This window comes from Ipomoea nil, unplaced genomic scaffold (assembly GCF_001879475.1).
Source record: "Ipomoea nil cultivar Tokyo-kokei standard unplaced genomic scaffold, Asagao_1.1 scaffold1509, whole genome shotgun sequence".
In the NCBI taxonomy this organism is placed as follows: domain Eukaryota; kingdom Viridiplantae; phylum Streptophyta; class Magnoliopsida; order Solanales; family Convolvulaceae; genus Ipomoea; species Ipomoea nil.
The window spans coordinates 1,630,790-1,773,526 of record NW_017617937.1 but is presented as its reverse complement, the minus strand read 5'-3'; the positions used below and the strand labels follow the sequence as shown (position 1 = coordinate 1,773,526).

Genomic DNA, 142,737 nt, shown 5'->3' with positions numbered 1-142,737 from the left:
TTAAAATGTCATTAAATACAAAGACATTTCGATCATTTTTATACAAAGTGAGTTGACCCGCTATATTTTATGTTTATTTTTTTAAAAAAATCCTTAATCGAAGACCGAAATGCATTTTTATTTAACAACATTAAAATTATTTTGTTGATAAAAGACCAAACACGTCACAATAATATTAAGATCAAAATATGAATATTTCAATAAAAAAAAAAAGATTAAAAGTGAACTCATCTATAAATTTATGACAAAAAATGAAATTAACTCTGGATTAAATGACTCAAAACCTTTTTTATTTGAATGGAAATGGTTAATTAATATACTTTAAATTATACTCCGTATTTATTAATTATGAGAGGAGAAGAGATGGTGGGATGAAATGGAATTAGGTTCCGTCGTGTTCCATCTGCCGTTTCAGAAACCACTTACAGGAAATCCCATTGCCTTCGCGTGTGTATATGCGTGATTGTATTATCCATTTCCATAACCTGATGACATATGCATTCTGGCTACCAATTTTTGTATGTATATGTGTGTATGTCTACATTCCTTCAAATCATATAGTTCCATTATCCCTGTGAGATGACGACTGCGATAGGAGGGCACAAGTCTTGGATTCGCTGTTCATTCTTGCCGGGGCTTCACTCTGCGGAATCAAGGTGTGGAAAGGTAGGGTTTGTGAAGTTTCCGGTTGTAGGGCTTGGTAGATGCGAAGGATTCCTTCGATCCGGAATTATCGGCAGCGAGGTGAAATCGAGTTGTCTTGGACCTATTTGGACTCTTGAAGCTTCTAGAACCTCGAATGTCAATCCCAGAGCCGAAAAATCTCATCATTCTGGGTGCGATTCGCAGGAGGTTCTTATCAATGAATGTGATGGTTTCTCTGGTACTAATTTTTTTATTTTAAATCAGAAACTTGATTTTTCTGGTCGATTTTCTCTGTTGTTGATGGAAAGTTGCATGGCCTGGACAGGAATTTGGATTCTTTTCTGCTAAACTTTTTGTGGGTTGAAAAGAATATGCCATTATATGTGTAAAGTAGCGAGGTTTTCTATTCCATCAGGTTCTGAAAGGTCATCAAGAATTCTCTTTCACGCCCAGTTTTGACTAGAATGGAATAAAGCATTGGTTCTATGTACTTAATAATGTTATCAACTAGGTTTTTCTTTTTGTGTTTGTTTGTTTTCATTAATGAATGTTTAAAAGCATCCTATTCAATCTTGCCAAGTCAGACCAGTTATTATTTGATCTGCCTATTGTTTATTGTACCATGATTCCATGAATGTGGGTCTAAGGTTTTAGGATATTTTTTCCTGCTAATGATTGACTAATTACCTCAACAGGAAAAAGACCTCAATTGTCAACTATTGGGAATTCTTCAAATATTGTTTGGCAAAAATGTACAGTTGAGAAGGTTGACAGGGAAGAGTTGCTTCAGCAGAAAGGCTGTGTTATATGGATTACTGGCCTTAGTGGTTCAGGTTTGTTCCAAAAATTGTCAAATGACATTAGCTAATATCACCGTGTGCTCTGTGTCTGTATGCCCCTATCTCTCTCGAAACAGTTTTATAGTTCATCTTTATATGTTTCTTGTGTAATTTAGATAATCCATTCTTGGCTTCCTATCTTCTTCTTATCCTCCCCTCTTAATGTTTTCATTTAAAAATCACATAGGATGCAACCACACAAATTTAGCCTTCAAAATGACATTCTTGAATTCCTTGTTTTCTAAGTTCTACATGAAGGCTTTGATTTGTTTTTTTTGTCTTCTTTATCCCTTAGTATTCTACTTTATTTCAGGAAAGAGTAGTTTGGCATGTGCTCTAAGCGGAGGCTTACATGCTCGGGGAAAGCTTACTTATGTTCTTGATGGTGACAATCTCCGTCATGGTCTAAATAGTGATCTTAGCTTTGGAGCAAAGGATAGGACAGAGAACATAAGACGGGTTGGTGGGTTACCTAGTTCTTTTCTTGAAAACGTTCTCATTTGTCATCAGGAAAAAACTTCTCATTTTTGTTTTGCTTGTAATACACAGGAGAGGTGGCCAAGTTGTTTGCAGATGGTGGATTTATCTGTATTGCCAGTTTGATATCTCCATACAGAAAGGAGAGAGATGCTTGCCGTGCTTTACTTCCGGAAGGAGATTTCATTGAGGTTTGTGCTTCTCATTGCAAGAATTCTGGATTCATTTTTGTTTCTTAGTTATATGATGCTTAGACAGGATAGAGCTTATAACATGATATGTTGTTGATTAAGTTCAAGACATAGCTCATCGAGTTGTATATTGTAGGTTTTCATGGATGTACCTCTAGAAGTGTGCGAGGCAAGGGACCCTAAGGGATTGTACAAACTTGCCCGTGCTGGAAAAATAAAAGGTACTTCCCATTTGGTCTAATCGCCTGACTACCAAAAGAATGTCTCTTTCCTTTTATGAAATGGCGCCCATCTATAAAGTTACCTCATACATGTACCATTATTTAACTTGCCCCCTTGGAAGATAGATTCAACCTAAACGAGTCTATTGATGTGTAACGTTCACAGGTTTCACTGGTATTGATGATCCATATGAGCCACCCTTGAATTCTGAGGTATTACCAAAAACATATGTGTCTTCATTTATTGGTTTATATGCACAAGAGAATCTGGTTTTGCTCTACAGCCATGAATCACACTAGATTGATAGATCAACTCCTACCTCCTCACCTCTGAGACTTGATGTGTAGTCAGGTCATGTGTTAATTGGCAACATTTGAACCGTAAACTCTGCAGGGTGGTCATTCTAATGTATTTGCAATACGCAATTTCCAAAAATATAATGATCACGCAATTAGAATAGGTAATCTGCTTTCCTAACAGCTCACTTGGACCTACGGGTTTGCTGGTTTTTGTTGTGCAGATAGTTTTGCATCAAAGCGAGGGATTCTGCAGTTCTCCTGGTGATTTGGCTAAGATTGTAATATCTTACTTGGAGGATAAAGGGTACCTGGAGGCATAGCCCTGCTTACAATAGTCTAGGGTATTTCTCCCATCCTTGTCCACCCTGCAAAAACTTCAAATTGCAATTCATTTACAGCAAGGAATTTGGGAGTGATTAGAAAGGAATATGACTTTATTATTTATTAATATGTGATAAAGATAGTTTAATACTCCGTAAGATGTCTATATTTATATTATATTTTTATATAAATGTATATCTGGAATATGCATTTTTTATGAACTGTAGAAAGTATGATAAAGAACATATTTAAATTGTAATGGATTTATTTGACATAATTTCATCAAGAAAACTAAGCATATCAAATTAGAACTTTTTATTTATTTATTTTTGTTTTAAACTGTAATTGCATCCCAACACTTAATTATGTTTTTATTGTCAATTTATATCGGGCCCGTGTATAATAACTCATATTGCACTTGAACATAATAATTCGGGCTAATTTTCTAGTTGATAGGGTTATAGGACAGCCCACTTACCGTATGAACAGACGTTATGCCATGGAACCGTGTTCACCATTCATGGTGAACACGGTTCTAACGGTGTTAGTACACCGTTATCTTTTTTTTTTTTTCTTAATTAATTGCGTGATTTTTCTTCTTTATTTTCACATTTTGCGGTTTCACTTTAATTTGAGGTGAACAAAGATTTCGGACATTCATAAATTATGAATTCATGCATGCACATTCACTTTGGAACCATGCCTACACATTCCCGTCCGAAATCACGGGACATTCATAAATTATGAATCCATGCCTGCACATTCACTTTGGAACCATGCCTACACATTCACTTTGGAACCATGAGATTATGAATTTTCTGTTATAAGATTATGAATTTTTTGTTATGAGATTATAAATTTTCAGTTATGAGATTATGAATTTTCAGTTATGAGATTATGAATTTTCTGTTATGCGATTATGAATTTTCTGTTATGAGATTATGAATTTTCATTACATTCATAATTTCGGACATTCATAAATTATGAATTCATGCCTGCACATTCACTTTGGAACCATGTCTACATATTTCCGTCCGAAATCACGGACATTCATAAATTATGAATCCATGCCTGCACATTCACTTTGGAACCATGCCTACACATTCACTTTGGAACCATGAGATTATGAATTTTCTGTTATAAGATTATGAATTTTCTGTTATGAGATTATGAATTTTCAGTTGTGAGATTATGAATTTTCTGTTATGCGATTATGAATTTTCTGTTATAAGATTATGAATTTTCATAAAATTCATAATCTCATAACAGAAAATTCATAATTTGATCAAACGCGCGCCGTTAACTCCACATCCGCGATTTTTTTTTTTTTTTTGCCTAAAAACGACGTCGTTTTGCCTTGTGTTCACCATTCTCGGTGAACACGATTCCATGGCATAATTTGCGCCGTATGAAGCTCACTAGTGTATCTTCTGATATCACTAGTATATTTTTCGACCCCCTTAGTGCATTTTTTAACTTCAGTAGTGCATTTCTTGACTTCAGTAGTGTACTTCCCGACCTCACCAGTATACTTCCCGAGCACACTAGTATATTTCCCGACCTTGAGAGGACATGCCTACATCCCAGTCTCATTGTCCGTAGACCTTCTCGGTCTCATTATTATTAATTCGTATTATTATACTTCTCGGTCTCCAAGCATCCCTCCAAGGACACTTGCAAGCATAGCTTCACCGCCAGACCTCCATACGACACGTGGAGGACATGTCGAGCGTCTGACATGTGTCCCATCTTCTCCTCTATATATAGGATATTTATGATTTATTGCACTTTGGGGGAGACTTTTGGGCTCCCAACCTGCACCACTCCACTCGGAGTGTCCCGACCTCACATGGTCGGGCCCTTATCTTCCCGGTCACGCCAATCACATCTATTTCTTTCCGACCATATTTCTTTACTCTCAATTAATTTTTCGATCACATCCCATTCGATTTAAATTATCTATAATTGGATTTTCGATCACATCCAACCCGACCAGAAATAATTAACTCTATCACTAGTTCTATCCTGATATTATAAGTCAATTTGGTGAAATTGAATTACTTAACGAGTTCTACTACATGTACTTTCAAATTCTCCCTCACTTTTATTCCATGACATCACAAACAAAGATTGGATATTTTTATCATATGGATCTCAGAAAAAATATCTACATAAAAAAATTATGAAAATGAGTAAAAGTTAGAAGTAAGAAATGAGAGTCCATGTAGTATTTTCCTTGCTTAACCAGTTAACCCTATGTTTGAAAGTGGAGTAAGTACTATATAAGTTGTGAATAAATTAAGAGGCGTGATGATGATTGATTTGAGAGGGTACGAGAAATGGTTGGTGTAGTGTAATTTGACTCACACATGGCACAATCATACTCGGTCAACTCTATTGTCGATTTTATTCTTTGAATAAAAATTCTCCATCGTTAAGCTGTTTATATTATTGATTATTATGGTTAAGTAATCAACAAAATTATTTTTAAAAATAACCTTATTTTTATAAAGGTTTGAAAATATTAGGGTGTGTTTGGTTCGCAAATTGGAATCGTAATCGGAATGGGTATCAAATACTTGGTAATGGTAATGGGTTTTTGTGAAAGTATTTAACATGTTTGGTAGTAGGGTGGAATGAGAATGGTTACTAATAGTAGTTCTTGAGAATGAATAAGGGAATGAAACCCTTATTTTATTTGGGTATGAGTTTTTCAATTGATGGGGTATTCGAAACCCATAGTTGTGTTCTAAAAACCTATCAACCAAACAATAACAATCACTTTCATACCCATTCCTATAGACAAAACTCATCAACCAAACACACCCTTAATAATTTCAATATATATTTCATTCTTAATCTCAATATACTAAAAATGACTGCAATTAAAAGAAAAACAAAAAGTTAGTAATAATTCCAACGAGCCACTGCACAACATTTATTTAATTTACAGTTTGAATTTAAGGTCTGTCTAAAAATTCAAAAAAATAAAGTCAACTGGAAATATCAATATTGGTCAAGTTGAGAAACACTCATTTCTTAGATCTCTGACATGCTCACTTTCTTTGTTTCCAACTTTCCACCCCTCTAATTGGTGTCAAATGAGTTGCTGAGTCTATCACCAGCTCGATTACGGCAAATTATTGTGTGGATCGTGGTCCACAAAGTACTTTGTGGAAATTGTGAACCACAGTCTAAAATGACGTTGTTGAATTTTATGAGTTAGAATAATGTACATTATGAGTTAAAATAATATACTTTGTGTTAGAATAATATACATTATGTGTTAGACTAATGTACTTTATGTGTTAGAATAATAAAACTTTTGAGGTAAGATAATGTACTTTATGAATTAGGATATAAATAAAGTACATTATTAGTTTATAAAAATGTATGTTGTAATTGGCCGCGTGAAAGAAATACATAAAACATCATCATTTTTAGACTGTGGTCCAAACAGCTGACGGTCCACGTGATAACTATTGCGCAATTACCATTTGGACTGGATGAAGCTGCACAGTAAAAATTCAGTTTTGTCTTTAAAAAAAAAAGTAAAAAATCAGTTTTGGTCAATCGTTATGCTATGGATCCGTGTCCAGCGTGCATTGTAGACACGGTAACGGTGCCATTAGTGGCACCATTATCTTCCACCATTTTTTTTTTTAAATTTCAGACCGCTTTGTTATAGGAGCATATGTTCATAATTTTATCACTATATGTTCATAATGTCAGAGCTCTGTATTCATAATTCCATAACTGTACATTCATACTTCCATAACTGTAAATTCATAATTCAATAACTGTAAATTCATAATTTTCGAAACTCTATGTTCACAATTTTAGAGCTCTATGTTCATGATTTTATCACTATATGTTCATAATGTCAGAGCTATTTGTTCATAATTTCATAATTGTACATTCATACTTCCATAACTGTACATTCATAATTTCGTAACTGTACATTCATAATTCAATAACTGTAAATTCATAATTTTCGAAGCTCTATGTTCACAATTTTAGAGCTCTATGTTCATAATTTTATCACTATATGTTCATAATTGTAAGTTTATAATGTCAGACTGTCAGAGCTCTGTGTTTATAATTTCATAATTCTATAACTGTACATTCATAATTCCACAAACGAATAACGCCGTTAACGCCATCAACGGCGAGACAAAATCTTTTTTTTTTCTAAACTGGAATGCCGTCATTTTCCTTGAAAACGATGTTGTTTTGGACGTGTGTCCACAATGCACTGTGAACACAAATCCATAGCATAATTTGCATGATTGGGCCAAACCAAAAAGTTAGAGCTTGATTTGGCCCATGTTTCAATTTTTTTTAAGTTAAGTTTTTGCTTTTCAATATTTTTATTACTTATATGAAAAAATATAATATTTTGATGTAAAAATTATTACAATTTTCATCAAAAGTATTATATTTTTATTTATAAGTGTAATATTACTTACAAAAGAAAATATAATAATTTTGATGAGAAAAGTAAGACTTTTACATTAAAATATATAAATATTACATTTGTCATCAAAAGCATTATGTTTTTCCTTATAAGTAATTAACATTTTATTTCTTATTTAGTATTACATTTATTAGTATAAATACTATATTTGTATATTAACTCGATTCCTGTCTCACGAATAAAGATACGTGAAAATGTCTCATACCTTTAAAAATATTATAACTAGTGACAAAAGTGTGTTGCGAGGATTCACACGCGCTATAAAATTATCATGTAGATAGGTGTGAAGAAGATATTTCATCCAGATGGTTGCATGATTATTTTACGTGTGATAAGTTGCATGGCCTACAAATCCCACAATCGACGGCTGTAAATTAAACAACAAATCAAGAAATATCATCTTCAAAAAAACAAAACAAAAAAATCATCCTCACACGTGATTGTATCTTCATGTTTATTAGGCCATGGGAACGTCAAATTAAAGGACCACTAATGGGGACCTAAGCAGCTATGGGTAGGTGCTCCTTAACTACCCTCCCATTAATTCATTATTTATTTTTATTTTTTATTTTTTCACTTAGGACATTTGATATTCACACTCCTACAAAGTTTAACCATCCAACATTATAATTTCAAAAAAAAAAAAAAAAAAAAAACCATCCAACATTATAAAGTAATTTCCAGCAAGGAGTTGGGAAATGGGATGACGTGGATTGACAGGGACAATAATGGCAAATGGCAATTAATTTAACGCAACAGGATTTGTCCGCTGTTTCCTTCCTAAATAAATGCTAAAATATATGATAGTGATTGCCTGTCACAACTAATTAACTATGGAGAGATTCCGCCCATAATCATGCATCCACATCACTAATTGTACTTACCCAATAATTTCATCATTATTCATTTTTTTCACAACTATAACATGCACTACTCCCAAACCCCAATCAACCAAAGAGTAAGTGGATCAACACGTCATCCAGACCTATGAGGAGCTAATTCAAGTCTGTCTAGCTTCGAGATTAACATCAAACTGTATCTTTATGTGCACAAGAAGCCCAACTCTAATAATCTTAGATCAAATTAGTTACTCTATTGTTGAAAACAAGATTTTTAAATTTTGTTGCTCATCCACTTGATCACCATACTTGACACTTTTTTAACAGCTTTAAGACGAAGAAAATGTTTTGGAGAATAATATATTTATTCAAACATTAAAACCTTTCATATTTAACGACTAAAGAAATTTGTGTCCACTGATCTAGGGTTGTCCGTTCTCAAATTGATTCTTATTGTTGGATTACTTCATTACCACCATGTATTGAATATTTGGTTTAATAAAGTTATGGTTTTTTTTTTTTTTTTTTAAAAAAGAAATTTGTGTGCATTAAATTAGGTCAAGTCGAATGTAATTGTAGTAAAAAGCAGCCACTAATATTTAACCATTTGCTCCACTATCACCCCTAACGTGGGTTTTGGGTCATGAGTTGTACAGTCCAAAATGAATTGAGGTCAATCAAGGTCTCTGTCTTAATGGTCGTCCGTTAGCAATCGAAATAGACGCATGGCCCACTTCATTGTGGTCACTTTTTTTTTTTTTTTTTTTTTTTTTTACACGTTTGGACATCGAGTATAAAATCGACCAAATTTGATGTCCGATTATTCAAAATCATGGATGATTAAAGGGCGATCTTTATCAAGTTCGTGGAATAGTTGATTTGATAATTATAAATTTTTTTTTTTTTGTGTGTGTAAATCACGAAATGTTTCGTGTTTTTCTCTGTTCGTCTAACCGTTCGGGTCCACCCAACTAATTTTGTTCGTTCTGAGAGGCACATAAGCTGGCCTAAGGAGAATTATCCTCTTGTGATAATTGAATTGCAATTATCCCGGGGATTTTCTCCATGAGTTTTACTTATTAGCTTAATTATATTAGTTTACCTAATTATGATTTTTTGTAAGCTGATTTAATCGATTTTGAACTTGAAATTGAAAAGTGAAAAAGGGATAAAATTCTAGATATAAAAAGTTAGAATCAACTATGAATTTAAAAATGTGGATGCAACTTAGCTTGTTGGTTTTATCAAACACCGGAGTAGTCAAACGACGGGCCAACACTATCAAAAAATTGAGTAAAGAGTTACTAGAAATGCATTTTATTGCTCGGGGTGTACGTGAGAAAGCTTAACCCCTTTTCAGGATGCTCTTTGCCTATTTATACATGAGATGAGATAACGGGCCTAATTTAGGTACATCTAATCTGTCATAAATACAATTGATTTCTTTCATTGTGGCCTCTAGATTTCCCTCTATCTACTTTGAGATCAACCCCAAATTTCTCCTAGATACGGCTAGCAGCTCAACATTGACCCGAGTCGGCCAATCCCTCTCTCCGGCTAACCAATTCGTTTGGTTTGCCCGTCCAGCTATTCTGTTCGGGTGCGACTCCTTTAAGCACTTATCTCTTGCTCTCACTTGCCTCCTTGACCTACCCGCTCTGCCCAAGCGGACTCCCACCTCCTCGGCACTTTGCCTGGGCATCTATCTGTGTGGCTCCACTCCTCGACCGCCTTACGGACGGCCTACAGGCCCCGTACAATTGCTTGCTGTCTATTTTGTCTGTCGACCCGCATAACTACCTACACCCATATCTTTGCCCGCCTCTCCTGCACACACTTGACCGACTAGACAGTACTTACTCGACGGGTCCCTTGGCTCTTGCACTCGACTTCGCCTATCCTCCCTTATCTAGTCCAACTAGGTGTATGCCCACACCCATCACACCTCATTCTTGGCTAGCTGTATGTGGACCCTACCACCCATCCATGTCCAAATATATCATTGTCATCATCATCATAATGAATGAATACGTACTCCTCAATAGGCATCTATCTTTCAAGAAAGACATCCCCAAAACCTACGAAACTCTACACTTTTTCTTCATTCCCATCCCACCGACCGACAGACACAATCATCATCGGAAAAGAAGATCAGACAGGCCGGGCGGTATGGGAATAGTGGAGGAGGCACACAACGTGAGGGTGGTGGGGTCGGGGCCGCGCACGGTGGTGCTGGCCCACGGCTTCGGGACGGACCAGTCGGTGTGGAAGCACTTGGTTCCGCACCTGGTGGACGGCTGCCGGGTGGTGCTGTTCGACAACATGGGCGCCGGCACCACCAATCCCGACTACTTTGACTTCGACCGCTACGCCACGCTCGAAGGCTACGCCTATGACGTCATCGCCATCCTTGAAGAGCTCCAGGTCCACTCCTGCGTTTACGTCGGCCACTCCGTCTCCGCCATGATCGGCGTCATCGCCTCCGTCGCCCGCCCTGACCTTTTCACCAAACTCGTCACCATCTCCGCCTCTCCCAGGTATACAATTATACAATTCATTTAAATTTTTTAAAAAGTAATAATTTCCCCATCTATTTCTTAATTAAAATATTATTATTCCCTAACAAAAATCAAAAGGCATCTTAATATCTTATAAATATTGTAGGTTTATTTACCACTCCGTAGCTTTTAGCCTCTTGCCCTCTTAGTGAATTGTTTATAATTTGTTCTAAATTATTTAAAGGAACTTAACCAGACTATAATGGCCTATATTTAAATTGGTTTGTTTATTATTTCGAGTAAAAAAGAAAAAAACAAATACAGCCCATATGAGCTTGATTTTAACTTAAATAATATCCTCTTCAAAATATATATATATATATATATATATATATATATATATATATATATATATAGAGAGAGAGAGAGAGAGAGAGAGGAGACTTGTACATTTGAAAACACCATACATCAACTCGATTTGAACACACAATATCCTATATAGGAGTCTAACCCGAGTGTCATCTGAGCACAAGGTGTGCTTGACACAGATAGACAGACAAAGTCTAATACTCTTTATTAAATGAAAAAATGGATTTTTTTCTTTTTTTGGAAACAAAAAATAGGGTAGTTTTATTATAAAAAGACCTAATTTTTCCAAAATTTGTCTCTTTATTATTATTTTTAACATGTAAATATAGAAGAATGAAACACCAAAATATTTCTCCATATACACGGAGACATCCATGTCAACATATTAATTAGTTAAAGTACGGCCGTGATAGACTCTTTCTATATCACATCAATTAAAAATTCAATATTATGTTTAACAGGTATTGATGACGTTAACCATTGCTAGTTTGGTTTTTATTAACTAATAATACATTATTTTCTATTTTTCTTCCACTAATTATTATATTTATCATATGTTGCGACGTCCAATTGTCCACTTTGGACCGACAAATGGAGGAATTGCCTTTATACTTCCCTTACCACCTTATTATATGCTTCCAAATTTTAGGATAAATTGAGCGTGACAATCATTGGTTGGATTTAAAATAAAAATAAATTTTAATTAACGAGTGATATTGTGCAAGACTATATTACGTGAAACGAATGTGTAATATAAACAATTATTGAGTGTCATACACAATATTGTAAAAATCGCGCCTAGGCGCCGTCCGGCCACGATGAGGAAGGTTGAAATCTGCCGAACCGGCAATTTTTTTTTTTTTAGGGTTTAGGTTAAAAACTTTGGGAATGCATAACTTTTGACTCGGTTATTCGTTTTGGATAAATTTTTTTTCAAATTACGTATTTTTTCGAGATCTACCCACTGCAAACAGCCAAAGGCAGTTTGCGCGACCAATTTCTCATAAAAATGCCTTCTTTTGCTCTTAACTTTAGTTTGCTATGTATTTAGATGGTTTCAACAATATTTTAAACAATTTTATAGCCACTTAAATAAATAGTTTGTAAGAAAAAACGACGAGAACCTTATGTTTTATGAGTGAATTTTGATAATTTTTAATTTTTTTTATATTTAAAAAAAAAATTGACGCCTAGGGCGCCCCTAGGCGCCGAAGCCTAACGTGTTTTGCAACCTATGGTCACACATTTTCTTTTGTTTGCGTTTAATTAGGTATTTGAATGATGTGGACTACTATGGAGGATTTGAGCTAGAAGATTTGGAGCAATTATTCGAAGCGATGCGATCAAACTACAAGGCATGGTGTTCAGGGTTTGCACCGTTGGCCGTCGGCGGGGACATGGATTCCGTGGCGGTGCAAGAGTTCAGCCGGACATTGTTCAACATGCGACCCGACATAGCATTGAGCGTGCTCCAAACCATATTCCGCAGCGACCTGCGACACGTGTTGAGTCATGTGACGGTGCCATGTCACATTATCCAGAGCATGAAGGATTTGGCGGTGCCGGTGGTGGTGGCGGAGTACCTTCACCGGAACCTTAGCTGTGAGTCCGTCGTGGAGGTGATGTCCACCGACGGTCATCTGCCGCAGCTCAGCTCACCGGATGTTGTGGTCCCCGTGATTCTTAGGCACATTCATCATGATATAGAGATCCAAAAATGATAATGGGTTCTGAGATTGATCCAATCAAGTGTAATGCATGTACAAATTGTTTCATTGTTTGTTCAATTCGAATATTTTAACTCTGAATTTCCTTGAGGTTTTAACGGAGAAATTTATTTTCACTTGATTGAATAATAGACTAGACTCCTTCAAATTAAATCAGGTGTCAAGTGGCGATATGATTCATTAATAAATAACATAGAATGTGTGCTTAATAGTGAATTCAGCTTGACAGACCATCTGAGAGGATGTAAATTATGATAACTAGATGTTAGACCTTTGCTTACTGCGTACAAAGAGCCCCTCGAGATGTGTATCCCTTCACTTTGAGCGATTACTTCCCCACTATCGCTAGTGAGACTCGATTCCAGATCATTGTTCTCAAATTTCACTCATGCGACAGAACTACCCATGCAAAATCTAGTGAATCAAATACTTGTCGAAGAGAATTGAGGACAAGTATTAGAAAAAAGTTATAGATATCAAATATTAGAAGAAATTAGTGATTAACTATTGATCCAACAAACATAAGTAAAAGGTCACAAAAGTATGGATATTTGGATAACATTTGTTGTTTGCCAATGTGGGCTGCAGCCTGCAGGGCCCATGGGCCATTCTTTGAAGCGGGATGATGTCTGCTAACAATTTTCTTATTAATCCATTTCAAGCCGTCCATTTGCCCAATCGTTATATCGTGCCCAAAACGACGACGTTTTATAAGTTGGTGGAGAGTTGACGCGATGAATACTGTTCCGTCCATCTAATTTCGTTACATTTTTTTTTTTAAATATTTGAGTTTATGGGTATTATGTTAGATTATGTGTATTATGTTAGGAGTTTATATGTATTATACTATATAATTCTGTACATACGAAACAGAAAATTTTTATTTTTTATTTTAGAAGTTAACGGTGAAAACTGGAAACGAGTCGGTGAAAGTTTGCCCCATTTGCCTGTTGAAAGTTTTGGAGTTAACGACTTCAATAGAATTGTGCAGCGCCAGAGTGGGCCTATTGGGTCAGCACCCAACTGGGCCTCTTAGGTTTCTTTGTAATATAAGACCCAACGTTTTTTATAACCACAGTTTTAATAATAGGACCTCTGTTTTGGGCCCAAAAGATACACGTGAAAGGAAAAGCTTGTCACCCCTTCTTATGGCAATTTATATTGTGCAACACGGCGCACAGTCCAGGCACAAAATACGCGCGTTTCAATTGCTGACGTCACTCTGTTTGTCCAAACGACCTAAATCTCATTATGTGTATTCAGTTAAAAATTTTCGTGTATTGTGTTATGAGTTTCTGTGTATTATGTATTATGTTAGATTATGTATATTCATATATGAGTTTCTGTGTATTCTGTTATGAGTTTATGTGTATTCGAAACAGATGATTTATTATTATTATTATTTTTTTTTTTGGGACAATGCACCAAAACGACGTTGTTTTGGGTAGGGTGTTGTGCATCCTGGTGCACGATATAACGACTGCGTTCTTATAATAAGAAGCATTGTTGTGTGGATCCTAAATATTAAAAAATTACATTATTTGAAAGAGTATTATTTTGTATACTATCAAATAATATATATTAAAGGAAAAATGGTCAAATAGGCCCTCGAACTTTAGCTTAAAAGTCAATTAGGCCCCTAAACTTTTTAAAGGTTCAATTACACCCATCAACAATTCATTTAGGTGCAATGAAGCCCAAAAACAAGTTAATGACCTGCTATCACATGTCATTCGGGTTTAGGCTACCTTCCGGCGAATTTTCTGACAAAATACAAAAATAGTACGGAGTATACTTTTAGTATATAAAAAATATACCTTATATTAAGGAAAAATATATTATTTTGTATAATGTAAATTCAATACACAAATAATGTAGTTTTAAAATATTAAAAATATTTTTTTTTACCGTTCTCATAGCATTGTGTTGACCATAGTCCTTCTTATGGCAAATTATATTGTGAGTTGTGACATCATCATCTATATTGCAATATGAAATACTAGTAACATTTCTTAATATATTAAATCTTCATTTTAGTTATTATAATTTAATTTTTTTGATAATATATTAAAATGAACTTTTAAAAATTATAATTCACTAAAAAATTATAAACCAGATGTTATGAGGAACATGGCAAAATTTGTCAAATTATATAATTTTAGATAGTTGAGTAACTTAATTACATTTATTTTGAGTTAGATGGTACAATTACTTTTTTGCATGCAATTTGATAATTAATTTGAACATTTTTTTCTATATGTATAATGTCATAATCATCATGTTTAGATAAAAACAAAAATAAATTATAACAAAATAAAAGAGGAAAGATGTGGGGAAAGTGGGGACCATAGTCCATATATTGAGATCTGGCTAATTTGGTGCTGTATTTTAATAATTGACAGAAGACTGCAGCTGTTGTTCAAAATTAAAATACTCCATAACGGCTGCAACAATAATAAAACTGCATGTGCTATAATTACTATATACTTGCTTCATTTGTCTTTTGGTCTCTCTTTTCCTTCTTCAGGTTTTGGTAATTATGATGGTGTACCTATGTCTCGGTTTGGGTTGATATGCATTAAAAGGTGTTTGTTTACCTCTGGATCGAGCTTGTCACACAAAATTTTCATTGTATAATTTATCTTTTTTAGATAATTTGTAACATCTATCTAATTGTTAGGTAGGGTTGGTAAAGGGATCATGTCTAATATCCGGTAGTCGGAAGATTGTTGGGAGGAGGTCAGTAAAGTCCCTAAGGGCCAAGTCCAACACCCAGCTTGTCTCGAACAATGTGATGGTGGTCAATAAGTACGGAAATAAGTTGCACGTTCGCTACTAACTATAGCTTTTGACGTGAGTGGTGAGCACTTGATATTAACAAGTGATATCAAAGCCAGATCATGAGTTTGATTCCCAGCAATGGTGGCCATGTCTAGTACACGGTGGCTTGGCTCCTTCACTACTAGCTATAGCTTTTGGCGTTTACGATTTACAATATTTACGGTTAGAGAAAGAAATGCTAATACTTTTCACATATTTATAATACATGAGGTAATGCATTAGAGAGAGAGATAGGATATATATATATATATATATATATATATATATATATATATATATGGTAGTGGTAAAATCATCACTTTGGAGCTAATTAAAAAGAGAAAAGTGAATGTAGTAATAATTCAATGATCAAATCTACAATTTGAATCTAATTAGAAAACTAAAATGACATTTTTTTTCTCTCAAATTAGAACACTTAGTACTTAGTAGGATTCTATAGTATGATTTAGATATATAACACATGCCCAAAGTTATAAAGCAAGTCAAAAGATTGTATTCATTGAGTATAGAGTTTTCAATACACAAGTATTTGATGGAGTGCGTGTTCATATCAAACAATTTTCAAGAGGTTAGATAGTATTAAGAAAGTATTGCTTCATTTTTTTTTTATGAAGAGTTACCCGACTTTTATAGTGTTGTGTAAGGGCGCACATGCCAAAGTTTCCCTGGGTGGAGGTACGTGGCATTTATCCATAGTTCTATCAGGTCGCACGCTACATATCCACAATAAGTTAACTCGAACTGATGGGACAGCTAAGAGGACCCTTCGTGGGTCATTGGTTTGCCAATGTGAGACCAATTTCTTACTTTGGTTGGTCGGGAGGTGCACTATCAAAGTGAAATTAGATCGGGGAACACTATATGTGTTCCGACTCCGTATGTCCTATCAACATCTATAAATATTCAAAACACATTAGTTAAAGTAAGATATCAAGAGTAAAAATATCAAGAGTAAAGAAAATCAAACAAATTAAATTACAATTGAATTGAATGTGTATTTGTACAAATTGTATTACTTTGTACTTCCTCCGTCCTATTTTATATGTCTGATTCGATTAATGAGAATTGACTGAAGTTATTTTTAATTCAAAATTTTTATAATATTAAATTTAATATTAGTATATAAAATTCATATATTTAAAAACTACATTAAAAATATTATTAAACACGTAAAAATAAATTTAAAAATGTTTAAGAAAATAAACAAAGAAGAAAGAGTTTGTTTGACCAATAAATATTAAACAAGACAGGTAAAATATGACAAAGATATCATATGTTAATTATTTCTACATAAGTAATTAATGGATATATTAAGCATGGACCCAAGTTATGAAGCAACCCAACTCAGAAAAAAGACGGATAAAGTTGAACAAGGTTGACCATGAGGTCAACTTAGTCTGACTAGTGAACAATAATGAGGTTCTAACCACCCGTCTTAAAAGTGCGATACTTAAATTACACGTGCAATTTGTCTTGAAATTAGGTATAAAATCGAGCCATTTGTCTTATTTAGGATAAATGGTATTCTTAGAACAAACTTTGTATTCTCATTAAACGATTATTACAATATAAGGACACATTATCTCTTTCAACCAATTTAGTAAATGCAACACCGTAAAAGCTTAGTTTGGGCTCTCCAACATTTTACTCACCATAGTCACCAAGAATAAGAATATATGGGACCCTAACTCCCAAGCAACATAATTGGAGGCTCCGTGACACCGTCGGATTGGATACACACCGACAATATGATCTAACATTATTTTACTCCTCACAAAATAAGCACGGGGCCCACCCACAGATACATGAACTTTAATAATTATTTATACCTTGATTAAATCTTAATTATGTCTACAATTGTTTTTTTCTTTCATGGGACCCAACACAATTCCAAGCCTTCCCTTATCTTCAACTTTACTAAGCTTACTTACCCCTCAAGTTCTATTGCCCCGTGATACCATAAATTAAATTGAATTAAAAGTTGATAGTTATATTATTATTATTGTTGATGTAGATTAAATCACCGTAGTTTTGTATAGTAGAATAGCATGTTGACCGAATCAGAAACCTCTTAATTACAATGTGTCTAATAGGTGAAAAGTACTATCTAAGGTAATAAATGAAATATTTATAGAGGGCCTAGAGAGCAGCGTCCGGTCTTCCGGTATGACAGGCACGTGGCATCCATGCACTGGGCCTCACGAGGGCAGACATGCAGCCGAACACGTGGCAGTCGGCCTCTGACGATGGCTGTGTCCCCAACTTGGTCGAGTCGAGACGTGGAGATGCCCAGTCTTCTCTCCCGGTTATCGGTCTTACCTTGGTCGACTGTTGAGCGCGTAAACCCTTTGACCGGGTAGAGGAGGGAGCGTGCTGCTCACCAGGCAGGACAACTAACCGAGCGTAGTTCACGCGGTCCTACCCAACCGTAAACCACCGTATGGGTAGGGTATAATTCCCATCAATTGTTATAGATCATTTTATATCTTAACTAATTTAAATAGTTAATTTTATTTAAATATTATTTTTATAAACTGCTAATACAATCTGTTGTTCAAATCTGTTAATATAGTTTGCTATCTATGTTCGGTAATAGAATCCGCTAATGGCTAACCGCTGATTGCAAAAGCTTGAAATGAAAAGATATTTGAGAGGATTAAGTGGATGTAACTCATGGCTATAGCTGAAATAGTATTCCGTTGGTGGTGCGGTCCCATGCACAACGTTTTCCAGCTGTAAGACTTGATCTTCTTCGAAGCCACCAAACGGAAAGTCCATCAAGGAAATAGGCTAAGGCTACATACGCCGGAGACAACCACTCCTCCGGTGACGTGGCGAACCAAAACCCTGTCACATGCGATGTGGGCCCAGTCCAGTCTGTTTTATCACCACATTGGCCCCACCTAAACGTCGACTCTCCTATAGCCGTTACGCCCATTATTTTTTTAATGTTAAAACCTTGCCTACTTATATGCCCCTACACCACTCCGTTTCCCCATACCATTACGCCATTCTCTTCTGTTGTTTTTTGCAATAGAAGTTTTCTGTTTTGTTTTTCTGTGTTGAAGCGATGGATCGGAAGGTTGGGTTTGCGGTGGTGCTTATGTGCATTGTAGTGGCCGGCGTCGGAGGTCAGTCTCCGGCCGCTTCGCCTGCCAAAGCTCCGGCTGCGTCTAAGGCCGCCGCCACTTCTCCGGCTGCTTCGCCTTCCACAGCTGCCGCTCCTTCAAAGCCTAAAACTCCCGCTCCCGCTTCGGCTCCTCCGGCGCAGGCTCCGGCCTCTACTCCACCCTCAGCCGCAGTCACGGCTCCAGCTGCCGCGCCGCCAGCTAAGACGCCGGAATCTGCACCCCCGGCTCCCGTGCCAGTGAGCTCTCCACCGGCCGCCGCTCCCGTGAAGTCCCCACCCGCAGCCGCGCCTGTCCAATCTCCACCGTCTCCCGCGCCGGAGGCCGCCACTCCACCTGCTGCCTCTTCCCCTCCCGCCGCGGCCCCCGTCGCCCCGCCTACATCATCAGAGACTCCTGCTCCGGCTCCGAGCAAGAGCAAGGGCAAAGGCAAGAAGAAGAGTAAGAAGCACACCGCATCTTCACCGGCTCCTTCTCCCGAGCTTCAAGGCCCACCTGCGCCTCCTAGCGAAGCCCCCGGACCTAACGCCGACAGTATCTCCCCCGGTCCGGCACTCAGCGATGAGGTACATACTATCCCCATTCTACTCAATATACTCCAGATCTAACATCATCGTCTAGTTTTCCGCTAGTTTCCTTAACTACATTAACTTTCCTAGTCTCTTCCGAACTTCCATCGCAAGTACACTTCACTAATCTACTCAGATCTGCATCCTTAAACCACACTCCATTAACTTAACTGTTCAAACACCGACATAACTACACTCACTGTTCATTGATTCTTCTGTTAAAACTTAACATGATGTGATTATATAAGCATTTAAACTAAACAGTTTTATATATTAATATAAAATATATACGGAGTACATATTATTTCCCGACCGGCCCCCTGTCCCGGTAAAGTTGATGTCGGTGTTGTCGCCACATGCGCGCACGGCGCACGATAGCAGCCTTGGCTTGATGTGATTTGTCTTTCTCTTAAAAGGCGCATCATAGATCCATTTGCAGAGATTTAGCTACACCACACTCATTCCAGGTGTTAAACACGAGGCACTGTTCCTTCTTGTTGGAGTAGTAGCCTTAACGTTAGCCTAGTAGCCTTAACGTACACCTACTCCGGCACGGAACATTAAATTGCCGAAAAAAACCGAACATTTTTCCTTAAATTACATTTGTATTGTTGTATTTAATTGATGAATTTGTAGTAACGTTTGATGAAAAATGTGCAGAGCGGGGCGGAGAAGTTGATGAGCATGGTGGGAAGCTTGGTAATGGGATGGGCGGTATTTAGCTGGATGTTGTTCTAGAGAGGAGGGGACGACGTCGTATTTTGTTCCACGGTCTGGATCTGATTTAGAGAATTTGATTTGTTGTATTCTGCTGGAATATGATTTGGATCCGGTTTATGGCCACATTGGCATGCATTTTCTATATTCTTTTGGTATAGCATTATTAGGTGGAGACTGGAGAGGAGACTACTTTTGTGTTCGTTCTGTTTGTATTTGACGCGTTTTGGACTCACTTCTCTTATATATAAACCATTTAATGTTATATATATTTGTTTATTTATGAAATATCAACACTGTCAATTTAGCTTTGTTTCCGAGTCGTTTTCTCATTGTTTCTGTTTTCATTTGTGTGCTTGTGAATGCGGCAAAGCGTCGCATATCATTAGGAGAATACAAACCTTTTACTTTTTGCTGCATAGGATTGAGTGTGATTAACAATTTGATATTAATGTCGGAAAGTGTGGGCTTAGGCCCAATACGAGTTGTGTATTTAGTTAGGGTTTGGGACATGGAGATTAGTACTAGTCCTAACAGCCAAAGCCCAAGATCATAGTAAGATAATATTCAAATGTCTGAAACTAAAGAATTAGAGAGCAAGAAAAATAATGATGGGGAAACATATAACATTTCTTTTCGTTGATATTTATAGGATATGGTGATTTTTTTGGATAACAAGCTAAACCTCAGCCACTTCTTTGAAAGCGAATAGTATGCAAATCACATTAGAAAAAACTTATTTAATTTACTTAACTGAGATGGTATGGACAAAAACAATTATATCTGCGAGTTTTTGGTACATAAATCATGCTTCATGCCTTCATCCACCCATCGCTCACCTCTTACTAGCTATAAATGGTAATTTTAATTATATAATGATTGTTCTAAGCATTATTGACGCCTTAGTTTTTTTTATAGGATGGTAATTTTGGTTCCTAGCCACTTAAAATATGTGAGAATATTTTTTTTTTTTTTTTTTTTGAATGCTACTGGTTCTATTACATTGTAGTATCTGTTCATAGACTATGTGGTCCAATGGTATCCGGGTTGGACTTCCATTTGAAAGATTATGGGTTCGAGCCTCAGTGGAGGCGTTATTGGTTCTCTGTGAGAATATAGAGAATACTATAATTTAAAATTTAAAATCATTAAACTCTTCATTAACATTTCAAGAAATCAAAACCATCAACCTAACTTGTTTTGAATTGATACACAACCTATCTTTCTTCATATTCTTTATTTTCCGACCACATTTTCAACCAATAGAGTAATGTTGAAATAACTCAACATTTGAAGTCAAGTAAAAGAATGGCAAAGGAGTTTAACATGGTAATAAAGTTAGCTTCTATTAGTACATTGTAAGATGAAAGTATGACCCACAAATAAATATACATTTGCTCTTGCACTTTAGTGCTGCGGATGGATGTTTTTATTGTGTTACAACTCATGTAATAAAGATCAGCCACACAATATAAATGTTAGTATAGTAATAATAACAACCAGCAAAAAGAACCAAAGGAAAAAGAGTTGCAACTTCTTTTTTTACCTAATAAAGTGGTATAAGAGTTGTTGAAGAAGCCTTGAGACATAAGCCTCCATTTGTTAAGCTTGTTTTTGTCGGTACGTGAGGGTGGATGACTTTCAAGTATGAGAATTATGATTGTTGTGCGGAGGTTGATGAAAGGTTAAGTCCAGTAATTAGTGGTTATGGTGGATTGTTGGGAAAAGACCGGTGAAGAGTCAAGTCCAACACCATCCTTTCGAAAATGTGACAGTATAATAAAATAAAGTTACGTCTTCGTTGTGAGCTATAGCTTTTAGCGTAATATGATAACACTTATGTTTACTATATTTTATCGCATACTATTACCCATTTTCTGCAAAGTGCCTCGAATCATTTGTGAATTGAGACTTATTTGTGTGATTTATGTTCTTAGGCACAATCACTCACAACAAGTAAGAAAGTGAAGCATTTTGGGATTTAGTGTGTGAGAAGGATTGGAGCAACAAATGAAGAACAATGAGCACTTTTGAAAAAATAACATAAATGACATGGTAAGTAGTTATTTTGTTGTACAATATATATGTGGGGTCCATTTCCGAATTGAATTGGGTCAATTTAGATATTATTTAAAATTAACTATTTTTACAAGTAAGCATGCTTACATAAACATTTAAACACTTCACATCAGGAAACACTCGCTACCACTCCACCACTCCCTTATCTTATTAATTCATTGATAAAAATGATTAAAAACCATTATAAAACGAGATTTGTAGAAAATTTTAGTTATATTAAGAAGTTTATAGCTATTTATTAATTGGTGAAGAAGAATCCTTTCCTGATGACTTGGAGTGTAACCTAGTAACATGTAGCCAATCTAACATCTTTAATAGAGGTTGTTGGAAACATTTATATTGATATACTTTTACTTGGGAATTTCATTTTTAGTATATAGTGTAACGTTTATCCGTTACTATTATTATAACATTAGGATAAGTTATGATAATATTCAGTATTTGATATGTGATGCAATACTAATAACCTAATAGCCAGACTATCATTATGATTAGGAGTCTAGTTAGGGTTTAGGAGACCTAAAGACAATCAACCACAATGATGGCCAGTGGTTATATAAGGTCACTAGTCCTCTCACTACATACCTCATACACCATCTAGAGAGAGCTGAGTAAAGTGAGAGACAAAATACTCGTTATCTCTGCAGCAGTCCAGATCGCTCAACCGTATCAAGAACTATGGCGGGAAGTTAGTCGATCCTATTATCACATATTATAGTGATGCATGTGATATTTTAGTCTAACATATAGTACATTGAATGTTCATTTAATCATTTCTATTGATGTGGTTTTACTTAGACTATTTGAAAGTTATTTTTAGTATACTAAATGTTCATTTTCAATACATTAAATATTCATTTTTAAAGGTTAATTTTTAGTTGGGAAAATGACACTTTTTCCTCTTGTGTTGTTTATTTATAGCATATTTTTCCCTGTGTTGTTTATGTAACCATTTTATCCCCTCAATTATTTTTGAGGTGGCTATTTTTCCCTCTCCGTTAAATAAGTGTTAGGGCGGTTAAATATGAGGGTAAAAATGACATTTTACTTATTATTATTATTATTATTATTATTATTATTATTATTATTATTATTATTATTATTTGAAGTGGCTATTTTTTTTTCCTGTTTCTGTGCATTTGTTTGATATTATTTGATTGTGTATTCATCCACAATGCTTGGATAGTTCAATCTTGCTTGCTGTTTGATGGGGTGGTTAATTCATCATTTGGGCATTTTTTGAATCCATGAATTTGCTGTTCTTTTTCACTCTAGGTCACTCTTCATTGTCCTTTTAGTATGTGTTTCATAATTCATTCTTGTTTGTTGTTTGCAGATTGGATAGTTCAATATTGTTTGCTATGAGAGGCGCCAAAGACTTTTGCTCTTCATTCCCTGCAAAAACCCAAACCAAAAATCATAAAAAGAACTCAAACTTGTTCGTTGTTGCATCAAGAAAATCCTCAAAACTCCAACACATTATGAACACATGAAGCGATAAAGAAAGGGCAATTACTGGGCAACAATGGGGGCAGTATGAGGGGGAAAATAGCCACTTCAAATAATAATAATAATAATAATAATAATAAGTAAAATGTCATTTTTACCCTCTTATTTAAGAGCCCTAACACTTATTTAACGGATAAGGGGAAAATAGCCACTTCAAAAACAATTGAGGGGATAAAATGGTTACATAAACAACACAGGGGGAAAATATGCTAAGTAAACAATACAGGGAGAAAAAGTGTCATTTTTCCTGAAAAAGTGTCATTTTTCCTTTTTAGTTTGCTGGATGTTTGTTTTTAATTTTGATATATTATTTAAAATTAAATTTTCTGTAAGATCGATATGAGTTCAAAAAACTTAATTACAATAGCAATTTGGATTGAAAATAATTGAGAATATTTCTAGTGTAAGATTTAGAATAAATCATACACACAATAATGCAATTTTGAAAATAAAAAATTATGTATTAACAAAAGGATATTACAATACCTCTCTAAGGATACTTGCTAGTTTGCTATACTAAGCTTTGCTATCTAATGGGTGTGATACAATAGGGAGGGATTGCCTATTTATAGCAAACCCAAGTGAATATTAGCCTTAGATTTGTATGTATAGAATTGTGTGTCTAAAGATTTAGAATTCTTGCAAACATTTAATACAACCTAACTTATTTAATGCAAATATACTCCTTACACAATTCTTTAATGCAAACTTAACTCAAACCTTAGCTACTTTTTACATTTGACTTTATTCTTCACAAAACCTCCACTTAAAGTCACAATGTAGATCTTCATCATTTTTGTCAATTCCATGTTGCTTGCATACATATTAGGCCAACTGAGGCTCTACACCATACAAGTTTATTGTTGGTAATAGATTTTGTTAATATATCTGCCAAGTTATATTTAGTATGGATTTTCTGTATACCCACACTTTCTTCTTCCATATTTTCACGAACAAAGTGATATTGAACTCGTATGTGTTCGTCTTGGAATGAAATGCTGGATTTTTTTGTCAAATACAAAGTTCTTCATAAAATATAGTCATTTTCTCTAACTTATGTCCGAACTCCTCCAATAGCATTTGCAACCAAATTGCATCTTTACGAGCTTGAGTAGCAACTATATATTTTGCTTCTGTCGTTGAAGTTGTCACAACTAACTGCAACTTCGAGACCCAGCTTACTGCTCTCCTAGCAAGAGTAAACACACATCCCGTGATGAATTTACTACAATCAAATTACCTGCATAATTTGAATCAACATAGCCTTTATTAATAAAGTCTGATCATCCATAACATAATGCAATATCTGAGATACCCTTAGTATACGAGATTTGATTCATTCATTTTGGGTCCTGAATACAATAGATTTAACTTAGATCCTTGTGTATATTGCAAGAGATTTGATGATAACCAGTTTATCATTTTGTTATTGTATGTTAACGACATGTTGGTAGTAGACCCCAACAATGATCGGCAGAGATGAAAGCTCAACATTAAACAAGATTCTTGTGATGCAAATTCACCGAGACATAAATAATGGGAAGATTTTACTCTCTTAATCTAAGAGAACACAAATTAATAGGGTTAATCAGACTAGTGCAATCATTAACAGCAATGCTTAAATAAGGATAACTCAATTCTTATTGAGAATGAATGTTAAGTACTCTAATCATTGATAAAGGAAAAAGTTGGGTATGAACAAAGTCAACAAACCCCATAATCACAGTTTACCCACCCTTCCTTCTCCTTTTGAGCTTAGAGGGACATCACAATCATACCCAAAGATAAATAGCAGGCCGGGGCGGTGACGGGACCGCCACATAAAAACACAACTAGCGGTGGCTGCGAATCTTCATACGATTTGGCAATTGTGGTCTCTGTTACCGGATGGCCCTAATATGTAATAGAAAGGCAGGCAAGTTTCCATCACCCACTGTTACTTCCCACCATTCCAGCTGTAGTGTCTTATCTACAACATCCAAGACAACATTTTGTATATTGTAAAGTATTTGCCCAATAAAGTTGTAAGTTTCAACTCTCAATGGTTATTGATCTTCTTGATTTGAACCAATCAATTATAGACATCTTAACGAGTTTCTTTATCACCCAAAACGGGTTTAAATCTTACCTGCTTTCACTCGACTGTTACTGATACGTGCAGACTCTCTGTAGTAGTTGACTCTGCTTATCTTTCCATCTTATTTCTGTTTTTTGTCTATCTTGTAGTATGTGACTCGGCTTATTATCCCATTCTTTTCTTTTTTCTCTATCTTCTCTCTCTCCGGTTCTGCTCATTTTCCCTTCTCAAGAGACTAACAGCTATGTCTCTTTGCATCTCTACCTTACTGGCCAGGTATATTCTCTTTACACCCTTCTTCAATTCTCTTAAAAGTACAACAATGGGTATAGTTTGTATTTTTGGCACTCTCTGATTGAGCTTATTATTTGTTATTATGCTTGCTTAAAGATGGGAGCTTTAATTTTCCTTGATTTTTCTTTGTTACGGAGTATCTTTTTTGCTTGAATTCAAAGACCAAATTTGGGAAGTGATTCTATTTGTGTAATAACTGGTTGTTCTGTGAAATTTTTGCTAGGTATATGGATTCTTGCAAGAGGCATGGTGTGTCAACCAATCCTGCTGTCCTCTCAGGGCTATATAAGGTGATTACTTATTACCCTAAAAATGAGTTAGAATTTCATGATATTTTTGAATTGGGTTTTATTTGTAATTCAATAATGTTCTTGGAGCTTGTCAATCTTGTCAATAATTGGGTCTTAAATTTGGTTATTTATCAGATAAACTTTTTTTTTTTTTGGATGATGAGGGAATCCCACAACCCTTTCTGTCGGGCGTAGGTAAACCCGTCTTGTGACCCTAGTCAAAAAAGGACCACAAGGAAGTAAACCAGCCCAGGTTACCCATAGCTGATCGGCTCAAACCAAAGGGGCAAGAATTCGAACTCGTGATCTGTGGTTACAAGTGTGAATCTCTTGTCATCTGACTGGGGTTACGATCATATAAACTTTCTTGTTTCTACATAAAAATGCAGTGAGGAGTGTAGAAGGATTCAGCTTTTAGATGGTTTAATATCAGAGGTTAAAACTTTTCTGTTGTTGTTCAGTCCATGGAGCAGAAAAGAACACACCAGGAGTGCACCATAGTGCTTTCACTCAATGATCTCAAAGACGATGACTTATCTCCCCTTGTTGATTTCTTCCAAGAAGTGCACTCTTTTGACATTGATGCTGTGGATATTCTTTGTAGATTGCCCCGTGTCTTGAACCAAGAGTTAGTCTTGGCCTTAATGCATGTGGTTGGTTCAAAACTACGGACTGCCAATCTCCAGGATATACTATTGAAAGAGGATATTGCCCGGTATGTGTCAGTGTTAATCTTAGATTATCTCGCTCAATGATATTGTTTTTCATGGTACTTATCATATCAGCTATTTGACAACTCTTCAGGGATATTTTCCGAGGTGGTTTAAATTGCCAATTGCTGAAACTGAGATTCACCGAGATTCGGAAGCTCAACATGGCTGGGAGTTTTGCACAATTGCACACGCTTAATCTGGACTTCTGTTCTTCACTTACTGGCTTAGAGAATGATTGCTTTGCTTGCCTGCCAAAACTAATGCGCCTTTCAATGTGTGGAACGAGAATCGCTGATCTTTGGACAACCACCGCTGCCTTGTTGAGACTTCCTTCTTTGATAGAACTTCGGTTTCAAAATTGTGTAGGTTGCGAAGACACTGGAATATGTCTTGCACCATCCAGTAAGGCAACAAATCTTTTTCTGTGCAAGAATCTTAATCAGGTCAATTAAACAGACTTAGATAACTATCCAATAGTTTTTATGATGCATCGAAGTTATGTCTAAGATGTTTCTGCAGATGGACCGGGGCACCCACTTTCTACTGGCAATCTGTTGCCTATTTCTGAGTGTCTAAGTTTACCTAAGCAGTCATCCGTTCAGTCGGGGGATAGAGATCTTGTTCATATTGAAGCGATTATGGCATTGGAACCTGAGGTCGGGCGCCTTTATTTTGATTCGGGTTAAATTATTTTACTTGTTCTTCTGTTATGTTGATACGTTTTTCATATCTGTATCAGATCTCACTTAGTGATTTGCATATTAAAGAGAGAAATGAGTCGTTTTTTTCTAAGATGTATGCTTCTCATCATCCATCGCCCATCTGCTTCGAGAAACACTACAGGGAGTACATGATTGTATTATTGCCTCGTCTAGAAGTGCTGGATAATTTGCCCGTACAGAAAAACGACAGAGAAGTGGCCAAAACTGTTTACTCGAATCATTTCGAATATCTACCATGCAAACGCAAGTTCAAGGAGAGTGTTTTAAGTATTTTGCACATGCGTGAAACCAGAACAAAGAACACTCCTTCAAGGGTAAAGCGATCCGCTTATTTTGGAAAAAGCCAAATTTCCTATTCCAGGTCTCTTTGTGCTGCCAAATTCGGGGCTTCATCGTGTCCTTCCGTGCATCTCATGTCTCGTGTAAGTGATTTTATTAACAAAGGCAGAAAAGTCCCTCAACCGAGACAGTTTGAGTACCACCCGTCTGATCCTGGTCTGATGTCTTGTGGGACTTTAGATGGGGAAGTGATCATCGTAAACCATGAGAAGGGAAACGTTTTTACGTATATTCCACCTTTTGGAATGAGTAGCAGCGTTTTGGGGCTTTGTTGGCTCAACAAGCATCCGTCTAAGGTACTTCATTTCTTCAAGAAAAACATGAACTACAATTTCCTATCTGCTTTACACACTATTGGAAATTATGGAATTTCCGACCACCTGAAAGTAATCTTAAATCAAGTAGGTTTTTCTGGATACCAAAAGTGGTCGGAACAAGACTTTCGATTTGATTTAAGATCACTTTCAGGTGGTCAGAAATTCCATAATTTCCCGTAGTGACATTATATTGATGGCTATATATACAAATTCTAATACCGGTTAATGATGATTTTGTTTTCATTTCGAAAAATCAGCTACTTGTTGGTTGCGATAATGGTTCTCTGAGATTGTATGACATCAATCACGTGATGGCAGAAGCAGAAGGTATCTATTGTAGCTCTGGCCCGGTAACTTTCGAGAAGTTTGAACATTTGACTTCGGTTCATGTCAATTCAACCGATGATAGATTCCTCACGAGTGGTTATACAAAGAAAGTTGCTATCTTTGATATTTGTAGTGGCAGACGCTTACATACTTTTAGCGATATGCATAGTGAACCCATCAATGTTGCTAAATTCGCAAATCATTCCCCTAATATGTTGGTCACATCGTCATTTGACCATCACGTCAAAATGTGGGACTTGAGGCAGCAACCTATTCGCCCTTGCTATACTGCTTCGAGCTCGAGAGGGAATGTGATGGTCTGCTTTTCTCCCGATGATCTTTATCTTCTTGTGTCAGCTATAGACAACGAGGTACTCGACATTAAATTATTTCACCGTTGGAACAAGCTAAGATTTTAGGCTAACTTCAAATGTTTTCAGGTGAAACAAATCCTGGCAGTCGATGGAAGGATTCATATGGATTTTGGTATAACTTCAACGGGTAGCGCTCATAATTACACGCGTTCGTATTACATGAATGGAAGGGACTATATCATTAGCGGAAGCTGTGATGAATCAGTTGTGCGGATTTGCTGTGCTCAAACTGGGAAACGGTTGAAGGACTTGTATCTCAAGGTAGACTACAATCAGAGCACTTACCATCTTTCTTTTAACCAAAATTTTCTTCTTTTTTTTCGCCATTTGTCAACACCAGACGATAGACACAAATAAGCCAATCTCGCTTTTCAGGATAATGAGTTTGGAGGGTCAATACTGGTGCAGTCACTTCGAAGTGATCCTTTTAGAGTAAGCTTCCCTACTCGAAGAACTGAAGCTAATTGTATATAATCTCGTTTGCATTCTTTATTGTTTATTGCGCATTATTCACATATTAATACAACAAAACTCAACGCGATTATATGAAACTTTGTGTTAGTTTCTTGTGAGATGAGATGTGATAAATGTGCATCGATCTTCCCATGGTTTAGGATTTTCATATGGCGGTCTTGGCAGCGTATCCTCACCCCAACTCAAAGCGGGATATCATCAAGGTACGATGAAGTGATTTATACATACTAAGTGTCATCAACCTAGTATCTTATGCTACATAGATGTTAATGATTAATGTCTGTTATTTCACAGGTCAATTTGGTGGAATCTTGCTAGAAAACAATTAATTTGTGTAGAAAGAAAAAATGAAGCAGATCCAATTAAGGGATGACAGATAGGAAAGCCAATGGATTGGTGGAAAGTTTGAGTCCTAAAGAACTATCAACATCTAGTGGTCTCCACGGGCCATACCAGATAGCTTACAGTCTGCAGCAAACACTTTTTCTTTCAATATTCCAAGATTCTCTCTTCTGATCTGAGAATGGGAAAAATGAGAAGTTGACCCCAACACATTCTTAAAAATGGATAAAGAATAACCTACTCCCCCAAAACCAAACCTTTTCCTTTCATGCATTTGTTGGTTTCTTGTAAGTGGTAAACATGGCACATGCTCCCTACTCATTGCGAAATAATACAATAATGTTTTTTTTTTTTAACATAAGTTTTTCAGTTTTGTCAAATTATACATATGAACCTGTTCCAAAGCCCATTAAGAGGTAAATTTCGAGTTGTCTAAATAATTTTAGGTTCCCAATTGTTTGTACAAGAGGTCTTTACCACCACTGATAGATTAACGTTTTCAATGACTCCTCAAGTTTCCACTGGGATTCAAACTCTACCTTGCCGTTGGAAGTAAAATTAAACATTGATTGGTCGATCACTTGAGCTATCCTCGATGTATCAGGAGCGGTGAGAGCTTCCTGTGCGGTTGTGCGGGTGGACGCACATTAAGCATACAAACAAAACACGTTAAGAGCACAAATCTACACACCTTAAGCACAAACCTCACGCACCTTACGCACAAAACTCACACACCTTAAGCACAAATTACAATTTAAGTTTCAACAACTGCTCACATTAAGCACAAAACCCACGCACCTTAAGCACAAAACTCAAGCACTTAAGTTTCAACAACTCACATTAAGCACTTAAGCACAAAACTCACAAAACTCACGCACTTAAGTTTCAACAACAACTCACATTAAGCACAAACTCATGCACCCTAAGCACAAGACTCACATCTTTAAGTACAAAACTCACGCACCTTAAAATTGCACAACCTCACGGGAACATTCACCCGTAGGAACTTATATATATATATATATATATATATATATATATATGCATCATGTTATAGGTGTGCATAATAGCATTATAAATATTCTCGTTTAGTGAGTCTACTAGGTCATGAAAGCAAAGACTTGGCAAAAGAAACTTCATATTTTGGTTGAAATGAAGCTTGCTTTTGCTACACTGCTCATTGTTTCCCTCATTCTCAGCTCTTCCTTCCTCCAGCCAACCTCAGCTGATGCTGATCCAGGTAATTAACCACTTCTTTGCCATATTATCTCTGATCTCTTAGGATAAAACCATGTTTATGAATCAAACATGGGACTATATATTACATTGTTGTCGTGAATGTGAATGTGAATGTGAATGTGAATGGCATATATGTTTTTGATGATGGGTGTTAAGGATCTTGTGACGGGAGATGTGCAACAAGATGCGCAAAAGCTGGAGTGATGAAACGCTGCCTCAACTTCTGCGGGCTTTGCTGCAACAAATGCAACTGCGTTCCTTCAGGAACCTACGCCAACAAGTCGGAGTGCCCTTGTTACCGGGACATGGTTAACTCCAAGGGCAAACCTAAGTGCCCTTGAATCTTCATCAAATACTTATATGGTTTTTTTTTTTTTTGGAATGCTACTAGCTCTATTACATTGTAGTATCTGTTCATATACTTTCTCAACCTACTGAAACACAAAGAGCTAATAATACCTCCACTGAGGCTCGAACTCACAACCTTCCAAATGGAAGTCCAACCCGGGTACCATTGGACCACATAGTCCTGATAAATACTTATATGGTTTGAATCTTTTATTATTATAACTTTAAAGTCATTGAGTTTTCATGTTTCTTTGATGTGTAATTAGATCGAGACAATGTCTAATGATTCATCATATTAGGGTTGTTAGGTTGGGTAGTGGTGCTCAAGCAATCAGCCCTAGAGTGGTCGATTGGTCGGGATTAAAGGTTAAAACGATGGAGTGAGAGAAATGACCGGCTCATAAAAGAGTTTGAATTGACTAGATTTGAAAAATTTTAGGACCCTTGTTTGTACCACTTCATATTTAGAATGTAATTGTATTTTTTTTATAGGGTTCCAAATTTTCAAGAGCTCAAGGTCCTTTTTTTAATTTTAATTTTCATTGCTCTAAGTTTTCTTTGCACTATTATTACTTGGTCATTTATGTGACCAGTAGTGTTGGCTGGTCCGCGACCAATCCAAAGATTGCAAAACCAAACACCATTAAAATCATTACATCTCATTTTAACACATAAAAAGTTCAAAAATAAAAATAAAAATAAAAATAATTTGAGTTATAATTTTCAACACTCACAAATATATATTGAAAATATAATTTATTAATTCCCTGCAACTCTACATAAAAATCCATTGAGCAATCAATCACTCCCTAAACCACTTTAAATAGGGTATGCCCCTTAGAATGAGGTATGCTACGAATGCAACATATGCAGTTGTAAACACCACTACAATAGATATAATCGCAGGTCCACTAACTTCTTTTGAGAAAAAATTAACTAATAGATATCCATTTATCACAATCACCAAGGTACCCACAAGCCATGAGATTCCCTGCACACAAAACAAACGTTACAAAACCCTATAATTTTCTTTTCAAAGTGATCCGTAAACTCACATAGATCAGTTACAGCTAAGAGTCAAATTTATAATCTCGGTAATTATTAAGATGTAGAATGTACCTTAAGAACGGGGCCAATTGTGAAAACACCCATGACTTCTTTGTTGGAAACAAGATAGAGAAGGGGAATGAGAGCAAAGGGGATCTGGATTGACTGAAGAATATTGAGCCACTCATTTAGGATGTCGAGTGAACCCTCGGACCTGTCGAAAGCAAGCGCGACGATTAGCGTTGGGATGATGGCGCAGCTTCTCGTGATCATCGCCCTCTGCCACTTCTTCAACTTCATGTGCAGGAAGCCTCCCATGATAAACTGGCCGGCGTAGGTGCCGGTGATGGTGCTGCTCTGACCGGCGGCCAGAACGCCGATGGCCCATATGTAAAGAATCGGGAACAACCCCCCGCCGTACTTCTCCTGAAGAGCATTCCCCGCGTTCACCAGGCCGATGTTCTCGGCAACCTCGGTGCCGTAAAACGACTTCGCGAACACCGTTGTAACACAGACGTTGATGACGAACGAGACCGCCAGCGCCACCGAGGACTCGATCGTGTAGTATTTGATCGCTTCCCGGACTTTGCCGATCTTGCGGGTGTCAATGTCCCGCGATTGGACCAGAGCGGAATGGAGAAATACGTTGTGAGGCATTATACTGCACCCCACTACTGCCACCGCCTGTTTTACAGTTTTTGAGCTGATTTTTGGAACCACAATCCCTGCATTTAAATCACTTTTTTAGTTCATTGAATTAGTCAAAAGGCCTTCTGGTCGAGCGGCATAGCTGTGGAGGTCTCAGGTTCAAATTCCAGTATTTGGGCATTGACTTTTTTGTGTTTCAGTAGGTTGAGAAAATATGTATGAACAGATACTATGGAGAATCTGTTTGGATTACTAAATCAGTAGTGTTATCAACTTAGTTGGGATTGTATATTACCAAGAAGAAGTTCAACACCGCTGGGCTTGGTCTGTACGAACATCCATGCAAACGAGAGTGCCATGACTGAGATAAGGAATGCAAAAAGTGCTTCAAGCTTCCTTACTCCATAGTTCTCAAGAAACAGAAATATGAAACTGATGGTGACACAAGAATTGAGTTTTAGTGAAAAATATCACAGCTTTGAAGCGTTTAGGTAGTGATTAATTTTGGGGAGAATTGAAATTACCAATCAAAAGCAGTGATGAAGACGCCAGCCCAGAGAGGCAAGTAGCCTCTGCTGAGAATCTTGATGGCAATGGCGCTGCCGATCACCTCCTGAATATCCGCTCCGATGAGGGCAAACTCCGCCATAATCCACAGCAGCAGCCTGGCCCACTTGGGGTACTCACTCCGGCAGGCCTCCGCCAGGTGCCGCCCGGTGGCCACCCCAAGCCGCGCCGACAGCAGCTGCACCAGCAGCCCAATCCCCGTCGCCCACATCAGCAGCCACAGCAAAGAGTACCCGGCAATGGCCCCCGACTGCAACCCGCCCTCCAGGTTCCCGGGATCCAAAAACGCTATGCTCATCAAGAACCCCGGCCCGGTGAACAGCCACAGCTTCTTCCATGAAAACGGCGGCGTCGCCGTGAACTCCTCCTCCTCCTCCGCCTCATCGCCGCCGTGGATGTGCACTCTCTGGGAATACTCAAACGCTCCCTCTCCCTCGTCGGATTGAGGCAGTAACGGAAGCTTTTGTTTTTCGTGGTACAAAGACATATCAACCCAAATATGTTGAGAGATCGAGTTTTGATTAGAAAGCAGACAAGTGATACAACATTCAAACATTCATCATATGTATATAAGAAATCATAGATCATAAATTCACAGTCAATTATACGAGGATAATGATTACATTTACAAGGTTTCCTTACTGGACGAGGAATTCTATCCATTTTGGAGGAGCTTTTTCAATTGATAACCTAATATAGCATTCAACGTGGCAAGGAAACTCAGGCGTGTGCCGCTCTTGTGGAAATCCTCTGCTGCCTCAAGTAAATATGACAAATCCCAGTGACAGTACGTGGTGTGATAGTCACAAAAAAATTTGTGTTTTTTTTTTTACTTTGATTTTAAAAGTTTGAATATAATTGTTATAATTGTTACACTAAATTGTTACAATTATATTATGGGAAGAATATAATTGTTATAATGTGTAGAGGTTTTAGTGTTTACCTAGCAATAAGAAGAAGGGGAACCCTAACACTAAAGACTGGAGAGTTCTTAAATCCAAAACTGAAAGGTATTGAGGGAGAAGAGATGAAGCACCAGAAGAAGAGTGGAGAGTTCTTAAATCCAGGCCGGATGATGTCCCTTTATTTTAAATTTTATGCAATATATACAAGTTGAAGTTCTAGCAACCCCCTACCAAACTACCTACATATATGGTTTGCCAATCATTGTTATGTGGACCAGGATCCACATAATTGTGTGGTCTATATTATCAAATAATTTAATTCAGTACATAAATAATATACTTTTAATATATTAAAAATATACATTTTATTCATGAAAAAAGTACATTATTTTATATAATCTACCTTCAGGATACAATTACACAAATAATATCTTATTAGTATATTAAAATGCACTTTTTGTTATGGTTCACATAGCACTGTGTGGACCATGTTTTACACAATAATTTGCTCATGGTTGCGGGCAACATATAGTACAGTCCAGTAAAACTAGAAAATCCAAGTTATCAAAATAAATAAATAATGTTACATGCACACACAACACAATACATAATACAACATGAATGTTGTCCATAAAAATTGGGATCTATCATGACCAGCAAATTATATCATGCACCAGGGCGCACAATGCATGCGTCCTGACCCAAAACGACATCGTTTTGTATCTTTTAATTCTATATCTCGTTTCTGCTATTAATTTCTAAAAAAGAATTTCATGTTTCGTATGTATAGAATTGTATAGTATAATACACATAAACTCCTAACATAATACATATAATCAAACATCTAACATAATGTATAATACACATAAACTTTTAATATAATACATATAAACTCTTAACATAATACACATAAACACAAGTATTTAAAAAAAAAAAAAAAAAAAAAAAAAAAAAACGAGATTAGACGGACAAAACGTTGTCCGTCGCGTCAACTTTCCACCAACTTATAAAAAGGTCATCGTTTTGAGTTAGGACGCACAATGCATTGTGCGCCTGGTGCACAATATAACAATCCACCATGATCCACTTGGGCTGTGTAAATGTGTGGGCTAATATGGACAGCATGTCTATTATGGGCCTACAAATTTACACAACATGTGAAGTGACTTAATGAACACGCCGCAATTCCATATATATATGTTACCATCAATGAGATATTGTCCTTAAAGACAGCAAAATGCATGCTTAAATCAAATGAACCTTATGTTCAAATGTCCCTATAAGATAAATGAATCCCCTAACATCAAATTAACAAAATTTAAACATAACATTTGTGTTAATTAACCCAACTATCTCAATATAAATTATTAAATTTTAGCTTAAAGTGATCAATGGAAATATGAATAAACAATAAGGAATGAATGGGCTTGGGTTTGAAACAAAAGCAAGGTATTATTATTCCCCGACAGAGCATTTGGGAGGATGTAAATCATAGTGACTCAACTAAACATGAACCACAAAGACTAAACAGGTGCTCACTACGCACAAGGAGCCCCCCTCACTGTCACTGGTGAGACTCGATCCCTGATCATTATTCCAAAGTTTCACCTCTATGACCAGTTGAGCTACCCATGCGGGCAGCAAGGTATTATTATAACAGTAGAATGTCAACCTCTTCTCGTGTATAGAAATTGTAACTATAGATAAACAAGGAATCTAAAGTATTTCAAAATCCTAACAGCATGCTAACACGTGTATGAGAGCAGTCTTGAGATATGTTTGTTCGTGAAAATATACGGTGCGTCTGAAAAGGAGCAACAAGGTCAATCGTGGTCGAATGAACCAAAGGACAGTGAGTCAGGATTCAAAAACCTTATTCGACACAATTTTTTTATGGACATTATTTGCTCTTTCATTGTTATAAGTGATAGGATAATTAGACAGGTACTTGAGAAGACTACGAGCAGAAACATTTACTCTAGCACCATCTATTCAAAAGGAGACAATTATGGTGAATACAAAATACCATACTTAATATAGACTCGGCTCTCCATTACTATTTGGACTGTTTTTTCATTAGGCAAGGACATGCTCTGAACTTCGTACTCAAACTCTCTAAAATAATATATTTTGTTTACTTACACACATACCCGGTAACATATTTACCTTCAATAAGTCAGACTCATCTTCTAGACCAAATGACATGATTGGATAAGAATATATGAAAGTGGCGTATCTTCATAGGGGACGCTTGCACTCATTCATAAGGAAATCGACGAATTTGTGAAGTCTAACCTAAGCATACGTTAACACTGCGGGGCACAGGAAAATGAAACAAACTAATAATTTACCCAAAAAAAAAAAAAACTAAAGAAAAAAAAATAGCTCGTAAGAGTAGAGCCGACGGCAATTGCAATCGACATTTGGTAAACAATGAAAACCTACTTGATTGATTTGATGGTCTCAACTACATTGTTTTAGAAGAAAAAATCATAGAGCTTCCAAAAATTAAATTTAGAATTGAAATTTTTTTATCAGACTTAACTGAAAAAATAAAAATAAATAAATAAATACTGGTAAGCGGTGATGACATACCAATTAGGCAAGTGTATTGTGGTCTATGGACCAAATGAGACTTGTGCCTCTTTTTTCATTCTGTCTCCCACCTTAAAAACTTTTTCAAAAAGCGTACAACCAGTCTATATGTATTTACTGTTAGAGATAGTTTTTCTTTTCGGTTGTCATTCTCCTCCACATCATATGAATTACATAAAATATAGGAAATTTTTACTAATATAATCTCTTAGATGATGACGTCTACTTCAATTTTTTTTTTTATTTATTTTCATCCCTCATTATTTATTTTTAAATTTAAAAGAAAATTGTATTTTTTGTTTTGAAATACCCATGATTCTTTACTATATAGTATCTGTTCTATACTTTCTCAAACATTTTCAACCCAGGATTCGTACTTATGACCATCCATATATTTGAAATGGTAATCGGGATGCCATCACATTACATGATAGTTGGCTTGTATTTTTTGTTTTAGTTTCTCCACTTTTTTTTCTTAGGAGAATAACAATTTTCTTTTGTAAGTAGAATGCATTTAGGTTATATGACATATAACAAGCATCCAAATAGGGATCAATTGAAGTTTTTCTCAAATTGAAACTCATGATAGATTAATTGAATCGAATAGCTAATTTATAAGGACCAACCAATAAATGTTAACATAACATAATTTGGAGGAAAAACATAACAAGAAATGTTAACATAACATAATTTATATTGGTAAGTGCAATTTATATGTAAAGACAAATCATGAGTAATTTCATTACTATAACAATAGAATGCAAAACATAAATGGTGAAACCCTTAAAATTCCAAGAGTCTCATTTAAATAAAATAAACTCCAAGGACTTCAAAAGAAGTCGGGTATTCGATTCTTACTAACACACTTTCAACCAATCCCGTCACATAAGACCTTTCTAGTGTGATTTACTTTTCTTGTGTAGTTTGTAGATAAAAACATATTATTGGATTTACACATTAGTACATTACACACTTTTAAATAGTAAATGTGAATTTTTTAATTTTCTGACACCAAGAAAAAAAAAGAGAGTAAAAACTCAAAACATTCATACAAAAATACTTACAATATAATAATAATATGTACCTTTAATTAAACCTCTTACGCAGTTTGGTCTTAGAACACTTTTCGACCCTCTTTTTGTTTTCCAACATTCTTTCGGTGCTCACTCAACCATAACTATAACTCTCAATCTTTTTGTAGTTATTGAACCATCCTCAATGCTTACTCAAGTGTCAAGTATAGCTTAGAAACTAATCCAAAAAATGCCTATTTATGATGTAAACTCTACCATAATACACATTGTCAACTTTACAAAAAAAGACAAACTCCTGATGATGACCTTTTCTTGAAGAATTTTCAGTTGTCCCCATATGTTCATTTGCCCTTAGATACTTTCGCATGTGCTGCATTTATGGCATAAATAATGTAATTAATATACATTCAACTTTTTTTTTTTTAAGAAGGAAGAACTGCAATCACTATTCGATAATATGCAGTGGATACATTCACCATCGTGTAATAACACGCAAATCACACATGAAAGATAAACTTCATTAGGAGGACCTCGTGCAACAAATTCAGTCAATAGCGTAATAGCTCGATGTTTGTAAGAATCGAATTCACAACTAATATGTAACTTCTAACACTCTTGAAAGGTATACTTACTTATTCTTTTAATATTATATATCTTTTAGAGTCGAACTTTTGGCATTATAATTGTTTTAGAATATTTTGGTTGAAATAGAAAAAAGTTTGCAATTTTATATATATATATTGTATGTAAGAAATAGTAGTTTTAAGTGTGCAACGTCACGTAAATTAGGTAGCCATAATTTATGAATTTTATTTATTGACTTTATATAAAGAAGATGACACAAAATGCGAAGTTTAAGAAGCCATCAAACCCTATTTATTGGTTGGTAAACACAACGTGACGCGTAATTTCCAAAAACTACGCCCAATCCTATTCAATTACGTTCCAAAACGAAACGTGAATCCCGGCCCCTTAAATCTTAATACTTTCCTTGTTAGCCGACACTTCCGCCTTCATCACGCTATGTTGGCCCGCTTAACCTTTTCGAATATTTTTCTTTGACCCAAAATATTAGGTTTCATCTTCAAACGTAACAGTTTTTCACTGCTTTTTTTTTTTCCTTCCCAGAAAAACGTTATCTTGTGATTTTAATTACCAAATGATTATATTTAGATTGTTAATATTTGATTTAATTAACAAAGGATTACATTTAGATTGTTAATATTTGATAGGTGGAGGAAATATTACGAAATGTCTCTCAATTCTCAACTGGTCTAATGTCTATAGATTTTCAAATATTAATATATTAATGCTCATAATAATATTAAATTTATACAAATCTTGTATAACACTTTGACCCAATAATAAAAAGTGGTGTGAAATTACTGATTTCGGCAAATACGAAGTAAATGAAATATTGGTGCGTAGTGTATGTATCGTCGTGGGGGAATGAGTCTGGCTTCACTGAGGGATGAACATATATAGAGGCCCATGGCGAACAACTAGTGGGACCCCCTGCCGGTTGGCGGTTTAATCATCGCTCCACACTCAAGAGGGACCTCGTACCTTCACTCAACTTACACCATTCGCTATAAAACCTATGTTTCCATACCCTAATGTCACGGTGTTTTTTTTAATTTAATTAAAGATTTATTTTGTTTTTGTGAGGTTTTATTTGAGATAAACATGACCGATAAAGATTTATCTATCAGAGCTAAACATGGTATTAAATCTAAAAATGAAAGTAATTTTGTCAAAAAAAGGTAAAGAAAAATACACTTTACTCCTTTTAAAGAAAAATATATGATTTAAATTTATTTCTAATTAAATAGAGACACCTCATAAAGAAAAATGATGAAAATAAGAAATAGGGGAGCCAGTCTCACCAGTGGCAGTGTGGCAGCAACCTTTTAAAATGATGGAATTTTTTGTGCGCAGTGAACAAATGTCTAGCTCTGTGATTCATGTTCAATTGAATTACCATGATTTACATCTTCTTAGATGTTCTGTCGGTTGGGATGTGGGGGCCTTAGGGTTGAGGTTCAATCATGGAAGAATGAAAATAGAAAGAAAAAAATAGAGAGGTAAAATAGTAAAAGTAAAAATGGCGGTGTGTCGGTGTAAAATAGGGGGTAACTCATTCTCACCAGTTCCGGTAGTGTCTCTACTGGACAGTTACATAAACCAAATCACATGTTTTGTCCGCAGTCTTCTCCTTACTTCCTTCATTCCCTCTTTTCTATCTATCATCACTCCAAACCCATTCTTTCTACGGCGATTCGATTTCTAAGTCGGGGCAGCTCTAAAATGCTGTCAGATTTTCGTTCCAATTCTCCCTCAGATCATCATCATCTTCAACCCTCGCCAAAACCCAAATCCTCTTATCACTTCTACAATTCTTTCCAATCCCAAATCGCTGCTCATCCACGATTCTGGCTTCTTTCCGCCTTTCTCTTTATCCAGCTTCTTGTCGTTTTCTTTACCCGGAATTCGCCGCTCTCTTTCTCCACTCATGCCCAGGTTCCCCCTCAAACGATTACGCTTCCGGCCGCCGCGCGCCGCGGCGATGCTGTGGCTCAGCCGCCCAAGGATGGGGGAGGAGGGTGTGAGTTCGGTAGGGTTTATGTGTACGATTTGCCGCCGATGTTTAACGAGGATTTGGGTTTGAAGAACTGCACGGATCTGCACCCTTGGATATGGCATTGCGGGGTGAACACCAACGAGGGGTACGGGATGAGGGCGATGGAGATGGCCGGGATCTTGCCGGGGAAACTGGCTAAGGCGTGGTATCGGACGAATCAGTTCTCGTCGGAGGTGATATTTCACCACCGGCTACTGAATTACCGGTGCCGGACGATGGAGCCGGAATCGGCGACGGTGTTTTATATTCCGTTCTACGCCGGACAGGCCGTCGGGAAATATTTATGGATCGACGATATCGAGAAGCGGGATCGGCTCTGCGATATGATGCTGGAGTGGGTCCAGAATCAGACGTATTGGAAGAAATCCAACGGCTCAGATCATTTCCTTACCATAGGGCGAATCACATGGGATTTCCGCCGTTTAATGGATGCGGATCAGAAATGGGGCTCCAGCCTCCTCAACCTCCCGGCGATGGAGAACGTCACGCGCTTCATCATCGAGAGAGCCCCGTGGGACACCTCCGACGTCGGCGTCCCGTACCCCACCGGATTCCACCCCAGCTCCGTTTCGCAGCTCCGCCAGTGGCAGCGCTTCGTGCTCACACGCAACCGCACCAGCCTCTTCACCTTCATCGGCGCCACACGCGCCGACATCGCCGGCGACTTCCGCACCCTCCTCATCCAATACTGCCGCAACGAGTCCGACGCGTGCCGCGTCGTCGACTGCGCGGTGACTCAGTGCTCCAACGGCTCCTCCGCCATCCAAGCGTCGTTCCTCAGCTCCGACTTCTGCCTGCAGCCCAAAGGCGACAGCATGACCCGCCGGTCGGTCTTCGACTGCATGATCGCCGGTTCAGTCCCGGTCTTTTTCTGGCGCAAAACGGCCTACGCTCAGTACCAGTGGTTCTTGCCGGAGGACCCGGCGAGCTACTCGGTGTTCATCGACCACGACGCCGTGAGGAACGGGACGTCCATCCGGGGAATCCTGGAACAGTATAGCAAGGAAGATATCAGAAAAATGAGGGAAAAAGTGGTGGAAATTATACCCAAATTGATCTATTCACGGCCGAAAGAGGGGCTCCCGACGGTGAAAGATGCGTTTGATATTGCGGTTGAAACTCTAATGAAAAGAATCAAAGAGGAAAAGGATTGGAATGAGTTCGTGAATGACATTGAAGAAAGAAGATGACCCGACCCGTTACCGTTCTGCAAATTTTCTTCAATTCAATGTGGAGAGTAATGTATATACTGCTACTCCACTCCTTGTTGTTTGTGCTTCTTACTTCTGCAATTTCCTTTTTTTCTTTTTTTATATATAAACTATACCCATTACCCATAACTAGAGTATAAATGAGAAGAAATTATTATTTTTTCCAATTCAAGTTTGCAGAGACAATGGAACCAAGCCATTATTTGCATTGATTTTGCAAGCTTTGGGTTGAATTGATGATTTGTGTTTCAGAATTATGATGAACAGTGTTGAAGAGAATTGAGGTTTGGTATATCTGGATTGAGAATGAGATTCAACCCATAATCAGTATTACAAGCAGCTATCTATATACACATTGCAGAGAATCTAGACGACATGTTTAGATATTCAAACACAATTACAACAACAGAACCTTGACGACATTATAAGTACCACCATTTGGTGGCACAGATCAAGAAATGAGAATGTTGGGATTCCAACTCATATCTAATTACTAAATATTAAAGCAAATCTCTCACTTTTTATTCACTTCTTTTTTTATTCTCTGCTTCTAGATGACTCGATCTGATTCACCCTAGAGTACACTCGTAGTTGGCCGGTGGTCTAGTCACCCTCGCTCCGATTTGGCTTGGAAGAAGAAAACTGGACCTGAGGTTACAAAGATGCAACAAAATCATACTAAAAAAGTGCATGTTTTAGATTAAATTAAAGTACAAAAAGCAACAGCCTTTCCAATTGAAGTATTATAATCACACCTGATCTTCAACGCTGGGAATCCAATCATTAGTTCCAGGATTAGTCTTGAACACTGCAGCTTTGAATCCATTGCTGCAGTTTTCTTGGCCTTGGTTCAACTGAAACTCGTATCCGTTTTCACCACCCACCTTTATGAACCCAGTTCCCGTCTGTCACAACCGGTAGAATTCACCATTAATTTTCAGTCAAATGTTATGTTAACAACATAACATAACATTAGGGGCAATTTCTAAACTATTGGGCAACAGTTTTGGAATTACAAAATTACAAGTTCAAGTCTCACCCGAGGTGTCAATTAGCCTTTTGGTTTAAATTGATCAGTTATAGACAACATAAGCTGATTTACCTTTGATACGGAATATTTCCCGAGTGTACCATACTTATACATTTCCAATATTAGCTCGATATCCGACCGTCTCATCATGAGGAATAATTCCCGAGCATTATCAACCTTAGAACATACCGACTCAACCTAAATAAACATGTTGAGTAGGGTAGGGTCTGTACTGTACCTACTCGCCTTTCAGATTCACCCCGACAATCTTAGGTCAGGAAGTGTCGCCCGATCCTCTCTACTTGAGGCTTTAGCAATGTTCCTCGGCCCGAATCCAATGGCCGCAAAAACGAGAGGAGGTCAGGAATCCCAAAACACGTGGAAGAATCAGTATAACCTCCGGCATGCCCGTGTGCATGTGCCCCACGTGTCACACATGCTGGGAGATTGGCATGTGTTCTCTTTCACCACTATAAATACAACATTAAATGCTTGTAAGGGAGACTTTTGACATTTTTGATCTGCCACATAGCTTGGGATCCTTTGACCTCACGTTATTTCCGAACTCAGAACTTAAACTAACAAGCAGACTAAAAAAGGAACGGAACCATCGTATTTACCACACAAACTACGCCTAACTAGTAATTTATCTAGTCAATTTTAATTGAGGGGAGCAATCCGATACCAGTAGACCACAAGCCACTTGGTTTCTAATCAGATTGTTAACTTGGTAATCACAAGATTACAAGTCGCCTTCACATTCTTGTTTAAATCGGTCCAATTTAGGGTGATTTATCTTGGGTGGCAAGGCAAGATTTATCCCGTGTGGCGGTTAGGTTCCCTTTTCACTCAAAAATGTTATGTTAACATGTTACTATGAAATGTACAAACCGTATGATGCTGCTTGTCAATAGAAACCAGCTCATCGTAATAGTGAGTCTCTACGAATTCCTCTTGCTCCACTTTATCAGTTTCTAAAAATACAGCCTGATGATCAAAGAGGTAAGGTCGCATCAAACGTATAGTATGAACAGAAAACAGTATAAATTATATGCAGAATCATATACTCATACGGACTTGCGATCGGAGGGATTGGAGCTTATCAAGTTCAGGAATAGGGATGTCTCCGGCGGGCATTGGGAGTGATGAATCGGGCTCGCTCCGGTTAGGTTTGGCGGGTCTTTTCGGGGCGAGGGCGTCGAATTGAGCTCTGACTTGCTCGGCGATCTGAAGCTGCTGATCGGGATCTAAAATCTCGTCGCTCCGGCTGGGTTTTGACACCACCCGTCGTCCCACCATGGCTGACGTATCGACCAAATGACTATGCGGTTAACTGCCGCCGATTCTCGGAAAGGGAAGACGACTAATATTTTTTTCTCCTTCAGCTGTCGCAGTACAGTGTTAAGAATTCTGGAATTTTCCTGAGTGGACAAAACTGAAAAGCATTGCTGCGTAAAATATGAAGAAAATTGAAAACCAGGGGCCGCCAAAAACCGCTTTGGGTTCGGAGCATACCAGGATTCATCATTATCATGGACAAAGATTTATCATGACTCAGATTATGGGCTTGTTTGATTATCAGCGATTAGCGATAGCAGATTGTGTTAGCGGTTATAAAATAACCGATTATATTAGTGAGTTTGATCAGCAGATTGAATGAACGATTTACAAAAAAGTATTTGATAAAATTAGCGGTTAACATGTAAAATGATCTACAAAGACATACATACATAATAATAATAATAAAATGTCATTTAATAATAATAATTAAATAAAAAATAATTAAAAAAAAAAAAAACAAAAAAGAAGAAGGGAGCCGCGCAAGCTGCTCCCCTCTTGATTTCCCACTTTTTCCACCGTCCCACATCGGTGGGAAAAGTGGGAATGGAGCCTTGAGGCTCCTATTTAAGGAGCCCCAAGGCTCCACAAGTCTATGCATACTTGTTGCCCATCTCGGGGGATGGGCAACATTGAGGAGCCGAATTTCGGCTCCTTAGTTATTTAGTTAAAAATTTAATTTAATTTTTTTTTTTTATAAATAGGGGTGTTTTGGAGAAAATTTTATTTTCCCCAAAACGCTCATTGCAAACGCTGCTCTTTGCAGTGTTTGCAAAAGCAGCGGTTTGGAGCAAACCGCTGCCTAATCAAACACTAGTTTTGGCGGTTTGACCAAACATGGTGGATCCGCCAAAAAAATGACGGATCCGTCATTAACCAAACATGCCCTATGTATATATAGTTAATAAATTAGAGAAAAATATCATTTTTAGTTAATCTATTATAAAAGTTTCAATTTTAGTTTTTGATTATTAAAATTTTTGAATTTGGTGCATGACTATTCAGTTTGTATCACATTTAGTCCTTGACTATTAATATTTTTAAATTAGGTGCATAACTATTCAATTTGTATCACATTTGGTCCTGCCGTTAAATTTTTCGACCAAATTATCGATGACCGACTAATTTATTTAACTTTTATTTTAAAAATTTTTAGATTAAAAACCTTAAAAATAAAATTAAAATAAAGAAAATGTGCCCCCCACCCGGGCCCTCCTCCTTCATTCACGATTTTTTTTTTAACATAAGATCCTAATTTGATCATGAATAAAGGGATTTAAAATTTTAAACTCTAAGATCGATCCTAATTCGCAGTTCTCATTCTCATCTTAGCTTAATTTGAGGAAGAGAACTGTGAATTGATATTGAACTTAGGACTTAAATCTCTTTATTCATGCTCAAATTGGGATCGATCTTAATTTGAAAAGGACAAAAATATCCTTAATAATTTTATATTGGCATGTCTTGGTAATCGACGTGATGAATTCTGGCACTACAACAATAGTCGTGAATGAAAATTGATACTAAAACAATAGTCATTGATAAAAATTGATAGGAATTAAACATGTAGACCAAAACTATCATTTTGCTAATGCTTGTGGGACCAAAATTGATATTTTCTCTATAAGTTAGCTTAAACCTGAGTGTTTGGTTCAAATTATACAACATAACCAAGAGAATATGAGTTTTACAATGTTGCATCCCCATGTTTGGTTCATGTTATCTTAGGCTATCTTTATCCATGCAATTTTGGTGTTTTCAAGATGACATGGCATGCTTTTTTTGAACAATAATTTTTATTATTATTTTATTTGCTTACATGTATTACAATCATGAGCAGACCCACTGTGAGGGCAGCTGCTCCACTCCCTCCGCCCCAACCCCATATATAGGCCTTGTAAATATATACATATATATAGAGTACATGTTTAGAGTATAAGTAAAAAATTACAGATACAACGATATAAGTAATGAAAGATGAGTTAGTTAAGTTGGTAAGTTACTCTTGCAATTTATGAGAGGTCAGGGGCAAGCCCGGTCTTATTGTTTTATAAGCACGGGGCATGATGAAAAAAATGCCCTACTTAATTAGCATTATACTTAAAATTTTAATTATATATGAAAAAAATGCTAATATCAAATAACTTGAAATAAGATTCACAAGTTTTTTAATAATTTTACATACACAACAATAATCATGTAAAAAAATAAAAATTTATAGGTATTTTTCTAAACGTAAAATGATCGATAGATAACTACATCAGTGCATTCATAAATAAATAATTATAGTTTATAAAAACGAATAAACAATTTAAAACTAAAAGAGGTTACAAACAATAACGGTTACAAACAATAACATTGTTATCATAATAAATAATAAATTAAGTATTAATAAGAATTTATAAAACAAAACTTACAAAAAGGCGGAGCTAAACATATTTTTTATTTTTTTTTGGGGGGGGGGGAGCAGGGGGGGTGGTGGGCGGCAAAAAATTAAAATATTTTAAAACGCGAAAAAAACTATTCATAACAAAATATTCAATGTACCTGATCATATATTTTAAAAAACATGGTTGTATTTTCGTAATTATCGTCAACTTCAATTTACAAACTTGAACACTTAAATATGCATTCTTTAACAACTAAATATGCTATCTTGGCCAAGCACTTTATGCTCAGATGGCATGTAGTGACTCTCCCATATGGCTGTTCATAAGATCGAGGCTCAGTGGAGGTGGTGTTGACTCTTTGTACTTTCAATAGGTTAAGAAAGTATAGATGAACGAAAAAAAAATACAATCCTGGATAAATTTTAAAAAAAATCAAGGAATGAGGGTCAATGACTTATTGGGTCCCTGAATAACACAAATTCTTGCAATTTAATCTAAAATGACTTATCTACCTTTTAATATGATGACTTGTCGGTTAATTTATTTTAAAATAATATTTTTTTAAAAAATTAAATAATTTTTAATTAAATAAATATTTTCAATTTTTTTAAAAAACACACACACGCACACAGTCGAAGACCCCTTCATCTCCGGCCAGCCATGAGAACCTTTCGTCTCCGGCCAGCCATGAGAACCTTTCGTCTCCGGCTCCATCCAGACATGGAGACGAAGGGTTGTCCATGGGATCCCTTCGTCTCCATGGCTGGACAAAGGGCTTCGTCTCCGTCCCCTTCATCCAGCCATGGAGACGAAGGGCCCCTTCGCCCCATAGCTGGACGGAGCCGGAGACGAATGGGTCTCCGGCTGTTTTTTTTTTTTTTAATATTTATTTAATTAAAAATTATTTTTAAAAAATTAAAAATTATTTTAAAATAAAGAAACCGACATGTCATCAATTAATAGGTAAGCAAGTCATTTTAGATTAAATTGCAAGAATTTGGATTGTTTAGGGACCCAATTGTTGTTTTTTTGAGTTCAATGGCCTAATTGTAGTTTGGTGTGTAGTTGGATGTCCTATTTGACCTTTATTCCAAAAATCTATGAAAAATTAAAATTTAAATCTAAATTGTAAAGGTTAGACCTTAAACAGTAAAAAGTGAACCCTAAAAAAAATCAATAACTTAATCATAAACTCTAAAATTCGGAATTGAAGTGTAATGAACTTTTGCAAGTGCAAATTTTTAATACTAAATGTGCAATATGTTAATACTAAATATGCATTTTGAAACAACTAAATGTGCAAAACTATAAAATTTTGAGAAGTGCATATTTTACAGTTCAAGTTTGCGGTCAAAGTACTTATGAGATCCCTGTACTATAACGTTTTGTTCAATTTAGTCCTTCTACATTAATTTTTTTCAATTTAGTCTTTGTACTTTAAAAAGTGAAACGATTAAGGACAATAATTGATATTTATGTTTTTATTTAGGACATATTATGTAATATATTGGTGGTAAAAATAAGTAATTTTAAATATTTATAAAATAATATATGAGTTGGCATGTAAGTATGATGATGTGACAGATAAGATGTCAACGTCATATCAGCGATTGTCCTTAATTGTTTCACTTTTTAAAATACAAGGACTAAATTAAACAAAATTAAGGTAGAATGACTAAATTGAACAAAAGACTATAGTATAGGGACCTCATAGATACTTTAACCCACGTTTGCATAGTAAAGTTGGTGATAATAACGAAAATGCCATCACATTTTTAAAAAAAAATAAGATATGATCCGTATGATTTTTTCAAATGTAAAATTGAGATTTATTTTTAGTTTTCTTTTAGGGACTTGTTTTTGCGCGCGCGCGCACACACACACACACATATATATAATTAATTTCATTTTTGGTCCCAAATTTATAGGTGACAGTCCACTTTTAATTCTTTTTTTCAAAATATTCGCTTTTGATCCTAGTATTATTGTGGCATGACCATTTTTTGTTCTCCATCTACAAAATAGTTTACATTTCGTCAAATACAAGAGCATTTCAATCTTCAATTTTGATTTTTTTTTTCAAAATAATAAATATAAAGTATATAGTGGGTTAATATACTTTGTATAAAAAAGATCGAAGTGTCTTTGTATTTAACGACATTTTAATGATTTTCTTGACAGAGGACAAAAAATGGTCATGCCACAATAATAATAGGACCAAATGAGGATGTTCTGATAAAAAAAAAATTAAAAATTGACTACAACCTATAAATCTAGGAAAAAAATGAAATTTTATATATATATATATATATATATATATATATATATATATATATATATATATATAAACCCGCTAGGCGTGTTAATTGGAGTTTTTTTGTCTCTTCTTTTTCATCATTTTTCTTATGAGTTCTACTACATGTACTCTTTAATATTATTCTCTAAATTTTAGTACCCGATTTGGCAGATTCAGATAAGTTTTTTTTTTTTTTTTTTTTTAATTTTTTATTTTTATGTAGGTCCCAATATAAGTGTTTACATCACAATTTTGTATTTAGGAGTACAAATTAAGAGTATAAAATGGAATACATGAACTTATTGGGAAAAAAAGTCAACCATTATTGATGATTCTCTTACCAGAAGTTAAAAGAAGATAGTATGCAACTTTCAAAGCGTCTCAAGTTGGTTGTTAAAAAGGGTATTGTTATATATCACCCTCTTGTTAAAAGTAGGTGTAAAATACATTGTAATTATAAAAATGACAAAAAAAATTAACAATCTTATAAATAATGTAAATAGTCATAGGGATGTTCATATTGCTATTTACACTACCCGAGTCAAATACGATTTATAAGATTGTATTAATAATTTTTTAAATTAAAATTTTAATTAATTAAAACATTATAAAAAACTTTTAAAAAAAAAAAAAAAAAAACCACACCTTCTCTGGTGAGAAGGCGACCCACTGGGCTGCCTTCTCACGGGAGAAGGCGAGGAGGTGGTTTTTTAAATAAAAATAATTGTCAAGCATTTTGTGCTCATATGACAATCGGGTTAGACTCCCATATGGGAGGGAGACGTTATTGGCTCTTTGTGATTCAGTAGGTTCAGAAAATAGTAATAAAGTGACATTCAAAAAAATAATTAATAAATATTTTTTAAAAAAATATAATATTTGACTACCTTTAATGAAGGTGGTGCAAATAATATTTTTTTTTATTTACACCACCTATAAAATTATTACACTTATCAAAAGATAAATAGCTATTAGAATGGTGCAAATAGGATTTCCTCATCTCACTATTCGCTGACGTTGATTTTCATGTTCTGCCAGGTGCCAAACCAATCCATTTCGTGTGCTCCTAAATTTTTGTAGACAAAACTATAGACTTTGTCCAAACCGTAATGATTGTTGAGTTGATGGATTGATTTTCAGTTGAGTTGATTCAATGTTTTTCTTTCTGTGTGTCGTGGTGAGATGATTGCCAGAAACATATCCATTCAGAAAATGGATATGGAAACCACTGTGCTAACCGTGATTTTGATAATTTCCCTATCTATCTTCCTCAAATTTTTCCGACCAGAACGGCGTCGCCGTCTTCCGCCGTTTCCGGGGGTACCCATTCCTATTATCGGCCACCTCCACCTCTTGAAGCCGCCGCTTCACCGCACTCTATACCGCCTCTCCCAGAATCACGGCCCAATCTTCTCTCTCAGGCTGGGGAGCCGCCTTGTCGTCGTCGTCTCATCGCCGTCGCTGGCGGAGGAATGCTTCACTACCCACGACGCCGTTTTGGCCAATCGGCCTCGCAATCTCGCCGGGAAGTACATAGGCTACGACAACGGCACCATGGCGGGACTCCCTTATTCCGACCACTGGCGCCACCTCCGCCGCCTCAGCGCCCAGGAAATCTTCTCCGCCGCCCGCCTCAACTCCTTCCTCTCAATCCGCCAAGACGAAGTCAAACATCTTTTGCAGAGCCTTTACCGAGATTCAAAAACTTCGTTTGCCAAGGTGGAGCTTAAGCCGAAATTAAGCCAAACCGCGTTCAATGTAATCATGAGGATGATTGCCGGGAAGAGATATTTTGGGGAAAACGATGACCAAGAAAGCAAGAATGTTCCGGAGCTGATAAACGAGGTTATGGAAACCGCGGAAGCTTCGAATCCTGAGGATTTCTTCCCGCTGCTGAGGTGGTTGGATTGCAGAGGCCTGAAGAAGAAGCTGGCGGCGCTTGGCGACAGAATGGACGCTTTCCAGCAATCGCTGATCGATGAACACCGCCGTGAAAAGAGGAGGAGTACGATGATTGGGCATTTACTGTCCCTGCAAGAATCGCAGCCGCTGTTCTACACCGATCTCACCATTAAAGGCCTTATCAATGTACGAATCTTTAACTCTAATCCTCTATTAATTACCCTGCTTTCAACTTCACATATGCTAGAGTCTGTCTGATTTTAAGACCATAATCTTTGAATCTTTAACCTATTCTAGTTCTAGGTTAAAGTTTGGATCTTTAAGGCATTTTTTGTGTCCCATGGCTATGAAATTTTAGGTTAAAGTTTGAATCTTCCGAAAGCTTTTGATTATATATGTAGTTTGTTGGTCTGTGCCAGATTAGTAACATGACCTTACTGACAGACAACTGGAAATACCTAACCGGAAGAATCTTAGGCCAGAAATGAAAAGAATTAAGTTGTTGATTTAAAGGTCCCCTGTCCTTATAATACCTTAGGTTACAAGAGAAACTCGTAGCTATTGTCCGAAGTAGTGCAGTAAGTCCTGCTTTGTTACCTTAGTCAACAAAAAATTAAAAGAAGGTAAACTAGTCTAGGTTACCGATACCTAATGAACTCAAACCATAAAGGTCAATAGGTCGTTCATACTGAAATCAAATTTGTAACTTTGTAGTTATAAGTCAAATAGTCTGACCAATTTGGCGGGGTTGCCCCTTATATTATATTACCTTATTCTTAACATTCTAGTGGGTGATATTATTAGTTTCTTGGAACATATTTAATTTTTAACAAGGTTTTGTATGCAGAACATGATAGTTGCTGGTACAGATACATCAGCGGTGACGATGGAGTGGGCGATGTCAGCATTGCTCAACCATCCTGAGGTGATGAAGAAGGCAAGAGCTGAGCTTGACAGAGTTGTTGGTTATGGGCGCTTGGTTGATGAACCAGATTTGTCCGAATTACCTTATCTTCAGTGCATCATATCTGAAACCTTTCGTCTGTTTCCAGCAGCACCATTACTATTGCCACATTATTCATCTCAACCCTGTAAGGTTGGTGGTTACGAGATTCCTAGCGACACAATGTTGTTTGTTAATGCTTGGGCTATCCATAGGGATCCCGGCCTTTGGGATGATCCAATGAGGTTCGTGCCCGAGAGGTTTGAAGGCAAAGAAGGGGAGTCTTCACATCTGCTAATGCCCTTCGGGATGGGGATCGGAGGAGGTCGTGTCCTGGTGCTGGACTTGCGCGACGCATGGTAAGTCTGATCTTAGCCTCTCTAATACAGTGTTTCGAGTGGGAGAGGGTGACCAAAGATGAGGTTGATATGAGTGAGGGCAAAGGGCTCACCATGCCCAAAGCCAAGCCATTGGAAGCCATGTGCAAAGCGCGCGAAGAAATGCATAAGGTTCTTGCATTATTGTCCTGATTGGCATTGTGCAGAACTTGTTAATTTTCAAGTTTTAATCCTCTCAAGATTCACACTTATTCCCACAGCCTATTATTGCATGCTGTTAATACCAGTCTCTGCAAAACTATGGTGAGTTGGTGTTTGTAGAGTAATATCATCAGAAAGCTTGAAACATGCAAGCCTTATAGCAGTTGAAATATCTTTAATTCAGTGAGAAAGTATGTATGTACAGATACTCAGAACTCTCATCACTTCGAAAGTTAAGGACTTAAAGGTGGTGTAACGTTTATCTGTTACTATTATTATAACATTAGGATAAGTTATGATAATATTCAGTATTTGATATGTGGTGTAACACTAATAACCTAATAACTAGACTACCATTATGATTAGGAGTCTGGTTAGGGTTTAGGAGACCTAAAGACAATCAACCACAATGATGGCCAGTGGTTATATAAGGTCACTAGTCCTCTCACTGCTCACATTACATACCTCATACACCATCTAGAGAGAGCTGAGTAAAGTGAGAGACAAAATACTCGTTACCTCCCTCTGCAGCAGTCCGGATCGTGCAACCGTGCAAAGAGCTATGGCTGGAGGTTAGTTGATCCTGTAGTCACATATTTATGATGCATGTGATATTTTAGTCTAACAGTTGGTATCAGTCGCCATAAATAATCTCTGCCTAGTTTTTTTAATTGCTTAAATATTTACATATGTTTATACTATTTTGTATAATTGAGATACATGTGTAAATATTTTTGAGTCTGCAATTAAATTTTTTGGACTGCTGGAAATTAAGTTTTTTTTTCCGCATTAAGAATTTAAAATATAAGAAAAAAAAACATTAATTGGATTTAATTTTTTATCTCCTACTGCTACGCCATTCTTTATCAAATCCAATTGCCAATTTGCCCAATTTCTTTTTGAAATTGCCAAAACTCGTTGTTGGTGGAGGGACGCTTTATATCAAATTTTTTAATATCTACGTTGTCCTCCTTCATCATCACCAACAATGGTGTTTCCAGTGAGGGCATGGATCGACGATGATGGCACGACCTTAAGGGACGTCGTGTTCTGTTCGTCGTCGGTTGGCGTTGCATCACGGCTGGAGTGGCTTTGCAACACGGCTGAGGCGGACGACGACGGCATTTGACGTTGCGTTGAGGCTGGGTGGCAAAGGTGGAGCTGGGTTCTCTCAGTCCCGTCATTGCTGTCTTCTCCTCTCTCCAGGCAACGTCGGCGACCGCTGCACCTTCGTCCTCCATTACAGTGCGTTGCTGCTCTGTTAATGAAGAAGATGATGAATGTTATTGTTTGGGCCGGGTCTGGCCAATTGGGCCAGGCCTGGGCTCTTAATAAAAAAATTTTTTAGAAAATCTGGGCCTGTTATGGTTTTGGGTCAAGCCTGAATTGATATTTGGATTACATCAATTCATTCAGTTTAACATCTTCATCATATTTGGACTTCTTCTAATTAAATTATCCAATTGAATTTTTTTTTTTATTAAGTCCATTATTAAATTATTATTCAACTTTGAATAATTATTCAGTTTTTAATTTTTCAGTTGAATTTTAATTTAATAATGTTTTTTCAGTTTAAATTGTATTAAGTGTTGCAATTTAATTGTGGAGTATTTGTGAGTAATATGCATAATCTGAGCATGCTATTTATCTTTTTATTGCAATAATTATTTGACTGCTATAATTATGCCTGTAGAAAAGCATGTTCATTAAGAAAAATTTAGAGCCTTTTAGGTCTAAATTATATGTTATGCATGATTTAGTACCTTTTAGGTGAATTAGTGCCTTTCAGGTTAGATTATGCATATTATTACTCAATCTTCAGTTATTACTCCACTCGTGTTTTATAAAGTTCCTAAAGCACATTAAGTACATAAACAATTCGTAGTTTTACCCTATTCAAAGCCTTATCCATAGGTGAAACTACTCTTTAGATCTCTCAAACGATTTTACTTCAAAAATGAGAACGCATGAATTAGGGAAGTTTCTTGGGGAGGAATACTAGTTCTATGGCCCTGGCTTAAAAGCCTTGTTGCTACTAGTCCCCTTGCGACGCTACTCTGTCTAAGGAGTTGGTATTTAACCGAGCTTCGTCTCGACCAACTTTCCTGGGAGTATACCTAAGGATTGTCTATCATATTTTGGTTTAATCTGTTTGTTTATTAGGTTTTCTTGCTAATGTGATTATGTTCTTTGGTTAATTAAAGAGTAGCCACAGCATCTTTAATTTTTCCAAAATTACATATTAAGTTTTACTCACATAAAGTTAATGCAAGAATATTGTAATTCACTCTGCGTGATATGGCAAAATTTAGCCCACAGGCAATTTTGTTATATTTGTAGGGTTAATTAGGATGAAATACCATGCTATGATCATGATTTGCCCACAGAGATTATGTATCGGCATATAGTTTTGGTAGTTTTGTCATTAAGGGTGGAAAAATTAAAATCGCACCCATTTCGTTTCCACCATTCAGTTTTTGGTAAATTCATTATGCGTAAAAATTTAGCCCACAGGCAATTTTTATGGCATCCGAATTTATCTTTTGCATAATTTTACATTGGTAATATTGTGTACTTCAGTATCTCTCTCTAATTTTGTGCCTCGAAAATATTCTAACCAAGCTTTCAATTTTTCTTTTACAATCACTCTTCCAATCACTCAATCAATAACAATTGATATTCCTATCCTTAATTATGACAATCACAAAGAGTGGAAAGACGCTGTTCTATTGAGTTTAGGAATATTGGGGTTTGATTATGCTCTTCGCAATAAGAAGCCTGCTGAGCTTACTGCGCAAAGCACTGAGGAACAAAAAACACTATACGAGCGATGGGCAACAGCCAATCGCTTAGGCGTATTCCTCATTAAGTCTAAAATTGCCAGAGAGATTCGTGGTCCCGTCGATGATATTGAGGACATTGAGCCATTACTCAAGGCCATCGATGATCAATTTGTTGACGCGAACAAATCTCTGGCAAGTACCCTGATAATGAAGTTTATCAATATGCGTCTTTCCACTGTCAAGAGAATGCGGAAACACATCATGGAACTCAGGGACATTGCGGCACAATTGAAGAAGTTGAAAATTATTCTTCCAGATGCCTTTGTGGTGCACTTTGCACTAAATACCCTATCTCAGGAATATAGCGCGTTTAAAATTGCCTATAATACACATAAGGATGAATGGTCTATCAATCAATTGATTACCATGTGTACTCAAGAGGAAACGCGACTTGTAACTGAGCTTGGGGAAAGTGCTTTTATGGCCACAACAAGGCCTAAAAGAAAGTCTGGAAAACCTAAGGGACTTACCATAGCTGCTAAGGAGAAACTAACCCCGAAAGCAGACATTAAGAAGATACAAAAGTGTTTCTTTTGCAAAAAGAAGGGACACATGAAGAAAGATTGTATCAAGTTTTAGAAATGGATGTCCCAAAAAGGTAACATTTCATCTTCTTTCGTTTGTTTCGAATCTAACATGTCAGAAGTTAATACTAATTCCTGGTGGGTTGACTCTGGTTCAACAATCCACATTGCAAACTCTTTGCAGGATATGACAAAACTGAGACAGCCAAAGGGAACTGAGTGTAGCATCTTCTCTGGAAACAAGATTGCGTCACCAGTAGAAGCTGTCGGAGTTTGCAATTTAGTTTTGGACAATGGCTTTGTATTGACATTAGAAAAGACTTTTTATGTTCTTAGTTTTTCTAGGAACTTAGTTTCAGTATCTAGACTTGTACCCTTCGGATATTCTTTTGAATTTAATGCCAATGATTTCAAGTTAGTTCGTTATACTACTTGTGTTGGTACTGGTACATTGTCTAATGGTCTTTTCCGTCTTAAATTAAAGAATGATTCAGTTTACAATTCTTTACATGTTCAAAACGGCACCAAACGGTGTAGTATTAACGACAATTCCTCAATGTTGTGGCATCGGAGATTAGGTCATATCTCCCTTGAGCGTATTAAAAGGTTGGTAAAGGATGGAGTACTTTCTACTCTAGACTATACTGACTTTGAGACTTGCGTTGACTGCATTAAGGGTAAGCAGACAAACAAGTCAAAGAAAGGTGCCAATAGAAGTTCAACGTTGTTGGAAATTATTCATACTGACATATGTTGTCCTGATATGACAATACCTGGTCAGAAATATTTCATCACCTTTATTGATGACTTCTCAAGATTTTCCTATGTGTATTTACTTCATCATAAACATGAAGCATTGGATGCCTTTAAATCATTTAAAGCTGAAGTTGAAAACTAATGTAACAGGAAAATACACATAGTTAGGTCTGATAGGGGTGGTGAATACTATGGTAGATATACTGAGAATGGACAAGCACCTGGTCCCTTTGCTAAGTTTCTTCAAGAGCATGGGATTGTTGCCCAATACACCATACCTGGTTCTCCGGACCAAAATGGTGTAGCTGAAAGAAGAAACCGGATCCTTCTGGATATGGTGCGGAGTATGCTTAGCAACTCTAAGCTTCCTAATTCGTTGTGGGATGAAGCGCTTAAGACGGCAACGTATATATTAAAACGTGTTCCAACCAAGGCTGTCCCTAAGACACCGTTTGAGTTATTCAAAGGTTGGAAACCGAGTTTGCAACATATGCGTGTTTGGGGATGTCCGTCTGAGGTGAGGATATATAACCCACACGATTAGTGCTTTCTTTATTGGATATGCACAATCTTCTAAAGGTTATAGGTTCTATTGTCTATCTCATACTACTAGGATAGTGGAATCAAGGAATGCTAAATTTCTTGAAGATGACTTGATTAGTGGGAGTGATCGGTTTAAGGACTTAGTTCCTTCCTTCGATCATATTGACTCTCAACCTTCTATGTCATCTGGTGGGGTTGTACTTATCCGCAGTGCTCCTTTAGTTATGCCTGCAGATATACCACCTACCGTTGAGATTCCACAAACTGTTGAGGATCAGCCTTTGGAAGAACCAGTTCAGGACTTGCAGCAACCGCCTGAACTAGATTTCGAACCAATGGTTGAACCAACTCAGGATATACAGCAAGATTCTGAGCCGATGCAGACTGAACCGATTCAAGAACTGCCACCAGTTCCTGAAGAGGTAGTTGCCCCGCAGCCTGTACAAGGTGATGAGGGTCCAACTTTAAGACGGTCTACTCGGATAAGGCGATCGGCAGTTCCTAGTTATTATGTTTCGTATCTACAAGAATCTGACATAGGGGCTGAAAATGATCCTGAAACATTCTCTCAAGCCACAAATTGTGCACAGTCTGACTTATGGTTAGAAGCCATGAAAGATGAAATGAATTCCATGAAGGACAATGGAGTTTGGGATCTTGTTGAGTTGCCTAATGGGGCCAAGGCCATTGGCTGTAAATGGGTTTTTAAGACTAAAAGAAACTCATTAGGCAACATTGAGAGATACAAGGCCCGGCTTGTTGCCAAGGGATTTACTCAAAAAGAAGGAATCGATTACAAGGAGACTGTTTCTCCTGTATCAAGGAAAGATTCACTTCGGGTCATTCTGGCATTAGTTGCACATTTTAATCTTGAGTTGCAACAAATGGATGTGAAAACCGCTTTCCTAAATGGTGATCTAGAAGAGGAGGTTTATATGAAACAACCTGAAGGTTTCTCTTCTAGGGGTGGTGAGCATTTAGTATGTAAGCTTAAGAAATCCATATACGGTTTAAAACAAGTCTCCCGTCAATGGTACATCAAGTTCGATGGGGTAATTTCTTCATTTGGTTTTGTTGAAAATCCCTCAGATAACTGTATATACCAGAAGGTGAGTGGGAGTAAAATTTGCTTTCTTGTTTTATATGTGGATGACATCTTACTTGCCACCAATGATAAGGGGATGCTTCGTGATGTGAAACAATTTCTTTCTAAAAACTTTGATATGAAGGATATGGGTGATGCCTCTTATGTTATTGGCATTAAAATTCAGAGAGATAGGTCCCGGGGTATACTGGGTTTATCTCAAGAAACCTATATAAACAAAGTTTTAGAGAGATTTCATATGCAAAATTGTTCACCAAACGCTGCTCCCATATCTAAGGGGGATAAATTCAGTTTGGACCAATGTCCGAAAAATGATTTGGAGAAGGAATCCATGGAGAACATCCCTTATGCTGCAGCAGTTGGATGTCTTGGATATATTCAAGTCTGTACGAGGCCGGATATTGCTTTTGCGGTTGGAATGCTAGGGCGTTACCAACACAATCCGGGGTTAGACCATTGGGGAGCTGTAAAGAAGGTTCTAAGGTATCTCAAAGGAACCAAAGGTTACAAGCTTGGGTTTAGGCAGACGGACAATTTAGATCTTGTAGGTTATTCAGACGCGGACTTTGCTGGCTGTGTTGATTCTCGAAAATCAACTTCAGGGTGCGTCTTCATTAAGGCCGGTGGGGCTATCTCATGGAGAAGTGTTAAACAGTCCTTAATAGCTACTTCTACCATGGAAGCCGAGTTCGTTTCCTGTTTCGAGGCTACTTCACAGGGTGTTTGGCTAAAGAATTTTATCTCTGGGCTTAGAATTATGGATTCTATATCTAAGCCATTGAAAGTCTACTGTGACAACTCAGCTGCAGTCTTCCTAGCTAAGAACGACAAAAGTGGAAGTCGAACTAAGCACATCGACATCAAGTTCTTAGCAATTAGGGAGCGTGTCAAAAATAAAGTTGTATTCATTGAACACATTCATACTGAGTTGATTTTAGCAGATCCCTTGACTAAAGGCATGCCACCATTTAAGTTCAAGGATCTGATTCAGAAAATGGGACTTTCGCCCAATTTGTAATTTGTATATATACATTCAGTTTTAATAAAATTCTTTAGCATTCAGACATTTTCTCAATTAAGTGTGTACACCTTCATTTACTTTATATTGATGAGAAAATGTACTTCAGGGACTTGGAATAAACATAGGGTTTATTTCGTTGGGTTTTGTTTCCTAATTAAGTGCTCAATGACAGTTTGCATTTGATCATAATGGATACTACTCGTGCTAATGAGAACATATCATTATGGTTGGTGTTTTTCTGTTATTGAGTGGTAGTGCTTGCACCAAGTGGGAGAATGTAACGTTTATCTGTTACTATTATTATAACATTAGGATAAGTTATGATAATATTCAGTATTTGATATGTGGTGCAACACTAATAACCTAATAACTAGACTACCATTATGATTAGGAGTCTGGTTAGGGTTTAGGAGACCTAAAGACAATCAACCACAATGATGGCCAGTGGTTATATAAGGTCACTAGTCCTCTCACTGCTCACATTACATACCTCATACACCATCTAGAGAGAGCTGAGTAAAGTGAGAGACAAAATACTCGTTACCTCCCTCTGCAGCAGTCCGGATCGTGCAACCGTGCAAAGAGCTATGGCTGGAGGTTAGTCGATCCTGTAATCACATATTTATGATGCATGTGATATTTTAGTCTAACAGGTGGTACTTGCGAAACTTAAAGGTGTATAACTTTGAAACTTTAAGTGCATTTTTATCCAATTAAATTTGTACATCAGAATATTCTCATTGGAAATACATCTAGCATTTTCGTTTCTAAAATGTAATGTTAATACAAGTTTGAATTGACAGTAGGAGAGGAAGTTAATACAGGTTTGAATTAGCAGTAGGAGAGGAAGATAAGGAAGAAATCACATCTAGAATATTCATTTTCAAAATGTAATGCTAATAAATATTATATTATAGATCATAGTTTACATTGTAAGGTGGACCACTAATAAATATTAAATTTTATTATACTAAGTGTTTGTTTTTAATGTACTAAAAATTCATTTTTAGTTAGTATATTAAAAAGAAACATTTATAAAAGAAGTTTATGGTATACAAAAAATGAATCTTCAATGTACTAAAAATACACACACACACACACACATATATATATGGGTAATTCTATTTGCACCATACAATTTGCTATTTACACCACCATATTTAATAGGTATAATAGCTTTATAGGTGGTGCAAATAGAAAAGTCCACATCATTAAATTTGGTGAAATATTAATATTTATTATTCCATTTTTTTATCATCAAAATATTAATTTTTTTTTTAAAAAAAAAAAAAAAAAAAAGATAATCCACCCGTCACCTTCCCCGGTGAGAAGGCGACGGGCTGCCTTTTCACCAGAGAAGGCAACTGGGTCACCTTCTCTGGTGAGAAGGCGACCCACTGGGCTGCCTTCTCACCGGAGAAGGCAGCAAAGTTAAAAAAAAAAAAAAAAAAAAATCCTAGTCACCTTCTCACCAGAGAGGCACTGAGAAGGCAACCCAGTAGGTCGCTTTCTCTCCGGAGAAGGCGACCCATATAAAATAAATATTAGTCTTGACCATATTAAATGATGGTGGTGCAAATAGCAATTTTTAATGAGCACCACCTATAAAGTGATTTGACCTATTAAATAGGTGGTGCAAATAGTAAAAGAGGTGGTGTGAATAGAATTTCCCTCCCCCCCCCCCCCCCCCCACACACACACACATATATATATATATATATATATATATATATATATATATATTAATGTTATGATTATATAATGTTTGACTAAAATTAATGAAGGTGGTGCAAATAGTAATTTTCTATTTACACCATCTAAAAGTTATTACACCTATTAAATAGGTGGTGTGAATAGCAATTAGAGTACCCTTTGAGCAAAAGTGAGTATAAAACACCTTGAAATTGTAAAAAGGTGTAAATTTTTAATAATTAATAGGTGGTGAGAAGGCAACACAGGTAGTACTGAAGAAGGCGACCCACTGGGCTGCCTTCTCACCGGAGAAGGCAGCCCAGTTGTCTTCTCCGATGAGAAGGCAGTGCCTTCTCAGGTGAGAAGGCAACTGCCTTCTCACCGGAGAAGGTGACGTTTATTTTTTTATTTTATTTTATTTTATTGTTAATTAATTAAATTATAAATTATCAAATTATTAATTGAAAATTTAACCAGGTGGTGTAAATAGCAAAATGTATTTCCATTTGACTATTTACATCACCTATTAATTATTAAAAAATTTTCACCTTTTTACTATTTTAAGATGCTTTTGACCATTTCAAGATATTTTATATTCATTTTTGGTTAAAAGGTAATGCAAATAGCAATACCCAAATAGAATTTCCCATTCGCAATATAATAGGGAGTAATTGTTTAATAGCCTAATTAGTTGGTTGCTATCATGATGGCTATGTTTCGTTGACTTTTAAGTGGTGTTAAATGCCGGCTATTACTTGTTAACAATGCTGCCAAACCAATCCATTTCTGTGCTCCTAATTTTTATTGATCAAATTATTGGCTTTGTCCAAACCTTAATAATAGGACAAATTGGGCCTTGTCGTCGAAAGGCATAGCTGTGACCCTTAAATGAAAGGTTTCAAGTTCGAATTTCAGTGTGAGGGTTGTGCTTCAATATATTAAGGAAGTATGTATGAACATACCTCAATAAATTTAAACGGTGAAAGAAGAGTTATTTCAGAAAGTTGGACCCACCCACAAAAAAAAAAATTCACCGGCTAAGGTGAAAGAAGAGTTATTTCAGAAAGTGGGACTCACCCACAAAAAAATTCCACCAGGACTTGCGTGATCGTCATAGTGTACCGGGCACTTATTACTTTATTATTACGGAGTATTATTTTTTAAATTGTTTTTGTTTTATTTTTTTTTGTCCCTTCTCATATTCTCTTTTTTAATCACACTTCCAAAAACTTATCAAAAATAAAAAAAATATTCTACCATTGTGGATACTCTTAGTAGAGATTATGAATTTTTTTGTAAGGTGGATAGGTTTTCAGTTGAGTTGACTTGTATCAATGTTTTTCATGCTGTGTCGTGGACTCGTGGTGAGACGATTGCCAGAAACAAAACTACTTCATCTGCCAACGTTTTTCTTGCTGTTGTGTAACTTGTGTTAGCTCCAGAAACAAAAAATGGATATGGAAACCACTGTGCTAACCGGGATTTTGATAATTTGCCTATATATCTTCCTTCAAATTTTCCGAACACCACGGCGTCACCGTCTTCCGCCGTTTCCGGGGGTACCCATTCCTATTATCTGCCACCTCCACCTCTTGAAGCCGCCGCTTCACCGCACTCTATACCGCCTCTCCCAGAATCACGGCCCAATCTTCTCTCTCAGGCTGGGGAGCCGCCTTGTCGTCGTCGTCTCATCGCCGTCGCTGGCGGAGGAATGCTTCACTACCCACGACGCCGTTTTGGCCAATCGGCCTCGCAATCTCGCCGGGAAGTACATAGGCTACGACAACGGCACCATGGCGGGACTCCCTTATTCCGACCACTGGCGCCACCTCCGCCGCCTCAGCGCCCAGGAAATCTTCTCCGCCGCCCGCCTCAACTCCTTCCTCTCCATCCGACAAGACGAAGTCAAGCATCTTTTGCAGAGCCTCTACCGAGATTCAAAAACTTCGTTTGCCAAGGTGGAGCTTAAGCCGAAATTAGGCCAAGCGGCGTTCAATGTAATCATGAGGATGATTGCCGGGAAGAGATATTTTGGGGAAAACGATGACCAAGAAAGCAAGAATGTTCCGGAGCTGATAAACGAGGTTATGGAAACCTCGGAAGCTTCGAATCCCGAGGATTTCTTCCCGCTGCTGAGGTGGTTGGATTGCAGAGGCCTGAAGAAGAAACTGGCGGCGCTCGGCGACAGATTGGACGCTTTCCAGCAATCGCTGATCGATGAACACCGCCGTGAAAAGAGGAGGAGTACGATGATTGGGCATTTACTGTCCCTGCAAGAATCGCAGCCGCTATACTACACCGATCTCACCATTAAAGGCCTTGTCAATGTACGAATCTTTAACTCTTAATCTTCTACGGAGTATTAATTACCCTGCTTTCTATTTCACATATACTAGTCTGTCTGATTTTAAGAGCATAATCTTTGAATCTTTTACCTATTCTAGGTTAAAGTTTTGATCTTTAAGGCATTTTCTGTGTCCCAGGGTGAAATTTTAGTTAAAGTTTGAATCTTCCGAAAGCTTTTGATTGTATATGTAGTTTGTTGGTATGTGCCAGATTAGTAACATGACCTTACTGACAGACAATTGGAAATACCTAACCTGAAGAATCTGAGGCCAGAAATTTCATTTGAATTAAGGGTATCTTTAGTAATCAGAAAATGACTTTTGAAAATTGTTGTAATTTCACTCATATCAAACTCCATGAATTTATATTTCATGGTTTGGTTGGAGTGAATTGTAATTTCAATTCATAGAATTACAATTCCTAGAGCCCATTTGAATTACAAGTTCACAATGATTTTTATTATTATTATTATTACACAAAGACATTTTTGTTTTTATTCACTTTTTATCTTTCAATTTATAGTCATTCTATTCTTTCTCTTTCCAACTAATTTTCTCTTACTATTATTACACAATGAATTGTTTTTATTACTATTATTACACAATTCATTTCCTCTCTAATTTTCTCTTTCCAACTAAAAGCCTGTAAGTTGTAGATATAAAGATCTCCTATTCTTATGTTACAAGGAAAATTTGCAGCCACTATCTAAAGATGTGCACTAAATCTTGCCTTGTGATAGGGAATGATCACAAAGAAGTAAACAGCCTAGGTTGACTCAAACAAAAAAGGCCAATAGGTCACTCCCAGTCAAATTTGTAACCTTGGGTTGGACTTATATTACCTTATTCTTACCATTCTGGTGGGTGGTATAATAGCTTCTCGGAACATATTTAATTTTTAACATGTTTTTGTATGCAGAACATGATAGTTGCTGGTACAGATACATCAGCGGTGACGATGGAGTGGGCGATGTCAGCATTGCTCAACCATCCTGAGGTGATGAAGAAGGCAAGAGCTGAGCTTGATAGAGTTGTTGGTTGTGGGCGCTTGGTTGATGAACCAGATTTGTCTGAATTACCCTATCTTCAATGCATCATATCTGAAACCTTTCGTCTGTTTCCAGCAGGGCCAATGTTATTGCCACATTATTCATCTCAACCCTGCAAGGTTGGTGGCTATGAGATTCCTAGCGACACAATGTTGTTGGTTAATGCTTGGGCTATCCATAGGGATCCCGGCCTTTGGGACGATCCAATGAGGTTCGTGCCCGAGAGGTTTGAAGGCAGAGAAGGGGAATCTTCTCAGCTGTTAATGCCCTTCGGGATGGGGAGGAGGTCGTGCCCTGGTGCTGGGCTTGCGCGACGCATGGTAGGTCTAGTCTTAGCCTCTCTAATACAGTGTTTTGAGTGGGAGAGGGTGACCAAAGATGAGGTTGATATGAGTGAGGGCAAAGGGCTCACCATGCCCAAAGCCAAGCCATTGGAAGCCATGTGCAAAGCGCGCGAAGAAATGCATAAGGTTCTTGCATTGTCCTGATTGGCATTGTGCAGAACTTGTAATTTTTCAAGTTTTAATCCTCTCAAGATTCACACTTAGCGTGTTATTTCTGTTAATATAAGTCTCTGCAAAACTATAGTGAGTTGGTGTTTATCATTAGCTGCAGATTTGCATAGTAATATCACCAAAAAGCTTGAAACATCAAAGCCTTATAGCAGTTGGAATAGCTTTAATTCAGTGTTTAGCTCCTTTAACATTCATTGTCAAGAAATATATATCATATTTATATTGATCTTCTTAGCATATGTTTTTGATTTTTGAATTGGCAATTCTGTATGTTTGTTATGCTCTGCTAATTGAACAATAATAAATTTTGTGTGAGACATGCAACGCTTTTTAGTTAAACTGTGATTGTGTGATGTGAGTACATTAAACACGTGGGACGGTTTTATACAAGTCTTATTCATTGAACAAAGAAAATAACCGACTCCTTAGAGGCTCCTAAACTTCAACATTGCAAAGGATGTGGTCTAAGTTTGGCCGGATCTCCTCTAAAGGTAGACATGATTTAAATCATTAGTCTTAAGGTTAGAATAATGTTAAGACGGATTAGCTCTAAATTGACCCGATGCTCAAATAGTCATCTCTAACCATAGGTAGTGTAATACTCGGTAATTTACATTTACTCTTGTAAGAATTTCTGTCTATTTACATAAGTCGATATAGAGGTAAAATCTTATTTGTTTAGAGTGATAGGTTGAATTCAAATTTAGTACGACAAAATATAAAATAAAAATATATAAAATATTGAGAAAGAATTTTTTATAAATAAAATAGAAAAAGAATAGAGTTAATACTCAAAATGGTCATCGAATATAATGATTTTTCTCAATTTCGTTTTAAACAATTTTGGTGACCTAATGTAGTCCCAAATCGACTTTTGTGTTTTTTGCTCAATATAATCCTCCATTTGATGTTAAATAGAAGGACAATTTAGTAATCTCAATATTGACTTCTCTCTACTCTCATCCTTGCGAAGTGCAAAATCCCTCTTTCTTTTACGAATTACTCCCAAAATTATTTCCAGACTTGCGAATCAAATTTTATATTCGCAGGTTTGAGAGTAATTTTGGGAGTAATTCGTAGAACAAAGAAAGATTTCGCACTTCACAGAACATGTCTAGGAGTAAAGAGATGTTAATATTGTAATGATCCCAGTGAAGAAGAGCTCGAGGAGCCAAACAAATTTGATTTGTTCTTCTTTCGTTTATGTTTCTTAGGAATCTCCACTGGGGTGTTGCTATGGAACTTAGATCCAGATTGCTTTCTCAGCACAGCAAAGGAAGAAGAAATAAAATGACAATTTTAACCCTGTTGTAAAGGGGTTAATTTGATCTGCGATGAACCGGTGATAAAGTGAAGGAAAATACGCTGGAAAGATCATTTTTGCTACAAAAATAATAATCGTGGACCTAGATTGCAAGGTTTGAAACTCGTGGAGAAAATCTGAAAGTACTACTATAGTCGTGGGACCAAAAGTGCAAAAAACTCAAAGTTTAATATTCTTTTAAAATTTTTGATATGAAATTAATCCTCAAATTTTACTTTAAGAGTTTTCATCTATATATTTTTGAAATACTTATGATTCTTTACAAGGTAGTAAATCGGGTTCGATCCTTTGACCATCCACTTAAATAAATAACTGGGATGTCATCACACTACATGGTACTTGACACGATCGTCCATATATGTTTGGAAGAATGAATTTGAAGCAACTTGAGTTCAACTTCTAAGTCAGATTTGGTCATTGACCATGACTTCCAATATGCAAACAATAAAGGGAACCGAAAATATGTTTAAAAAGAGAAAAAATTGAACTTTTCACCTATAAATTATATGATAATTGTAGAATTCATATCTAAATGTTAGTCTTGTTCACTTTTTGCTTCTAAACTATTATTAGTATTGCACTTTTCGTCCCTTTACTAACAAAATATTATGGACGAAAAGTGAGCACAAGAAGTTAACTTAGGAACGAAAAATGAGCAATAGAAGTTAACTTAGAGACGAAAAGTGAACACGAGAAGTTAACTTAGGGACGAAAAGTGTAAAGTCAATGATAGCTTAGAGGCGAAAAGTGAGCAAGACTAACACTTAGAGAAAAATTTTACAATTATCTTATAATTTAGGGATAAAATTGCAATTTTCTAAAAAAAAAAAAACAAAAAGAAAAGAAAAGAAGAAAAACGATGTTAGAATTTAGACTAATCACTAATCCAACCACATGCGATGATAAATTCTCCAATTCTATGGTTGTCGGCTGTACAATTAGCATGCTTAAGACTTGCAGTTAAAGATTGTTAATCTTTTTAAGGTTCAATTTTCTTTGCTGGGAACAGAGACGTAAGATGTTGGAACAGAGATTTCTTGTGTCAATGTTCAACATTTGACTCGTCAAACCATGAGAATTGTACATTCACCCAATGTGCGTGATTGCGGAAACCAGGCATTATGTACGTGTGCGCATGTTCGGACTAACTATTACTCCGTATTTGATTTTTGAATCACCTCTGGTATTGAAAATTTAATGTCCCCAATATTTTGTCATTTAATTAGACCATTTCGATGCGAATAATAATTAGTCAGCATATAGAGTCTTTCTAAAGCTTATTGAATTGTATAGCAAAGAGACTTCCTTCCGCACGTAGTGAGTAAAAATCAAATCTCAAAATAAACTTAAGGGCGTTTGTTGGGAGTAAGGAATTAAGTGGAAATGAATTGCAATTCGGTGGGAAAAAAATAAGGTGAGAATAAAGTAGGAATTCAAATTACATTGTTTGGTATGGATGAATAGAATTATTGGATAAGGATTGAAAGAAGTGATATAAAGACTAAAATATCCTTGTGTAATAATAATAGTAGTTGATGAAGGATTAATATTGTTGTAGAAGGGTACTTCTGTACTTTCCTTCCTTCTTTCCTCCCTAGCAGTTATAACTGCTTCTGCTCTGGACTATATGTAATCTGTTTTTCTGCTTCATTCAATAACACAGCAACAAACTTCTTTTTCTCTCCCTATGAACTCTCACCATCCAATTCCCAGCTTAGCTCACTGATTCCTACATGGTATCAGAGCTTCCATTCAGCTACGCAGCCGCAGTAACCATGGATCGAAACGCCGCCGGAGGAAATTCTGCTGGAAGTGCAGCAGGAGCAGCCACTCCGGTCAGTCAGATCCAAGCTAATCAAAATCCGGTTTACAGAGTAGATGAACTGGATGATCCTTTGTATCTTCACGCAACAGAGAATCCAAACACCATACTTGTCTCTCCTCCTCTTACTGAGAGCAATTATGCAGCCTGGAGCAGGTCCATGAAGATTGCACTTGGCGTGAAGAACAAATTTGCATTCGTTGCTGGTACGATTCCCTGTCCAGCTCAGTCAGATGCTAGATACGGAACTTGGAAGAGGTGCAACGATATTGTTTGCGCCTGGATCTTACGTTCACTTAGTCCATCTATCGCCGAGAGTGTGTTGTACTTTGAGGTAGCAGAAGAGATCTGGAATGCTTTGAGGAAAAGATATTCTCAAGCAGATCCACACAAGATTGCTGGGATTCAGAATGAGATCTACAGAAGTGTGCAAGGTAATCTATCGATCAATGAATATTTCACTAGATGTAATGCTCTTTGGGAACAATTGAAAGCTGTTAAACCACTGCCTGTCTGTGAATGTACACCTAGATGCAATTGCACACTTCTGAACAAAGTTATAAAGGATAGGGATGATGATCAAGTAATTAGGTTTCTAGATGGCTTAAATGATGAATATGAAACTATCAAATCTGGTGCATTGGTCATGGATCCCCTACCTAGTATGGAAAAAGCTCTCAACATGGCTTTGAAGCTAGAGAGAAAGCTCAATGGTTCTAGTGGCTATAAGACCTCTGAAATTGGTCAATCTAATGCTATTCAAAATCAAGCTGGAGAGGATCAGAATATTGTGGCAATGGCTAGCTCAAACAACAAGAAGAAATTCAATGGCTATGGAGGGAAAAATGTGGCCAAATGCACATATTGTGGAATGAATGGCCACACTATAGACAAATGTTTTAAGAAGCATGGGTATCCACCTGGCTGGATACCTGGTTACAAGACTAAATACAAGCAGAACCAAAGCAATCAAGACAGTCAACACAACTTTAGTCCATCTGTGAATCAAGTTGCAGATGTAGGATTGTCTGCTGACCAATTTCAGAAGCTGGTTTCTCTTTTGCAAAATCAGAACCAAGGAAGCCAAGCTAACCAAGCATCCACCAATGCTGCAATTACCATGAGTAAGACTGGAATGAGGCAAGAGATCATCAGCTCATCTGCTGATACAAAAGAAGGCAGGTCCATTCCTAAATTCCATATAAATGCTGTCTTAAGTTGTGCAAAAATGTGGATATTGGATTCAGGAGCAACTGATCACATCACTTGCTCTTTGGATTACATTGATAATCATCATAAAGTTCATGGTATTTTTGTTAGAATGCCAAATGGAGATTCTGTGCAGGTGACTCATATAGGAGAAATAAGATTGTTTCCCAATCTTTTGTTGAAAAATGTGTTGTGCATACCCTCTTTTGCTTTCAACATAATATCTGCTAGTAAGCTGACAAAACAAAATGGCTGTACTCTTGTCATGAATGCTGATTTGTGTAATATTCAGGGGCTACATGGGATGATGGATGGTTTTGCTAAGGCAAAGGATGGACTCTATCTTCTAAGCCATCCTCCTGTTAAGAGAAATCAGTGTGTTGATTTTGATAAACACTGTAATAGCTTATCTTTGCAAATGTGGCATAATAGGCTAGGGCATTACCCTATAGACAAAATTCATAGTCTAGATGGAATAAAACAGGTTCAATCTCATAAGCCTGCTGATTTTGTATGTGACTCATGTCATTTTGCTAAACAAAAAAGGTTAGCATTTCCCATTAGCAATACAAGAGCTGAAAAATGTTTTGATTTGGTACATTTAGATGTTTGGGGTCCTTTTGGTGTTGCCTCACTTAAAAGAGAACATTATTTTCTCACAATTGTTGATGATTACAGCAGATTCACTTGGATACATTTAATGAGAAATAAATCTGAAGTTAAGCAGCTATTTCAGAACTTCTATCAATTTGTGGACACTCAGTTCTCAACTAAAATTAAGGCAGTGAGGTCTGATAATGGAACTGAGTTCTTCATGACATCCTTTTTTAATGACAAAGGGATTGTCCATCAAAAATCTTGTGCTTATACACCTCAGCAAAATGGTATTGCAGAGAGAAAGCACCAACATATATTGAATGTTGCAAGAGCTCTTAGATTTCAGTCTGGGGTTCCCTTACAATTGTGGAGTCACTGTGTGTTACATGCTTCTTATCTCATCAATAGGCTTCCCACACAAGTAAACAAAGGGAAATCACCCTTTGAACTTCTCTACAACAAAGCTGTGGACTATAATCAGTTAAGGGTCTTTGGGTGCCTTTGTTTTGCTGCTACTACTCCTAAGGGAAGAAATAAGATGATGCCTAGAGCAAGGAAGTGCATCCTTTTGGGCTTTCCAGCAAATGTGAAAGGATATTTGTTGTTTGATGTCACTGATGAGTGCATTTTTGTTTCCAGGGATGTCATTTTTTATGAAGAAATCTATCCTCTTAAACAAGGCAGTTCAGATAATTCCCACAGTCATGAGAATAATCCAGTTTTGCCTGTAATCTCCATTGATGCAGATGTGTCCCCAGAAGAATATAGAATGGCTCATGGACATATTGATACATCTCACCTCATGGATACTGAGCAGCATGGTATTCATGATGTCAATAAGTCTGGTACTGAATCTAGAGTACATACAGATTCCATGAGAACCACTACAACATCTAAAGAAGGTCCCCCATCCATTCTTGAAAATTCATCTGCTACTACTAATGAAGATATTGCAGTGGCATATCCTAACCAGCAGGAACTCAGGAGGTCTGAAAGGGTGAGAACTATCCCCACAAAACTCCAAGATTACTACTGTCAATCCATAGTTCAGATTGGCAACACTTCCCCACATTCCTTAGACAATGTCATATCTTATGAGTCCCTACCACTACATCACAAAACTTGTGCCTCCTCTATCCTAAATACACATGAACCACAGACTTATAATGAAGCTGCTAAGTCTGAAATGTGGAGAAAGGCAATGCTGACTGAAATAGAAGCCTTGGTTGCCAATAATACCTGGATACTCACAGACTTGCCTGAAGGAAAAATACCAATTGGTTGTAAATGGGTTTTTAAAGTGAAACACAAAGCTGATGGCTCAGTGGAAAGGTACAAAGCTAGGTTGGTGGCCAAGGGATATACACAACAAATGGGAATTGACTACACTGAGACTTTCTCACCTGTTGCAAGGATGACTACTATAAGATCATTTCTAGCTGTAGCCATTGCAAGAGGATGGGACATTCAACAATTAGACATAAACAATGCATTTCTACATGGGGACCTAAAGGAGGAAGTTTATATGGTGTTGCCTCCTGGCTTTCACAGTGATAAGCCAAACCATGTCTGCAAGCTACTTAGGTCTCTCTATGGCCTAAAACAGGCTAGCAGACAATGGAACTCTAAATTAACTACAGCTTTGATAGATAATGGCTATCAACAGTCAGCAGCTGATCCATCTCTACTCACTAGAACCTCAGGAGATTCCTTTACTGCTTTGCTTATCTATGTGGATGATATTCTAGTCACTGGAAATGATTCATCACAAATTACAGCCTTGAAGCAGTTTCTTGACAATGCCTTCAAGATAAAGGACCTTGGGTCTTTGAACTACTTCTTGGGGATTGAGACTTTTAGAAGTAATGAAGGGGTCAGCTTGTTTCAGATGAAGTACACTCTTGACATCCTTAAAGAGAATGGTTTTCTCAATTGTAAGCCTGCAAAAAGTCCAGCTACTGCAGGTATCAGACTAGCAAAAACAGAAGGTATTCCCCTTGAGAAGCCTGAAGTTTATAGAAGGTTAGTTGGCAAATTGTTATATCTAACCAACACAAGACCAGACATATCACATGCTGTGCAGCAGCTCAGCCAGTATGTTGACAAGCCATCTAGTATCCTTCTTACTGCTGCTCATAGGGTATTGAGATACCTCAAACATTCACCAGGAAAAGGCTTATTCTATCACAAAGACTCCCACTTGAAGCTGCAAGGTTTCTCAGATTCTGATTGGGCCAATTGCCCAGATTCCAGAAAGTCAGTCACTGGTTATTGCATTTTCCTTGGTACCAACTTGATCTCTTGGAAGACTAAGAAACAGGCCACAATCTCAAGGTCTTCTTCAGAGGCTGAATATAGAGCACTGGCATCAACTGTTTGTGAGATTCAATGGCTTCATTATTTGCTAGCTGATTTGAAAGTGAAGTTCAATGTTCCAACTGTCCTGTTCTGTGACAATCACTCAGCTATTGCCATTGGAGAAAATCATATTTTTCATGAAAGAACGAAGCACATAGAGATAGATTGCCACATTGTCAAGCACAAAGTCAGTGAAGGATTGATAAAATTGTTGCCTATTCCTTCTCATAAACAGGTGGCTGATGGATTCACCAAGACTTTGCCTACTCCTGCATTCAACTTGTTTCAACTTAAGCTGGGCCTCCGAGACATCCATGCCCCAGCTTACGGGGGGGTGATGAAGGATTAATATTGTTGTAGAAGGGTACTTCTGTACTTTCCTTCCTTCTTTCCTCCCTAGCAGTTATAATTGCTTCTGCTCTGGACTATATGTAATCTGTTTTTCTGCTTCATTCAATAACACAGCAACAAACTTCTTTTTCTCTCCCTATGAACTCTCACCATCCAATTCCCAGCTTAGCTCACTGATTCCTACAGTAGTAATAATTAAGGGTACTTTTGTCATTTCATCTCTTTTTCATTTTTTCACAACCACCGAATTGCAATTCATAGGGGGGGTGCCCATGAATTGCAATTCAGCAAAAGGAGGGAATTGCAATTCTGTGGAATTGCAATTCCCTCCAACCAAACGGCGTAATTGTGGCTTCCACTGAATTGCAATTCAACTACATCCAAATTACGCCCAACCAAACAGGCCAAAAAGGGTTGACTCGTGTACGCCAGCACCTGCGAGCACGCATGTCGTCCGAAAAATTGACTGGTATTGCGGACTGAAAAAGCTTGACTCGTGCATGCTAAATTTTCGTATGAATTTTTCCAATACAGAGCCACTCAGCTCGTGGTAGTTGGCTGCTACCATTCGATCAACTCGGGTTTGGCTGATGATTGTCTACTCGTACCATTCGGTAGACTCGGGTTTAGCATAATGGTTAACCACTCGCAACCTCTTGGGTACCTCATCTCGTCTCGTAAGTACGATTTGGGTAGCGACCATTTTGGGTTTTAATTCATCAGTTCCAGAATTAATTTTGAATTAATTATAATTTTGAATTACAGAATTAATTCTCAGCTTAATGGTCAGCTGTTACAGAGGTTATATTGACTGATTTAATATCAGTTTTAAATGGCATGATTAAAAGCTATTTAATCCTTCAACTCCTATATAAGTCGTAGTTGAGCAAGTGATTTTACACACTAAAAAATCTAAGCTTTCATCTCTCGAAATTCTACTCTTCTTTCCTTCTCAACCTCCTGTGTTATTCTCACGCTCTAGTTCGCCAAGTTTTAAGTTTGATCGTTCAAAACTTAGAATCGTAGTATGTTTTATCCTGAGAAACCTACGCTGCAACGCTCCTAGCACCTTTGGGAGGCAGCAAATAAGATTTTAAGAAGAGAGTGCAACTCGATTCGTACTTGCAACCTAGCAAAAATTTCCCTTTTATGCCTGTGATTGTTTATCCCAAAATTTCCAGTTTTTTTCCCAAATAATAATATTTTTTTTTTGTAAAATTATTATTATGTTTTTCCACCCTTTTGGTCTCCATAAATTAGTATATATGGTGATGGTTATAATCGAAGAAATAGATGAACATGTGGACGGTAGGTGTGGATACCTTTCAGAAGTTTCAATGCAATGCTTGACAATACAGAAAACAATTGCCCAGACATCGTTGGCAGTGACAATGCATCATATTACATATCACCCGTTGGCAGTTGAATTCAAACGAATTGTTTCCAATTTTAGTTTAGTTTCAAAGTATAATGTTATTTTTACTTAAATTTTTTAAAGTCATATATTATTTTAGAGTAAATATCTAAAATGGTCCCTCGACTATAGCTAAATTCACAAATTGGTCATCGACTTTCAATTTCAACCAATTAAGTCCTTAACTTTATAATTTTAACACAATTTGGTCCTCTGTCTATTTGACCGTTTGTTGACTGTGATTTTTGAAGATATATATGTACTTTCATGGTCCATCATCGGTTTTTTAAGGTTCCGGTTGCATTTCCAGACCGCACTGTTCATTCGAATCCACTGCCGAAAGCAATCTACCAAATCCGGTCGCCTTTCTTCATCCTCCCTTTGGATTCAATGTCGTTGAGTTCGTACCAGAGCGAAGAAGACGACGTGTTTCCGAACCAGTGCAACGTCATCCTGGAGGCCTCCACGTGCTCCGACTAGAGCTGAAGGTTCTTCTGGAAATCGTCGATCACGGTCAACAAATGGTCAAATAGATGGAGGACCAAATCGTGTCAAAATTGCAAAGTTAAGGACTTAATTGGTTGAAATTAAAAGTTGAGGACCAATTTATGAATTTAGCTATAGTCGAAAGACCATTTTGGGTATTTACTCATTATTTTATAACTTATGATTCTTTAATTCCTGTTAAAATTACAGTGAACATGTGAAAGAAAAACACTTTTTAAGGATAATTTTTTTATTTACATTAATAATCTTTGTTCTCCAAGAATTTTTTTTTTCTTGCATTTGGTCAAATTAGTATAGTAACATATTTATCTTTGAGCGAAAATTATAATTTTAGTCATTCATTTAAAAAAAGATTTCATATTACATCTTAACTTTCATTTTCTTATCACAACCGTCTTCTAATATGTTTATAATATAAGAGTAGATGGAGAGAAGGCGTTCACGCATTTAATTGTAGATTTAATAAAATTATTTTTAATAGGTTTGGATTAAATTCATTGTGCGCACATGAAGACTAGGATCTGATCGGCGGGGCTGATTGTGCAATTCCCGATTTACCTCCGTAGAGGCTCTAGGGGCGAGGCCCTATGGTATTACAATTAGTCCAGCGAAGCTGAGATCACCTAAGTTGAAAAAAAAAATTAATAAAATAGTTCCTTTTTTTTTTTCATTTTTTTTAGAAAAAAAAAAGCTCATAAAAAGAAAATTATATTAAATGTCTAACTAAACATATCAATTGTACCAACCAATGTTTGTGTTTGTATTTGTATTCGTATTTAGAACTCTAACTCGTTAATTTTAACGGGTCATATTCGTATTATTATCGTGTGATCTCATTAATGGACCCATTTACATTAATTTCTCTAAGATACAAATAAATATATAAGACAAAAAGCTTATATAAATATGTGTCACACTTCTGTGAGACTGTCTCACGGATCTTTATCCGTGAGATGGGTTGAGCCGGGTGGGGTCGATATGAAAATGTAATCCTAATTAGAAATAAAATGTTTGTTACTTATGAGAAAAAATGTAATAATTTTGAGAAAAAATATAGTACTTTTACATTTTAATGTAAAAGCATTACATTTGTCATAAAAAGTATTGCATTTTCCCTTATAAGTAATGTTAACAAGTATTGTTACTTATAAGGGAAAATGTAATACTTTTAAATAAAAATGTAAAAGTATTACATTTTCCCATATAAGTAATAAACATTTTATTCCTTATTAATATTATATTTTTCAGTATAAGTATTACATTTGATCATGACACGATCCGTCTCATGAAGAAGGATTTGTGATATTGTCTCGCACAAATTGTAAAAGTATTACATTTTCCTTCAAAAGCATCGCATTTTCCTATATAAGTAATAAACATTTGTTTATGATTTAGTATTACATTTGCTAGTAAAAGTATTATATTTTATATTTGACCTCACCCGTTCATGGACAAAAATTCATGAGACGGTCTCACACAAGTTTTTGCCTAGTTTTTATAAGTGAAGCTATGCATATTTGGTAACTGAAAATTGATTCAATTTAGAAAATAGTTATTATTATTATTATTATTATTATTATTATTATTATTATTATTATTATTATTATTATTATTATTATTTTGGAAAATCTTTCTAAGCTAATACCAAAGTTAGACTCGAACTATGACTTGATTGACACACGTTTCTTGCTTATAACTTTTCCTCGGTCAAAAATTGAAAAAAAAAATTAAAATAATAATGGGATTTCTCCATCTCCATTAGTATAAATTGGCCATGCCTCGAGCTCTTGCCAATAATACAAGCCAAGCCCTCTAGTTAACTTGAGAGATTTGAGGAAACTATTTCTTTCATACATATATGGCTAATTATCTTAGATCTCTTAGTTTCATTTTATTTGTAATATTATTGGCTAGTATATCAATGGTTCTAAATACTGCAGAAGCTCGTTCCTTGGGTACTTTGAAGCTTCAGGGTTCAATCACGGGCGACGTTAGAAAAAATGAATGGGCGTACAATTTGGATCGGTTCACTATCGGTGCAATCAAGGACGGTCCTGCTCCTGGTATAGGCCATGGATTTACTTATGGAGACATTAAGGATTCTGGTCCTAGTCCTGGAGAAGGGCATCGTTAGTGTTGCACGCTATCACTTTAGGCAAGTATCATGAGAAAATCAATATAATGGCATTAATAAAGTTACAATGGCCCCGGAGAGTAGGACAAAGATTATGAAATTAATTGTTTTATTTGATTCGTTATTGTTTTACATATATGTCATCCTTGTGAAATAATATAATCAGAATGGTGTTTTTTTTTGTGTTATTTTTTGTTTTTTTTTTTGTTTTTGTTTTTGTTTTTTGTTTTTTGTTTTTTTTTTTTTTTTTTTTTTTTTTTTTTTTTTTTTTTGGTGGAGGGGGGCTACGCCGTCAATATACATTTGCATGGATTTGATGCAACTTTAGTTCAACTTCAAAGTCAGATTTGCTCATTGGCTATGACTTTCAAAATGGAAAAATAAAATGGTTAAATTTAACAATTTTGTATCGTTAACTACATCAAATTTATTGATGAAAGAATATGTGTCACCAATCTAACCTAACAATGTCTAATCTAGCAACTAACAAGAATGGAGAATGTTACTAAAGAGACCAAGTCTACACCCGACTACCCGAGTGAGAAGTCAACTATGTACTGACGTACTGTATACACAGTCTAGTAATAGGCATAAACGACTGTATACAGTCTTTGAGAGTTGAGACCATGCACCTACCAACAATGGCCAGTCAATACTCAATAGTCAAGTGTTAGACCATAATTGCACTTAAGAAAAAATTATGTATTACTCCATATTATGCTTATAATGATCTGAATGTCAATCACTTATAATAACTTGTTAATTTTTTTGGTAGCGATAATAACTTGTTATAATTGTTCTTCCAAATACACTTTTAAGTAGTCAATCTAATTTAAATTAGCCATTTAAGAATGAGTTAATTCCACCAAAGGTCCCTTATCTTTGGTGGCAATTTCAAATTTAGTCTCAGACTATTGTTTTTGTCATTTTACATCCCAGACTATTGTTTTTTGACACTTTTAGTCATTCTCATGATTTTTTCTATTTTTAGTAAGAGCATTTTTGTCTCTTCATATTTTTCTTTTGTTATTTTTTCAGTTTCAACCAGTTTAATTGGTTTAGAACTTTAGGTAATCTCTGATTTTTAGTAATCATATTTTTCAACCAATTTTTAATAAAGTCCTAAACCAATTAAACGGGTTGGAACTGGAAAAATAACAAAAGGAAAATATGAAGAGACAAAAATACCCTTTATTAAAAATAGAAAAAATCATGTGAAAGACTAAAAGTTTTCAAAAAACGATAATCTGAGATATAAAATTACAAAAACAATAGTCACTAAATTTGAAATTGTCACTAAAGAGAAGGAACCTCCAATGGAATTAACTCTTTTAAGAATTATTACTCTCTCCCAATTGGTATCTTATATTGATTGTGTCATATTGTTTTTCTCTCAATCTCTTGTTTTTTTTTTTTTTTTTTTTTTTTTTTAAAGGTATCTCTATTATTCCGTTGTTTTTTTGGACCAATTGAGAAAAAACAAATAAAAACATAATAAAAGAATAATAGTACTGTAATAAAAAAATTGAAGAAGAGAGCGGGCACGAGCGCACACCGCACAGTTGTTGTTCAGTGTACACTCACATGCACAGATCCACTTGGATCCGGCATCATATAATTCCAACCGGCGATAGAAGCCGACACTCGGCGGCGACTTTCGCCGGAGATTAGCTCAACAACGCAAATCAAATCAAGAGCAAGCAGCGGAGCAAGTAGATTTCAGTTTCTCTACAACCGTTTAACAGGAAAATCAGTTGAAGAATCTCTGAAATTTGGAAAAAGAAAAAAAAATGGTGAGCTCCAAGGACGAATCAGCTACGGACAGCGACAAGTCGTCCGGCGAAGTTCCGGACTCGAATTCCAGCCTCTACTCTGAAGGAGAGAAGGTCCTAGCTTACCATGGCCCTCGCATCTATGAAGCTAAGGCAAGCCTCTCTTCTCTGTCAGTAACCAAGATATTAAGCTAATTTTTCTCAAGAAATTATGAATTAACATCTACTTATCTTAATAATTTCATTTCTTTTCACTGCTTAAATTGAATGTATTAGTGCAGAGCATCTCTTGAAGCTTATCTCTTTGGGAGAATACTGCAATTGCTTGAATTTTCACTGCTATTGGTTGTGCTGCAGTTTGAGTTAATTACGTTATAAATTTATAATTACTGTCCCAAGTTGTTCAGTTGAAATGTGATAATTACAGTCCCCAAGTTGTTCAGTTGAAATGTGATAATTACAGTCCCCAAGTGTCATATTTCAATACACACCACATGAGAGACAATATGCCTATACAAATATTGCGAGAATACATGGTGAAATAGGGAAAATGCTTATCGGGAAAGAGCTTAGCAAAAGCAAAGTTCAAATTTTAAAATTTTTGAAACTCATGGACTAGTAATGAACTCCATTCTCAGTCACCCATGGTTGAAAGTTGAAACATGTGTTGGGGAAATATGCTTATTTGGAGCTGACTGTTTAAATCAAACCTCCTTAAATGAATTTAGAATACAGGCATGCATATTTACTGATAGGCATTGTGTTACAGAAAATCAAGTTTTCATTGACAATTGATCTACTGAACTTATGGAATTGTTTACATCCTGCATGCTTCTGTTTCCCTGTACATTTTCTATCTTGTAATGAATTTTTTTTCTTTCTTTTCTGATGCAATCCAAATTATTCTGAAGGTCCAAAAAGCTGAGCTTAGAGAGAATGAATGGAGATATTTTGTTCATTACTTGGTGAGTGTTGTTAACTTCTGCAAACCACCACGCCTACCCTTCTTACCCCTAAGCCAGTCTAGTCAGGAAATTTCTAAAGTGATCGTCTTAAATCAAACAAGTCAATGTTATTGTTTTTTAATCTATAACCTTGTTGTACATACTTTTAATCCAAGTGGAATGAAGTAATAATTTTATTATTTTTTTTCATTCATGCAGGGTTGGAACAAGAAGTAAGTATATCTCATGTGATTTTGAAGGTTCTTGAGCCTTTGATTATGCAACAGTTACTAGCCTACCATTCTGGTTCTGATTTTCAAGATTGCAATGAATCTGAAGTATGTGCAAAAGGTACTATTTGATATTAGATATTGAAGTATAATTATCTTGCAACAGTTGGGATGAATGGGTAGGCACTCAACGCTTGATGAAACTTACTGATGACAATATCATAAAGCAGCAGGCCCTTGACAAGAAATTGGGAGTGGAGAAGAATACAAAATTAGGGCGTTCATCACAAACTAAACCCAAAGCCTCAGTTGGTATGTTAAATGTTTCGGAGTTGCTGTATTTTGTGTGTGGCGTATGACATAATTTTGGAACACACGCTCATTTATTTATCTAGTTAAATGTGAAGGCATTGCTGTACTGGTGTAGCTTTTCAGTGGCATTAATTGGTAGAATTACTTACAAGCTTTATATTGTTGTTGTGCTTGAATTTGACAGATCCGAAAATTGAAAAAGATGATACAAAAAACAGTGGTATGTCTTTTCTTTTAATATTTTTCTAGCTCTTCTCTTGACTTTATGCGGTATCCTTTTTGATATCCTGGGTAAAAATAAATTTTGATAGATTTGAATGGGGATAAAGAGGAAATGAAAACGAACGGTATGTCATTTACTGTTTGTAGGTGATAATTGTCTATTCAATGTGGAAATAAACAAAATATTTTAAGGCACTATATCAATTGTTTTACTTCTGCTGCAGTTCCCAAAGGGAAAAAACGCAAGGGTGACTCAACAACAGAGGTTTGCTTCTAGTTTAATTTTTTATCTATTGAAGTTAATTCTTAATATATAGTTCTCATTTTATGTGCTTACCCGTATTGGTCGGTCCCATGTTTTTCTACCTCCAATGTTGCAATAAATTGAATTATTTGCTGCCTCAATATGATTCATTCCTCTGGCTGCCCTATTTTCTGATCTTTATGAGAGTGCCTTTCCAAAATCAATGTCACAAATTTCACATGTCTAATGTAAATGTAAAAGATTTTCCAGTGAACGGGCTAAATGAGTTTTTATTTTTATTTTTTTATTTTTTGGTCAGGTCTAGTTCATAACTTGGCTTTGATAATACTAAACCTTTGATATTTGGAGCTTTTCATAAACAGAAAGACAATGCGTCCGCTGAGAAGCTCATCAAGATTCAAATTCCATTAACTTTAAAGAAGCAACTTGTTGATGATTGGGAGTTCATCACTCAGCAGAATATGGTATGTGGAGATATGTCTTTGTTTTTAATCACCAGCAGTACTCCATATAAAAGTAGAAAGAAGTAGTGGTTACGAATATTCTTTCACATAAAGGAATGAATCAGCTACCTATGCTGTTTTAGTGATGAGTTCTTTTTGGAGTTCATTGTCTTTAATGGATTTGTAAAAGTGTCCAAAATCAAAACTAGTTTTTAATCTTTTTAAGAGACTTTTATTCGGAATCTAAACTGAAATATTCATTCTCCTATGGACTTAAACTTTTGAATTGTTTTCTCGCAGCTTGTAAAACTTCCACGATCTCCCAGTGTTGATGATATACTGACGAATTACCTTGAACACTGCTCAAAAAAGGATGGCATGTGAGTGTATCTTTCTATTCCTTTCAAAGAATGGACACATATTCTTTTAATGGCATTGATGGATATCCTTTTGTGTTAATTTAGTAATATGGTTTCTACTTAATATTTGGATATTCTGGCATGTTGCTTGGTAAGTTAATGAATACCAAGCAAGGTCCATTATGGGGGGTGGAAATGCTAAAAATTGAAGACCAAAGACATGCTATTGGAGCTCAATAGTTCCCTTTCTAAGTAGAATAGGTGGTTTGAACACTAGCCCGTTGTTTACCATGCATGGTTAGGGAACTTTTACATTGCAAGAGGCACATGATTTATCCAAAATGTCCTGACTTCTGATATTTTTTCCTTGTCTTAACTGTTACACTCGGGGCACAAACTATTCTGTTTAGCTGAAGTATAAAAGAAAAGAGAATGATTAAAACGTTGTGATTTGCACGGTTTGCTGATTTCCCCTTTATGTTTCATGTATACAGGATGGCTGAATCAGTTGGAGAAATTCTCAATGGCATAAGATCGTATTTTGACAAATCATTGCCAGTTATACTTTTGTACAAAAAGGAGCGCCAACAATATCATGACACAGTTTCAGATAATGTCTCTCCGTCTAGTGTATATGGAGCTGAACATCTGTTGCGCCTATTTGGTATGCATGCTTTACGTTTCCAAAGTTGATGAAACTATTCCTTGTCATAACACGGGGGAAACTAGTTTTACATTCACGATGTTGATGAATTCATGCATCATTGATGGGATGGCAACATTGTGAAGAACACCTGTTTATGAAAATCTTTATGTAGTATATTATATTTTCATGGGCCTATGGGAGTTAGGGAGTATGAAACCCATTCCATGAAGTTTGGAAAATTTTAAGGGTGGGTAGTAGCTTTGTTCAGAAGTAAAAATATGTTACCTCATAGGTTGCTCGCAAATTTATGAACTCCCTAAGCTCCGTTGGTTGCTGATGTTTGCAGTCAAGTTGCCTGAGCTACTGGCTTGTGTGAAAATTGAAGAGGAGACATTAACTAGTTTGCAGCAGAAATTGCTGGATTTCCTCAAGTATCTATTCCTCACCCGTGTTATAACCAAGACGTTTTATCTGCTAAGTACATGCTTTAACCAGGCATCGCTAATTTCAAACATTGCATTCGGGTGTTTGTTGCAGATTTCTGCAGAAAAATCAGGGCACGTACTTCCTTTCTTCTTACGAAGCATCAAAAGCTTCTGACGGAAGCAGCAAGGCGAAAGATAGTTGACCAGCGAACCGTTCTTCTGTGCCTAATGTGACTTAGTTTCAGCAACTTTCACTAGGTATTTGACTTACCATGTCTTTACTAATATTAATAGCTGACGTCAAAAACAACCCAATCCCCATTTGTAGTTTTGTGTTGTCGCTTTGGTCCTAGATTTCGCACGAGATGACTAGATCAGTGTTTGGAGAGAAAGGTACAATCCTTCTTTAGTGTAACAATTAGCTTAGTAAATGATGTAGTCTTTGTTGTAGCTGATGATTCTTAGTGTCCATGTTGTACCAAATACTGTACAATTTATAATCAATTGACAAATTTCTATTCTTTTTCACCCAGTATTTTTGTCATAAACTTGTAGATTTGGACATATTTTCTATGTACCATTCACACAGAAGCATTCCCAATCTATTTTAGTTGTGAGCTTATGTTGAATAGCTGAATAAACTTCCCAGGATGCTGCAATTTTTTTTTTTTTTAACCACAATCTAACCTATCTATAATATCTACTCAACATGATGATTATGCTTGTTAGTTTTAGGGTTTTTAGGCTCAGGAAGATCCAAGACAACCGTGGTTGGTGGATTCACCTTTCAAACAAAGCTATGAACTCTTCAAGGAAAATGGCTATTAATCTTAGTATTTTTTCTTTATCTCTCTTGAGCAATTCCAACTTGGCTGCCTTTTACATTCTCGAAGGGTCCTTTTTATAGTGGATCACCTTTGTTAATTTAAATGCATACATTGAAATGCCATAATGTGGCTTATTAAACCTAGAGGCCGTTGGGCTGTCGTTATTGGGCCTCCCAACCGCCTGTTTGACCGAGCTTTGAAGGGGCTCTTTAAATGCCAACGGCTATCTTGCTAAGCCGACCTCTGCTCGTGCCGACCCCCCACTCGCGCCGACCATCTGCTCACGCCGACCTCCTGGACTCGGCTATATCTATCTCTGGGTTTTCCTTCCTTTTCGTTGGGGACCGATCTTTTGTGGGCCCAATCTTCACCCCTTCCTATCTTCTTTCTTCTTCGGGCCCTAGGCCCATTGGGTCCGCACTCCATCAATGCTCATATACAGAGAAAACGACGCGTGCTTGGGCATGTTTTTAGGGTGTTTGCACTAAGGGTAGGTCTTATGTGAAATCGTTTCAAATGAGATACGTAATAAATTTTAGCTAAAAAGTATTACACGTCTCACGTGAGATGGTCTTACAAAAGACTTTTCTCGTACTTGAGGCCTATTCCATAATAACACCGGTGTCCTCTCACCCAAGCAATACACAACCACCTCCTCTGCACTACACATTGGCTCCTCCGGTCCTCCCCCATTGTGAGCATTGCCATTTGCCAAGAAGTCAATAACCATCAACCTGAAGAAACTTTTGAGGGGCTAAATCTTCGATGATTTTAAGGTTTAATTACTAATGATTGTAATCACATTAAACTTTTCAGAAACTGAAATAGGAGACAAGAATTTCTGGACTAGACAAGCTGTGGCTTTCCTCGTTCACAGTCACAGGTCTAAGGAGCTAAAAAGTGCTCCAATCCCGTGTTTCCAGCCCACACCTGCTTTCGAGGATTCCCTTTGCTTACCTGAAAAGTTTTCATTAAACAATTATTACTATTAATAATTATAAGTTTATAATCAAACGAAGGCAGAACCACGTGAACCACAAAACTTTATTGACCATGCCCAGATTTGGACTATACTTTCATGAGTGCACATAATAATTAATCTCATAGAAAGTTGGTCTGGGGAAAACAGCAACGTCAACGCACGATCTGGAAGCCTTTTAAGAAGAACGGACACTATTGGTGTATGGTTGAAAGGAAATCTGTGCCGTGTTACAATAACACTACCTTAAAAGCGTTATTTGCCCGGTAACGGTGCAGTTAGAACCCTGGCACGCTTTCGACAGGCTACACAGACCTTCTACGGATATCATGCACTAGCAATCACATAGACGAACCTCACTATTGCTCAGACTTTAATAGGCAGACACGAATTATATATTATATATACATATACACACACACACACACACACACACACACACACACACACATATATATATATATATATATATATATATATATATATATATATATATATATATATATATATATATATATATATATATATATATATATATATATATGATGGGGTGAGAACCCCGTGGGCTCGGGGCCCAAAAAGAAAGTGGATAAAAGCCCAGACGAAGAAGAGAAGCCCAAGAAGAAAATGGAGCAAACCCAAAAGAGATACGAGCCAAACCGAGGAGTCGGCTCGGTCCAAGAGTCGGCGGCGAGTGTGGAGTCGGCACGGGTAGGAAGTCGGCCTAAACTAGCCGTTAGCCCATTTACTACCCCACCATTCCTAACCTCCCACTTATTACCCCACTTATTACCACTAGTCAATTATCTTATTATTATTATTATTATTATTATTATTATTATTATCCATAACCCCCAACATAAACACCTATTCACTACCCTCTTGAAACCACTCATAAATCCCCTACTAAATGTCCAACGGACACTTTTAGGATGAGCTAGCTATAAAAGGAGGAGAAGACAAGAAGAAAAGGGGGAGGATTGATCATGGAAGGGTGCACTACGCCATATGGATAAGCAAATAATACTCCTACCACTCACTATTCTTTCATCTCAAGAAGACTCTACACACATACAAGCACCCTGGCTACACATTTGAAGACTACAAGCACTCTCCCACCACTACTCGGCCAAGAGGGCCTCATTCCACAATATACCAAGAAGGCTACACCACTCATCTATACGCATGGGAGGACTCTTCCACACCATTCCATCACTCTTCTTTCTATTATTCTTGCTACATCATGAGAAACACAACACTTTGTGTAGAGAATAGCCATACAACATGTACAAGATACCTACAAAATACATAGTGGAGTTAGGCTTGGCACCGCCCAAAAAGGCCCGTGGTTTTCCTTTCGGTTTCCACGTCAAAATCACCGAGTCCATATTATTTTAGCATACATTTTTATTGAAAGGTGTATCCTCCAGCTTAAGGTTGTGTTGGACCTCCTTGGGCCCGAAAACCCAAAAACCATCACTGGCACCGTCCGTGGGGATCGTGACAAAAAGTCGCGTTACCTCTTTTTCTGAGCAATTTCGGAGAGCGTCCGGTCACTACGGGCGGAAGATTGAGAAGGTTCACAGAGAATCGTGGACCAAGAAAAGGACTAGAGGAGAATCAAGCAAATAAAATTGTACTGAGGTCTACAAGAGGTAACCCTTAAATTAGGCATAATATTTAAATTAAGGCACTCGGTAGTTGTTGGCGAAGAGTGGTCGGTCTCTCATACTGAGGGACTCGGCCGGGGGAATCAAGAATTCGGGACGCCGAATAAATGGTTCCTCCACCGCGACCTTAACGGTAGACACCGGGGTCATAATTATTTTCTTTGTTTTTCTCTGGATTATAAAAAAAAAAAAAATAAAAAAAAAATAAAAATAAAAAAATTGTTTATATCAAAAGCTGTGTGATCCGACTATCATAACAAGAAAAGCAGCCATGCCGACCCGAGGCAAATCAATTACAAAATTATTACGGATTAATTTTGTGCGCACGAGAAGCTGGTAGAGTGTGCTTTTGCCATATTAAGCTAAAGTCCCGCCCCAAAGTAGAGGTAAAAAAGGCGAGTTCCTACTGGGGTGCGTGGAAATTCAAGAAAGTGATTTTCTATACAATTGCCATGCATATTTCGGCACATTTGGCATAAAAGGTGCATATCTGCAGTACAAAAAAAAAAAAAAAAAAAAATAGAAGCAAAGGAATTTCGCATATGAAAAGACACGGCACCAGCACTCGGCATCCCACTCGGCGGTTATAAATCACACCGCATCTTGTAGAGGAACAGAGTATCATCTCCGGCAAGCTCTAGCTCGAAAAAGGATGATTGCCGCTGAACCAGGAAACCAAGCATAAAATAATCTCAAGCGACTCAAACTCGGACAAAGGAAAGGAAGCCGGCTGCTCGCCCACCGCCGAGCTGCCTTCGCTGCCAGCTATCTCGATCGCATCATCCATCCAAGCAGTTGGCCGCGTGCGACGAACGGAGAAGTGAAGAAATTAAAATGGTCAGGTTATCCCGGAGCCTCCGCGATAGTCAGTCGGCACTTCTACAAAGCTTTGCCTAGCAAGCATGAGGAAAAGTAAGCATGGCCACCAAGGAGCTTAAAGCATGCCGACTCCCCTTCTCTCTGTAAAAATGGTTGCTCAGACCGAGATACCAGACTTCCACCAGTCTCAGTCGCACGGCCACATATGGCTTATTTCACTGGGGGATTCTTGCATTTGGAATACAGTGAGCCAAAATCCACCGATCTCAGTTGTGCATTCGGAGCTCATCTACTTCTCGAGTCCTCGAACCAAGCACCGTGGCTGCTTCACCTCCTCCATATGCTGAAGTGCCGCTTCCTAGGAATGGGTTCCACTGCCGACTCCACGGCGACATCAGTAATTGACTCGGCAAAAGTCCCAGTGGCTTTGAAGAAAAGTCGACAGTGGGGGACTCGACACAAAAACAGTGAGAGCCCTATGAAATCCGACGGAACATTGACAGAGTTCTTGTGGTTGACGGCTATTGAACTCAGAAGGCCATGGATTATCATGGAGTGATGCGCTAAGTTTTCAGATTATTATAGGCCACTCCGCAGCTAACAAGGACAGAGGCGGGAGGTGTCGACCATCTTACGGTTGGTTGCGAAGTCGGAGTCAGCGAAGTTTTTGAGCTACAGTCTTCATCACCAAAGGACTGTAGGAGAACGGTGTTCATCATCAGGGCCGGATGCATGCATAAACAATCAGTAAACAGTCTTGCAGAGGCGAGGGCGTCGAATCCTTGATTTCGCTATACAAGCGTTCGTTATCGTTCTGACGAATCCCCAGTTGTCCGCAACCTAGGGCCCAGCCAAAACGCCAATGCTTGGCGACCAAGAAGGACGCTGGAGGTGATGAAGCCGAATCCGCAATGCTGAGAGAAGATCCGGTCAACTCGATCGCGCATCGAATACAGAGTCCGCCAAGTCATCGGAGTCGCTTTCATTCTCATCGACGGAGTCGACGTCAAATGGTGATCGATTTCCAAGCCAGCAGCAATACCCCCAAGTCGGCCGTCATGCAGTCGGTCGCCGGTTCGGAGCCGAGCATTCTTAGAGCAGAGAATCGCCTCTCATGCGCAAAACTGCCGCCGGATTACTCCGACTCGTCGGTCATTTTACGCCAACTGCGCGCCCCCTATCGGTTTGAAGTACCCGCCTCCGGCTACCTGGCTCCGATGTAGTCCGCCACTTTCAGACGAACAAAGGAGTGGATAAACAGGCCAAACTATTTCCTCCATGAGCATCACCAGTCGTGAACTCCCACCACTATAGCAAGCGAGGGGGATTAAGGTTGCATACTCGAATCGCGACAATATTATTCGCGAAGAGTTAGGGAACGGAAACGAAGGACCCAAGGAGTAATGGAGCCTCGACGTCGTCGCGTTTTGCTCCGGCTGCGTTGGGAGAGTTTACCCCTGTCGCCTCCACCGCGGCGACGAGGGCTAAATATACGCCATGAGAGGTTGGACAGCAAGGCCTTGGCCCTAAAGAAGAAAGTCCAGAGGTTGAGAGTTAGACCATTCGTTCTGGCCTACTCTCTATTCTGAATCGACAAGCCTGCGTGAGCCCATGTACTGAATTATCGAGTCCATTGAGTCCGCCGAGTTCTTGTTGAAAATGGCGGAGTGGATCCCAAGGGGCAAGGACCAGAATGCACCGACTACTAATCCTTGATGCAGCTGTGTGGAAGGTCCAAACTAGTCGCTCGGATTGTGTCTCGGAATGACTCAGGAAGCAGTCAGCCAGCTAGCTGCCGACAAAAGAAACGAACAATAGAGGTCAGAAAGTTACGAGCCGGTACAATTCTTCCAAATCGCCCCTACAATTACCATATTGGTGGCACGGAAAGGAGCCTACAGTATGTACGAGGCCATTGATGAGAAGGTGCTTGTGTCTCGTACGCGGCTAAGGGGAGAAAGTTTCATAAGAATAATATATGAAAGCAAAGCCCTTGGATTATGGAAATTATCTATGTATCTACGTGGAGAAGGGGAGGGCCAAATTATGGAAGAATGGAATGGCACGCATAACAAAAGGCGGCATGAATGATGGAGCATATAGGCCAAATACAAGGTAAAGGATGAAACATCTCCCCGAGGCCGGTGCGGTGGCCGATCCTGTGGTCGAGTTTTGCTCCCACAGTCGAGGGTAACGCGTGGATCCTGTGGTCGAGCCCTGCTCCCACAGTCGAGGGCAACGCGTGGATCCTGTGGTCGAGCCCTGCTCCCACAGTCGAAGGCAACGCGTGGATCCCGTGGTCGAGTCTTGATCCCACGGTCCAAGGCAACGCGTGAATGGGTGCGCATGACACCGATGATGACAATCTCAAAACTGGAGCTATTTTATGATCAAAAGCCCGAATCATAACACATCAGACAACTTAGTCAGGGCTATGCGCAATCCGGGCATACGTTAAATTCAAGGCTGTGGAGATTTAAAAAGCCAATTGCGTAGGATTGGTAAAAGCCATGGAAGAAAATAAGGAGGCCAGGGTTCGACTCTTCTCATCCTAACATTCATATTTTTCTCAACTCGGTGGGAAATGCTAAGGCACCTCAAGGCCGACTCCTAAAGTGATACACAAAAAGTAAGGCCGACTCATAAAGTGACACACAAAAAAAAAGTACCGATGATCTCTCCAAAGCTGGTGAAAATAAACATATGTACAAAAGTCAAGGATTACATATGTGGCGTGCAATATATGGGCACAACTCGACATGGGAAGTTAGTGGCAGAAAATGATTATACATTCCAAAATATTGCTCATGAAATCATCATCTACAAGGGGCTATACAAAGGAAGAAAGAGTAAAGCTACAACCAAGAGTCACTCGAGCTAGTAAAAGAGCCGAGAGTCCGAGAAGTTTACTTAGAAAAGAAGAATCCTAGCCAGGACTCGCCGCGAGCAAGGACTCGGCGAGAGGAAAAGTTAGGAAACAAGGGCCCAGACCCTTAGACGTTTCCGTGAAAAAGCCAAAGAGGAGTTGCCTCGAGTGAGCGATTCGGCCAGTATATATAGAAACGCCGGGGCCACGACCCTGAACCGTTTCTGAGAATAGAAAAAGCCTAAAGAGTCGCCTCGACTGAGGGACTCGGCGAGAGAAAGATAGGAAACAAGGGCCCAGACCCTTAGACGTTTCCGTGAAAAAGCCAAAGAGGAGTCGCCTCGAGTGAGCGATTCGGCCAGTATATATAGAAACGCCGGGGCCACGACCCTGAACCGTTTCTGAGAACAGAAAAAGCCTAAAGAGTCGCCTCGACTGAGGGACTCGGCGAGAGAAAGATAGGAAACAAGGGCCCAGACCCTTAGACGTTTCCGTGAAAAAGCCAAAGAGGAGTCGCCTCGAGTGAGCGATTCGGCCAGTATATATAGAAACGCCGGGGCCACGACCCTGAACCGTTTCTGAGAACAGAAAAAGCCTAAAGAGTCGCCTCGACTGAGGGACTCGGCGAGAGAAAGATAGGAAACAAGGGCCCAGACCCTTAGACGTTTCCGTGAAAAAGCCAAAGAGGAGTCGCCTCGAGTGAGCGATTCGGCCAGTATATATAGAAACGCCGGGGCACTGACCCTGAACCGTTTCTGAGAACAGAAAAAGCCTAAAGGGTCGCCTCGACTGAGGGACTCGGCGAGAGAAAGTTAGGAAACAAGGGCCCAGACCCTTAGTCGTTTCCGTGAAAAAGCCAAAAGGAGTCGCCTCGACCGAGGGACTCGGCAAGTATATATAGAAACGCCGGGGCACTGACCCTGAACCGTTTCTGAGAACAGAAAAAGCCAAAAGGAGTCACCTCGAGCAGGGACTCGGCGAGTATATATAGAAACGCCGGGGCACTGACCCTGAACCGTTTCTGAGAACAGAAAAAGCCAAAAGGAGTCACCTCGAGCAGGGACTCGGCGAGTATATATAGAAACGCCGGGGCACTGACCCTGAACCGTTTCTGAGAACAGAAAAAGCCTAAAGGGTCGCCTCGACTGAGGGACTCGGCGAGAGAAAGTTAGGAAACAAGGGCCCATACCCTTAGTCGTTTCCGTGAAAAAGCCAAAATGAGTCGCCTCAACCGAGGGACTCAGCAAGTATATATAGAAACGCCGGGGCACTGACCCTGAACCGTTTCTGAGAACAGAAAAAGCCTAAAGGGTCGCCTCGACTGAGGGACTCGGCGAGAGAAAGCTAGGAAACAAGGGCCCAGACCCTTAGTCGTTTCCAAGAGAAAAGCAGGAAGGAGTCGCCTCGACTGAGGGACTCGGCGAGAAAAGATAGGAAACAAGGGCGCTGACCCTTAGACGTTTCCAAGATAATGCCTACATGAGTCGCCTCGACCGAGGGACTCGGCGAGAAAAAGAGAAAAGAAACAAGGGCGCTGACCCTTAGACGTTTCCAAGATAACGCCTACAGGAGTCGCCTCGACCGAGGGACTCGGCGAATAAAGAAGGAATCAGGAGTCCGAACCCTTAAAAGTTTATTAGAGAAAGAAAAAGTTACAGTTGAGATTCACTTCGACGGCTAAAGATAGAAGGGGCTCGAAGCCGGAGGGTCACATCCACTGGAGCAGTCAGTCATATGGCAAACGAAGAGAAGTCCTGAGGATGGAGTCGTGTGAAATCTTGAATATAGAGAATGGCAGGTAATCTGGGCGTTACTAGGGTCATTCAAGGCGTCGATTCGGTAATTGAAGGAAACGGACGGTTACTACTTTTCCAAACCCAGGCTAGTGGACCGGGTATGGAAAAGTGAGGGACTAGTTGATGGGGTGAGAACCCCGTGGGCTCGGGGCCCAAAAAGAAAGTGGATAAAAGCCCAGACGAAGAAGAGAAGCCCAAGAAGAAAATGGAGCAAACCCAAAAGAGATACGAGCCAAACCGAGGAGTCGGCTCGGTCCAAGAGTCGGCGGCGAGTGTGGAGTCGGCACGGGTAGGAAGTCGGCCTAAACTAGCCGTTAGCCCATTTACTACCCCACCATTCCTAACCTCCCACTTATTACCCCACTTATTACCACTAGTCAATTATCTTATTATTATTATTATTATTATTATTATTATCCATAACCCCCAACATAAACACCTATTCACTACCCTCTTGAAACCACTCATAAATCCCCTACTAAATGTCCAACGGACACTTTTAGGATGAGCTAGCTATAAAAGGAGGAGAAGACAAGAAGAAAAGGGGGAGGATTGATCATGGAAGGGTGCACTACGCCATATGGATAAGCAAATAATACTCCTACCACTCACTATTCTTTCATCTCAAGAAGACTCTACACACATACAAGCACCATGGCTACACATTTGAAGACTACAAGCACTCTCCCACCACTACTCGGCCAAGAGGGCCTCATTCCACAATATACCAAGAAGGCTACACCACTCATCTATACGCATGGGAGGACTCTTCCACACCATTCCATCACTCTTCTTTCTATTATTCTTGCTACATCATGAGAAACACAACACTTTGTGTAGAGAATAGCCATACAACATGTACAAGATACCTACAAAATACATAGTGGAGTTAGGCTTGGCACCGCCCAAAAAGGCCCGTGGTTTTCCTTTCGGTTTCCACGTCAAAATCACCGAGTCCATATTATTTTAGCATACATTTTTATTGAAAGGTGTATCCTCCAGCTTAAGGTTGTGTTGGACCTCCTTGGGCCCGAAAACCCAAAAACCATCAATATATATATTATAATGAGTATGAGAAGGAATGAAGAAGAAGATATATCTTTTTTGGCCTGTTTGGTTCACGGAATAGGCCGGGAATGACATAACATTCCCAGTAATAGGCCTATTCTTTTGTTTGGTAACCATTTCTATTACCAGGAATAATATTCCTGGTAATAGCCTATTACCTCAAATAAGGTAATAGCTATTACTAGGGCCCCCTAGTATTAGCCAATTACTGAACGCTCAGGAATAGATTTTAGAATCTATTTTCTTTTTTACCCCGTTCTTTAACCTAATTTTTTTATCATATATATAAATTTATCCTATTTCACCACCGTCGTCACCACCACTACCATCACCGCCGCCGCCACCACCACCGTCGCCGCCGCCACCACCACCACCATCACCACAACGGTTGCCGCCCCCACCACTGCCACCGCCACCACCACCACCATAACCACCACCGCCACCAGAACCACCACCACCACCACCACCACTGCCACAACCGTCGCCGCCCCCACCACCACTGCCACAACCGTCACCGTCACCACCACCATCATCGCCCCCACCACTGCCACCGCCACCACCACCACTACCACCCCAGCACCACCACCACCACCATCACCACCACCGCCACCACCACCACCATCGCCGCCACCACCACCACCACCACCACCATCGCCACCATCACATATTTTTATAAGGGTATTTATGTCTTTTAAAACATATTTCATTTCTATTCCTTAAATCAACCAAACACTGTAATATAATTCCTAAAGTCTATTCCTTCCGCGAACCAAACAATAGAATACAATTCATATTCTATTCCTTGCCTATTCCATTCCTTATGGAATAGCATTCCTATTACCTCAAAATTCATTCCGTGAACCAAACGTGCTGTTTGTGTGTTTTAGACAAAAAGACAAACTCCTTTATATACTGTACAAAGGAGAGATTTCAGCTCATTTCATCCACATATTAGCTAGAAATTAGGGAGTGGAAATGAGCAACCCATGCAGCCACTCCTTTGTACGTGACAAGTCATTAGTGACCATGTATCCACATTATGCGCTGCTTGCTTTGAATGGAATATTTCCAACAATCCCCCACACATTCAAAGTAGGGGCTAGAAGAAGGTAATGTCTGAGCAATACAAATGAGTTGATCTTAATGTCAGTGTTTGAGAACTTGAACTGACACGTAGTGACACTGAGTAATTTTCTTCCCGGGAGTGATGTGAATCTTGAACTCACCGGTTAGATAAATTTTGAACTCGAATGCACACACCAACTCAAAAAACAGGTCCTACCAAAGTCAACTCTTTGACTTCTTATGAACACTCTTAGTATTAAAGAATGTTACGTCTGTCTCAATATGGACTTCTACCCTGTCAAAGTCTATCTCAACATAAACTTTTAACTCTGACAAGTCTTATCGAATTACAGATTTTATGTCTTGTCAAGTCCATCTCAATATAGACCTTTAACTTTATCAAGTCTATTTTAGTATAGACCACCATTAAGGCTTATACAGTAGTTAAAGACATAAATCAGTTGTAAGACTTTTCTTTTTATCAAAGGCACTGTTATTTGCAATGCAAGTGATAGTTTGTGAATCACAAGGTAGTGAAGGTGTTGGACACCCCCACAACTGCACGGTTATCACTATATTTCTTAGCCACTCAGCTTCTTGGGATGACCCCATTCACTTTCATAAGAGGCGGTTAGCCCTTTTCTACTCAAGTTAGGGATCTCTTTAGGTCTACCTCAACACAGACCACCCCAATTGAGTATAAGTCACCAAGAGCACTTTGTACTTATGTCATTATGCGGTGAATTCATTAGGTTTGTCTCAACAAAACCACCCTTTCTCAAAGAGTTATGAATTCATTAAGAGCTGTAGCTCAACCTCACAAGTACACACACTGTCGGAATGACCAACTAGTGTACTATTTTGTAACTCTTTTCATGGCTTCGTTTGACCACAGAAGTGGGATCCACCACGAATTCATTACCACTTGGACTTTAAGTCCTTCCAATGAGTCAACGATTAATCCTCATAATTAGCCCTCAAGTAAGTTGATTCTCTTGACCAAACTTACATGCACTTTGACGAGTACTTCGTTTACTCGTAAATAATCCCTTGAGATTTTCATGTTTAACATGAAACATTCTCTTTCATCATTATTTTCAATACCACAGAGAAACTTTTGACGAAAATATAAGGAGTTTATTACCCCCACAATGCAACACTTACAAATATTTTTGTCAAACGTATTTGATCTCTTACCCAGACTGATCTTTGGTGCCCATCTTTAGCTCCTTGTAGACTGAGTTTTGCCGATTTGCTTTGTGGAGCATTATAGAAGCTTCGCACTCTGCCTGATACATGCTCAACAGTTGAATATATTTCAACAAACTTGGTTATCTCAATTGATCACAATTACCCTTTAACTAGGAATTATAGGTATTTCAATATGACTCAACCAAGAGTTTAAATAATATATATACAAATGTTCATTGTTAGTAAGCCATAGAAATGATGTTGTTCACATGCTACATGAAGTTGAACAACATAATTACAAATTTCACATCATATTCTTATAAGAAATTAATCTCATACACAAGGAATATGTTCGAGCTCATATTTATTAGGAAATATCTCTAAATAATGAGACTTCAGAGTTGCCACTTGCACAATTTTTTATTTTTATTTTTCATTCACTTGAGGAGATTAAAACTCATATAAAGCATACATAGGATGCAAATCAATATTACTATTGCAGTACTTCAACAATTTCTATTTCAAGGCTTTGATTGTTTAACAACATATGAAAGTCAACCTCATTTCAGGTGAAGATCAAGTGGCGCTCTAACTAGCCTGCATGATCAACGCCCTACTTCTTAAGAACTCCCAGGTCGAGTGGTGAAACCGAAGTTTACTTAAAAACCATCTTCCTAGACAGAGTGTTCAAGAATGATGATTTTTCCATGTTCTCACTAAATTACAATTGAAGCCTAGGATATATGCTCTTATTTTTATACAAATAATCTTAGTAAAAAGTTTGAGCAATATCTATGCACGAATTATTTCAATCAATGTCATTAGTATTCAAAATACTAAAGAAATAAGTACTACTAAGTAATCAAAATCTAGACAGCTCAACTAGAATTCAGTACTAAGATAACCATACTTCATGCGAACCCTTAGAACTAGAGGAAATATAGTTACTCAAAATAACTATTTATTTAAAGAGACTCAATACTCATCTTGCTCTGTCAGATTGATTTTTGCTAGATTTGCCATTGTGATGGTAGCACTGGTGTGCTCGGTGTCCTTGCTTTTTGCATGTAAAACACCTTCCTTTGAACTTCTTGATTTTTCTAGTCCTTTTGTTGTAGACCGTTCTGACACTTTGATTTTCAGTTTCATTGGAACCGTACTTTTCTGACAGTGTTTCCCAAATGACTTTTGCCGAGTCTTGTTTGACATAGATGTCGAACAAATCGTCATTCATTTGAGACAGAAGGTATCCTCTGGCTGCCGCATTGTCATTTCTAAACTGCATCAGAGTTATACCCGGTTCTTGACCCGGAATATAATCTATTTCAGGAGAGCTTTCTCTCGATTCTTCACCCGGAGTGTAATCAGAATCATGGTTAGCTTTTGTAGCACCAAAGGGAGAGAACACTGTTGGAGTAGGTTCAAGTGCAACTGAATATAGCACGTAAACCAACTTTAATTGTTCGAAAAGAATAAGCATTCTTTTAGCCCACCTACTGTAATTTTTCCCATCAAGCGCGGTAATTTTTGATAGATCCGGTATGACAGAAGGTGCAATAATGTTAAAGGTTGACTGTTGCAGAATAACGCTTTTAACTGTTGGGGAAAGCATGCACTAGCAATCACGTAGTATGGTTGAAAGAAAATTTGTGCCGTGTTACAATAACACTACCTTAAAAGCGTTATTTGCCCGGTAACGGTGCAGTTAGAACCCTGGCACGCTTTCGACAGGCTACACAGACTTTCTACGGATAGCATGCACTAGCAATCACGTAGGCGAACCTCACTATTGCTCAGACTTTAATAGGCAGACACGAATTATATTATATATATATATATATATATATATATATATATATATATATATATATATATATATATATATATATATATTATAATGAGTATGAGAAGGAATGAAGAAGAAGATATATCTTTTTGTGTGTTTTAGACAAAAAGACAAACCTGTACAAAGGAGAGATTTCAGCTCATTTCATCCACATATTAGCTAGAAATTAGGGAGTGGAAATGAGCAACTCATGCAGCCACTCCTTTGTACGTGACAAGTCATTAGTGACCATGTATCCACATTATGCGCTGCTTGCTTTGAATGGAATATTTCCAATAGGTCTTGCGAGAGACTAAAGCATCTGCAACCTGTGAGAATGGAAACGCAGCCACATTTAATGCCCAATAATTTTTTTTGGACGATAAGAGAAACGTATAACAATTTGAAGATATTTTGTGTAACAGCCTACAGATCTCTGGTACGAGAATTATATACTATACTCACTCAACCACTTTTTTCGGACAGATGAACAATAATTTAGTGACATGAAAGTTGACGGAGCAAAAGTGTTTAGTTAGACAGAAAGCTTGTTAAATAAGAGAAATGCATTAATATAAAAGATGTCTGCACAAATGCACAATCTTATCGAGATCACATGTTTTATATGACTCACCTAGAGTACATATGCATCATAATTTGATCTCAAATTCATTTTCATGTTTTATACATGATTCTAATCTAACAAATAACAGAATTGAACATAAAATATAATGAATATGAAGTATATATCTTTGTATTTATTGGCGATTGAATCTTGCAGCCTTTGAACAACCACTAATGAAGTGGTCATGTTTAATTTTATGAAATCCAATCCATCATAACCATCAAATCCAATCCATCATGTCTTTGGATTGCACTTTGCATTGTTATTTTTATGCCCTTTAATTTGATCATATAATATTGTCTCTCTGATCTTTTGCAGAATCCATCTGTCCAATATGCTATCATCCAAGAATCAGATTCCAAATGCTTCATTATATTCCACCATTCTTTTCCTTATTTTTCTTTTCTGATCAATAATATGATTCCCCAAATATTTTTGCATCATCAAACATTCTTGAGCATCTCTTGATTTTTCTTTTAACTTTTTCTTTTTTCATTGTTGAGAAAAAACGGAAAGCAAGAGATAAAAAAATAAAGACAGAAAAACAAAGAATTGAAGAACAAGATTTATGTGGTTCGACAATTTGTACTGTCTACTTCCACAGAAGCGAAGAAGTTCTTTTATTAATTGTGATGACGATATATTCAAAGATATAATCATAACACCTATCTTTCAGCAATATATGAGACGTTTACAATATTTATTTTTATTTTGCGTATCATAATTGGTAATCCAACTCTTATATATAGGCCTATCTTTTTCATGTATTTATAACTTTCTCTTTTTATTCTTGAACTTTTGTCACTTTTTCAATTCCTTTATGTGAGATTAGATGTAAGACCTGTTGAATCTGGCAACCCACAAAGCTAACAAATGGTCCACCTACTAAATTAATTAGTACGGGTGATAATAAATAAAGTTGATTAAAGATGGCCTAATTAAATAGTGTAATAGGGGGTTTACCTTGTTTTTTAAAGTAGCTAGTGGATACAACTGCCATTCCCCCAAAAACAATTTGGAAATTGCAAATACATTAGTGTGGTGAACTAATCAAAAACTTATTGGTTAGTTACTTAGCCAACTAATAAATTAGATACAACAAACAAAACATTCGCTAAATTTAGACTACGTTTTCCTTTTTAACCGTTTGAAATTGTATTAACAGTCCACTCACTATCGACTGCCCTAGGTTGCATTTACACACCCTTAATGTTATTATCAAACACTCTATAAGGTTTCAATTGGGAAAGTGATGAGATTGGAACGATTAGAGTCGTAACAGTGAGATTAAAACGGTTAGAGTCGTAACAGTGAGATTAAAAAGGTTAGACTACACCAATCTCAATAATCCTTTACTCTTTCAATTAAAAATCACTACTGGAAATTCTGAAATTTCCGACCACCTGAAAATGATCTTAAATCAAGTTGAAAGCCTTGTTTCCGACCACTTTTGGTATCCGGAAAAACCTTTGCTGCTATTTCCGATCACTTTTTGCTTTCAATTTGATTTAAGATCACTTTTAAGTGGTCGGAAATTCCATAATTTCCAGTAGTGAATTGACCAATTAAAGTGATCCACTAGCTACGCTTTCCTGACTTAAAATGACGAAATTCTAACGCACTGCATTGAATGAGACCTTTATATTGAAATGGGCTAGGTTATGGGAAGATATAATAAGGATACTAAACCTATCATTATATTGTTCTAATCACAATTTATTCAAGTCAACATACATCTAAATAACAATTAAATTAAAGCCATAGACAATCCCAATCCCAATCTCAACTAATTTGGTGAATAGGATTACTAAATTGATTGGGATTGAGGTATTATGACCACCGGCCATGCCATTGATAAGAAAGAGACAAGACTGGGTTTCAGCAGTGGAGACCAATGCCACAGAGGGACTAAAAACCAAAGACTTAGCTGGTAAGGTACTCAAGTGTGGCCTGCCCTAAGAAGCCAATTAAGAACCAATGTGGAAATGACATTTTTTGCTAAATTCCAAACTCTTTTTGGTGGTCCAATTTTACTCCACTATGGTATACTTTTACACAAATGGAAGGATTATGTAATTGCCAACTCCAAGTGCATTTCCTTGAAAGGAAAACGCTGCTAATTCATTACCTCTCACTTAATATCACAAGGAAAAGCATATATGGTTGTAATGTTTGTTTGTTGTGTATTTATACTTCCATTAATGTAAAAGTATATCACCTTATCAATGCAATTTGTATGGTACACTACTTACCAACTCCTATTCCGTAATTCTTTCACCAATGTAGCATTTATATTCACCAACCGTGCCCATCCGTCCTATATTCATCATACATGGACTTTAATTTACCATGATTCAAGGTTTTACTACCTACTTTTACTTCAGTCCTAACAAAATTCTATACCAACCAATACATCATTCTAAATTTATTGTTCGCCTTAACTCACCATAAAAAGGATTGCATCTTAATTTCAAGAGTCTCATTTGTTCTTTGATTTTTTGGGGAACCCCCAGCTGATATGCATTCTATGTAAAGCTCACTTTAAGACCCTCATCAGCAAAGAACCACAAGGATATAACCCAACTTAAATTGTCGATAGTTGACATGCTCAAACTAAGAAGGTTAATAGGTATTCACATGAGGAGTCGAATTTATAACATTGTGGTTATCAAGCCAATTGTGTGATCAACTTAGCTAAGATTACTCATAATTCCACCTGTTCTTGCTCAAAAGCCCTAAACGATAAGGTAAATCACGAAATTTACTTCAATGACAATGACAAAATACTTGGTCTCACTTTTGAGACAAAAAAACCAGGTCTTTAGCTAAGAGTATCCGCATCCGTTGGGAAGAATGTGTGGATAATGTAAGAGTGATTAGGAAGGAGAATATGGGAAGGGGAGGGAAAAAAAACAAAATTAAAAAACAAAAACCAAAAAAAAAAAATTAAAAAAAGAAGGTTCAGGCGCGCCCGTGTGGGCTGCTGCTGTGCGCGAAACGCGTACATCAGCTGTTCCTCCATTTTTTGATTTCTGACATAATTTTTGACATTTGCAGAGGCATTCTTTCCAAATTTATTCTCCCCCACATTAACTATAAACTTGAACTGAGTGAATGAATGCTGCATTCTCCCCACATTATTTACTGATGTGGATGCTCTAAAAACTCATCTCCTTCTCTAAGTTTTCTCTCTTCTCCCTCTCTTTTCCACATAAGCATTACTTTCTCAAAAATCTCCCTAGAAATCATTGATGGGAATGCTTTTATAAATCACAATCACAATCAATCCTTTCAAATATGGATCTCGTGAAACATTGATTATGAGACCTTGAAACTCAACCAGACGAAGCCCCATCCTCTCCAGTCTCCAGAAATTCATAAATGCTACACAAGACAACAAATACAAGCAAACAATATAATCTGCACACTGAAATGACCTTGTTGTCCACATGACATGCAGGCGCCCATCAATAATGCCAATAGTTTAATCAAGGGTTCCAAAGTCAAATGTTGATGGAATCACTTGTGTTAGCATCTTAACCCCACCTTTATGTCACCTAGCTTACCAAAGATGCTATTCCCTACTATCCCTTTTTTGCCTTTCTTTAAAGAGATATCACTACCAAAATTCTTCATGCTTAATCAAATACAACTTGAATAATTTATGGGTTTAAGGTACATAAAAATAATATTGCAAGTATATAAAAATGTTTGATATTAACAGTAGTGAATTTATGTGCTTATAATACTGATTTTTATAAATCAAATTTACGTGATGAATCGAATTTAGAACTTTGTGGTTACCAAACCAATTGCACAGTCAACTTAACTAAGGTTTCCCTTTAATTTTATACATTAATTAATTGTATTTGTACCAAAAAAAAAAAAAAAACTTTGAAAAATATTAATGAGGTAAAATTTATAGACCAATTAAGCCCACCCTCCCCATATTATTAATGAGGTAAAAAAACTTTGAAAAATTATTAATGAGGTAAATGGGAGTTATCTAATTGGTAACTAAATTTTCTTTTTAGTTTGTAGTGGAGTTAGCCAATTCATAAGCACCAAATGGATGGAAGTCGTATCAGGAGAAACAAAATTGGAGGAAAAGAAAGCTTTTTTATTTTTATAAATGATAATATAATTGTATTTTCATTAATCATAAAACACCTCTATACATAGTAGTTGTCATTCTTAGTATGAGTATTTGATTCGAATATCAAAATCGAAAATCATAATCATATATAGGAAAATTTTAAGGTGTTAATTAACCCATGTGATAGTATCATGTATTTCATATTTGATTGTAACAACTATTATTAGAAATTAATGGCAATAGCATATAATATAATCATGTATAATATACATGTTGTATTGATACTCGTCTTGAGTAACATTATATTAAAAAAATTTCTTAATCTATAAGGAGAATACATCTTTTTTCTTTTTTTTCTTCGTCATCTTAAGTCTTAGAAAACAAAAGTGATTTCATATAAATATGAAAATGACTTTTCTAATTCCCATATAATTTAAACGAATAAGGTCTAAATTGGTCACTGAACGTAATTAGGCCATTGAACACCCCAAATGTATGCAATTTCACCGGATAGTAGGTTACTATCCATTTCATCAGATTACATGCTTACGTGGATGATGAATTGACATTTTTAATAATAAACTTTAAAATAAAAATAAATTAAAAAAAAAACGTCGAGGTGATAACCTGCTATTAAGTGAAATTACCTGCAATTGGGGTGTTTAATGACCTAATTGCATTTTTTTTCATTCAATAGCCTAATTGTATTTTCAGGTGTGGTGACTAATTTGAACCTTATTCCTAATTTAAATCCCATCCGAAACCAATAAAATGAAAGGAATTAAATCTAATAGTAGAGTTTAATACTCAACGCCCTCCTATTATATTTTTCATTCTTCTAATGTTAGACGACATTGTAGAAAAGGAAAGCACACAGAGACAACGTTAAAAGCAAATAAATATAATGTTTTGGAAGTACCTACGCCATCTGATTACGGAGTACTTGCCAACAACATGGTCTGAACAGTGCCAGTGCGCATATTGGTAGTAGAGGGGATGTTTGGTTTATCGGTGAGCTCCGTGTTTCGCTTCCCCCCATTTCCTCCCATTTTTTAAAATTGTTTTGGGTTACACAAAAAAAATTCGCAACCACTACAAAACTTGGTTTGCACTAAATAAATTTCACATGTTATTTTATGTAAATGATTACAAATTAAAAAAATTCTCCATAATTAATTGGCTCACTTTAAGAAAATTAAGAAGGCTAATAGATTTAAATTTGAAATTTTGTGGTTATTCAATTAGCTTGATTGAGATGATGTCTGCACGGCTTAGCTCACTGATTCATACAGTATTTAAGAAAATAGATCAAAGTTTTAACCCTTGTCTACTGAACCACGCGTGTAGGGATTTGTTTAAAGTGGGCAAATCGCATCTATATTTGGCTTTGGTCTAATGAGTCATTGATTCATTGAGTCGAATCATCATAATTTACATATTTCTAAATGTTCTATCTGGTCCGAATGTGGGCCCTTTAGTTGGGATTTAATATTTGGGAGAAGGTTGATTGAGATTGCACTATTTTTTTACACTTGTCTTTCACATGGTCTCCTTGACGACACCACTGTCATAAATCTCACTTAACCTTCTCTTCTTTATCTTATCTCCTTCCTTAGTATTCCGGAGAATCAGAGATGCGGGAGCGGTTTCAGACGCCATGATTTTCCAGGGCTTTTGGTGGAGAGTTCTTGCGGCGTTGATTCTCTTTGGTGTTCAGTCGCTTGGGCTCAACACTGATGGAGTTCTGCTGATGAGTTTCAAGTTCAGTGTTGTTAGTGATCCGTTTAGTGTTTTGGGAGGCTGGAATGCCGGAGATGAGGTTCCCTGTTCTTGGAAAGGCGTTGATTGTGAGGTGGTGGCTAATGTTTCCGGCGACGGTCGTCGTGTCACCGGCTTGGCTCTTCCTGGTTTTCAGCTTGTTGGGTCTATCCCTTCTAGTCTTGGTATGATTCAGCATCTCAGAAATCTTGATCTTTCCAATAATTCAATCAATGGGTCTATTCCGTTGACTCTGTTTAATGCTTCCGAGCTTGAAAGTCTTGATTTTTCTGACAACCGGATGTCCGGTGAGTTGCCGGAGGTTGTTGGGTGTCTCAAGAGTCTCCGCTCTCTCAATCTCTCCGGGAACGCCTTCACCGGGGTAGTGCCGGAAAATTTGACGAGTTTGAGGAATCTGACGGGCATTTCTCTGAAAGATAATTACTTTTCCGGGAGACTTCCGGGCGGATTCGACTCCGTCGAGGTTTTAGATCTGTCTTCTAATTTGATAAACGGATCTCTGCCTCCCAATTTCGGAGGGAGCCGTCTTGGTTATTTCAACGTTTCATTCAACAGACTTTCCGGCGAAATCCCACCGGAATTTTCCAGGAAAATTCCCCCAAATGCAACGTTAGATCTCTCCTTCAACAACTTAACCGGCGAAATTCCAGACCACGCTCTGTTCTCAAACCAGGACGGCGGAGCATTTTCCGGAAACCGGAATTTATGTGGCACGCCGCTGAAAATCCTCTGTCCGATCCCTTCCACAATCTCAACACCGCCGAACGCGACGGAGCCAACATCCCCGCCGGCAATTGCAGCCATTCCCAAAACCGTAGACTCAACCACCGGAGCAGACTCGCCCGGACATTCACGAAGCGGTCTCAAAACCGGCACGATCATCGGTATCGTGGCGGGCGACATGGCGGCACTGGGAGCTCTGGCACTGATTTTCGTGTACATTTATGGGGCAAAGAAAAAGAGACGCACAGAAGAAACGATAAAGAAAGAGGCAGAAAGCGCTAAGGATTTCGACTGGGGATCATCCTCGGAGGAATACAATTGGTTAAGGTCGTGGGCGTGTCTGACGAAACATAGGCGCGCCGGCGCCGGCGCCGGCGACGAATCATCGGAAAGCACGAACTCCGAGAGCGACGACAGCGAGGAGCCGGAGAAGAGTCACCCACCAGCGGCGCAGAAAACAGGGGAGTTGGTGACGGTGGACGGCGAGAAAGAGCTGGAGTTAGAGACTCTGCTGAAAGCGTCGGCGTATATTCTGGGCGCCAGCGGCTCCAGCATAATGTACAAGACGGTGTTGGACGACGGCACCGCCTTGGCCGTCCGCCGCGTCGGCGAGAGCGGCCTGGACCGGTTCCGGGAATTCGAGAACCAGATCCGGGTTATCAGCAAGCTGGTTCACCCGAATCTGGTTCGGATTCGTGGCTTTTACTGGGGCGCCGATGAAAAACTTGTCATCTACGATTTCGTTCCCAATGGCAGCCTCGCCAATGCATGTCACAGTAAGTCTTCTCCTTCCCTCCATTCTTACATTAACTGTTTGTGTTTTACTCTCTGACAGTCAAATGTTCCAGAAAACTCAATTTTCTGTAATTTTTAATGTGAAATTCTGGAGTGGGGACCTGATCAATGAGTAATGAAATAGTTGATAGTATTGATGATGGAAAAGGACTGAGCTTCCGTGACGGCTTTCGCAATTGCCAAAACCGTTACCACGCACGCAGTCTAGTCAATTTAAGCAAAAATGTGGTCCTCAGGGTCGGGTTAATTTGTTTTGTCATACGGGTTTTAGTTCAATGGTTCAGTAGACAATATTTGAGAGAGAATGATACACATATCATGTCAAAAGTGGGCAAATCTCCACTCGCATTTGGTCCTGTTTATTGAGCGAGTGTAGGATTATGTCCAAAATGGACCGACCCCGTATTTGGCTTGGTCTATTAAGGTGTTATATCACCATGATTTATATCATCCAAAATGCTGGTCAATTTGTTAAAATTAATGAGCACAAGAATGAATAAATAAACCAATTATTTCTGAAGAGCAAAGATATTTATTAATTGTGATGGTAATACATGCAGGAGTGACATAAATATGATGCTAGTAACATGTGTGTATTGCCATCACAATTGATTTAAAAAATGTTTTGGGGACGTAAATACATTGTGGAATCACATAAAGACCATGTTTGGTAAATGACTGTTAGTTGTTGACTGGTTAGGTTAATTAGAGGGTATAACTAGTTAATAACATTAGCTCATTATAGAAATGTGTTTGGTAAATTTGCTGTTAGCTGACAGCTGTTTGGTATAATTTATTTCTTTTCTCAAAAAGTTCTTTGAAAAGCTTTTTGAATATTAGTATTTTGGATTTACAAAAAATTAATTAATTAAACACTTATATTACTTTTTTTAACTAAATCAAACAGCTATCAGTGATCAAATAAGTCAAAATTAACTTGCTAATATTTTACCAAATAGGGCCAAAGTTTATCTTATTTATTTTTATGCTATTGTTATTAATTCCTGTACTCCTTAATCTCGAGATTGTGGATAAAATTGAAGCGTGTTGTTTGTATTTAGGAAAAGGCGGGTCTTCCCATCGTCATCTTCCGTGGGAGGTGCGGCTAAAGATAGCAAGAGGGGTGGCGCGTGGGCTGAGCTACATTCATGAGAAGAAGCACGTGCATGGGAATCTGAAGCCCAGCAACATCCTACTGGACGCCGATATGGAGCCCAAGGTCGGCGATTTCGGGCTCGAACGCCTCGTCGTCGCCGGCGGCGAAAGCAGCCGCAAGGTTTACGGCTCCTCCCGGAACTTCGGCAGCAAGAGATCCACGGCGTCCCGCGATAGCTTCCCGGATTCTGCAGTTTCCGGCGGGCACACTCCCAGCCCGAGCCCTAGCGCGTTAGGAATATCGCCCTACATTGCACCCGAATCGCTCCGGAGTCTCAAGCCTAACCCGAAGTGGGACGTTTTCTCCTTCGGAGTGGTGCTGCTGGAGCTGCTGACCGGAAAAATCATTGTTTCCGATGAGATGGTGCCCGGGCCGCCCGTGATGGGAGTTGAGGAGAAGAGCAAGGTACTGAGAATGGCTGACGTGGCGATCCGTGCTGACATGGAAGGGAAAGAGGAATCCCTGTTGGAACTTCTAAAATTAGGTTATAATTGTATATCTCCAGTCCCTCAAAAGAGACCTACCATGAAAGAGGTAGTTCAAGCACTTGACAACATTCCAACATCCTCGTCTTCTTCTTCATCCTACTTTTACAGTCTTTAACAATATAAAAAATGTACCAATTTGTAGTCACAACGCCACATGTACGTATGGTTGATTATTAACATCTCCATCTGCTAGATAATTTTTTAATAATATTACACGTATTCCTACCTTTTACTTCCTGCACTTATTGATAACTTTGCTCCAACCAAACAATATATTTGTCGTTGAATTTCAGTGCAAAAGAATATCAAATTCATGCCAACGAAACGCCCAGTAAATGAGTGTGTCGAAGTTTGATAATTGCAAGTTTTAAGTTCAAATTCTTATAAAAGCTACCTTTTAACTTTCTTGATTTGAGTCCGTTTATAATTGTAGCTTTACCTCATTATAATTTTTAGCAGCTGGGGTAAAAAGGTGGGCTTCACTCGAATTGCATGTTAAGATAGCTATAAATCAAAGTTTGTGTGTTGGATCATAATTGGATATTGTTCTCTGACACCTCTCATGACATTTCCTAATTTTCAGCTGGTATCTTAGTTCAACAACTGGACTAACTTACAAATATAAAATTATAAAAAATAAAAATAAAAAAATTGTATTCATGTTGTATGCATGTCTTCAAGAAAATGGATTATACTATTTTGAATACTAACTGTCAGCATTTGTTATTTTGGTGGGGTTGACAGCCCACCAAACGTTTTAATTCGCCGAAAATATTGTCATGATGACACCGAACAATAATAGAGTTTGATGGTTTTATTCGCAAATTATGCCATGGAATCGTGTTCACCGAGAATGGTGAACACAAGGTAAAACGATGTCGTTTTTAGGTCAAAAAAAAAAAAAATTCGCGGATGTGGAGTTAACGGCGCGCGTTTGATCAAATTATGAATTTTCTGTTATGAGATTATGAATTTTATGAAAATTCATAATCTCATAACAGAAAATTCATAATCGCATAACAGAAAATTCATAATCGCATAACAGAAAATTCATAATCTCATAACAGAAAATTCATAATCTTATAACAGAAAATTCATAATCTCATGGTTCCAAAGTGAATGTGTAGGCATGGTTCCAAAGTGAATGTGCAGGCATGGATTCATAATTTATGAATGTCCGTGATTTCGGACGGGAATATGTAGGCATGGTTCCAAAGTGAATGTGCAGGCATGAATTCATAATTTATGAATGTCCGAAATTATGAATGTAATGAAAATTCATAATCTCATAACAGAAAATTCATAATCGCATAACAGAAAATTCATAATCTCATAACTGAAAATTCATAATCTAATAATAGAAAATTCATAATCTTATAACAGAAAATTCATAATCTCATGGTTCCAAAGTGAATGTGTAGGCATGGTTCCAAAGTGAATGTGCAGCCATGGATTCATAATTTATGAATGTCCGTGATTTCGGACAGGAATGTGTAGGCACGGTTCCAAAGTGAATGTGCAGGCATGAATTCATAATTTATGAATGTCCGAAATCTTTGTTCACCTCAAATTAAAGTGAAATCGCAAAATGTGAAAACAAAAAAGAAAAGTCACGCAGTTAATTAAAAAAAAAAAGAAGAAGAAGAAGAAGAAGATAACGGTGTACTAACACCGTTAGAACCGTGTTCACCATGAATGGTGAACACGGTTCCATGGCATAACGTCTGGGTTTTATTTGTCCCAACAAAAAATTAAGTTTTGTTGTAATTTGGCCTATCAACTTGTTAGTTCTCGCGTGATGATTACACGGTAATTGCCCGGAGATTATATATAAGATTATAAAGTGTAGAGATGTAAGAAGAGGAGAATGACACAAGATGTAGAGCACAAACATGAGCACCTTATTTCATTAAGCCTTCACATGTATTTATACTAATCCATACAACCCTTCATATGCTTAACATAAACAATATATTAAGTAGAAGGAAAATGGAGAGTCTCAAGATTAATGGCCACTAATAAAATATTTATAACACTCCCCCTTGGCCATTAAATAACTATACTCATGCCTCGTTAAAAACCTCGCTAGAAAAACCCAGTGGGAAAAACCTAGACGAGGAAAAGAGTACACGAAGTATGTTGATCCATGTGTTGCACCGGTTGCCTCATTAAAAACCTTAGCCTAAGAAAACCCAGCGGGAAAAAACTTAGCCAAGGAAAAGAGTACAACCATAAGCCTTCTGGGCATAGTCTTCAAGATTTCAAGGGTCTTCAGGACTATCCACTCAAGTACACCAACATCGGTTGCCTCATTAAAAACCTTAGCTTAAGAAAACCCTGTGGGAAAAACTTAGCTAAGGGAAAAAGAGTACAACCATATGCTTTCGTAGCATAATCTTTAGGATATCAAAAGTCCTCTAGATTGTCCATTCTAGCACAGCTAGGGGTTGTCGCTCACCCTGAAGATAGCAATCTTCTAAGCCTATGCATCCCAATTTTATAAACATATTATTCAAAAGTGGATGTAGGCAAAGACTTAGTGAACATATCTACAAGATTGTTCAGTGGGGCAAACATTCTCAACAAGAATTTTACAACTCTTCTGGAGTTCATGTGTGTAGAAGGACTTAGGTGCAACATGTTTTGTAAGGTTCCCCTTAACAAAACTATTACTTGCTTGTGCAACACAATCTTATTTGTCCTCATATGAGACATTGAGGGTAAAAATATAACATAACCAGTTTTGGACTTAGCATCATAGGGATCAAATAAAAGAGTCAGTGCCCAAATAGCCCATCAAAACCACATATTGGTTTCTTACATAAACGTCAAAATATTTGTACCTCGAAGGTGCTGGAGGATATGTTAAATACCATTCCAACTTTCATTGTAGGGGGAAACACTAAATGTTGCAATCAATTTCATCGCAAATTTAATATCAGGCCTGATGCGATTATGGAACTTCTAGTTCAATAATAGTGCTCCAATAGGAATGTAGTAATGGACTTCCAGTCCCTAAATATCCTCATTATCATCTTCGAGTCTAAATGGTCCTTTATCTACTTCAAGAGATTATTGGACAACCATTTGTGTGATAAGTAAATAATACTTATCCATATAAAACATCTTCATGACATTTTTCAAGTAGGCTAACTGGTGTATAAAACTTCTTCAAGGAGAAGCTCGATCTTCAGGTCGAGACAATACTTGGATTTTCAAGTCTTTTATTTCAAAACTCCGTCTTTCGACATGAGCTGATATCACCAAGCTCTCTATGTGTTTAAATGATATTTAAACCATCAATATCGACTATGATAATAAACAAATAACTCCATTAGCAATTCTTTAACGAACACATAATGGTACATATTTGCATATTCCTTCTTCGGGAGGAAAAATACACAGTCAACTCAATTATTCAATATGCATTCCTTCTTCAGGAGGAAAAACACTCAGTCAATAATATTCAATTCTTACAAAGATTTTTGTAATTTAATGATACACGTTGCGATTTTTACTTTTCACATTCCAAAAGTGTTGAATCCATCGGGGATTTACAAATAAATATTAGCGTCTAATGACCAGTAAATTACGGTCATGACGTTCATCAACTGCATATCTAAATTCATAATTCACTGCCAATAATGTTAATTTGCGGAACGTAATGCCATATGTTGTGGGAGAGAATATTTGATCAAAATTAATTCAGGGTCTCTGCGTAAACCCTTAAGCTACCAGTCTCGCTTTATATTATACCACCATATTGTTTGTATTTCTCTTTCGTACAAACACCCATTTGTAACCTATAGGGTTAACATTAAATGGTGTACGTGTTATAAAGAGAATACAGTTTTAGCGAGCTGAGTTGTACATGCCTTAATTGCTCCGTTATACATAAAAAATACCAAGGCACAGCTGGTGCCTAGCTCTGGATCCAGATTATCATATAACGAGAACAATTTGTAAAGGCAATTCTGTTGTCGACAACTATAACATTTTTCATAAATTTCTCCTATATATATAAAATAATGGCAATTTCTAATTCAACCAGACTCTAGACATTTCCTAAAGATATTTTTATCTGGTCGTTCCGCATCCCCAGTATTATGATTTTGGGTGCACCTAAAATTTTACTGGGGTTTTCGCCTTCTGGACAAATGTCTTCAGGACATACTTCTTTAAGCGATTTCAAGAGTGACACCATTTTCTACTAGATTTAGCTTTCAGCGAATTATACCAACATGTCTCCACACTTCTGGCGTCAAGGAGCATTGGTAGATACATATGGTCCAAGTTGGAGAAAATTTGTAGGACCTAGTCACTCTTTTTATGATCAATATATATATTGGCAGATTAATTATCTTCTGAACTTCTAGTTCAGTTTACTTCTTCTGAACTTCTAGTTCAGTCTACCTAGTACGTGGATTTAAATATTGAAGATCTTTTTCATCAATCATCCATAGAATTTCTCGGCATTCTATTAAATTTGAACTCTATCTCCCCCTAATGTCGTGAAATGATCTTCATAAAGTGAGCAATCAGCGTACCTAATTATATATTGATCCCTTATCATGGGCTCTAAGAATTTAAATAACAGACGGAGGTTTATAATCAACATATATATGCCCACAAAGTACGCTATGATGGTGATATAGGAAAAAGACTGCACATTGTGAATAAAACACAGATGAGAAATGTTTGATTTAATACCACGTACTAGGTGTTAGGGGGAAATACTTATGATATGCAGCAGGCCAGATTGTGATAACAATAATAACATATAAAACTGATATCCCCAACAAGAAAATATATAATTGCCCAAGGCGATGCACTAACTCATGCTATACTATAAAATCGTGTGGGTCTATAAAACTTTTAAAAGTGCATCGCAATATATGAAGCACCCAAAACATATATGCAATCATCTAAGAGAAACATATATAATCAGATATGAAAGCATACATATCAAATGATATTATAAGGGTACACAACAATCATAAGGAAGCTGTGAAGCTTGTCAAATAAAATAGATCTTCAAGATCTCCCAAAAAATCCTTATTCTCAACTTTACATTAGTTCACTCACTGGTTTGGGAATTGCTTCGTGCAAATTCACATGATATAATTCACTCCCTCATTTGCTTCGGGCAAACTAATATGAAATGATTTATTCCTTCGTTTGCTTCGGGCAAACTGATATGATATCATTTTCTCCTATCTTTCAAATTAATAACATATAAATCAATCATATCATGTAAGGCATAAGTCAAAGATCATTCTTATAAAGGGGTATTGTATACTACCACTTAAATAACACAGAATTGCACTAAGCCATACTCGGAAAGGATTCGACATTTTGACATCTTAAATTTAGTCAAAAGATTATTATCATAATTTACTGACAATAGCAATCCTTCTGGGATTGATAATAATTCAATTTTGAATTAGCAACCAGTCAATTTCATACGAGAATCATGTTGCATGAATGAGAAAAAATTTTCATGAGCAAGCATGCAAACTAAGAGGAGTAACTCCGAGAAGTAAACTTCCTCCGGAAAATAAAATTCCAGAAAGTAAAAAACATTCGAAAAGTAAAATTCAAGAAGTAAGATTAGAAAGTTAAGCTTATAGAAGTAAACTTTCCGAATAGTCACTTCGAGTAGTAAAATTAGCAGGAAAAAAGTGAAAAACAGCAAAGTAAAATCACTTTGCATTCATAATAATTTGCGTCCAAAAAAAACTTAACTTTTCGAATATTACGGTCATGAATTAACTTTTCGGATGCTTCAGGCATAAACTAACTTCTCGAATGCTTCAAGCATAAGCTAACTTCTCGGATGCTTCAAGCATGAGCTAACTACTCGGATACTTCATGCTTTAGGCATGAACTAACTTTTTTTTGGCCATGAATATATTTTCATGCACTGTTCAAAACATTATCATGACACCAATCATTTCTTCATCAATACCTCGTCATTTCATTATCATCATTTATCGCAATATTTGCTTCAGGCAAATTAGCTAGAATTATCAAGATGAGGTTCATTCTCCGATGAGCAAATGCTTTGGTGCGCGGCACGTAGGGATCAATACCCTTCAGACCCAATTGTTAGCAAACCTGCTTCTGGCTAGGATTTTGCCTCGATGGGTTTGGTCGTCCTTGAATATCTTGACCACTTTGTTTCTTATTCTGAGCTCGAAACTCATATCACACCGGTTATAATTTCGACTGCAACCCCTTATAAAGTTGCTCAACTGGGTAACATTATGTGCTTCATGCACCTGTGCAAAAACCGACCAGACATGCATTTTGATTCTTCATCAACAACTAGTTATGTTTCTTAGCCACAAGGAGTGCTAAAATCAGCTTAGAATGCTTCTCATAATTTGTTGTCTTGTACTACTGCTGGAGTACAAATTACTCGCATGAAAAATTGGCAATGTCTTTCCAAATAAATATTTCTCTGAAACTTCTTGTTTAGAGTTTCACTTGCGAGACTATTTTGTACATAGCTGAATTATAGTTAATCGCTGAATTACATTATAATCTCAAAATTAAACATGAGATTAAACTAGTCAAAATGTGTCCGAGGAAGAACATTTGATGACTTCTGGTCGGAATAGTCCTTCAAGGACTTCCATTAATTCAAGGGGTTCTTTATCAATCAGATACTCATTTTTAAGGTCGTGGTGACGTATGGAAATGAGAGCTTGTGCCTTCTAGGCATTAGTGCTCTGTGACTTAGCAACAAAAAACTTGGCTCAATTCTTTAGATGCCGAATATATTTCAATATCAAGAGCCCAAGCTAACTAACTGTTTCATTCATAAGTGATCTTAATAAATTCACATTTTCAATGAAAGGTATGATCTACAAGATCATCATTTGATGCAACTTATACTTACAGAAACAGTAGTTGATATTCATGTGAAAAACATGTCTTGTAAGCAGATTTCCAATAGAACGTGAAAAGGAAATATTTCACATGTTCTCATATAGATTCATACTTCTCCATGTAGTCGATTTATATGTATTTTTCAAAAGAAGCATAAATGCCAAAAATGGAGAATAGTACATAATCAATCTACAAGATCAATATAGTAAATATTATCTTTTCGTAAGTCATGAAGTCATTTTAAGTGAATATAGTAAATTCCAATAATGGAGAATAGTGCAAGAATCATTGTTTCACTGGTAAATATCAAACACGTGTATATTTAACCCATATGTATATATACAAATGAACACATTTACATTTGCACGTATATACATACAATTTAACATATAACCACGTGTATTTACCATTTCAAAGCATCATGACATATGTAGAACCTAACTCATATACATGAATTGAGAGAATTTGTGTAAATAATATGTATTTACAAATTCAAATATTTACCCAAATTCTTAACCATGTCTTGATGATGAGTTCATTACTAAAAAGTTGTTAACAAACATGAAGAATTATCACTCATTTCATAGAAACAATAATTGAAGGTCCCAAACCAAACTCATAGCCATATATACACATAATATTTATATATAAACAATGGCATATAATTCAAAAACAAAAATGCACAGGAAAAATGAACCAATGGTACCGTTCGCCTGAGATTACGATAGAGACTCGTGCTGATAACGTGTTGTAATTTGGCCTATAAACTTGTTAGTTCTCGCGTGATGATTACACGGTAATTGCCCGGAGATTATATATAAGATTATAAAGTGTAGAGATGTAAGAAGAGAAGAATGACACAAGATGTAGAGCACAAACATGAGCACCTTATTTCATTAAGCCTTCACATGTATTTATACTAATCCATACAACCCTTCATATGCTTAACATAAACAATATATTAAGTAGAAGGAAAATGGAGAGTCTCAAGATTAATGGCCACTAATAATATATTTATAACAAGTTTTTTTTTTTTTTTTTTTATTGGGTAAGAAACGTAGAAAATAATGGAATGTGTGGTTAGTGTGTTTTTTATTTTGTAATTGTATTTTTTAATTCACGAAAAATTCTGCCGCTGTAATTTGAATATGGACTTTCAGTGAATCTTGTTATGTAAATTTGAAAAAGAACTACGATGAGAAAAATCAATCTAGATTGCTCATAGTTGACATTGATTAATAAACACTATAAAGAGGTAAATCAGTTAGATTGACCGTAAATGACTATATATTGACAACAGACCACAATAAGATAAACCAACTTAGAATCTTAGATTGTCCATAGTTAATCGTAATTGACATTCAATATTGATTGTAACCCATTAAATTGAACAATTGTCCTTATTTCAAACTCATCTCATAAATCATTTCGAGCCTTTATATCTTCAACATAGTTAGTTATTTATTTTTAAATGATAGATTGAGGGAGTTTAAATTGGTTAAACCAAATAGAGTAGTAATTGGAGTGGCATTGTCTTAATTACAACATGATCAAACAGTTGGACTAACAACTGGATTATTATAAGTTAGATATATCAAATAGAATCTTTGATCGAACCCAAGGACGGAGCCAAAGCTGCCCCTCACCTCACCCCTATGCAATTCTAAATGTATAGTTATGAAGTTATGAAGTATAATTCAAATTATGTATAATATAATGTCGTTAACAACAATCGAAACTGTTTTTTTATTTTATTTTTTATTGAACATCAAAATAAGTCATTTTTACATGGTGCACACGGTTGCACAGCATTACGCTCCAATTTCCTGAGCTTATGGATTTCAATAAATAAAATTTGGGCCGAACCTTAATGGGTTTCATCTTCGGAAAGCCGATGAAAGGACAAGTAGAAGCCCAACCCAATACTCTTTTCACTTCCGAATATCAGAGCGGTGTATAGAGTTCCCGCTCCACACCATCATTTCAAATCCTCTCTCTCTCTGCAATAAAGAGTGAACACAAGAAACGCACAGAGAGAGAATAAACAGAAAATTCGAAATGTCGTCGAACATCGCAACGATGGATTCGGCGTACTTTGTTGGCAGATCGGAGATCCTTGCCTGGATCAACTCTACTCTTCATCTCAATCTATCAAAAGTCGAAGAGGTATGTATCTAGATCCTCCTTATCCAGAAATTGATGTTCAGATTTTTCAATGCGTTTCCTAATTCAGACGCCAGAGTAACCGGAGGTTCCGATCTCTTTGCAGGCGTGTACTGGTGCGGTTCAGTGCCAGCTGATGGACGCCGTGCACCCAGGGATGGTGCCAATGCACAAAGTTAACTTCGATGCGAAGAATGAGTACGAGATGATCCAGAACTACAAGGTCCTTCAAGACGTCTTCAATAAGCTCAAAATCACCAAGGTTTCTCTGTGTTATCCTAGTAATTTGTATTTTTCTAGGGTTTAACAGTTTCTGTTAGGATCAATGTGGTGTTGGAAGTAAAATCTACACCAAGATGAGTTTATTAACAATTGCAGCTATTTGAAGGTTTGAGCGCTTATAGGAATGTTGATTTTGTGTTTTTATTAGCACCTCGAGGTTAACAAGCTAGTAAAAGGGCGGGCACTGGATAATCTGGAGTTCATGCAGTGGATGAAGCGCTATTGTGATGTAAATGGAGGCATTATACAGAAGTAATTTCAAAAACTCAACTCCATTGCTTCCTCTTTTTTTGGATACTACATCTTTCCTCTGTGCATATCTCAATGTCATTTTGTCAATTGATATGGTCAACATATGCTACTGTTTGTGCTATACTGCTATTCCATTGTGCTTTGAGTTATGTTAGCTAGGAAAATTATAGAGCCAATGTTATAGAATTTTTGAAGACATCCTAGTGATGCTAGATTGTAATGATGAGTTGGTGTTTGACAAATGACAATTGGTGTGTGCTTCTTTCCTGAAATTTTGTATTTCTCCATGTAGTTAAAAGGTGTGTGCTTTCGGGTATGTGATAATTGGAAATTGTTGAGATTTTAGTTTACAACTACTTGTTGCATAGTATAGTTGGGAGCTTCCTATATGCAGATGTAATGTGTTAATGAAGTTTCTTGTGGTTTGATTCCCCAATTCTCAATTTTAGTTACAATGCTTTGGAAAGAAGAGAGGCTAGCAAGAGTTGCAAAGATGTAAGCAAGAAATCTGCACCATCACAACCTTCAGCCAAGAATCCAACTGCTGCCTCCAAGCATCCGCCTCATAATGGTCGAAGAAATGATGTTCCCAGTACTAACAGCATGAATCCTTCTGGTAAGACCTCCAGGCCATCCTCAAGTGGAGGTCCCCCTGCTGGCTACTCTGAAGCAGAACGAAATGCAAATGAACAACAGGTTAAAGGCTTTGTGAATTATGGTGATATTGAAGTTAACTTGGTTAGTCTTGAAATGCTAACTTGAGCATTAAAATGCAGATTACAGAGTTGAAACTGTCTGTTGATAGTCTTGAGAAGGAGAGAGACTTCTACTTCTCAAAGCTGAGGGATATTGAAATCCTTTGCCAGTGCCCGGAGATAGAAAGCCTGCCTGTAATGCTCTCACCCTATCTTTTGAAAAACCGGAGAAATTTACAAACTTGAAAAATGAAATTTAACTCTCATTTCCATGTTCTCTCATGCTGCAGGTTGTTCAAGCAATGAAGCGGATTTTATATGCTGCAGATGATGATGAATCGCTGTTGACAGAAGCTCAAGCCATGATCTCTGAGCATCACCATCAAGTTGAGCCACTTGGTTTCACATCAGAATCAGCAGAACACAGGCTACAAATTGATAGCCAGAAGAGGAAGAACATTACTAATGATGATCTTGATGCTGCTGCCATCAACACTTTGTCTCCCAGACAAAGGATTAGTGATGTTTCTGATGTTCATTGCAGCGGATCACCCCTTGTGACTTTCTGATCATCTCCTCCCAAGGATGAATCTCTTTCTCATCTATCATTATTTATTTCTCAGGCAGCGCGACCGGGAAATCAGCTTTAGCACTGTAAGAATGAGGGATTATTCTGCTCCAAACTTGTACTTTACTGTATTGTATTGTATGTTCCTATTGTATTGCAGTATGTGATATATTCACTCTGGGGGTTACTTCTGATTGTGTAATGTGGATGATAAATTTAGCAATTACATTTTAAAGCTATTCTGGAAATTCATATTTCCAATTTCCTATTTCCTCTACGCTATCATTGCAATAGAATCATACCAAAAAACCAAAAACCATAGATGCTTTCAAACCATAGTGTGCCCTTTATTCTTCCCTATCCTAATCAGAATCTGATTCGTCTGAAAAAGAGAATCCAATTCTTTTTCCCCTCTACGCGTTTAGAAATGCTCATTGTTTTCTCCCAGTCGTTTAACTTCTTCCCTGTGGTTTCTATCCTTTGCAAGAGAGTGTTTACAATTTTTGTTGAAATTTCTTGTTTTTTTGGCGCTGTTTGCTTAGTATAGCAATGGGTTTAGCGGTATCCCGGCTAGTGAGAATGATGTTTGCCAAGAAAGAGATGAGGATCTTGATGGTTGGTCTTGATGCCGCTGGCAAAACTACCATCTTATACAAGTTAAAGCTTGGAGAGATCGTTACCACCATCCCCACCATAGGTAACTACTTATATTAATCAGACCTATTTAATTCACTGCTTAAAGTAACCTGACAGGATTAAATCCTTATTCTGATAGGATTTAACGTGGAGACTGTGGAATACAAAAACGTGAGTTTCACGGTATGGGATGTGGGTGGACAAGATAAGGTATGTTGTGATTATTATTCATCTTGATTTACAATGTTTTGGACCATGCAGGCATGAAAAATTAAATAAATATGTTGGTGTTTGTGATGGTAAGAGTTGAACTAGTTAAACGATTTGATTTAGGAAGTGTTTGATAAATAGTTATTAGTTGATAGTTGTTAGCTAATTGGGTGAGTTGGTTTGACTAGTTAATAGCATTAGTTTTATAGAAAAATGTTTGGTAAATTAGCAATTAGCTGATAGCTGATTACATGCAAAATGATTTTCTTAAAAAGTTGATCGAAAAAGCTGCTTCGGACAGTTTTTTGAATTTTAGCGTTTTGGAGCAATATACTGATACAAAAAGTAAATTAATTAAACACTCATATTGACAGTTTAACCAAATCAAACAGCTAAAAGTGGTCAAATAAATCAAAATTAACTGATAAACTAACTATGTTACTAAACATGGCCTTAATCTTTTAAGTCAATCTAAATACATTATGATTCAATTTGTTTATACACACAATTCTAAAAAGGATTGCATATCAATTTTATGAGTTGTCGTATGTCTTAAACGATTGTTCAAAATGTTTGTACACTCTAATACTCATTGTAATGACAATTTCAAACCTCCTCTAATAGGGATCAAACCTTGGAACTACCCCTTTCGATTGAGTCCGCCATTTTCCTAAAGTGATTATGTGATTTGGACTGTTACATAAGAATAGAGTTATCAATCCATTTATCCACATGTTGAATAGAGCTATTAACTTTTTAATTGATCAATCAGTTAAGTTATGTTGTGTTAATGATGAATGTGCAGATCCGACCTCTGTGGAGGCACTACTTTCAGAACACGCAGGGCCTAATATTTGTGGTGGATAGTAATGACAGGGATAGAATTGGAGAAGCCAGAGATGAGCTCCATCGCATGCTTAACGAGGTTCATCCTTTGCCTGATTGTTAAATGTTTTTTCTTTCTTATAAGTTTATGAATTTGGTAATGAATAGAGAATTTTGTATTTGTTTTACTATTTGCAGGAAGAACTGCGTGATGCAACTGTTCTTGTTTTCGCCAATAAGCAAGATCTTCCAAATGCCATGCTCGTCGCAGAAATCACCGATAAACTTGGCCTCCACTCCCTCCGACTACGCCGATGGTATTTTATACTCTATATTTGCTCATTTTTGTACTCAACTTGACCTTCACTAATTACTTTTCCAAGAAAATAATGTATGTGATGACTGAAATGATCCCTTAATTATATTGAAATTACTAATTTAGTTAACGGATGTCTAAACGACAAAACAAATGAATGATCAAATTGATTAAGATTTTTAAAGTTAAAGGACTTAGTTAACCAAAAAAAAGTATTCAAAGATCAAATTGGTAATTTCGTTATAGTCAAAGGACAGTTTCAATAATTAAGTCTTTAAAAATGTATGATTAAGTAATTGAGTAAGTAGTGGGTACATATGATGCATGCAGGTATATACAGAGTACTTGTGCAACCTCGGGGCAGGGGCTTTATGAAGGTCTTGATTGGTTATCTAATAATATCTCAACCAAGGCAAGATTATCATTAACTCATCATGTTTTAAAACATTTATGTCATTTCTACTTATCCTTAAACAGAAACAATAATCTAGTACAACTGAACAATTTGTTTTTACATGCAGGGGTAGAGATGGATGGTCAACAACTGCTCTATTCGAGCTAATGCAAGCCCTACCTTCCTGTCATGGCTCTATCAAAGTTATGCTCACTACAAGGATTGTTTATCACAAAAAAAAAAAAAAAAGGTTTGTTTTCATTGGTGCAATGTTAGAGTAGTTGTTTTTAGTGTACAATATATCAATCAGAAGAATTCGATGCTATTTTTTTTAACAAAGTTTATTGAACAAAGATAAAAGTAAAAGATTGATATGGTTCGAGAGTGTGTCTACGTCCATATGAGTGAAGTATTTCTTTGTTATTAATTATGATGATAGCACATTCAAAGTTACAAACATATATGTAAATCAAGCATAGAGTATATTTACAAAATTACTCATATAGCTCCACTTTAGTCTTTGTATTTCACTCCACTCGTTTTACTCTGCTACACTTCAACACCGGTTAATTCTGTCATCTTCCAATAATGTATGTGACATATAGAACAAGTACCGACAAGATAAAAATATAATGCCAATGCTGCATACCCTATGGAGTAAAAGTAAATAAATATAGATTAGGAGTATGTCCAGTAAAACTCGAATAAGAAATGATAACTAAAAAAAAAAAGGGCTATAGATGGAAAAATAAGAAAACAGGAAAACAAAGCATACAAAAAAAGTCAAGACAATCGAGTTGGAAAGCATTAATATCTGTCTCATATTAATATAAGCTGATGAATCCTCCAACTTTCCTGCTTTTTCAGAAATGGGAATTTATAGTCAATAACTTTTCAAATGTACAAATTTCATATTGCACCATTTAATTATTATCTTCTTTTTTTTTCCATATTTAATTCTACAATTTTACTTACATTATTGTTATATTTAATCTTAGTCTCCTCTTAAAAAAAGTCGGAATCTTTTTCCCAAATAATAATAATTTTAAACTTTTCATCTTATTAGCATAACAATGTTTGTTACTTATACTTTTTATGTTATCATTGCCACATCATATACGATATCATATCGTTATTAACGTGTCATTTATCAACTATAACATCATATATATGTGATTAGGCATCTCAACATTAATGTTACCACATCATATATCTTTACAAAAGATAAAAGATTTTAAAATGTCATTCATAAGAAATGAATTTTCAAATTTAATCTAAACTCATTTTGCAAATGACATTTTTCACTACTCATTTTCTCTACATTGTCATGGTCAAATCATGGAACTTTGTAGTATCATTATTGCCACGTCATGCAATTTACCATATTATTATGCCATGTTAACATTAATATCACATCATGGTATAAAAATCATGAGACTAATAAATGTGACCAAATTAAAACTTAAAAGAAATGAATGTGACAATATCATAACATTATAATACTTCTTCTTCTCCCAAACACTATAATACTCTGCGAAGTCAATGGTGCGTTTAGTTCAAATTTTGTAACATTACATATATAATGTGAGTATAATAATGTGATTACTATGATGATGTTATAATACGGTCACATTAGATTTTAAGATAATATTGAAGGTAATATGATTACATCTATGTTCTTAAGTAATCTTACATTACTTTTCAATATTTCATTCAGTCCTTATTAACTAACCCTTAATAATAATAATAAGCCCCCGGGGCTTAGCATAGTTGGTTCATCGCCTGATTTAAAGGTCATGACGGGAGGAATGTAGTGTGAGGGTTCGAATTCCACTGGAAGCATGTATGGGAAAAAGGTCTAGGGATGCTAGAAGATTTTGATTGGATCTTTGTGCGCACATAAAAACTAAGAACTGACCAGAGTTGGGATCACCTAAATATACTAATATTTGATCAAGTATATACATAATTTTTGTTTATTTATTTACTCAATTTTATTAAGAACATTTAAGTTAATGGTATATTGTCAAAATCCCAACTAAACCCGTATGTAACCTTACATTACCTCTCATGAGGTGGAACCAATGATCACACATAGGTAAATCGAGTCAATCCCATGTACACTATTATATTCAAGGAGTCTAATCCAAACCCAAATCCCTAATGTTTGTTATCCCAAGAAGTCCACTCTAGATTCAGACCTCTCATGTTTATGAGCCAATCCAAATCCAAACTACCAAAGTTTATAAAAGGAATCAAAACCTCACAATGTCGCTGAAAGCAAATCTTGAGTGAGATTTTTTGTTCATTAGAGAAATGTCCAAAATTTGTAGTGTTGATCCTATTTAAGAAAAGCAAGTGAAGTTGGTGTCGAAATCAATAAGGATGCAGACTAGTCTGAGTTGCTTGGAATAACCCAAGGACAAATGTTTCCGACAGTAATAAATCCTACGATTCGATACTGTCATTCTGGCTCAAAAGGAGAGCTGAGCTTAGTACAACACCTTAGCTTAGCATGACATCTCCAAGTAGCTTTCAATAACACAGCAATGGCAGATTACCATAGCAACGCACGTGATGGGACATCTCTCTTAGACTTAATATATGGCTGTAATTTTCTTTGCCCACAACTGGAAATTCTTAGCGGTGTTTAGGTGGAAAGATAGAATTCGAAAAAAAAAAAAAGAATTGTAATTTTGTGCCAGGAATTAGGTGAAATAATGTAAGAATTCAAATTCTAATAGGTAGGAATAAAATTACTCAAAATTGAAAGGGAAGGAGTGATAGACTAAAATGTCTAAATAATAATAATTATTATTATTATTATCATTATTATTATTATTAATATTGAAAGCAAATTTTTCAATACACACATTTTTCCTTTTCCATGAGTTGTGGATCGGAATTGCATGTGAGTTCCAATTCCTAAGGGGCATGAGAATTTCAATTCTACGGTTGGAGAGAATTGCAATTCTGTGGAATTACAATTCCCTTCAACCAAACAATGAAATTTTAGTTGTTATGAAATTGCAAAGGAGTGGAATTGAATGTGGGGCTGTCTTGTGGCGCACTTAAGAGTGGTTTGTAGTGTACTTAGTAGTGCTATATGGTGCACCGGCAAATGCTGGTATCGTGTTGACAATTTAGAATGGTTGATCATGCATCCACCACTAAGTGCATTACATATTACTCCTAAGTGCACCTCAAACCACTTCTAAGTGCACCACAAGACGGTTGCACAATCACACCGAAAGGGTCTGTCACACCTGAACCGGGTCATATATATATATATATATAATATATATATATATATATATATATATATATATATATATATATATATATATATATATATATATATATATATATATATATATATATATATATATATATATATATATATATATATAAGGGATCAGGTGTGGGAGGGGGCTTCCCGTGCGGTTGTGCGATTGGACGCATATTAAGCATTACTTGACGCATTTTAAGTACACAACACATGCACATTAAGCACACAAACAAAACACCTTCAGAACACAAACTCACGCACGTTAAGAACAAAACTCACGCATGTTAAGCACAAGCCTCACGGACTTTAAGCACAAAACTCACGCACTTTAAGCACAAAACACAACCACCTTTTAAGTTTCAACAACTACTCACATTAAGCACAAATCCATGCACGTTAAGCACAAAATTCACGCATGTTAAGCACAACACTCACACACTTAAGTTTCAACAACTCACATCAAGCACAACCCCACGTACCTTAAGCACAAAACTCACGCACCTTAAGCACAAGATTCACGCATCTTTAAGTACAAAACTAACGCACGTTAAAACCGCACAACCACACGGAAAACACTTAAATGCACTGGAACCTAATATTATATATATATATATATATATATATATATATATATATATATATATATATATATATATATATATATATATATATATATATGCGGGTTCAGGTGCGGCAGTGTCTTACGGTGCGGTTATTTCTTACGGTGCGGCAACACCAATAGTTCACCAAATATGCACCATCAACGCTAGGAAATACACCACACAAAACAGAGTAAACAGAGCCCTGCATCACCAAACACACACCGTTAGGTGTGAGTAAAAACACCATACACTGTTCGAAAATACACCATTGGGGGTGGTGAGTTATATGGTGTGTTTTTTTGAGTCTGTGGTGTATTTTGTGATGTTTTATTACATTTCATTGGGTGTGTTTTTATTACACTGTTGGTGCATATTGTTAACACTGTTGGTGTATTCTGGAATTTGACCGCACCGCCGCACCGTAAGACCCCGCCGCATATGAGCGCTCTTCTATATATATATATATATATATATATATATATATATATATATATATATATATATATATATATATATATATATATATGCTAGCTTGCCCATCACCCTCTTGGCTATATCAATACAGACCAAACAAGTACCATTGTACTACGAATGCTGGAGCATTTCCTCTTGTTGGTATAAGACACAACCTTCAACCTACCAATTTTCAATTTATTTACCAACTCTCTGTCTCTCTTCTGGTCGCTTGTATCAACATTTCTTTACCCTTTTCCTGACTAATCATTTTATGTAAAAAGTGGGTGTGAACAAATTTTAGTTTATATAGCCTTGGCTATTTTCTTTTATTTGTGGCTCAACTTTTACGACACTTTGATGTAAAATCAAGATGGACAAAAGACTTTAAATTTGAATGCATTTTGAAAATAACAAAGTAAAGCTAACAATGATTTTAGCCTGACCAAGCAGAATCATAACCCCGAATGAGCAAAAAAAATGTGGGGGATTCCAAAATGTCGCTGCATGGAAAGTGGACACCAAGGAAGGAAAACCGTGTTTGTGGAGTGCATTTCTCTCCCATAGAGAGTCGCTATGCCCCTTAGCGATTTAAGCTTCAGTATTTTATGCTGTACTTTGTGCTATTTTAAAAGAATTGTTTTTGGGACCACAACTGTTTTGGGACCACAAATCTTATTTTTTGCTATTTTAAAAGAATTGTGCTAGGACCATAGATGAATTTTGTTGAAGGTAAAAAAATGGAGAAGAAAGAGGAAGGAGATAAAAAATGTAGAAGAAAGGAGGAGATGAATAGATTGGAGTCAAACTAGGGTTTTTACAGATTTTGGGAACCGTATAATACGTAAAGTAACCGTATGGAATTGAGAATGGTAACTTTTTAAAATTGCTATGGGCTATAGCGTTTTTCCTAAAGTAGGACTCCATAAACACGGTTTTCCCTTCTCCGTATATATCCAAATCCCATGCATAACCTTTTTCGTATCCAACGCCAAAATTTTGCACTATCGGCAAAAGCACCCGACCAAGCATTAGAGCATCACCAATAGTTGTACGTAATTTTTACAGGTGTGACTAGAAAAGAAAGGATAGGAGGGGAAGGGAAAGAAAAAAAATTAATGATTCAGAAAAGATCAAGATTCCTTTTTCTCATTTTCTTCTTTTCTCAACTTCAGCATGGATTCTTCAAACCCCAGTCCAAGAACCACGGATGAGAATGCCCTTAGCAACACTTGTTTGCCTAGCTAGTGGCTAGTTTTATATCGAAAATGATGGTAAGACTTTATGACTTTAGCTATAAAAAAAACCGACCAACATAAACCTTAAACAAATTCATAACGAATGCAAAGGAACAAGAATGCAAAAAAAGAGCATTGTGTATGATTTTGTGAAAGTGTAGAACCATTTTGCTCTCCATTATCTAGGGGTGTTATATAGACCTATCATTAATTGCTAATTACAAATCATATTCATCCCAATTTGGTGCATAATCTAATCATGGCAAGATCATTCCAAAAATAAAAACATCGTATTTAAATCTCTCGCACTGATAAAATCTCTCGCATTGATAAGACTAATGACTAAGCCCCCTCCAACTCTCCAAAAATTTTAGACAGATTTCTATACATCCCTATTAAACAAATGCATCATCCAAAATCCTTTAAGGGTGTGTTTGGAAACCTGGAAAATGAGTTCTGGAAATCATTTTCCAAGTTTCCGTTGTTTGGATGTGCCTGGAAAATCAAGTCAACGGAAATCATTTTCCGTTGACTTTGGAAAATAGGCTTGTTTTGGAGGAAAATGACTTCCCCTTTTTTTTGGGGGAAGTCATTTTCCAACTTTTACACCAACATCACACCACCACCAACATCATCAACACCATACCACCACCACCTCACTACCACCATCACCACCACTACTGCCGCCGCCACCACCACTATACCACCGCAACCACCGCCACCACACCACCACCACCACTACCACCACCAACACCATACCACCGCAACCACTACCACCACCACCACCACCACCACCACCACCACCATACCACCGCAACCATCGTCGCCGCCACCACCACCACGATACCACCGCCACCACACCACCACCATCACACCACCATCGCGCCGCCGCCACCACCACCGCAACCACCGTCGCCGCCACTACCGCCACCACCGCAACCACCGTTGCCGCCACCAGCACCAGCACCACCACCATCACACCACCACCACTACCACCGCCGCCACCACCACCACCACACCACCGCAACCACCGTCGCCGCCGCCACCACCGCCGCCGCCGCCACCACCACCATACCACCGCAACCACCGCCACCAACACCACACCACCGTCGCCGCCACCACCACGACCATACCACCGCCGCCACCACCATACCATCGCAACCACCGTCGCCGCCACCGCCACCACCACCACCACCGTACCATCGAAACCACCGCCACCACACCACCACCAATTATTATTATTATTATTATTATTATTATTATTATTATTATTATTATTATTATTATTATATAACGAATAACACCACTACCACTACACCACCCCCACCACCATAATATTTTTGATATATTATTAGTTATTTTTATTATATTTAAAATTATTATTATATTATTATATATTATTATACATGTTGTAATATTCTAAATAAAATAATTAAAATGTTTAATTATATAATTCTACTCATTTTCCAGAAAATGAACCAAACACACAAAAACAGTTTTCCAGAATGCAACCAAACACTGGAAAGGAAAATGTTTTCCGGAAAATGACTCATTTTCCAGAAAACATTTTCCAGAAGTCATTTTCCTGCTTTCCAAACGGACCCTAAATTCGCACTCAAACCACACGCCCATATTAACAAAGGATAATAACCCCGTAAGTGCAACTACCCCAACCCATATATGTGCTTAGAGCATCCACATCAATGGTGAAAGATGGGTTAATGTCAGATCTATTAATTTGGGTGGGGTTAATAGCAAATGTGGGATGGGGTTATTTTAGGAGATATTCCTCCTGCAAATCTTATCTTATCTTATCTTACTCTATATCTTACTCTATATAATAGCAAAATGTTTTTGCCATGTCATTTTCCCGCCTAAATGAAATGGCATCATTCCATGGTATAACCTTAATTGCTAGATTAATTGTAGATTAATTGTGGATGGTTGAATTATCAATCACAATGAGTTTTAAATGTCTTAAGAAAAAAATAAAGAATCATTTATTTATTGTATATAGTTTAAGTTATTAATTTTAAATTATGTTTATATATATATATATATATATATATATATATATATATATATATATATATATATATATATATATATATATATATATATATATATATATACTTATTTATTTATTTATTTATTTAAATGTAAAATTTTAAAATATCATGTGATATCTAATACCACAATGCTTTATAATATATGCTAATAGTATGTTGTGATGTTTTAATATAACAACCAATTTAGTATTATATATATATACTAGTTTTTTACGCGCATTGCGCGATTGTGATAATGCCCAATGCTTTTTTTTAAATAAGTACTTTAAAGTATATTAAGACAGGATTATATTGAAATTGTTCATGCATAGATAATTGAAGGTTGAATTTGCGTATTTAAATAGGTAATTCTTCTCCCAAAGGTTGAGTCCCCAACCCCAAGGGCCCCCCACACTCCGACCCGACAGAGCATTGTGGGAAGTTATAATGGTGACTCAATGGTTCAGCAGACAGGGCCAAATGCTGATACGCACAAGGAATCTGCCCACTTTGGACATAATTCCCGCACTGCCGCCGCCGAGGTTCAAACCTTCGTCTCTTCTCCCAAATACTACCCACTAAACCATTGAGCTAAGCCCGTGCGGGTTAAATAGGTAATTCTAAGTTTACAAATGCAAGATAATATAGTCAAGATTGATTATAATTGTCAATAAAATAATTGTATAGGTATCGTTGAAACCAAATACGGGACATAAGGGAGAACAAATAAAAATTAGGACATAAAATATTAAATTTATACTAATATTGTTTGAGGAAATGCCGACATTAGGATTTGTGGTTAAGTTCTATTAAGACTTTAATATTAGAATTAGATTAATGGTGTAGTTATAAAGACAATATAACTAATGAAAATATTTCTTTTAATTAATTTATTGATAATTAATAATTTTTTTTTCACTGAATAAAGACATTGTAAGGATAATGTAGCGAATATAATCAATTAATAAATTTGAATATAAAGAATTTAATTGATTTAATAATTTGACGGTCATTTTTTCTTCCCAATGTTAATAATTAAATAAATTCGCTGGTCAAATTCGCTAGTATAATCCGCTAACGTTAACCACTAACTGCTGATTGTCAAACAAGGACATTGCGAGGTAGTTCTCACTTCAATTTGTTGTGTGATTTGAATACTCTCGTTGTCACAAAATCTCTCAAGTAGTTAATATGGTTGACTTTATTAATTATATTTTTTTTAATTTTTTCATGGTATTAATAAAATACTTGGTAAATAAATATATAGCATTATTTTGTATTATAACTTTGATATTTAATTAGAAAAATAGTGCACAAAAAAAATAATAGATAATGTAGTGAATATAATCAATTGATGAATTTGAATGTAAAAATTTTTACATTTGAGAAAAATAAAGACAATATAACTAATAAAAATATTTCTTTTAATTAATTTATTGATAATTAATAAATTTTTTTTCACTGAATAAAGACATTGTAAGGATAATGTAGCGAATATAATCAATTAATAAATTTGAATATAAAGAATTTTTATATTGAAGAAAAATAAAGACAACATAACTAATAAAATTATTTCTCTTATTTAATTGATTGATAATGAATAATTTTTTTTTTGAATAAAGGCATTGTGGACACATAATTCTAAATTAAAGAAATACATATGTATTATTTTTTGTTGTAACTACTAAATTATTATTTATATAATTTAATAAGAGTAAAATAGAGTACTAATTATGCCAACTTTGATTGGGATGAGTTTCGAACCTAAGACCTTTTTTTATTGAAATCAATGAGTAAGTTAACGGTGAACTAACGGCAATTCTTAAAATTTTAACGGAATTAGTAACGGTGTGTGGGTATTTTAGGAAATTTTAGTGTAAAATTTAAATCTGATCAATCTTTTAATTAATCTGGGTCATTCATTTGATTAAAATCTGTGACCGCCATTTTTTCTACCCATTATAGGCCTAACTCTCTTGGGCTCTTATTAGTATAGTAGAAGTAGATAGTAGATATATAAAAAGAATAACATTTCATAATTAATTTTAATGATTGATGTTGAATTTTATCAACAATAAAAATACTTAAATTTTATACCGTGCATCGCACGGGACAAATACTAGTACCCAATTAATGTCAAAAAAGGAAAAGAATAAAAAATAAAAAGCAGCAAATGTTGTGCGCGTTTGCGCACAGCTAAAGGCCACACGGGCGCGTGCAGTGTGGCGCGCCTGACGCATTAACTTTTTTATTTTATTTTTGTAAAATTCAATTTTATTTCAGTTTTTTTTTTTCCTTTTTTTTTTCTCTCTCATCCCACACTCTCTTTCCTAATCACTCTTACATTATCCCCACATTCTTCCCACCTAATGTGGATGCTCTTAGCCATAGTGTCCATTGTCCCACAAACCAACCCAACTAGCAAGCAAACTGTGGATGAATAGGATGAAGTCTTTTTCAACACAAAACATGTACTTTTCGAAATCGTAAAACTTGCAAAAAATCTTACCTTTTTCTCTGGCTAGGACCATGTCTAGTTTAATGCACTATAAGTAGTACGTTACTCCGTAATGGTCAAAGAGCAAGATTTGGATAGCCGGACCACATACGGAGTATTATAATTATTTATTATTCAATCGTACATCCGTGGGGCCCAATTGAACATTTGAATCAGATGTACCGTTGAAAACACTCTTCTTTCCCACTCACTTCCTTCTTTAATCCTTTCAAATCAAATGCATATGAAAGATTTAATATTACTCTATATTCAAAGTCAATGATCGAATTCTTGACCTTTAGTTAAGGAGGAATGAACTCCTTTCACTCAACTATACCCCAAGTTAAAGATCCATTTAAATTAATTATGTTTTATCAAATATTGGTATTAAGAGACTAAAAACGTATACACGAGATTTACTAATATCACGATTTGGGTTAGATTTAAACATAATGTGGATATTGAATAGAAAAAACGAGGCAACGACTAGATAATACCACTGGCCGACAATGCATTCATGCACTCGAGAAATCTCACCACAATTTAAGGTTATAAAACCAGTCAACATATATATAATCACAAAGCCCAGTGCCAGCCTGTCCTACATTGGAACCACTTTCTTAAAACCATAAACTCATTACGAGGAAACTTGGGACACCACACCATACCCCCACCCCAATCTCCCCATATATGGTTCCACATGATACCCAGAAATGGCTACAGTACTCTATGCATTAATGCAGGGTGGCATAATGGCATGCAGATTCAAAGGAATTGTCATCCCTTCACATTCAGACACAAATAATGTTTATATTCAAAGTTATGGACCGTTGATCATATAACCATTAATGTGCAATCTAACTATCAAATTAAACTTTTAGTTGAGATGAAACACATGCTTTAATTTGGACAGCATAGAAGCTCTGCCAAATCTCTCTTTTTTCCAAATACTTTCTCCAGTCTCCTCATGGGGAGATGGGAGTCAAGTTTTAGCATATCCATGGAAGACACCACATGGGTTTGGTCAGAAATCAAGTGAAACATAATGGAATGTCATACAGCTGCCATTGCATTTTATGAGAAAGATGAGCAGAGAATATAATTTAGTACCATCATTGTAGCCATTAGACAAATATGCAAGTAAATGGGAGATCAGTGAATTCTGGTTCTCTTGTGGGGGGAGAAACAAACCGCCCAAGAATCATTGGAGCTATCAGAGGTGAAATACGCATCAATTACGCCGTTTGGACTCCCCGGTGGTTCGGATTCATATTTGCGCTTAAGGTGTTGGCAATGCTTCTTGTTCCTTTTGCCACCAGTTAGCTCTATGATGAGATTATAGCACTCAACTACCTTTTCCTGTTATCATTTTTTATTCAAACAATTAATATCCAGGCACGAAAAACAGAAAATTTAACAGTAAAATCATTGAGGATTTGAGGAAGAATGCATGCCTTGCTGATCTGGAGCAAACAGACAAGCTCATTCTTGTATTCCATGGCATTGCAGGGCTCAATCTCTTTCATAACAGTAAATATTATTGCAGTGGCAACAACAGAGGGGAGGTACTGAAGTAATCTGGAATCTGCAACAATGTATGTGAATAAACTCATAAAGGAATCATATTTTACAAACTCCAAACAATTGAAGCATGTGCTCCATCTCAACTAAAACCCTAAGCTGATAGTTTGATTGCACATTAATGGTTATATGCTCAACACAAACAAGTAAATCCCTTACCAGCAATTACAGAGAGAATTAGGCGTTCACAGCGGCCTAAGAATTCCCAATGCAGGTTGGTCATCAATTTGAATCTCCTTATAATATGGTCAATGAAGGAGATTGGGGTGACAAGATTCATCCTCCATTGTAGAGTAGAAAGCACCAAGAGTTCCATTCTCTGAATAGTCTTTGCCTCGAATAAAAACTTTGTCTCTGCCACCTAAAGAATGAAAATAGATCATCATTGCCGCATTTATTCAAACACCCTAACTGCAATATAGAACGAAATGAAATTCACAGCACAGCTCAACATACTTGGAGGTCTAAAAGAAGAGGCACTTGAATCTCCTCCACTTTTGCGGCTATAGAAACACAGGCCACTGCTGCAAGCTGGCTCATCCATGGCTTATCTCTCTGAAAGCAAACTCCAGATATGAACCTATCGAAATAGTTCACAGCTAGAACAGCGGTCAAAGCATTAAACCCATAGTGCCTAATCACCTTCAACATCCAATCCACTGCTTCATTTCTAGCCAACATTAAAGACTCGTCCAGATCAACACACCCGGACCCCAAACCGATCTCTTTTTCCTTAGATAACAAAGCCAGAAGCTCATCATCTTCCCAGAAAAGGTCAGATTCCAAGAAAGTTAAAGGCTTTTTCAACACACTTATCTCAGCATAATCGTTAGGCTCAAACCTCTCCTCCTCGCAGAAGAGACCATCAGGGGAAAAGATTGGGTCTTGGGACTCAAATGCTTGATCTTTCTGCGAATGGGTAAGGGGAAACATCTCCTCGTCGTTGGTTCTTCTTCTTAGAAGAAGACACCAAAGCCTCTGCTCATTATCTTCAAGAAAAGATGGAAATCCACAACCCCTGAACCGTCATTATATCCGGCGGGGCAAGTGGCTGTTTCTCTCTCTCTCTCTCTACAATGGTGGAAGGAAGTTGACAGGGAAGAGTGTGGAGTGGAGTAGCAGAAGAGAAGTGAAGAAGAAAAGGGAGGGATTTTATTTGAGATTGGTTTCACTTTCACGCTTGCCTGTCGCTCTCTTTTCCCCATATTTTGTCTCTCTTTTCCATGAAAATCATTTTCATTTTCGTTTTGGACTTTGGATTTCAAATCTAGCCGTGGCCGTGGGGGGAGGCTGCGTTCTTTTTAATCAGATTTCTGTAATCCTCTTGGAGAATATTTTATAATCCTGCTAAGCTAGCTGTTTGGCATGAATGTTAAAGAAAATATATATAGATATCAGATTTCTCCTACCAAACATGTTGCCATTTATTTATTTATTTTGTGGATTTGTTTTTACGAATTTATTCTGTTTGGATCAGTACTCAGTAGTACGTATGGTGTTGTCATCTGGGCTGCTCGATCCAGTCGATAGAAGCGCAGGATGCCCACTGTTGCTGTCGCCTGTTATGATCTGTAATTCTGTCATTAATAAAAAGATATACTTTTTTCATAGGTATTTTTAAATTATCGGATCCATACTCCAGATCCATTCAAAAAGCCAGATTTTTAATGTAATTTTTTTTTGTCAGACATGAGGTGTTCTGAGCAGGTTCTAATTGTAGAATTTTTAATGTGATTTGATGATAAGTTATGTCAATTTTTAGATAGTTGCTCTGTTTAGTATCAATCAATTTTGACTTATTTGATCACTATTAGCTATTTGACTTGTTAAACAATTAATATGAGTGTTTGATTAATTAGCTTTTTGTAACAACTTATTGCTTTAAAATGTTAAAATTAAAAACAAAGTAGTTTTTTTCGATTAATTTTTTGAGAAAGTCATTTTGTATGTAATCAGTTAACAGCTAATTTACCAAATTCTTTTTACAATCAAACTCACTAACCTAATCAGCTAACAGTTATTTACCAAACACCTCAGTATAACAATAAAAAGGCATGAAAATGGCAGCCATTGGAGTAGTGTTTAAGTGAAATTAAATATTATTAACGTTAGGTGTTACTTCGTATTAGAAAACTAAAAGAAATATTGATTTAAATGAAAGGGTTAAGTCATTTAAGACAAGGGTTAGGAATGATCTGGAATGAAATTTAATTAGATTAGTCATATCTTATAAAATATAAATTATATACGATTAAATGGAATCATTTATCTCAATCAAACTCGTCACATTGTGTATTCCTAAAAAAGTTGCCAAGAAGATGAAAATGTCAAACTAAGAAGGGGAGAAGAGGGTGCAACTATATAAACGTATAAAGTGTATAAAGATAAAAGCTCTTTTGCCATTCAATCAGAGAATTGGGCTTTTATTAAAAATTGGGTGGCCCAAAACTCAAAAGTTCTATTTGGTTGGTCGTTTTTTTATCGGGGGACTCGTGTCCACAATGCATTGTGGATTGTGGACACGAGTCCAAAACGATGCCGTTTTTAAGAAAAATGGAACATTTCATTTTTTTAAAAAAAAAATTAATTTTGTCTCGTAGTTAACGCTGTTACCATGTCCACAATGTGAACATAAAGCTCTAAAATTGTGAACATAGAGTTTCGAAAATTATGAATGTACAATTATGAAATTATGAATGTACAGTTAGGGAATTATGAATATACGATTATAGAATTATGAATGTACAGTTATAGAATTATGAATGTACAGTTATGGAATTATGAACACAGATCTCTGACATTATGAACTTACAATATGAACATATAGTGATAAAATTATGAACATAGGGCTCTAAAATTGTGAACATATAGTTTTGAAAATTATGAATTTACAGTTATTGAATTATGAATGTACAGTTATGGAAGTATGAGTGTACAGTTATGGAATTATGAACACAGAGCTCTGACATTATAAACTTACAATTATGAACATATAGTGATAAAATTATGAACATATACTCCTATAACGAAGCATTCTGAAATTTAAAAAAAAAAAAAAAAAAGTGGAAGATAACGGTGCCACTAACGGCACCGTTACCGTGTCCACAATGCATGCTGGACACGAGTCCATAGCATAACGATTGGGGTGGGGTTTGTTTTTTAATGTGAAAATTTCAAATAGTGAAAAATTGTATAATGAAAATATAAATGGAAATCAAAATTTTTTTAAGGGAAAATGACATATTTTTTTTGTCAGATCACAAAATGTCCAAGTCTTTAACTATGAAAGGTACATTTAAACCCGTACTCTCTCTGTTCGCATCGGCCCCTCTCTGTTCGCATCGTCTCGGCCTTATTAAGAAGCAAAGTACTGACCAGATTAATTTTTTCATACGAAAGGGGTTCACGCCAACCAAGCTGGTTAGGAAAAATGACATATTTAATTTTTGAGAGACATCATGAGTTTTTTTTTTTTTTTTGTTTTTAATACTACTGACTCTGTTACAATGCGGTATCTGTTAATAGCTACTTTCTCAATCCACTAAAGCACAAAGAGTCAATACCTATTGAGGCTCAAATCCACAACTTCGTATATGGGAAAGTAACTTGATGTCGCTAGACCACAAGGTCATTGACATATTTAAATATTTATTTACTGGCGATTTTGAATAATTGAGTCTATACTTAGACCATCTCCAACCCAACGCTATCTCACCAAATCGCCAAAAAATTTGGCGTAAAACGGCAAAAACTGAGCTCCAATGGAACGGCAAAACACCAAATAATTTGGTGTTGATGAACATCATTTCTTGGGGTATTTTTTTTTTTTCCTATTTTGCCCTTTATCTTCTTTTATAATTCCTTTTGTATCTTTTTTGGTTTTTATATATTTACATCTTTTGTTAAATATTTAAACATAAATTGTATATTATTTAAAAAATATATATCATTTGAAAGATCTCATCAAGATGATTAAAACAAGACTAATATTGAATATAATTTAATTAAAAATAAAATTACCTAAAACATAATTAAAATTTAATTTATTAAATTATATTAAATTACAACTATAGGTTATATTAATATAATAAAAGTATAAATATAAACTTTTAATTTATGAGAATATAAATTATTTTAATGTAGGAATAAAATTTGGTGTAAATAGGTTGGAGATGAAAAAAAATTGGTGTAAGAATATGCTGAGAATATTTCTTTTGATATAAAATTTGGTGCAGAATTTGGTGTTTTGGGTTAGAGATGTTCTTAGAATATAAGTCAGATATCAAATATGGGATTTTGAATATATATATATATATATATATATATATATATATATATATATATATATATATATATATATATATATATATATATATAATGAGTTAACTTCAACTTTTAATAATCAAAATTTGAGATCCATCGACATTGAACTCACACATCAAAGAACTCACACAAGCTTTCTCCAACTCCGCCGGCTACGGCGTTTGAATAAACGGATGCACACCTTAAGCTTCCATCAGACTCTGCTACACATAAGCATTTGGTTGTACTGTGTCAAAAAATTCCAAGCATTGCGACATTGAACTCACACATCTTCCTAAACCATTCATATCAACCTCAATTGCGTTGCATAACCCCTGCGGAAGCAGGAAAACAACCATAGCATATGTGGGGATCGCTTGTATAGTTGTTTTGAGAAGCACCCCTCCCAACTCATGATTATGTTAAGGATATATGTGGCTGACATATTCTATTTCTGTATTTGTTCAAGTTATGCTCCTGTAGAATAGTTGTTACAACTTCCTACTATGATCTTTTATTTATAGCTGGTTGTATTATTAACATCAATAAATATTCAGTTCCATAATCTCCACATGGTATCAAAAGCATAGAATACGAAGTTTTTTTTTTTTCAAACATCAATAAATGTCCAGTTCCATAATCTCCACATATTATATATATAAACTATTCCAACATTTTTTTTTCAACATTTTATATTGTGTTTAGTTACCCGAATTCTATAGTTAATTATTAGCAAAACAAAAATTTTTAATTTATTTAAAATTCGTTGATCAATTAAAGTATATTTCGGGACAAAATTAGTCAATTTAGATATGAGTTTGAATAGTTATAAAATCATTCAAGTTTGAACTTAAGAACTTAATGGTTACGGACATGTTATGTTAAGGTTAAGTTGAACTCTCCTCACAAGTCACAATCATATCGTATTGAAGTGTGAAGACAAAATACTTATCTTTTTCTATAGTGAGTTAAGTTGAACAATGCCGTCAATCCGGTTTTTATGGATGGGTAAGTGGAATTGGTTGCAATAAATGACCGACTTTCCTGACATTATGGGTTATTATGCTTCGTTTATAATTACAATTGTCCCCAGATTCTTTATAATCCTATGTGCTCGTTTTACTTCAATTCTGCAACCCTTTTTTACTGCATGCACTGACTTTTACCCTGAATTCATCCAAAAGCCACAGACAACTTAGGAGCGTTTAGAGTCTTCTGCAAATGATTGCCAATTCCTACGAGACACCCGGACATGGTCCTAGAAACCATTCTCTGTTTGCCTGGGAATTTTTTTGATTTGTATCTGGAACATGACAGAGATTGATTGTAAATGTGAATTTGTACTTTTAAGTTTAAGGTCACGGGCTCGATTTGTCTAAAGAACAAAATTCCCAGAATGGAGCATACACTGCTTGCCTACATGCCATATTTCTCTTTAAGTAAAATATACAAACAAAATGCCCATACTATATTACAATTGCAGCTAGCTAGCTAGCTGCCACATTGATGGTTTCATGGAGTAAACAATCTTCTTATCCTCTGAATACTCGTTCGGCAAAACGGACAAATCTTCCCTTCCCCTTCACTAATCCTGCGTCCACAAATCAATAATTCAAACTCATTGCACAAATTTTATCATAATTCTAAACTTGTCATTGCCTACAAAAGGCGAAATTCCTTCATCCCAAGACCCCTTACCTTGGACTTATAGAATAGTAAAGGGTTAAATCGCGACAACTAAGCGGTTTATTGGTTAGAAGGAAGTGTCTGCTGTTACAAGGAACTCACCATATTAAGTGTAATTCTCGGATTGTGTCTGTCACAGTTTTAAACTAATAGTTCTTTTCAAAAGGTTAAACCCCAACCATAAGGGCCCCACCATCCGCACAGACAGAACATCTAGGAGGATGTAAATCATGGTATCTCAACACCACAGAGGCTAGACCTTTGCTTATTGTGCACAAAGAACCCCTTACACTGCTGTTGGTGAAACTCAATCCATGATCATTCTTTCGAACTTTCACCTCTATGACCAGTTAGCTGCCCATGCTGGCTAGTTCTAAACTAATAGTTGGACTTACAAGTTAGTGGTTGAAACTTACCTCTTAGCGCATTGGTAACAAGTGGCGCAGTGACCGCAAGGAATAAAGAAACAGCACCGTTTACGGTCGTAGCAAATGACGCAGATCTTTCCGTCGTAGAAGTCCTCCGACGAACTGCTCCGGCTGCAATTCCCGGACTCCACGTCGTCGTCCTCCTCCTCACACGCTCCGTAAATGACCGCCGGAGCCGCCTCCTTCGGCAGCAGCAGGCTAGTCTCCGTCGAATTAATCTCCCCGTCTCCGGCCGGCACCGCCGCGTCGTCATCCTCGAAGCAGCCAATTAGTTTGACTATAAGCGCTACCACCATCACGAATATCACTGAAGCCCACATAAAGTTTCAGTCAGAAAAAACATTTACAGAGGCACCGGAAAACATATACGCAGGCACTCAAGAGACTAACCGACCAAGAACAGAGATGTAAACGAACAGGCGAACCACAAATTCAAATCCAGCCATCCGGTCATCCTGTGATCATGAAGACTAACAAGATTATTACCGACTATATTAGCGCCTGAAAGTGACGGTTAATTTAGTTAATTCATAGTTACCTCGTAGTCGTCGAAGTTGATCTGAGGAGAAGCAGGAACCCCAAGTGTGAACGCCATTTTCGGACTGGATAAGAAAATGGGGAAAACGAGGATGTCTGGGTTTTAGTATCGGACAGAAAAAAAAAAAAAGAAAAAAAAAACATTAGTTTTTGAAATCATCAATTCAAAGGTGCACTTGTTTCAAAATCATCAATTCAAAGGTGGACTTGTTTCAAAATCACTAGCTCCACTTTTCTATTAAATATTGTTAATTTGATGTTTTAACAATTATGATTATTTATTAAGAAAGCTATAGATACAAGGTTTGAAAGTAAAAGAAATACATACAAGTGGTGAAAGTCAAATCAGATCCTATATTTAAAAAAAAAAAAAAAAAAACTCTTATTTATAAAATGCACTATATATATACGCAAACATGCGTTAAAGATTTTGTATATGTGCTTGACTTATTGTGCCTATTGCAATATCATCATGAATAGCATTAAATGACATTTAAATGTTGCTAAATAATTAGATAATCAATAACAAGACATTCAAGTTATATCTCCAATTGGTTGTTGATTGTTTGGTAAACCAGCCGGTTGGAGTAGTGGATATCTCCAAACCGCTAGAATCTTTTAAAAATCATTAATACCATTTGTTGATCAAACCCGCTAATATAATTCGATATTTGCTAATCGCAGATTGACAAACAAGGCCTAATTTGATATCTAATATTTCATTAATAATAATTAAAAGAAGTAAATAGTAAAAATATCGCAATCTCCTCTTATTTATAATATAATCTATATTTTTACTATTAATTTAATTCATAACATGAACTTGTATTAACTCACTCATATATGAATTTTTTAGTAAAAGTCGATATTTTATAAATGATCCTACAGTCAAAACTTTTACTAACAATCTCATTTACTTCACCAATAAAAGCATCCATAATAGTGAATTTTAATATTTTTAGTTTCTTAGGAGTTCTTGTAAGTGTGATTAGAAAAAAGAATATGAAAAATGAGAGAAAAAAATGATTTTTTTTTAAATAATGATAAAAATAGACTGTCAGGTGCGCTTGACGCGCCACCGGACGCGTGTATTGCACTCGTCCGTGTGGGCATTTGTTGTGTGCCAAACGCGCACAGTCTCCAATTTGACATTGCGGCACTTCAAGTCATGTTCTAAAAACTCAAGCTTACAAATGAATCAATTTCTTTTCTGATCAATTTGTCAACCAACTGTTCCAAAATCCTCCAATCAATTTCTTTTCTGATCAATTTGTCAACCAACTGTTCCAAAATCCTCCAATATACACTAATAAGGGTGCTCTAGCGTGCGCGCACACATATATATATATGATTAAATACAATATTCATTATATATGAGGATCACTCTTTCTAAAAAGATTCAAAATCAAACAATTCTTAACGCACTTAAAATATATATTTATATTTTCATTTCTATGGCATTTTGAAGTTATTTAATTTTTGGTCCAGTATATACAATTTCTAGCCCGGCCAACCAATAACGAATAATTACAGTTATTATGATGATAAAAGAAAAAAGTAAAATAAATAAATAAAAGTTGTTTTCTATGAATTAGTTGGCGTAATAAGTATTGCCGTCAATAGCAAGTTAACTGGAAGCTAGTAGTCAAAACTCTACAGTAAAACCACAAAGTCTGAAAGAAAAAATCAAGGTAACCACCGCCCCTGCCGCCGTCTTCTCCAACCAAACGCCGCAGCCCGCACGTCATCGCCGGCTGCGTCCGGGAGAGAAAGGAAGACGCGACAAAAAAAAAAAAAAAAAAGGAGTTCAGATCACATTACATACCTAAACAGAGCTGCCGAAAATTTTGCAGAGTCGTCGGTTCTCTGGCCTAGAACGGAGAAGTGATCGGAGATTCGAAGAATATCCGGAATCCAGCTGGAATCCACACTGCGTTGGTTCGGATAAGTTAAGAAAACCGTTGGCTTCCTTCCTCAGCTCGCAGGTGAAGATCTGTGTTGGCGTTAAAACATTGAACTCTGCAACTGTCTCTCCATCTGCAAAAACAACCTTTGAGATTTGAGAGTGGCCTGGGAGTGATAGATTGAGCAGAGTGTAACGTCGTAGTCGGTGTGACAGTTATCATTATTTGGCTACTTGTGAAACAGACAACGCAATGGTTTAGGCGTTACTTGGAAGGTTGGTTCCCCGCCCGGACCCCCCCAAAAAAAAAAAGAAATTCTATTTTTTTTTAACAAAATAAACTCAGAGTCATTATCTAATAATTTGTACAATTTAAAAATGATTAAAATATAAATTCATCTTTATTTACAAAAGAATTTGAGAAATTAAATGTCTAAGCAAGATGTTTGAATTACGAAATTATATACTGTATGTCTGTATTAATCTTTTCTTAAAGGTAGAATGATTATTTATAACCAATAAATAAAAATCAATGACATAATGAGATAAAATTAGAAGAGTTCAAATAAAATATAACACTATCACAATGATAGAAACTAGAAGGAAAATTTTCTTTAAAATAAAACAATCGCAAATGTATCTTTCTACATTATTACATAAAGGAATTATTATTAAGATATTTTTAAAAATATTACGATAATGGGCCCAAGGAATATTATGGGCCCATTTGTTCTCTTTGATTTGCCTGGGCATGTCTTTAGTTGCATCATTTTCCTGCAATAAAATATCAAAATATCGAATTCCATGCAGTGATGTTTTTTACTGCATATACACAATCATTTATACAATAGATCGCTATATACCGTTTATTTTTTAATATTTTTAATATATTAAAGGTTATTTTTAGTGTATTATAAATTTATTTCTGAAAATTTATTTATAATTTATTATATATTTATTTTTTAAGTTATTACCTAAAATAAATTAATAATATATTAAAAATAAATTTTTAATTTAATAAAATTTAATATTTATACGTGATTCATCTTTAACTTGCCACCTATACAGTATTGTGCTAAGGTTTACTAGGGACAAAACGACAACTAGCCCAAACTAAATAGGTAATATGGTCCAGTCCAACTTTTCTTTTGGATAAATTTTTGTGAAGATAAAATTGTCAAAATTGTCCTCGTTGTTTGGGAGTCATTATTGGATGGATCACAAATAAAAAATATATAATTTGTATATATAAAATACATTATTTAAGAGTATATTATTTAAGTATCGAAAGCATATTATTTTTTATATTATCAAATAATATACATTCATTACACAAATAATATACTTTTAGTATATTAAAAATATATTTTTTGTATGGTTCATACACTACTGTACGGACCATATTTCATATAATAATTTGCCGTTATTTTGAATGTCTATTCAGAATTCTCTTATCTAATAAATTTATAATTTCATTATCTAAAATACTCTTTATATAAATAATTAAAATATTTGTAATACTTAGTTTTGTCATTTTTGTGTTAGTATATAAAATATATGTGTTTATTTTAATATGTGTTTATAAATTACACAAATATATTATTAAAAAGAAAACATATGATAATGTTAATTATTTGGTATTGTTATGTTATGTTTCAATGTATGATATTGAATACATTGAAATATTTGTAATACTTAGTTTTGTCATTTTTGTGTTAGTATATAAAATATATGTGTTTAGTTTATATATGTGTTTATAAATTACACAAAAATATTATTAAAAAGAAAACATATGATAATGTTAATTATTTGGTATTGTTATGTTATGTTTCAATGTATGATATTGAATACTCCGTAAAATGGAGTTTAAGATGTTAGAAAGTTCTTGACCAATTGAGAAGTACTAATGATCTTTTTCAAGAGAAAGTCTCCTTTTTTGTAAATCAATTTGACTTTTATAGTGTTGGACCATATAGCACATGACGAGATCTCGTTTGACAAAGGGCATGTGGCATTCGCCTATCAATTAGTTAAATTGGTCATGCCACATGTTGGTGTTGAAAATACTCAAATAAGTGTGACCGTTACGATGAGTTAATATTCACTTGCTACTTTTCTGTATGAGTAAGGTCTACTTCTTGACCTTCTAGGTTGGGAGGCGCACTATTGGGATTAAAAATAATCGGTGATTGTTATATACACCCAACATGTCCCCATCAACATAAAATTTGAAAATGATAAAAATAAATGTGAAATAAAATACGTGAATAAAGATATTACTAGAATTTGTGATCAGTATATATGACATGCAAAATTGGATAGAGATACTCTGTATTATATATTGTTGGGTTTCTCACCTAATGATACTAGGGTTTAATGCCAAGGATTAATCCAAAATAATCAATGAATGCAATTAAGAGTATCAACTAGGGGTGGGCGTTTCGAGTTTCGGTTCGATTTTTTTCGGTTTCGGTTTCGGTTTTTCGGTTTTAAAAAAGTTAAACCATTCGGTTTAATATTAAGGTTCGGTTTGAAACGGTTCGATTTCGGTTCGGATTTAATTCGGTTCGGTGTTTGGTGTTCGGTTCGGTTTAAGATCCCCAAATTTCAACATTTCCTAATTTTTCGAACATACTACCAAACAATACATATTCACATTATCCAAATTCAAAATCTAAACATTATATAACAAAATAGCAATCCAAAGTTCAAACACAATACTAAGTACTAATTACCAAACATCAATTAACGTTT

At 36.5% G+C, this 142,737-nt stretch overlaps 15 protein-coding genes and 1 pseudogene across 24 annotated transcripts; 12 read left to right on the top strand and 4 right to left on the bottom strand.

The window, feature by feature from the left end:
- Window positions 1–358: 358 nt before the first annotated feature.
- Window positions 359–3,302, top strand: LOC109188797 (adenylyl-sulfate kinase 3-like). Its single transcript, XM_019339422.1, has 7 exons — window positions 359–883; window positions 1,341–1,478; window positions 1,798–1,947; window positions 2,034–2,152; window positions 2,289–2,373; window positions 2,540–2,586; window positions 2,895–3,302. The coding sequence occupies exons 1-7, from the start codon at window positions 580–582 to the stop codon at window positions 2,991–2,993; spliced, it is 942 nt and encodes a 313-aa protein (XP_019194967.1). The 5' UTR covers window positions 359–579; the 3' UTR covers window positions 2,994–3,302.
- A 7,030-nt stretch (window positions 3,303–10,332) lies between these two features.
- On the top strand, window positions 10,333–13,054 carry LOC109189259 (probable esterase KAI2). Its single transcript, XM_019340070.1, has 2 exons — window positions 10,333–10,847; window positions 12,448–13,054. The coding sequence occupies exons 1-2, from the start codon at window positions 10,480–10,482 to the stop codon at window positions 12,896–12,898; spliced, it is 819 nt and encodes a 272-aa protein (XP_019195615.1). The 5' UTR covers window positions 10,333–10,479; the 3' UTR covers window positions 12,899–13,054.
- Window positions 13,055–18,732: 5,678 nt separating this feature from the next.
- On the top strand, window positions 18,733–20,469 carry LOC109189162 (lysine-rich arabinogalactan protein 18-like). Its single transcript, XM_019339931.1, has 2 exons — window positions 18,733–19,439; window positions 20,103–20,469. Exons 1-2 carry the CDS (start codon window positions 18,816–18,818, stop codon window positions 20,178–20,180), a joined length of 702 nt encoding a protein of 233 aa, XP_019195476.1. The 5' UTR covers window positions 18,733–18,815; the 3' UTR covers window positions 20,181–20,469.
- Window positions 20,470–25,752: 5,283 nt separating this feature from the next.
- On the top strand, window positions 25,753–30,368 carry LOC109189160. Of its 2 annotated transcripts, none has more exons than XM_019339930.1 (11): window positions 25,753–26,100; window positions 26,342–26,408; window positions 26,870–27,123; window positions 27,213–27,523; window positions 27,641–27,777; window positions 27,861–28,478; window positions 28,757–29,197; window positions 29,267–29,461; window positions 29,576–29,632; window positions 29,815–29,877; window positions 29,969–30,368. In XM_019339930.1, the coding sequence occupies exons 1-11, from the start codon at window positions 26,069–26,071 to the stop codon at window positions 29,990–29,992; spliced, it is 2,199 nt and encodes a 732-aa protein (XP_019195475.1). In that variant the 5' UTR covers window positions 25,753–26,068; the 3' UTR covers window positions 29,993–30,368. The 2 variants fall into 2 exon arrangements, with proteins under 2 accessions (XP_019195475.1, XP_019195474.1); XM_019339929.1 differs by having other exon boundaries at window positions 27,629–27,777.
- A 712-nt stretch (window positions 30,369–31,080) lies between these two features.
- Window positions 31,081–32,057, top strand: LOC109188891 (peamaclein-like). Of its 2 annotated transcripts, none has more exons than XM_019339539.1 (3): window positions 31,081–31,256; window positions 31,412–31,630; window positions 31,810–32,057. In XM_019339539.1, exons 1-2 carry the CDS (start codon window positions 31,124–31,126, stop codon window positions 31,594–31,596), a joined length of 318 nt encoding a protein of 105 aa, XP_019195084.1. In that variant the 5' UTR covers window positions 31,081–31,123; the 3' UTR covers window positions 31,597–31,630; window positions 31,810–32,057. The 2 variants fall into 2 exon arrangements, with proteins under 2 accessions (XP_019195084.1, XP_019195083.1); XM_019339538.1 differs by having other exon boundaries at window positions 31,412–31,607; window positions 31,792–32,056.
- Window positions 32,058–32,342: 285 nt separating this feature from the next.
- On the bottom strand, window positions 32,343–34,509 carry LOC109189082 (metal transporter Nramp3-like). The gene is made up of 4 exons (XM_019339815.1): window positions 33,823–34,509; window positions 33,594–33,730; window positions 32,723–33,375; window positions 32,343–32,594 (listed from the first exon to the last, which is right to left on the bottom strand). The coding sequence occupies exons 1-4, from the start codon at window positions 34,419–34,421 to the stop codon at window positions 32,406–32,408; spliced, it is 1,578 nt and encodes a 525-aa protein (XP_019195360.1). The 5' UTR covers window positions 34,422–34,509; the 3' UTR covers window positions 32,343–32,405.
- Window positions 32,977–52,876, top strand: LOC109189083 (annotated as a pseudogene).
- LOC109189081 (xyloglucan galactosyltransferase XLT2-like) lies at window positions 40,525–42,508 on the top strand. Its single transcript, XM_019339814.1, has one exon. It carries the CDS (start codon window positions 40,593–40,595, stop codon window positions 42,228–42,230), a length of 1,638 nt encoding a protein of 545 aa, XP_019195359.1. The 5' UTR covers window positions 40,525–40,592; the 3' UTR covers window positions 42,231–42,508.
- On the bottom strand, window positions 42,766–44,727 carry LOC109189085. 2 transcript variants are annotated; one of them, XM_019339818.1, is made up of 4 exons: window positions 44,359–44,727; window positions 44,173–44,268; window positions 43,007–43,156; window positions 42,766–42,899 (listed from the first exon to the last, which is right to left on the bottom strand). In XM_019339818.1, exons 1-4 carry the CDS (start codon window positions 44,578–44,580, stop codon window positions 42,855–42,857), a joined length of 513 nt encoding a protein of 170 aa, XP_019195363.1. In that variant the 5' UTR covers window positions 44,581–44,727; the 3' UTR covers window positions 42,766–42,854. The 2 variants fall into 2 exon arrangements, with proteins under 2 accessions (XP_019195363.1, XP_019195364.1); XM_019339819.1 differs by having other exon boundaries at window positions 44,173–44,265; window positions 44,356–44,712.
- Window positions 52,877–62,539: 9,663 nt separating the features above from the next.
- Window positions 62,540–65,306, top strand: LOC109189084 (cytochrome P450 81D11-like). The gene is made up of 2 exons (XM_019339816.1): window positions 62,540–63,500; window positions 64,438–65,306. The coding sequence occupies exons 1-2, from the start codon at window positions 62,625–62,627 to the stop codon at window positions 65,053–65,055; spliced, it is 1,494 nt and encodes a 497-aa protein (XP_019195361.1). The 5' UTR covers window positions 62,540–62,624; the 3' UTR covers window positions 65,056–65,306.
- A 13,003-nt stretch (window positions 65,307–78,309) lies between these two features.
- On the top strand, window positions 78,310–82,944 carry LOC109188765 (protein MRG1-like). 2 transcript variants are annotated; one of them, XM_019339373.1, is made up of 12 exons: window positions 78,311–78,723; window positions 79,482–79,535; window positions 79,734–79,747; window positions 79,911–80,056; window positions 80,241–80,276; window positions 80,368–80,403; window positions 80,503–80,543; window positions 80,906–81,007; window positions 81,287–81,366; window positions 81,840–82,009; window positions 82,338–82,422; window positions 82,529–82,944. In XM_019339373.1, exons 1-12 carry the CDS (start codon window positions 78,589–78,591, stop codon window positions 82,617–82,619), a joined length of 990 nt encoding a protein of 329 aa, XP_019194918.1. In that variant the 5' UTR covers window positions 78,311–78,588; the 3' UTR covers window positions 82,620–82,944. The 2 variants fall into 2 exon arrangements, with proteins under 2 accessions (XP_019194919.1, XP_019194918.1); XM_019339374.1 differs by lacking the exon at window positions 79,482–79,535 and having other exon boundaries at window positions 78,310–78,723.
- Window positions 82,945–102,779: 19,835 nt separating this feature from the next.
- On the top strand, window positions 102,780–106,425 carry LOC109189226 (probable LRR receptor-like serine/threonine-protein kinase At4g37250). The gene is made up of 2 exons (XM_019340030.1): window positions 102,780–104,521; window positions 105,602–106,425. The coding sequence occupies exons 1-2, from the start codon at window positions 102,901–102,903 to the stop codon at window positions 106,297–106,299; spliced, it is 2,319 nt and encodes a 772-aa protein (XP_019195575.1). The 5' UTR covers window positions 102,780–102,900; the 3' UTR covers window positions 106,300–106,425.
- An 8,640-nt stretch (window positions 106,426–115,065) lies between these two features.
- LOC109188768 (microtubule-associated protein RP/EB family member 1C-like) lies at window positions 115,066–117,306 on the top strand. The gene is made up of 6 exons (XM_019339377.1): window positions 115,066–115,244; window positions 115,348–115,503; window positions 115,672–115,775; window positions 116,225–116,471; window positions 116,552–116,665; window positions 116,761–117,306. The coding sequence occupies exons 1-6, from the start codon at window positions 115,137–115,139 to the stop codon at window positions 117,037–117,039; spliced, it is 1,008 nt and encodes a 335-aa protein (XP_019194922.1). The 5' UTR covers window positions 115,066–115,136; the 3' UTR covers window positions 117,040–117,306.
- A 179-nt stretch (window positions 117,307–117,485) lies between these two features.
- Window positions 117,486–119,846, top strand: LOC109188769 (ADP-ribosylation factor 1-like). Its single transcript, XM_019339378.1, has 6 exons — window positions 117,486–117,735; window positions 117,814–117,884; window positions 118,690–118,809; window positions 118,908–119,026; window positions 119,356–119,437; window positions 119,547–119,846. The coding sequence occupies exons 1-6, from the start codon at window positions 117,588–117,590 to the stop codon at window positions 119,550–119,552; spliced, it is 546 nt and encodes a 181-aa protein (XP_019194923.1). The 5' UTR covers window positions 117,486–117,587; the 3' UTR covers window positions 119,553–119,846.
- Window positions 119,847–130,565: 10,719 nt separating this feature from the next.
- Window positions 130,566–132,519, bottom strand: LOC109188771 (cyclin-D3-1-like). Its single transcript, XM_019339380.1, has 4 exons — window positions 131,584–132,519; window positions 131,287–131,488; window positions 131,001–131,131; window positions 130,566–130,905 (listed from the first exon to the last, which is right to left on the bottom strand). Exons 1-4 carry the CDS (start codon window positions 132,058–132,060, stop codon window positions 130,699–130,701), a joined length of 1,017 nt encoding a protein of 338 aa, XP_019194925.1. The 5' UTR covers window positions 132,061–132,519; the 3' UTR covers window positions 130,566–130,698.
- Window positions 132,520–136,756: 4,237 nt separating this feature from the next.
- On the bottom strand, window positions 136,757–140,196 carry LOC109188772 (RNA-binding protein MEX3B-like). 6 transcript variants are annotated; one of them, XM_019339386.1, is made up of 5 exons: window positions 139,906–140,196; window positions 138,090–138,145; window positions 137,934–138,000; window positions 137,532–137,850; window positions 136,757–137,020 (listed from the first exon to the last, which is right to left on the bottom strand). In XM_019339386.1, exons 3-5 carry the CDS (start codon window positions 137,995–137,997, stop codon window positions 136,942–136,944), a joined length of 462 nt encoding a protein of 153 aa, XP_019194931.1. In that variant the 5' UTR covers window positions 137,998–138,000; window positions 138,090–138,145; window positions 139,906–140,196; the 3' UTR covers window positions 136,757–136,941. The 6 variants fall into 6 exon arrangements, with proteins under 6 accessions (XP_019194931.1, XP_019194930.1, XP_019194928.1 ...); XM_019339385.1 differs by having other exon boundaries at window positions 137,934–137,998; window positions 138,082–138,145; window positions 139,906–140,195; XM_019339383.1 differs by having other exon boundaries at window positions 137,938–138,000; window positions 139,906–140,192.
- Window positions 140,197–142,737: the final 2,541 nt, after the last annotated feature.

Excerpts from the sequence above, each read along its gene's own strand:
- LOC109188891 (XM_019339539.1), top strand. The coding sequence starts at position 31,124 with ATGAAAGCAAAGACTTGGCAAAAGAAACTTCATATTTTGGTTGAAATG. Across the intron at positions 31,257-31,411 it reads CTCAGCTGATGCTGATCCAG|GATCTTGTGACGGGAGATGT; the intron begins GTAATTAACCAC and ends ATGGGTGTTAAG.
- LOC109189084 (XM_019339816.1), top strand. The coding sequence starts at position 62,625 with ATGGATATGGAAACCACTGTGCTAACCGGGATTTTGATAATTTGCCTA. Across the intron at positions 63,501-64,437 it reads CCATTAAAGGCCTTGTCAAT|AACATGATAGTTGCTGGTAC; the intron begins GTACGAATCTTT and ends TTTTGTATGCAG.
- LOC109188797 (XM_019339422.1), top strand. The coding sequence starts at position 580 with ATGACGACTGCGATAGGAGGGCACAAGTCTTGGATTCGCTGTTCATTC. Across the intron at positions 2,374-2,539 it reads CCGTGCTGGAAAAATAAAAG|GTTTCACTGGTATTGATGAT; the intron begins GTACTTCCCATT and ends TAACGTTCACAG. Across the intron at positions 2,587-2,894 it reads AGCCACCCTTGAATTCTGAG|ATAGTTTTGCATCAAAGCGA; the intron begins GTATTACCAAAA and ends TTTGTTGTGCAG.
- LOC109189082 (XM_019339815.1), bottom strand. The coding sequence starts at position 34,421 with ATGTTTGAATGTTGTATCACTTGTCTGCTTTCTAATCAAAACTCGATC. Across the intron at positions 33,731-33,822 it reads TTCATCACTGCTTTTGATTG|TTTCATATTTCTGTTTCTTG; the intron begins GTAATTTCAATT and ends TGTCACCATCAG. Across the intron at positions 32,595-32,722 it reads CAATTGGCCCCGTTCTTAAG|GGAATCTCATGGCTTGTGGG; the intron begins GTACATTCTACA and ends TTTTGTGTGCAG.
- LOC109188765 (XM_019339373.1), top strand. The coding sequence starts at position 78,589 with ATGGTGAGCTCCAAGGACGAATCAGCTACGGACAGCGACAAGTCGTCC. Across the intron at positions 80,277-80,367 it reads AGATGATACAAAAAACAGTG|ATTTGAATGGGGATAAAGAG; the intron begins GTATGTCTTTTC and ends AAATTTTGATAG. Across the intron at positions 80,404-80,502 it reads AGAGGAAATGAAAACGAACG|TTCCCAAAGGGAAAAAACGC; the intron begins GTATGTCATTTA and ends CTTCTGCTGCAG.
- LOC109188771 (XM_019339380.1), bottom strand. The coding sequence starts at position 132,060 with ATGTTTCCCCTTACCCATTCGCAGAAAGATCAAGCATTTGAGTCCCAA. Across the intron at positions 131,489-131,583 it reads CTCTTCTTTTAGACCTCCAA|GTGGCAGAGACAAAGTTTTT; the intron begins GTATGTTGAGCT and ends TTCATTCTTTAG. Across the intron at positions 130,906-131,000 it reads GTTTGCTCCAGATCAGCAAG|GAAAAGGTAGTTGAGTGCTA; the intron begins GCATGCATTCTT and ends AAATGATAACAG.
- LOC109188772 (XM_019339382.1), bottom strand. The coding sequence starts at position 138,138 with ATGGCGTTCACACTTGGGGTTCCTGCTTCTCCTCAGATCAACTTCGAC. Across the intron at positions 137,999-138,081 it reads TCAACTTCGACGACTACGAG|GATGACCGGATGGCTGGATT; the intron begins GTAACTATGAAT and ends TCATGATCACAG. Across the intron at positions 137,851-137,937 it reads CGTTTACATCTCTGTTCTTG|TGATATTCGTGATGGTGGTA; the intron begins GTCGGTTAGTCT and ends TGTGGGCTTCAG.
- LOC109188768 (XM_019339377.1), top strand. The coding sequence starts at position 115,137 with ATGTCGTCGAACATCGCAACGATGGATTCGGCGTACTTTGTTGGCAGA. Across the intron at positions 115,245-115,347 it reads ATCTATCAAAAGTCGAAGAG|GCGTGTACTGGTGCGGTTCA; the intron begins GTATGTATCTAG and ends ATCTCTTTGCAG. Across the intron at positions 116,666-116,760 it reads CGGAGATAGAAAGCCTGCCT|GTTGTTCAAGCAATGAAGCG; the intron begins GTAATGCTCTCA and ends CTCATGCTGCAG.
- LOC109189160 (XM_019339929.1), top strand. The coding sequence starts at position 26,069 with ATGTCTCTTTGCATCTCTACCTTACTGGCCAG. Across the intron at positions 26,101-26,341 it reads ATCTCTACCTTACTGGCCAG|GTATATGGATTCTTGCAAGA; the intron begins GTATATTCTCTT and ends AATTTTTGCTAG. Across the intron at positions 29,462-29,575 it reads TGAAGGACTTGTATCTCAAG|GATAATGAGTTTGGAGGGTC; the intron begins GTAGACTACAAT and ends CTCGCTTTTCAG.
- LOC109189226 (XM_019340030.1), top strand. The coding sequence starts at position 102,901 with ATGATTTTCCAGGGCTTTTGGTGGAGAGTTCTTGCGGCGTTGATTCTC. Across the intron at positions 104,522-105,601 it reads CCTCGCCAATGCATGTCACA|GAAAAGGCGGGTCTTCCCAT; the intron begins GTAAGTCTTCTC and ends GTTTGTATTTAG.
- LOC109189259 (XM_019340070.1), top strand. The coding sequence starts at position 10,480 with ATGGGAATAGTGGAGGAGGCACACAACGTGAGGGTGGTGGGGTCGGGG. Across the intron at positions 10,848-12,447 it reads ACCATCTCCGCCTCTCCCAG|GTATTTGAATGATGTGGACT; the intron begins GTATACAATTAT and ends GCGTTTAATTAG.
- LOC109189081 (XM_019339814.1), top strand. The coding sequence starts at position 40,593 with ATGTTTTGTCCGCAGTCTTCTCCTTACTTCCTTCATTCCCTCTTTTCT.
- LOC109189162 (XM_019339931.1), top strand. The coding sequence starts at position 18,816 with ATGGATCGGAAGGTTGGGTTTGCGGTGGTGCTTATGTGCATTGTAGTG. Across the intron at positions 19,440-20,102 it reads GTCCGGCACTCAGCGATGAG|AGCGGGGCGGAGAAGTTGAT; the intron begins GTACATACTATC and ends AAAAATGTGCAG.
- LOC109189085 (XM_019339818.1), bottom strand. The coding sequence starts at position 44,580 with ATGGTGGGACGACGGGTGGTGTCAAAACCCAGCCGGAGCGACGAGATT. Across the intron at positions 44,269-44,358 it reads TCCAATCCCTCCGATCGCAA|GCTGTATTTTTAGAAACTGA; the intron begins GTCCGTATGAGT and ends TTTGATCATCAG. Across the intron at positions 42,900-43,006 it reads TTCCCAGCGTTGAAGATCAG|GTCCAGTTTTCTTCTTCCAA; the intron begins GTGTGATTATAA and ends TTGTAACCTCAG.
- LOC109188769 (XM_019339378.1), top strand. The coding sequence starts at position 117,588 with ATGGGTTTAGCGGTATCCCGGCTAGTGAGAATGATGTTTGCCAAGAAA. Across the intron at positions 117,736-117,813 it reads TACCACCATCCCCACCATAG|GATTTAACGTGGAGACTGTG; the intron begins GTAACTACTTAT and ends TTATTCTGATAG. Across the intron at positions 118,810-118,907 it reads TCCATCGCATGCTTAACGAG|GAAGAACTGCGTGATGCAAC; the intron begins GTTCATCCTTTG and ends TACTATTTGCAG.